Genomic DNA, 141,927 nt, shown 5'->3' on the forward strand with positions numbered 1-141,927 from the left:
AAAAGCCCAACAACTTTACAGAACTGTATTGTGGATGTTGCAAGGAATGCAATATTAGAATGATAACCGAAAAACAAGCTGTCCTTAGCATAGATGCACAACTCTATAAAGCTAAATCACTTTAGGCCTAAAACAACTTATATGTTATCTTCCCAAACGAACATGTGTTGTTTTTGTTATGGACGTGCTCTTTTATGATGTCTGTTAGTCCATGTAAAAGGTCTTAGGCATAGAAATATGCATATTTTAATACTCTGCATCACAAAATACGCATGTTTTAGGGTAATGTTCAAACCCCCTCCTTGTTAAATCATGCAAACCCTTAATTTAAGGAAATTACACTTAATAAGGGTCAGAAAAATCCATTTCTGTTTTAAATTTCAGAAGCAAAATACATACTGCATCAAGCGTGTGTATTCTGCAGTTTTCCCTGAAACTCCTGACCAGTTTGTCTTTCTGGTGCAAGCGCCCTGCTTGCTGTTCTGCAATTCTGACCATGATAATCCAGTGTCAGCTCCTCTGCTCATCCCAGAGGACATCTGTTTTAAATGCCAAATCTACATTTTTGGGCCTCTCTGCCCACCCACATGGAAGAAGGAAAGGCTGTTACTTTTAATGCAGAGAACATCTAACAGTGGGCGCTTATCATTACCAGTTTGCTCTAAAATATTTCCAAGATTTTTCACTGAGATATTGAACCAAAGGCATAGGGGAAGAAGTCTCATTTAAAAAATTCTGTTTCAGCTCAGTATCCTGGTATAGGTCAACTTTTACTTCATAATATAATTCTTTTTACGTTGACCCCATCACATTTGTGTGTGCAAGCTTTGTTCTCATCCTTGTGCGATTTGCTGTTTAGAATTTTGTTGCCATTGTTGCCACACTGGCAGGCATGTCAGGGCAACTGTGTATGCTTAAAATTTCATATAAGGAACACTTTCCAAAGTGTCAAATTTTACCTCTCTCCCTGACCCCAAATTTTAAGGAAAAAGTATTTCTAGGGGACTGTAGTTAGTCCATTACCAACACTGAGTGGGTATGGTTTAGTTAAATTAGGAGATCCTCTAGGAAACCCCTGTCATCCTAAGCAGAAATCGCAAGTGCAGAACCTGCCATGGGATCAGGATTTCTGATGATTTAATACCCGATTTCTCCTAATTTCTTTCTGATAATACTTGGACAAGATGACAGGCTGCCATCCCCCTCAAGCTGGCCTGTACAGATGCAGGCTGGGGGCGAGGAGCAGCCAGGGATGTTCAAGCAGTTTGGTAACCACCCAGAAAGAATTAACTTGTGGCAGGGTGTTGGGAAGGGCAGGACTAACTTCTTGGCACTGGCTGTAGTGGTGTCATAAGGACACCTCCTAATGGGCTTTCATTCATGGATATTTTACCCCAATGTTTTACCTCAGGAGGCAGGAACTTGAGAGGGTGTGTAAAAAAGGACTGATGCCCAGAATGTGGTTCTTTTTAAACCAATGATTAAATCAATGCAGTGAAGAAAGACCCTGTCAGCTCTACAAATAACTAAGCAGCACTAACAATCTTTACAAAGTTATGGGACGCTGAAGAATACACCCCACCCCAACTTGACTGTGCTATGTGTAAAATTATTTCTTTTTATGGGAGTTATAAATTCCAGCTTTTGATTCAATTTGCAGGGCTAGTTTAAGGATGCACAAGAGTGTCAATACGCTGCTTTGCACTTAAGAAACATGTACAGCTCCTTACCTGCAAACACATGCAGAGCTGTGATGCAAAATTACAGTGACCATGGGAATGGGTAGCCATAAAACTGTAACAATGTCCAGACCATGGGGAAAATATGAGCTGGAAAAATACAAATAACAATTGCAGCAATACTGTGTCCAAAATGTAGACAAGCACATGGGTGATTAATGTTGGCGAATCCAGGAAAACACCCATTCAAATAAAGCATGCTCCAAACCAAGCCGTGAAACTGAAGTGAATAAATTCTGACAACTGAACGGTGCGTTGTCTTTGAACAGGTTTTTTCTTTTCTCCTTGTGCTGGTGCAGCTGTTCATGGGAAAAGTAACATCATGCGGTTACTTATTTCAGCATCATGAAATTTAGGCAGAGATGCTGTGAGACTTCCTGGCAGAAGATAGAGATAGTGGCTGAGGGAAGAAACTGTTCAACACCTCCAAACAAGCAGCTTGAGAAGGTGGGGACTTGTTGCACAGACGTTTGAGGAACAGCTCCTCATTGTTCCTGTGCTGACCCTGGGTAAAGAGAATTCACACAAACCCAATATTATTCAGGGATTGCTATCTTGTTGGTCATTGTCTCCTGTTTAAAGGTTATCAGTCTCGCATGAGAGGGGGAAACAGTGCAACAGATAAGATGGGTGACAAAGAAAAAACACACCCTAGCTGACCACCACCCTCCCTAGGCGACAAGGAGTCTGCCCAAACCACTCGTGACTCCTTCTGAACAATCACCGCACTTGCAAAACCAATCACTGCTTGCAAATCCATCCTGATTTCTTTAAATCCTTGGCAGACACAAAAAGAACGAGCCCCAGGGACTAAAATACAGCTTTGCAACCATGTACAAGATGTAAACTCATTCAGCTATTTGGAAATACTTGGGCAGCGTGTAATTAAAACCTGTAAAGGGGAGAAGTTTCTTGTGCTGCTGGCTTCAACAGCATCATGGGATGCTTAGATGTCAGGTAGGGTTGTTGTGAGATGGGAGGCCAAGGAGTTGCTTTCTCCCTCTTCCATTCACAGTGACAGTGAACTTTAACCCTATTATAATCCAGAAGGGGAAGAGTGGAGAGGGAAGGGGCGGTGGGTAAATCCCTTTCCCTGTGACAGAAACATCCTCTGGAAACATGCACGAGATTGGGAACTTGCACATCTCCGCTTGTGCTGGAGCTGGGGAGCTCTGGCAGCCAGCTGGACCTGAAGCACAGGGAGACATGGGCACCCTCACTGCTCAGGGAGGGCGATTTCTGACTCTCTCCATGCATCTCAGCTGCAGTAAAATCTGTGGTGGAAGAGATGAGTTTTCATCATTATAGGCTAGATGTTAATTTACATTTGGAGTTGCCACCTACCTTAGGAAACTAGGGGAAAGTAAGAGGTCTTGTTTCCTAACCTTGTTACTTGCCACAAATGACAAGTTTCTCAACTCCAAACTGCAAAGCAAGCACTGCAGAAATTACTAAGTGAGACTTGTTGCCTTCTGTGGTTTTCCATGTCGAGCAGGTGGCTTTGGCGAGGTCAGGTCGCATCTCAGTTTGCAGTGAGTACTCATCCTCAGCCAAAGCAGCCCTCAGGTTCACTGCAAGAAGGCAAAACTGCGGAGCAGATTGGCTCTGCAGGGTGGGTGGGTGGCCACCACCAGCTAGGACAGGACAGGGAGCTTGTGAGGTGCAGGCTGGGTGCCTGAGGAGGGAAGTTTTCCCCCATTAAAAGCATCCTTCTCTCCTGCTCCCTTACTTTCCCTTCCCTGCAGCAGCCAGTGCACAACTGGGGCAGAGAGGTACCCTGGCTGCCCCAGCTCCGCACATCCCCAGCACATCCCCTTCATGTGCTCTCAAACTGCCCAGTTCAAGGCCCTAAATCAGTGCAGCCCTGTTAGTCCTTGGGAGCCTCTGGAAAAGTCTGTGTTGGGGGTCGCAGCCTGCTACCAGCCGAGCCACTCAAATGCCCTTGTTCCTCATGCCCGGTTTTGAGGTGCAGGGCTTTTTTTTGGACGTGCTTAGCTCTTGTTTCTCTGGCCAAGGCTCACCCAGAGCCCAGAGCAGAGTCAGCATCCGACAGCCCTAGTCGATGAGGACCCTAATTTTGTCTTGAAAAGCAAATTTGGCTGTTTCCTCCAACTTTTTTCTAGTCCTTCACTTGAATCATAGAATCATAGAGTCACTGGAAAGGACCCACTGGATCATTGAGTCCAACCATTCCCATCGCATCCACTTACTGTTTTTTTGCAATCGGCCAGCACCAGGCAGAGCATTAGAGAAGATATGTGAAAACAATCCAGTGGGCATGTTTGATATTTCCAGGTATACCTGGGGCCAAGGTGGCTAAAGAGAGGCTTGTGTGGCCCAGGTAACACCAGCTAATGCAGGAGGGAAGAATACGTGTGCTTGTCAGTAAAAGTCTTCAAAAGTTTATTGGTGAAATTGATTTTATTCAACACCTTGAAGGAGCACAATTAACACTTGTTAACTTAGCCTGATGAAACTGTGTCCCTGTACATATGTATGTGCTTGTGTGTGTGTGTGTGTATTTGTTACGTATCAGAGCATTCAGAAGATGCAGCTCTCCCCTCCAGCAGTGGTAAGGGGAGAGCAAGAGCGAGGACACAGTCACTGATATGTGATTGGGGGTGACATGAAGCAGGACACAGCAGGGACTGACAACAAGGTCAGCCCTGGGTAACTGCTTCGTGGAGGTGGCTGCGAAGGACTGACTCTTGTCTGCCAACTTACTTAATGGTTTTGCTCCCCAGGGTGGAAGCACAAGAGGCATTTGCCTCCTTGTAAGGACGCAGCCGTGTGCTAACCCACCGAGTCCTCCAGCCTTCAGAAAAAACATGGAGAGGGGGATGTCAGCTAATCTTGTAGTTTTGATCCCACTACTTTGAATTTGATGGAATTACAGGAAATGAAACCTGGATCCTAGGGAGAGGTTTACCTGGTGAGTTGAGTAAAGGCTATGCTATCTACACAGTGTAGGAACATAAACACATACAAAAGCACTATCATCTTACAAATAAATAAGTAACCACATTTGTTCCAGCTACATGCTAGCTGCGATCTAAGCTCTCAAAGCCCACTGCCACAGAACAAACCTTACAACAATAAAAGCTCACCCGCTACAGATGCTTTGCCCTGGTTTATAAATCACATAGAATGCGCATCTCTCTAGCGCTCTGCAGTGCAGCCGTCTGCATCGCCGAGCCCTCTGGGATGAGGGACCAGTTTTCAGCGAGGACACCCCAAGGTGCAGAAAGCCTTCAGCTGCCAGAGAGACTCCCTTGTCCTCCTGCCTTCGGCTGGCAGAGGGGTGAGGTTCAGTCCTTGCTCTTGCTCTCACTGCACTGCAGCTGCCCCCCCTCAGGAGGGCAGGTGCAGATCTGGGTGCCCCAGGCGGTGACGGTGCCGGCGGGCACTGCCATCTCCTCTTCATCGTAGCAGACGCACTGGGGACAGCCATCGGCCACTGCGCTGCCCACAGCCTGGCAGGTGGGGGGCACGGCAGGGCACACCGGGGCGCAGGTGACGTCCCCGTCGGGGCGGCAGGTGCACAGCTTGCGGGCGAAGTCGATGTAGAAGGAGCGGCCAGCAGGGATGCGGCCACTAGCGAAGCCTTGCATCTCGCAGTCACTCTCCAAGTAGGGTGGGCAGGCACAAGGTGGAGGACAGGGCGGGCAGCAGCCCCCAGCAGTGATAGCGGGTGTCCCCTCCGCGTCCCTCTCAGGGCACGGGGTGCAGGCGCTGGGGTCGCACGTGGGTTTTGGGGCCACACCAGAGAGCAGGAGGCAGATAAGCAACAAGCAAAGGGCACCAGCAAGAGCCATGTTTCTGGGAAGAAAAAGGGGGAGACGAGCACAGGCATCACATCGGGCACGGACACAACAAACCCCCATGATCTGAACCACCCCCAAGGTTTAAAGCCAGTGGGACACAGCTCCCTCTCCCTGATATGCCTATTAGTCATAGTTCTGGTCATTTACAGCTTGCTGGGGCAAGGGTGGCTTGCTCTAAAACATAGTCTTGTGCCCAAAAGATCATCCTGGTGACGGTGTCTTCCACCCACCAGGTGTTCAGGCAGCTGCAACATGGGCCCTGGGTCAGCGAAGTCCACATTGCAGCACACACTGAGCTTTGGAACAGTTGCTCTGCCCAGGAAATAACACTTGTTTACCACTATAATGATGCTAATAATTTATGTTGCGGTGACTGTTCCTGGGAGGCATTTGGACATGGACACATGAAAAGTTCAAAGAAGCACTGGATACTTGGATAGCTTATCCTACGGCCACCCTTGCAATTTGGGCCCTGCTTCTCCACAGACTAGGGCTGCGTGTCAGCTCTTAGCCCCTCACAGTGTGCCACTCGTCACCTAGCAGCTGCCTGCCTGTTCCAGCCACCTCAGTCCCTCTCGGGAAGCCAAGAGCGGTCACCTTGTTTCAGTTTGTGAAGCCTTAACTTTGTGATTACAGGTATCAGGCACTCCTGTGTGACTCTGCTCTTTGCCTTTGTCAGTTTTTGACCAGTCTGTTCTCAACTAGAGATTCATTCCAGGTATGAAATCCCCTCCCTGTGCCAGCTCCTCCTCCTCCACTGATGCATCCTAGGATGCACAGCACCACCAGGAAGCTCATGCTGTCTCCCTTCTCTATTTTAAGGTCAAGGATTCTTTATCTGGACTGTCAGCTTTTCAAGACACTACAGTTCTTTAAACGCAGCCTTTTGGATCCCTTCCCCCTGCCTAAGTGACTTTACATCCTGCTGTATTAATTATGCTTGCCTCTCCTGCACTGGGATTTTCCAGTCAGGGTCTGTTCTCTAGCTGCCCTGGTGCTGGCTTTGATTACAATTGCATCACTGCCACCACACTGTGGATTTGATAGCCCCAACGTCCTACTTTTGCAGACACACAACTACTTGCAATTACTTCTTAAACAAAAAGCAATTCCAAACTGCCTAAGTGTATGGAAAAAATCTTGAAAGCACAAACACCGTTTGTCTTTGTTTTGAAAAAGAGAGAGACCACACCAAGTAATTCATAGAATCATGGAATAGTTTGGATTGGAAGGGACCTTAAAGCCCATCCAGTTCCAAACCCCCTTGCCACGGGCAGGGACACCTCCCACCAGCCCAGGCTGCCCAAAGCCCCAACCAACCTGGCCTTGAACACCCCCAGGGATGGGGCAGCCACAGCTTCCCTGGGCAACCTGTGCCAGGGCCTCACTGCTCTCGTGGTGAAGAAATACTTCCTTATGTCTAGTCTAAATTGATCCCTCTCTAGTTTATAGCCATTCCCCCCGTTCCCGTCCTATCCCCACAAGCCTTTGTGAACAGCCCCTCATCAGCTTTCTTGTAGCCCCTTTCAGCTACTGGAAGGTCGCTATAAGGTCTCCTCAGCTCTGAAGCCTTCCTTATAAAGTAAATTCTGGCTTGTTGAAGTTACTGGTAACTCTGCTTCATCTTTGCTGAAAATTACTGTTCTGCCTCTTCCTTTCATTCACACATTATAATCTACTGCTTACTTTATCATCCTACCCAGGGGACATATAGCACAGTCCCATTCCCCGTGGAAAGGCTTCCATTCAGCAAGGATAGTTTTCCTTGTGATAATGTTTGACCTCCCCCTTTTTTTTGGAAAACCAGGCTGTGGGACAGATAAGATGTCCCCTCCTGCCCCACATCAGGACCCCGTGAGCCCCAACCATAGTCTCTGGTTACCTACAGGGTGGCCGTCCAGGTGGGACGGGTGCTGGGGTGCGGTGCAAGACCTTGAGTGGCGTCTCCGGTCCCGCAGCCCACCTGAGCCTTCTATTTATGTGCTGCTGCTGGTGGCTCCATGATGAAACACTGGTGGGGGGAGGCGGGGAAGCCGCCGTCACACATAAGGTGGCTGGGCAGGGCCAGCAAGATGCTTATCTTGCTAGTGGTGTTGGTTTAGTCTGTCTGACCACAGACTAAACCAGCATCTCCCAGCCTTCTGCACATCTGCCGTCTCACCCCACGTCCCTCTTGGCAGATTTGAACTTCAGGGTTTCTGAAGCATCAACGTGCCCCTGCACTTTGCAGGCTGCCAGGGGTGCAGACACCGGTGTCCAGGGGGAAAGAAAAGTTATTTATAAGCTCTAGAGAGGCAGCGCGGGTGGTGGGCAGCCAGCTCCAGGGCTGTGATGCTCCTTCTCAGAAACCAGAGTTGGGCATGGACCTCCTTGGTGTGCACATTCCTGAGGCAAGGCAGCCCTTCCACCACACCACATGCATGGCAAACACTAATTAAAGCAATTTTATGCCCTATGTGGCTGGATTGAGCTCCAGAGAGCCAAGGCCACATGTCTCAGTGGAAGACGTTTGTATGCATGCCCCCCCGAGTAGGAGGTGTTGGGGGGAAGAGCATGGACTGGTGCTGCAGGATCAGGGTCCATCTCCTGCACTGGAGCTCGGTGTTGTGCTCAGGGCAGGGTGGCAGGATGCTACCCAGCTCTCACTCTCCTCCTGCTACCCTCTCACAGCTCCATAAGCCTGAAAATCCTCTGGTAGACAAGTGGGAGCCCAAGAGCACTGAGCTGTGATGAGTGCCATTGGGCAGCTGCCTCTCACCGGATAAGAAAAAAACTGATAGGACCTTGGTGACCAGAACAGGGAAACAAATTCAAAAGACCAACTGTCTCAGAGGGGTTGTCACTGCTGGGGGGCAGTCCTGGGGATGCAGGGAGTAGAGACTCAGCAGTGGGTGCAACATTCAGCTCCTGGTCCTGCTGCTGCCACCGGCATTGTGTGTAGGTGTGTCTTTACAGAACCTGCAGAGATTTCTGCTAGCAAGGCAAATGGAATTCCTCCCCTGCTTTCTGAGGCCTTTTCCTTCCTGGAGACAGAGTAGGCAGGATGGCAGCAGCTGGTTCTCACCACCCGGTATATCCAAGCCAGCACCTCAAGGTGCCAGCGAGGCAGTGCTCTGCGCTGGTGTGTGCTCTGGGGCACGTTTGCATCCACACGGACACAGTCTGTGGCAAACTACAGCAAAGGCAACACTGACATCCCTGGCCAGGGCACCTCCACCATCAGATGAGCCTGCTGAGGCAGCCCCTGGGTGCAGGGACTGGGCGCCCTGGGAGCACCTTGAGGGAGTTCCATTTGAGGGGCATGGTTTGATGATTGATAGGAATGGTTGGACTCGATGATCCGGTGAGTCTTTTCCAACCTGGTGATTCTATAATTCCATGATTCTATGATTTAGCTTAGGTAGAGCAATCCTGAAATATGCGGAGCTTGCACCCAACTTTATTAGTTCCCACATTCATAGTTAATATACAGAAGCCATTGTAAATACTCACGGTTGCTATTCAGCAGTTACTTCACCCCTGCTGAAGTGCAGCCGCCTGACCTGTCGCCTGCCTGCCAGCTGGGAGCACTGGGGTTTGGGCTGAGCCGCAGGGGCCATGGGAACTGAAAGGACCTTCAGGGCAGCAGAAGTCTGCGTGGTAATTACGTGCTTTTAGACTGTCATCCATTTGTTTTTTTCAGAGCTGCCATCACTGGACGTGTTCAAGGCCAGGTTGGATGAGGGTATGAGCAAGCTGATCTAGCCAAAGGTATCCCTGCTTCTGGCAAGGGGGTTGGAACTGGATGATCTTTAAGGTCTCTTCCAACCCAAACCATTCTATGATTCTATGACTCTATGATTCTATGATTCTATGATTCTATGATTCTGCACAGCCAGGTGAGTGCACAGCCTGATGCACTGAATGCAGAGAGCGCTGGGCAGCCGCCTGCTTTGCACACAAATTTTCAGCCCTAATATATCAAATATATGCCCCGGCAGGTCACTTTCTCAAAGGTGTCCATGTCTCTGGAGCAACCCAAGTAGTCATCTCACACTCTAAAACTCGCAAGCTGCCTTGGTGACAAGAGCCATCCATGGGGTTACTCATATAGGAGGTGGGGGATCTCAGGGTTGGAGAAGAGAGTCCCAAGCCCTGATGAAGGGGGGCTCCCTGCAAAGAGAGTTGCGCCCCTGCTTGTCATGTGGAGGCGAATCTCCTCTCCAACTCTTGCAGCCAGGTCAGCTGCACAAGAGGACATATTACAATCAGGGGCATCAGGAAGGGTCTTGCATGTCCAAGTGGTCCAGATTCAGACTCATTTCTGGGCTTCATGGAGTTATGGGGCACTTCTTCACATGAGTTTGGAATACTCACAGGGACTAATATCCTTCAGTTTGCAACAAAGCTGCAAAAATAAATGCAATACAATGAGGTTGAGCTAATCAGTTTTTACTTTTTCTGAACAAATATGTTTATTACTCAAGCAAAACTCGAGGAAGATCTGACATAGCTTGTGTCACTCAGGAAACAAAAGGCAGCAGAGATACTCTTCCTATATATAAATACTTCAGCATTCTATTATTTAATAAAAGTCTTGTACAAACTAGATTAGATTGAAAGTATGGAACAGCCACTTAGCAGCAAGCCAAAACCAGAATTGGTTGTTGTCCCCTTGGAGCACTTCTCAAGACACGTGGAAAGAATGCAAAGCTCTTAGAGTCTTTGAGAACAACTCCCCCAAACCAGGTTTCAACAGTGCTTAGTCTGATCTCACAGCTCTCCTTTCACATTTGATTTGGTTCACTGCCCCCTCTCCCAGGATACTGCATGAGACAGCCAGTGCCACCAGCTTCCTCAAAGGCCAGTTGCCACTACAGGAGTGAATGTTCCTCACCTGCCCATCACCTCACCCCTATGTCCATCACGACCCTCTGCTGTCCCTTCCCGTCCCTCCTGTCCATGCTGCCCAGCTCCCCACTTTTTGCATACCAGGATGTCACGTCCTACCTGCTCCCCTCCTCATGGCTCCTCCAGGGCTCTGCCTCTCCTACTCACCCCTAGGGAATGGAGGAAAAAGCTGCTTCCTTGGCTTCCAAGTGGAACAAGGGGTGAGAAGGAAGGTCCCTGAGGGGTGCCTGCTACCCTCCCTGCGAGGGTTGCAGAGGGGCAGGAGGATGCAGCCATGACTTGGCTTCACCCCAGCTCTCAAGAGGGTCAGAGCCTCCCATGGTGAGATTAGACAACCTGTGATAGCTACAACACCAACAGTGCATAGGTAGCTACTGCTAGCAAACACACTGAACCCCATTAACTGTTAGAATCTGGGAATTAGTAACCATCTGCTTCCCATCTCACCCCCCGCATTACCTCTCCAGTCCTGGGTAGCTCCATGTAACCAAATACAGCTATTAAAAATGCAATTGTTTAGTTATCTTCTCCTTAGTGATATTCCGGGTGGCATTTAGTGGACAAACAGTTACTACATTACAATTTTCACCTAGTCATTTTCAGAAACTATCAGGTGGATTAGAAAGAACCTGCAGCCAGGTGTTTCAGGCTCTGGGGGAGACGCTGGCCGTGCCAGAGGAGTGGAGGTGGGTGCAGCCGAGCTGCTGGGCTACTTCTTCTCATTTCTGCTAACAAAGGTGAGGAGGTCCATCGCTGTGACCACGCCAAACACTGTCTGCTTCATGAAGGAACTGCCATTTCCATTGACTGTAAGCACAGAAAACATCAGTTTAGTGAGGAGATTAAAAAAAAACCCTCCAAAAAACAAAAATAAAAAAGGAAGAAAAAAAACCCCATAGCAGTGCAGAGGCTGCTACTCATTTATTGTGAGAAAACCTTAACAGGGGCAGCAGCTGTCTTGCTCTGCCTCAACAAGAATGACTGATGCAGCCTTGGTTGTGTTACTGGGATTGCATTAGGGAGGTTTTAGCTGCAGAAAACGCGCTCCTTACCAGAGCAGGAAACTTAATTTCCCAGTTGTTTTTACCCAACCTCAGTTCCAGTCCTGCTTCTATCACCACAAAACTTTTCAGGCCAAGCTAATGGGATCCTTTACAAGCACCAGTGAGACACTTTCTGCTCTGTTCTCATAAGGTCCTACACCACCATTAATAAAACAGCATCGCAACAATTGCTTTAACCATCTGAGAAATGTTTTCTTAAATAAAAACAAAACTAGCCACCAGAGTCCAAACACAAGATAAAATGCAAGCTCCAAAGGTGTGGGAAGCAAGTAATAAATAAGGTGGTAACTGTAACAGCATTAAAACAGCAGCTCTGGAAAAGAAAACCAATGCTGCTTGAAAACCAGAGCAAGAGGCACTGCGCACAGCTGGCTGATGTTTTTGGTAGATGCTGTTTAATTTGTGGATACCATTTAATTTATATTAAAATGTGATGCAAAATAGATTTTTGTTATTTTATGACAACATAGCTGAAGAAGGCAATTCTGCCTAGTATTATTTTTAGTGAGAGAATTGGAAATGTGCATCAAAGGCAGTTTTGAATGACGATACTTTTGTTTGCAATGTTTTGTGGGAACGCAGCTGAACTCACAAGCCAGTTTTGGAACTGACGGGGCTTTGGGCAGCAGGACATGGATATAGAAGCAAAGGGGCTGGGATGTTTGCGCACGGTGGGTTTCATAGGCCCCAGGTTCACAAGGCAGCCCTTTGCTGGCAGTTGATACAACACAATATTGCATGCTGCTCACTGTAGGAATGTTCTGCATGTTCAACATGTAATCCCATAAAATCAGTATAATTATACCCTTCAGCTCTATTTTAGAAGACCTAAGTATGGGTCTTCAGACTGCTTTTTCACATTGCTAACATTTTAAACAAAGCAACTCCCTGGAGATAAGGCCAAATTTGTACTTCTAGAAGTTTTACAATATAATTATATTGGGAAGGCGTGTTAGATCAGATTTGCAGAACAGCACCTGCTACCATACCTGTTTTGGTTAGAGGAGCAACAAAGTATGATCCCCGCTGCTGCTGCTATGTCAACAGCCCTTGTGCTGATGTGGTTCTACTGCACGTGACTGAGCCGGTTTGCTTAACCAAGGAGGAGGTGGCTGTACAATGGTTTGAGAATAAACCAAAGCTGCAGGTACAGCTGCTTTATTGGACTAATCTGGTTGTGCTCCTGAATTGACAGAACATCCCTATATCCAGCCATGGTCCAGGTAAGGCTCAGACATGGGTTCCCCTGACTCCTAACTCATAGGCCCCTGCCACAGGGCTTACTCATGGTCCAACACAGAATCACAGAATCACTAGGTTGGAAAAGACCCACAGGAGTTCAACCATTCCTATCAATCACTAAACCATGCCCCTCAGCACCTCATCCATCCATCCTTTAAACACCTCCAGGGAAGGTGACTCAACCACCTCCCTGGGCAGCCGGTTCCAATGCCCCGTGACCCTTCCGTAAAAAACTTTTTCCTCATGTCAAGTCTGAACCTCCCCTGGTGGAGCTTGAGGCCATTCCCTCTTTTCTTGTCCCCTGTCACTTGGGAGAAGAGGCTAGCACGCTCCTCTCCACAACCTCCTTTCAGGTAGTTGTAGAGAGCAATGAGGTCTCCCCTCAGCCTCCTCTTCTCCAGGCTAAACAACCCCAGCTCTCACATACTTCTCAACTTACCCTGGACCTTCAGGGTAGGTGTGTCATAGCATCCAGGGTACAAGGCCTCTTAGCATATCAATTTACCCAGACACCTTAAGTCACACAGACAAAAGGACACCTCTTGGCTGCATCTCCCAGGGTGGCAAGTGGGAGCAGGGGTGTTCAGAGAAAATGGCACAGCCTCTGGGCACGCACAGCAGGCAGCCTGTAAGCAGTGGGATGCAGACTGTGTAATTTGTTCCCATTCACTTACATGCCTGAATTCTACCTAAGATTTATCTAAGGTGCCCAAATGCTCCTTTGACCTTGCCCTTGGGATACTAAGTTTACTGAGATCCCTAACATGCTCCTTGTTTATTCTGTTGCCCACAACCAGCAAGACAGTGATTTTAATTCAAGGTCAAAAGGCTAAATTCGTACTAGAGGGCTGAGCCTACAGGTATGCAGCAAAGGCACTGCACCCCAGCCCACAGTCCCCCTCGACTGTCATTGGAGAGGATCAAATGAACCCCATAAGGAATATCATCTCCCAACCCCAGAAGTAGGTTTCCATGGGAAACCGTAAGATAAGGAGATGGGATAGAGCTGATTGGTGCTTCAGCATCATGCCTGCATGGGGGTTACAATGCAGCTGTCATGGCCAAGATCTGGGACTTGTTCCTGCAGGACACACATCCAGTCTGTGTGTGGTGGTCCCAGGCTCCTGTGCTTAAGGCTTCCCTGGCCCCCACCCCACCCCATCCCTGTGCTGTCAGGAAAGGAAATGTGTGAATAGCTGGTAATTCCAAGGCTTTGCAGAGCCACAAGGCAGAAATCCTTCCTACAAAGGCTCAGTGACTGCACGTGTGGAGCAGCTGTGCTGATACCTACCAAGCTCAACTTGAGAATTTTCCTCTCCCTCTCAAACATTTGTGCAAAGCCCATACAGTGCTTCTGCAGATACCTACACTGCATTTGCTCATGTACAACGATAGCAAAATGATCATTCTCCAGGATGCAGGAAAGCTTCCCAAGGTTGTCCTCCAGGCCAATCTAAACAGGGCAGAAAGATATATTATACATTTCACTTCATATTTAAAAGACAGTGGTGTGAAGCCTGATTCCTGCTTCTGACTGTAGCTGTCAATGGGCAGGGTGGCACTCAGCTGCACCAGGATCAGGTACATCTCACTCACTCACACTCTTCTGGGGAGACTGGAGGAGATGAAGGCAACCTGCAAACCTGGCTTTGCTGTAGCTGAAATACAACACTGCCTCCCCAAAACTCAGGGAGTCTTCCTGGGCCAGCACGAGGTGATGGCACCAATTTCCCTAAAACATTGTCTATTTACCTTACTCCATCTCTGGTCTATTGATGGCCATCCAGCCCAGGCATTCCTCCCCTGCACAGCCACAGGACCTGCCCCGTGTCCCATTAGAGCCCATGCCAGAGTCGCCCCTGCCCTGCTGAGCCCCGGCAGTAGCTGGGCTCTGATTTCAGATAATGATGATCCCCCAGGTGGACAAAATCCTCTGAAAATGTAACATTGGGGGTGGTTATACACATGCTTTGCTCCTGGTGTGTAAACTCCCATGTTTGAACACCACAGGCTCAGGAGCATTTTTGCAGATGCCTGTACTTACTTTCATCTCCATGTTGTCTCTATCACTACCACTCTCTCTGCTTTTCTCTATCTTCACCTCTCTGTCTTTTCACTGTCTTCTTCTACCTGCTCCTCTCACATCTCAGGGTGGTGGTGCACCTCCACTACTCTCCCTGTCCCCATATGGTGGGTGACATCAGCCACAGCCTTAGCGGTACCTTTGAGAACTGGTCGTAGATGACATTCGTAACAGGATCCGAGAATTGTGCTTTTCCAGCCAGCACTGAGGTGAGGGTGTTGCTGAGGGTCACCATTCCCAAAATGAGTCTGTAAGGGAACAGAAAGTTTTCCAAAAGGTCAGATCTGAGGTAGGACATGCATTTTTTGTAAAGGCTAAACAGCTCCCCTTGAAGTCAGTGACTAAACTGTTGCTGCCATCAGGAGGCATCAGCTTTCTCCTCATCTGAGCAGGACAAGAAGATCCTTGTCCTCACCAAGGTATTGGTTTAACAGTAGTCAAAGTCTGCAGTTGGAATCCAGGACTTGGCAGCTGGGAGAAGGAAAACTTCCAGTTCCTTATTTGTGTGGGATTTCCCACCAAGCCCTCACCTCTCCTCTGGTCACCACTTGGCTGTGCACTGATTCTGCCTCTGCTAAGTCTGGTGGGTGCTGGATTTGGCTTTGACTTTAACTAGCTCACTTACAGGAAGTTTTCTTGACGAATCATCACAAGGAGGCAGATGTTATTTTTAAAATAACGCGTCACAGAATCCAACACAAGAGCCCTGTCTCTGGATCAGTAAATGGCATTTTCTGTTCAGCTTCATCATAGCTGCTTCCCCTGTGTGAATGACCATCTCTGTAACAAGTAAAAATAGTTACCCTGATTCAGCAACAACAGGAGCTTGGTCGTATCCCTTCTCCTGGAGGATCTCAATTGCCTTTTGACAGCTGACTTCTGGGAGGAGAATGAGAGGGACTGAGAGATTCAGTTTCTGCACCTTGATGTTCCACCACCTGTTGAAAGACAAATGGCAACGCCAAGCTGTTTGTCTGTGTGCGGCTATGGGCCTTGCTCAGCGAGGTAAGGCCAGTAGAGATGAGACCCCCCACACAGAGATATTCTGCCTGCCTGCAAAGCTCGCCCCTTTCCTAGCTCCAAAACAGCAGTGCTACAAGTCTACCATGGCCAGGTCTTGTTGAAGCCAAGCTTGCCCTATGCCCAGTGTTCATACAGCTCCCGATACAGGGCTAAGGGCAGCAGCTGAGAAAGTGCCGGAGCTGTCCTGAATCCATGGAAGCTACTGAGGCATTCACTTCAAGTTCATGAGTGGAGGGCTACCAATATTTCTTCTTTGATTTGTATCCTTAGACCTCAAAATGCAGCATTTGCAGCTCTTCCAGGAAAGAGCCTGGTAGATATATTCCTGTGATTTAAGAGGGACAAGCTACACTTTTTTGCTGGGGACAACAGTCAGATCCCAACTTATCTCAGGCCTTTGCCCTTGCAGAAAAGGCAGGGCAATGCTAGAGGCTGGAAGGGCCAAGAGCAATTCTAACCAGGCACAAGAGGCCTTGGAAATGGATTAATTTTTTTAGGCAATATTTTGTAATAATCTTCGGCCACAGTAACCTAAAGGAGCTGATGACACCAATAATACCTGCTGTCTTTAGAGTGAGAGTAGGAGCATTCTAAACAACTGGCATTTGCTCAGCCACATGTCAACAGGCATCATGAATTTTTCTGTGATTCACTGCCTTGAGGGGACTCCTTCCCTGTAGGATCATAGAATCAATGGTTTGGGTTGGAAGGGACCTTTAAAGGTCATCTAGTCCAACCCCCATGGTATGCAAGAGACAGCCAAGTTGATAATCTTTTGTGGCCTGCAGCTCTGGAAAGTAAACAGTTACTCTTCCCTGCCTGAAAAGACCTCCAGATCTGTTTGAAAGGGTGATTGCTACAAGAGGCGCTCATCTCCCCGTTGGCCAAATCTTTCTTTGAATGTCAGCTGTGGAGTAGAGAGAGTCCACCTCAGTCATTCCGCTCAGCAGGGTTTAGGTGGTCTGGTCAATGACTGCCACATGGGATTGAATTGGCAACTGTGGGACAGAGACAACTCCTTTATAGACTTCAGTTTGAGAACTGGGATACCTAACCACTCAAAAGAGAGGAGCTGACATTACAGCCTCCCTAGAGGGATATGGACTTAACTGCGTTTTTTCTAAATACTAAAAGATAATACTTTCCTTTGAAGACAGATAATAATTTCCAGACTCAGAAAGCTGATTCCCTTATCACCATTTATATCGGCAAATGTTGTCTTACCAAGGCTTGTTCTCCTGGACATCATTTAGGAAACCGTTTTTTATCATCCATTTATCATTCAAAAATTTGGACCTAGAAATCACCAACAAAGAGCAAGTCTGTGAGCCTTCCAGAAGAAGCCGTGCTTTGTTTCATGCACTAGACACAGCACTGCCCCGGGGCTCCCATGATTTTTGCAGCTGGCTGCTCTTAGCCCCTTTTAAGGTCAACGTGAGCTGCGGGTGCTCAGTAACTCTTAGAAGCACGCCAGCTATTTGCCTTCCTAACTTTAGTCATGCAAGTTCAAAAACTGTAGCATGACTGATTCCTCCTCCATGCAGTAAGTCAGCGATGGGAGGAAATAAAACCAAATGTCCCAACACCCAGCCCCTGGTGCTTGCCATGGTAGTATGCTATTTCTCCCTGTTTATTTATTTTTCTTTCCCATGAACCGCTCGAGGGAGACTCCCAGCTCTGGGCTCACTCCAGGTGCTGTGCTGTCAGAGGGTTGGTTCTCCAGGAACCCACACCACCTTGGCTCAGCAGTCCTAAGCTCTTGTCACTGACGAGCCAAGCCCATGTGTAAAAAGTGAGGGAGAAGGCTGTGGGAACTCATGTCCTGGTGCTGGAAAGCAGGTGAGGAAGTGAGAAACTCACATGTAGTTCCTGACGGAGTCAGGCAAGATGACAACACAGCGCTGACCTTCCTCCAGGTCCTTGGCAGCCTGCACAGCAACAGACATGGCACTGCCTGAGCTGCCGCCTGGATGTGTACCAAGAAGACAGAGACGAGTGTCAGGGCTGGGCAGGGTGCAGGGAGACAGTCCTGGTGTATGGGGCACCGCGCTGCCCTGCTGACGGCGCAGAGGTACCCAGACAGAGCAGCAGCAGAGCTAGCACCTCGTATACCAGGGCACCTCGAGATGCTGAGAATGGGAGGACAATCATCCCCCACAGCCCTGTTGGCTTTAAGGTCAAGAAGAGGTAGGGACTGAAAGGACGTGTTCGTATGGTGGCTCTTGGCAATGAGCTTTTGAGGCAGCACAGGAGTCACCTTATGAACATCATAAATCACTTCTTGTGGTGACTCTGCAGGTAGACCAAGGGCTGAAAGGTTCAATATGGGGAAACTGATACCCCTGCTCCCCACGCTGCACCGTTCCTTCAGGTAAAGAGAAGACCGTGCCAAACCTAGAGCTTCTGTTTGACATATTTGGCAATCAAAGATTGGCTTTGAATGCATTGTAAAGACAGAAAAAAACATAAACATTGCATTCATGCTTGGAATACCAGGCCAACGTGACATGAAGACTTAAACGCTCCCTGTGTCTGTGTGCACATGTGTGATTTGCTGCACGTAGGGAAAGCAGGTCCCTGCTTTACGGAGGCAATTCTTCCACTGGTAGTTCAAGTACTGGGAAGTCAAACACATTCCACTATCTGTGTGCCAATTACACGCTGCATTCAAGGCAGCACGTATTTTACAGCAGGTTAACTAGCACTGGGTCATTTGTTTTTCAAACAGATGAGGAAAGGCCCTGAAAAATGCAGTTCAGAGAACACGAAGCTACTCACAAATTAGAGTTGAGTTCAGCAAGTGGTTTCTGTTGAAACACTGTGACTTTGTGCCCACTAGGTTACATCAACATTTAAGTGTTTCATTACAAATGGCCCCATCTTTTGCAAAACTCCCTAGAAGTGAGCGCTCCACTTTTATCAGCTGTAACTACTATTGTCTGGTCCTGGATGCAAACTTATAGCTATATGCTCGGTGGCAGGAAAGGCTGAAAAAACACTGATACTGTGTAGAGGCTCTTAGGGTACAGGCAGGGTTTGTCTGAGGGCACTTGTTCATTTTGGAAAGCCAGTGAGATCACTTACAGCTTGTTGGCACTGGGAAAAATACTCAGTAAGAACATCTTACATTTTCTTTACTTTCAAACTTTCCTGGTCCAAACCTGGCACATCTAGCGTGGCAACTGTTCAATGACAGAGTACAGCCTCGCAGAGTTCTTAGTGGAGCGACAGTTTTAGCCCACCTGTCCTTCCCCGAGTCCTACTAATCCTCTCTTCGGTCCGTGTAACACTACACCACACAGAGTTAGGCCTGAAGATCCAGTTCTGTGTGCCAAAGTGCTCGAGTAAGAGGAGAGTTATTGCTTCTATAATTATTGCGGCTGATGAGTCAGATCCCAGACCACAGACTCACTGCCACACCTCTGAAGTCTACAGCAACCTACACAACAGCTCAGCGTTCAGCCATGGAGCCCTGTTAACCTAACACACACCCAATGCAGAGAGTACATTTCCCAAAGTGTTTTGGTCCCAAAAGGATGAAGTTCACAAATTTTGTTAAGAGAAACAAGTGTTGTCATTGGTGCTTACCACACAATAATCCTTCCTCTCTGATCAGCCTGCGAGACATGAGGAATGAGTCTCTGTCATTGCATTTATACCACTGATCAACCACCTGAAGAAAAGGCAAGAAGGTTAGTTCCTGGGAGTGGTATTTTAGGCTGTCCTGACTGTCTGAGGCAAGTAATGGTGTTGATGCCTACAACACCTGGTAGCCAAAAGCTGCTTTCCACGCTTGTTAAAAGTAAATGCATTTGTCAAAGCATCATTGGTCCAGAATGTTTGTCCTTGCTTGCAGGCACCCACTCCAGCCTTTCCAGCCAGCATCCTTTTGTTGGAGAGTTAGGGATGTCCAAGAGGTCCAGAGTAAGGATGTGGGAGATGAAGTGGTGCTCATGATGTTCCAGGCTAGGCTACACTAATCGTCTTGATTTACAGGCAAAATCAGATCCAATAATAAGAAGTTATGTGTTATTACAGGTCACAGCTCTAAAGCCATGGGCAGACAGCAGAGATGTCATTAACACAACACCTGAAAACAGAAACAATCTGGGTTCTGAGGCTATGGGAGACCTTTTTAAGAAAAAGATTGGGCAAACACAGGCAACTTGAGTTAGGGCTTTAAAGCTCTGTGCTTGGCGGCAACTGATACGCTGAGAAGAAACCTGAGAGAAAGCTGTAGAACACCCATAATCTGTTGTTTTACATGGCTTGGATCTTGTCTTCCAGCCCATAAATGGTGCAAGGTTTCTGCTGTGTGCATGTGGTGCCTACAACAATGAAGAGTCAGGAAATGCTAGAGTGATAAAAAGCCGCCTCAGCACTGACCTCTTCTCCGTGATTGCAGTACAAGCGGCACACTCTGAATACTAGCAAGGCTGAGCTGAGGAGGCTGGCACTGTGGCAAATTCCTCATTTCCTCCTGTATTTGTCTTCTCCTTGTACGTCAGTCACAATCAGATTTACTCAGAGAGATGCTTTAGCGCTGGGGCCCAAACCTCCCCACAACAGCTTCTTATGCACTGGGAAGGTACATGGGTAGCCTTAGGGCTGGGCCACTTCTAGAGGTCACAGCAGGCTGGCTGCCTTTGAACCTGAGAATAGGCTGGATGCAAAGCCAGATATCAGACAGAGGCCTCTTATCACATGGCTTCTTACCGATCTGTCAAGGACAGTAGGAATAAAGTCATGCCCAATGCCCTCCACTTCGACGGCTGGAGTGTTCGTCCTGTTCATCTCGCTGGGCAGAGCAACAATGGAGCCTTCGGGATCTACACCAATGATCTTTGGGAGAAGGAAGTTTTGTTAAACCACAACGAGAGTTCAGAAATACTCAAATACACAACTTGAAGTAAAAATTACCCACATCCTTATCAGCAACATTTTCCTTTCCATGATATTCATTAATATTCCTACCCACTGGCAGCATGGAGAGCTTCCAGGATGAGAAGGTACTGCTTCCCACTGTCTTTTTAAATAGAACCTAGGTAGTTTTCGGTTGCTACAGAAGTGACTAGCGGCTTAAAATGTTATCACTGTCAAGGTGTTTGTCATCACGCTTTTGGCAAAGCTCAGCCCTTAGGATAGTGTGAGTGCTCCTTAATCTGCTCCAATGCAAAGCCAGAGAGTTAGCTCAAACCTAAGGAAACTTGTGACTGCAGACACCCTTTCTGGATCTAATTGTGTTAACTGACACTGAAAGTCCCTGGCTGCTTTGCAGCTTTATGTCTGGGCTGAGGTGGCCTCCCTCAGCACTCAGCGTAAGAAGGGATGGTGACACTGTTCCAGGTATTCTCATGCCCATGTCCCCCCTCAAGCTGAGCCTAAGGCCACCACCTGTTCGAACAACAGCCAGGTTCATGGTGAAAAATCAAATACGTGGAGAGAACTGCTGGCTCAGGTGAGCAGTGGAGTTAGGTTTGATCACAAGCATAAGCAGAAAACCCAGCAAGCAGCCCTGCTTCCCAGCTTACCTTGCACTCCGGGCACTTCTCCTTCAGCTTCCTGGCGACACCGGTGACAGTGCCTCCTGTGCCAGAACCAATCACCACCATGTGGACCTTGCCTGCAGGTCAGAGAGGAGAGGGGCTTGCAGGAACTCAGTGTCACCCTGCTTTACTCAGGGCTCTGCATCCCCTGGCTGCTACAATCTCGTCTCTGGACAGAACAGGCAGAGGTCATGCTAGCAGCCAAAGCATGGTCCTGCCGAGAAGCTCAGATGAGCTTGCGGGATCTGAGCACTGTGGATCCTGCCTCAGCACAGGGGGCTGGAGGTGACCTCCAGATCTCCCACTGGTCTCCATTATTTCTGTGTCTTTGGCATTTATTGGCTAAAGGCAGAAGGAGCATCTCAGCACGTCCAGCCTTTTCAAACCGTGCCACATCAAAGCAAAGCTCACACATGAGTAGCAGCACATATCCCTAACAGGCACAATTTTTCAGCTAGTGTTAGTTTCTGCCTGGCTACCTGTGTGGGTCATAGGTAGCCCCACTGGCATCAGAGAAATTATACTGATTTATGACTGGTAGGAGCAGAATCAGGCCTTCAGAGCCTTATGATGCAACTGCACTGGGAGAAGGGGACTTGTAATTCACTGCTGGCAGCCAGTAGGAGCAAATCTAAACGTTGTAGTGGAGGGAAGGCTGGGACTGTCTTGTTCCTGTTGCTACCCAACTGTTTTACTGTTATGATAACAGCTCTCCAGTTAAAACCCCTGAGCCCTGTTTACATTTTGTGGTGCTCCGAGTACGGGCAATAAATCTCACTTCTTCTGCACAAACGTGGACTGGGATAGTCCTTTATCCTCCCCAGCTATCACATCAAACGTCGTTAGCCTGTGAAATTTCAGTCTATTTTGGTTTGTAAATGAGTGTGCCAGATCAGATGCAGCCTGCCATGCCCTGATGGATTTATATTCCCCAGTGAGGCCTCTTGGGCCAGCTGGCAGGTCACAGAGATGTTGTCTCTACCAAGAGATAGGGTCTTCCTCCCTGGGTTCAGCCTGTATTTGTTAAGCTTCTGGTCTCCTCCCTCAGGCTTTTGAAATGGGAGGCAAGAGCAGGGAAGCCCTGCAGGGCCAGGAGGGTGGATCTGGAGTAGATTATGAGAAGTTGCTACACCCTGTGCGTCAGTATTATTAAGGATGCCTTCACTTACAGAGGCTCTTCTGGTTGTTTCTAGACATGGAGGTCAAAAAACTATGCAAAATAAGCCTCTTGGAGAGGTCTATAGTCCCCTGCACATCCTCAGCAGACAGAAACAACAGCACGGACAGTACCTTCACACTGTTCCAGGATCTCCTCAGCTGTGGTGTCGTAATGAGCCAGGGGGTTGCTTGGGTTCCTGTACTGTTTATTTCAACAGAGAACAGCATGAGTTACTGGGTCAGATACACAGGTCAAATACCAACCCAGCAATAGCTCCCGATGAGCTTTACTGAAAGCATTCAACTGCCCCCTCTTCTCCCTGGCAAGGGTGGACTGCAGCCCAGCCAGGCCAGGTCACAGGTTTTTCCCCAGGCTGTCACTTCAGGACAGATTTCCAAAGACAGGTGGGATTTGTCCATGCTGGAATATTAAATGTTCCCACAAACACTCACTCTGGCACTTGGTGCACATTTGGTATGGGGACACTGTGGCTGGCCCATAAGTTGCATTGCCAGGTTTTGTGGGATCTGGTGGTTTTGTTAAAGCCCTAGCTACTGGAGGGAAGAAAGCTTCTCTGCATTTTAGCGATTGCTTAGACAGAAGCATTTTAGCCTTTTCTGTTGCCTGGAAAATGTTGAGAACATAGCCCCACAATACCCCTAAAAAGCTCAGAAAACAAACAGACAAAAAAATCCCTAAAAATCCCTCCTTAAAAACCATATTAGAAAACTTCTTTTCAAGTATCACATATATATATATAATTTTCAGAGCTACTTTGTTGTTTAAGAGCGTTTGTGGCTGGCAGTGCAGTGAGTTAGGTGGCTGGGACCTATGGGCCAGAGAGGTTGTCCCACCTATACAGAGGGGTTTACCACAGGGGGGACACAGGTACAGCACTGAAATGTGTGCAGCCCCACGTCTACATCCATAGATGCTTGTGAAAAGTGGTTGGATATTGTCTTAAAAAGAAGGAGCTTTCCTGACTTTTCTGCACGATAGGAACTCCTTACTCACTATAGGGATTCCTTCCTGCAGCGGGGTCAGACTGGAGAGAGACCTGCCCTCCTGTCCAAGACACTGTGCTGCAGGAACTGCTCGGTGTTTGCGCTTTACAGCATGAGGCTTATTTTTGAGGGAGAACAGAGGCTTCCAGCTAGGCATAAAATGCTTATTTCTTTCAGGTCAAAGTTCAATCCGAAGCAATTTGAGGAGTCTTTGAATTGTGTAAGAAAACCCAGCCTCACCCACATCCAGGCTTTGGCAGAAGTTTTATAGCTTTGGAAATGTCTCTTATTTAGTTTCTGCTGCCCCATGTTTTTCAGAGGAACGATTAAGTTTCAAATGCCGTAAAACACTGATGAAATCTGCCTGTGTTGCTGGTTTGAAGGAAGACTCCAGATAGTAGCACGCTTGGAGTGCACACTATAAAACTGTGTTTGGAAAGAGAGTCACCAGAGAAACAGGGTTTACCTGGTCCAGGATGTGAGAGTTTGGGATTTCACTTTTCAGCTTCCAGGCGACACGAATGTTAGATTCTGGGGCATCAAATTGAGTGCATGGGGTCCTCACAATTTCAGCACCCAGCGCCTTCAGAATATCGACCTTTAGGAGGGAAGAGAGTAGATGTAATGCAACTGATCTCACGTAGTGATGGTAATCTAAACCTGCAGGCTCATGGCAGTGTCAGATACCAGAGGAGCTTTGCATGCAGGAGACCTTTAGCATTTGGAGATACAATGTCCAGTTCTTAGTTATACTATCTCTGACATCCTCCTGGCACCCAGGGCCTCCTGCCTAAAGCTGGCACATGGATTCCAGCCTAGCCTCGTGCCCTGTCCTATTCAGAGGGCAGCCTGGGGACATGGCAGAGGTAAGTAACACTCTGCTGCTCCTTGGTGCCTGGGGAAAGGGGCAGAGAGAACTGGGGTAGGGAGCAGCATCTCCTGTGTGCTGTGATCAGAGCCCCTGCATGCAAGAAGGAAGTCTTAAAGCTGATTTTTCCCCAAGTCCCTTCTCTACCCTCACCAAGCACAGGGAACGAACATCTACAAATCAGCTCTAGGGTATGAATCCGCTAGAAGATGCACCTGTTGGGGGAAGAGAGGGTCAAAAAAGAAGGAGTGGAGAGGTGTCAAGACATCTGGAGATGAAGCCCATGGAGGCAGGAGGTGGCATCGGATACAGACGGAGCTTAAGTGAGATTTAGGTTGAAATTTAGGTTTGAAGAAGGGCTCAGTTTTGAACCGAGTCAGGGTTCGGGTCTGACTTCACTGGCATGAACTCAGCTAAGCAGTTTGTGAGACTTTTGGCTCTCCAAGGTGGAGAATTTTGCCATCTCTAGGATGGCAGTTTCACCTGATCATCAGCTCTCATGCAAGTGACTTGACTTTCACCATCTCCAGAAATCAGCTTGGACAATCGGAAGTGTCTTCACGTTAAAGAAAGCCATAGAGACATGGGGAGACCAAGTGACACCTCAGATTTCAGAAGGGAAGTTATCAGGACAGGCAGCTGAGGCCTGGCGCCTGCCTGCTTCTCCTGCACTCCATCCAACCCTCACCCTTGCAGACAGCAGATATTGCTCCATTTCTCTTCAGCTGTACACCGTGTCTGGCTAACAGGTGGCCCCTGCTGCACTGCAGACACTAGATAACGAGCCAGGCCATCACAGTGTGGTTTTTTTTTTCATCAAAAGGAAATCTTCTGAATAACTACGAAGCTATGTCAGCGTGTGGGGCGAGGCTCGTTACCCTCTAAAGGAGAGGGCACTCTGTCTCTAGAAGGGGAATTGCAAAGAGAGAGAGGGAAGATGTTCCCTGGCTGCAGGGTAATATCGTACAAAGCTCTGACCTTTTCTGCGCTCATTTTCTCCGGCAAGACAATGATGCAGCGGTAACCTTTCACTGCAGCTACCAGTGCCAGCCCGATTCCTAGGTGGTGGGGAGGAAAGGCAATTGGTTGACAATAGCATTTGGCAAAACTGATTGATGTGAATTGCTTCTTACTCTCCTCTCTCCTGCTGACGAACATAACGTAGAAATGTTCACCAACGAGCTACAGTTGAGGGCATCCTCCACGAGCCTTTCGGGATGTGGAGGGAGCACTGGAGAGGCTGCACTAACAGGCAGGCTGAGCAGCAGTAACTTTCTTGCTCGCAGAAATCTATTAGCATGCCACTGAGCAAATGGCAAGGCTGGGGAGCGCTTTCCTCCCCGCACTGAGGCTCAAGTCTCTTTCTTTGTGTTCCAAAACACAGCAGAGAGGTGATTTTGCTTCAGGAGTGCCTTCCCCACCCCTCCTCAAACACTCTCAGTTTGGGGGACACACACACGTGAAGCGGCACATGTCAACCCTGTGGTGAGCAGGCAAAAGGGACCTTGGCTCCAGTTTCACTGTGGGTGACGGATGGAGCCAGCTGCTCACCAGCTAGAGGAGGAAGGTCAGGTGGGAGCAACATGTCCCTGCAAGAGGATGCTGAGGGTGGCTGTAGGGGGCATGGCACTCCCCTGGCTGTCCCAGGTGGGTAGGCAGCCACTGCAGCCACCCAGGGAACTGTGCCAGGGGCCCACAGATCGCCCTGTGCCTGTGTCCAGCAAGTGTTCAGGGAAAGGGGCTCTGGCTCTGTGGTACCAGCAGCAAATGGTCCAATAAGGAGCAAGATTGATACAGTCAAGCCCCATTTTGCATGGCTACTGAGGAGGAGGTGGGGAGCCCAGCAAGGGGTCAGCCTCAATGCCATCCAGAGCGCCTCAACAGCCTGCACGGTGCCTCCTCTTAGGAAAACACAGTGCGCACACACATGCCCCTGACATGGTGGGGACACCGGTGCAGGGAGCAGCAAAAGGCCATGGAAACCTGCATCAATGGTCCTGTCCGGGCTGGAAAATGGGGGATGCTCCTCTGTTGTGCCCCCTAGTCTTGTACTCCACCATAATCTAGTGCGTGAACAGGATGACAGTGACAAGGAAAGAAAGACCAGATGGTTTATCTTCTAGCCCATAGGGGAGACCCTCTCTGGGAACCTCTGGACATTCAAGAGCTTCCCAGCCTGAAAACATCTGGCAGTGCTCTGGCTTCTCCAGTTCCTGATGCCATCTATCTTGCTGCAAGGTAACCTGGCTGGCAAGCCTGTGCAAGCTTGGAAACTTTGCAGACCCTTGGGAATTTCAGCCACAAGGCACCTCAGCACCCCAAGGCTACTCACAGCTGCCAGGAGTGTAGAGCTGAGGGGAGGACAGAGCCAGAGCTGCAGGATCCAAACTGACCTTGAAACGGCCACTGCAAGAGCTTCTCAAATCCCTGCCTCCCCTGCAGCCACCCTACCTGGTACCCCGGCAGAAGGAGGGTCCCAGCCCTTCCCACCTGTGTTTCCTGAAGTGGGTTCAATCAGCGTGTCTCCTGGTTTTATAATCCCAGCTCTCTCTGCATCTTCCACCATCCTCAGGCTGATGCGGTCCTTCACGCTGCCCCCTGCGTTGAAGTACTCGCATTTTGCCACTGGAAATGAAAGGTCAGGCTCTGTCAAGGACAAGCTACAGCCGGAAACACCAGCTCCCTGATCCTATAGCACTTGCTGCAGTCATTGGAGGACACTCATTCTACCCCTACGAGATGGTTCTTTGGCCAGAGGAGCACATCCACCATCTGCTTACGGGGTCCCACAGCTTGTCGTGGGACTACCCACAAGCGTACCTGCCTGTAAATCCATCTTTCTCCAACATTTAATATACCGACAGCATCCTCAAGGCAGCGGGCAGACCTGGTAAGACCAGAATGGATTTAAAATCAACCAGGATGGGTTTAAAATCAACCAGACAGGCAGTGATTCCTGGGTGCAAGGTCCCACACCATTACTATACACCTTGCTGCCCTGCCTCGAGGACTAGCAGGCACTATTAGGGTTAACAGCAAGGTCTCACGGACTTTTCTGGGGCATGGCAGTTAGTATCTAAAAAGGTGCCCCTCTGCAGAGATGATCTGTAGTCCTGAATGGGGTGCCATAAAGAAAAAACAAACAATAGAAAGGGCACTTTCAAGTGTCAGCCAAAATAATGCTTTCTTAGCTGAGTCTAAAAATCCAAGTAATGGAGACTTTCCAAGGCTCACTCAAACTCTGTTCCTAATCAGCCCCTCCATACCACTAATGCTCAGGAAGCTCTCTTTGCTCCAAGGTTTTGATCAGCATCTACCCCTGAGCTGATGATACTGAGCTCTGTTTTACAGGTAACAGGGAGAAATTGGTACTTTTAAGGTGTCATTCATTTCATTCTAGCAGAGACAGCTCCTTCAACCTGACAAATCAACTTCAGCTCCTCAGAGATCCCTGGAGGCACAGAAATTACAAGGTAATCATGCCCAATCATAACTGTTTCCTTGACAGAACACTGCTACGAGTATTCTGACTGTGCTGGTAAGAAGCTCAGTGTTGACCTGCAGCTCAGAGAGGACCTTGCAGCTGCTGAGCCTGGCCTGTTCTCCTTCCCTTCCTGCGCCAGGGGAGGGAGACATCATCCCAGCAAACAAGTTCTCTCTGGCTTCCCCTCTGCTGTTTGCACCAAATCCACTCCCCTTAGGTATTTTCTCCAGCAAGACATCTCCCAAGGGACAGACTCTTTCTGAGGGTGACCAGATATTGCAGACCTGTCCTTCTGCCTCTGCCAGCACTGGTCCATGATCCCCTACCATCTCCTGAGGCCTCCTCTTACTTGACACTCAACTGATCTTACTGCCTGAATTTTCCCGTCCTGCCCAATTTAGCTGAAATTAATTCAAGATACTTGAAAGTTACAGGAAAGGAGACTGAAAAGTCCATATTTACTCAGCACTGGTGAGGCCGCTCCTCGAATCCTGTGTTCAGTTCTGGGCCCCTCACCACAAGAAGGATGTTGAGGCTCTGGAGCGAGTCCAGAGAAGAGCAACAAAGCTGGTGAAGGGGCTGGAGAGCAGATCTTATGAGGAACGGCTGAGAGCTGGGGTTGTTTAGCCTGGAGAAGAGGAGGCTGAGGGGAGACCTCATTGCTCTCTACAACTACCTGAAAGGAGGTTGTGGAGAGGAGGAAGCTGCCTCTTCTTCCAAGTGACAGGGGACAGGACAAGAGGGAATGGCCTCAAGCTCCACCAGAGGAGGTTTAGGCTGAACATTAGGAGAAAAATTCTTCACAGAAAGGGTCATTGGGCACTGGCAGAGGCTGCCCAGGAAGGTGGTTGAGTCACCTTCCCTGGAGGTATTTAAAGGACGGGTGGATGAGGTGCTGAGGGGCATGGTTTAGTGTTTGATAGGAATGGTTGGACTCAATGATCCTGTGGGTCTTTTCCAACCTGATGATTCTATGATATACACAGAGAGAGCATAATCATATTATTCTCATTCCTGCAGGGGAATAGACTAAAAACAACCTTTATAGCACTACACTAATATCCCCTCGGAGGAAGACTTGTGTCCTGCTAGAAAACCCAGCCCCCTAACCAGCATTTTGGCATGGCTTTTACAACCAGGGCCTGGCACACATGACACTCATAAACCCATCTGTCGGTAGCCACCTCTGCTCTTCCCTTAGCTGCCTTTTGGGGAGGTCCCCAAGGGAAGCTGTTGCTGCCCCTGGGACAGTGGCTATCAGACAGCAGCGCCTGGCCTGGCTTCAGCTGGCGTGGTGGAGACAATGCCATGGCAGAGCAGAGACCCCTCCTGTGTGGGAGCTCTGTCTGGCAGACATGGGCTATGCTGGCATGTGTCCCTCACAACCCAAAGATGATCCCTCTGCTCAGTCCGTGGAAAGAGTCATTCACCCCATCCCAGCCACCACGTTTCAGGAACTCCTGTGCACACCATGTGCTGCCCTGGGTGCTGCAGCGTCCCTGCCCATTGTTGTGATGTCAACCACCCATCCCCAGACAGCCTAGCTGTGCTCTGAACCTATACTGCAGTTATGCGAGAGGAGAGATGACTCTGCCACCACTACCCCCCTGGTCATTGCAGCTTGGAACCATCCTGTTTGGTTATCTGATAAGCTGGAGTACCCAACACCTACCACATCTGGCCCTCCCCATCTGTGCTTGCTCTTCTGAAGCCCCCCTACAACACCGCCCCTCACCCTCACCTCATGGCACGGAAAAACCTGGTGGAAAGGGAACACTCACAGAGCTCACACTTGAGCCCATAGGACTTCCCAATCTTGTTGACTCGGACCAGTGGGGTGCAGCCGATTTTCTTCAGGATGTTGGGCAAGATCTTTGTTTCTTCCTGCCTGAAATAATATAAAAATAAAAATGTCAAATCAAAGGAACTTTTATGCAACATGAACCAAATAATATCTGAGTGAGGTTTCAGCAACTTTAGCAAGGCCACTGAGAGACACCTCAATTCCAAGAGAAAAGGTTCCTGTTGACAATTAATGGCAACAGGACTTAGTTTTCCGTCACTCTTAAAATAAGTTATTAGTTCTTTTCCATAAAACATAAGGTACTTAATTTTCAGAGCTGTTCCGAAATGTCGTCTTTCGGAATGCCTTAGGAATGCGCCTGTAAGTAAGAGAAATGAGAAGAGCTGACAAGCCTTGGATTTTACATATTTCATGAGGAAGCCAGGAGGCTGTGCACAATGCAAGGGTCTCCTCCCACCATTACCTCTGCTTTTGGCATTTTCAGCCATCCCTGGGCCAGCTGTTCCTTGCCTGGCCAAGACTCCCAGCTGTTAGAAAGGCCTAAGCCATAGAGGACTCTGGAGGGTTTGTTCTGCAAATAATTAAACTGAGCGCTTGGATCAGTGCAACCCAGCCTTCTGGTTTTGCTAGTGTCTGTCAGACTCCAGCAGAAGACAAGAACCGTGCTGCAGCAATTGCAATCAGAATGAAAAGGGCTTGTTTGCCCAACACAACTGAATGCATCTTGCCTCACAGCCAGGGAACTCATGTCCTTGAACTTTTTTAAAGATGGAAGGAAAAGATTGATGAAGGTTGTTTATTGGGGCCACAAACATTGCCCCTGGTTGATAGCCAGCATGCCGTGCTCTGAGTGGGGTGACAAAGCCTCACTCCCTCGCAGCTTAGCTCTCCTTTGCACAGCTCTCGCCTACTATCATCCTTTGAACTTTAAACCCAAGTTATCCTTGTGTGCTATCACAGCCAGGCAGATGGTTGTCTGCTGACAGAAAGTCCATATGGAGCAAGGATGACGTGCTGATTTACTTAAAGACGTACACACCGCCTTCCAGGTTTTGCAAGAGCGATAGAAACACTTCTTGATTTGCAAGAATGCAGGGGTAGTGGCTTAGTGCCGGTCTTTACTACCAAAAGAAACCAGCATCCTTGCATCTCAAGCCTTGAAACGATGGCGGACTACACACATACTGTTACCTCTCCATCCATGGAAAGTGTTAACCGTGCACATCGAAACATCTGCTGGGTGCTGGTAAATATGAGGCAATAGCTCAACAAATGAGTTTCCCCTACAGCTGCAAGCTTTTTCCATCTGCTGTGAAAGCCACTGAATTGCTCAGGGATTTCAGCAGGGCTAAACCATGGCATGAGGAGACTCCAGCTCCTTCAGGCACTGTTCACCTAGAGTCTGGCTTTCAAGCGAGTGACCTGCATATTACGTTACAATTCTAGATTGCAGGAAAACAGCTGGAGATAAGAAAACAAGGCTATTTATTTACCCTCAGCCAGTAACTCTGGTAAAGGAGATACTATGGCGCCCTTTGAACTCCAGGAAGGTGTGATGTGGCACTGCAGGGGGCTGTGTGGCTCCATCTTCTGCAGTGGTGGAGCCTGGCAAGGGGACAAGGAAGGGGAAGGCAACCTGCCCTGCCTTGCATGCCAGGGCGAACCTTGCTGGGAGGGTGAGGCTGGGAACCAGAAACTGGACTGCTCTTTTGCATTTCCACCAGCTACCATCCCCTAAAAAGAATAGCCTGTCTCACACTCTGGGGCAAATATTCTGCAGTTCCTATCAAGCTCCTCCCTTAATCACTACCATATTTTACTCCGAAAATAATACAAGTACAGTCATTTTCCTTCTACAGCTGCATGAGTTCTGTGCATGGGCCTGAAGGCAGCAGGTCTAGTGATACAAGGATCTGTGGCAAATGCCTTTAGTGTTGCTAAAGGATGTGGTGGCTACACTCCTGTTCTGGTTCTGCAGCTGCTGGTATCAGTTCAGTATCACAGTGGTCAAGGGGAGTTTTTCTTCAAGATTTCTGCTTTTGCTCATGGCATATTATTCCATAAAGTATCCAGTGGAAAAACAGTCCTGGCAAACTAAGCGATTCTTGCTGAGGTTATAGTGAGTCAGAGTTGGCTCAAGGGATATCAGAACTAGTCTCCCTCTGTATCTTTGGAAAAAAAATAAATAATTAATATTCTTAATTAAAATCCCCCTCCTCCCATTCTCTGCTTCTACCACCAAAACTCAGTCAGGCTTCACATGGGGATCTCAGGAAGTTCAGAAATTTTTGCTATATTGACTGCCATCTGTGGTTTAACCCTGAGCAGGAAAAACAAACAATTCCCCTCCGTGCACTTCTGCAAAGTAAATGAAATGGTGTGGCGTGTCCCGGTGTATTTTCTCCACTGCTATACTGTGGGTTATGGTCCAGTTCCTGCCCCAGCAATGCTGCTCAGTCCCCCTCAGCCAGACCCCGACCCCAGGAAGTTGCCTGATGCCCCTGGCTGGGGGATGGAAAGGGCCCTGAAACCAGCCCTACTTTATTGCCCAGTGGTGCTAGTTTGCTAAAAAACAGACGTGCTATCTTGCTCAGCATGAAAAATTGAAGACATAAACCCAGTTTGACTGAAAAGAGCTGACCCTGTCCTCAGGGATTGCACTGTGTGGATGCCTGAAAGCACGTTTACTGGATCAGCTCGGAGGCTGTGGAGCCCACTCGTCCTTCATGGGCTAGGCTGGTTTGGGCTTCGCGCACACTGGCGGCAGTGCCCTGGCTGTGTCCTGCCTGGCATGCCTTACCCAGCTCACTCCCAGCTGGCAGATGTCCACACAGAGCAGTGCCACACCTCCCACAGGTTCCAGTTCCTCACACGCTGGAGGAGAATTCATGTTTTACATCTTTGGCAGAGCACGGATGTGTCCGCAGTTCCCCTGATATTTATAGGACAGCCTTATCTTTAATAGCTTGTCTGGGTCTCGTTTGCCGGGCCATTAAAGCACCTCTCGTCTAGTCTAGTCTGGGCACTCAGGTAGACTTACCTCACCCTAGGAGGAAATCCGCTGCTGAGAGGACAAGAGCCACTCACAGCAATCACTTCGCCTCGCACTGCACTCCTGGGTCATTTAAACAGAGTGAGCAACCTCCGCGTGGGCCATTTTCTACTTATTGAAGAGCCCAGGCTCTGGTAACCTGTTTTTGTGAAGGCCTCTCAGCCATTGTTGAAGACATTGCAAGTACTTGGAATTCTCACACACGGCCTCGGACTGTGTGGATGGACAAGGGCGGTCAAACTGCAGCCTGTTACTGACTGTGCTGTACAACGGGGTGGGTGCAACAGCTTTGAGGTGTGTGCATGCTTTACACTACAGCCAGGAGAGACTTTACTGCATCTCCTCAAGTGTCTAGCACCTGGGAGTCCCTTCACTTCTGCTATGCAATTCCAAACTTCTTGTCTGTTCTGCAGAAGTGTATAAGTTCCTAGCTGAAATATACCTCAAATACGTTCATTTTAACTCTTCTAAAATGAGATGCCCCAAACTAGCAGGTGCTTTCAAATGCCTTATCTAAGATTAAAGGGAGTAAGAATGTTCCTCCTGGGGAGGAGATATAGGTGGGGTTTGTCTTCTGGAAAATAAACCATCATTCCAGAGAAGAGCAACAAAGCTGGTGAGGGGGCTGGAGAACAGGCCTTATGAGGAACGGCTGAGAGAGCTGGGGTTGTTTAGCCTGGAGAAGAGGAGGCTGAGGGGAGACCTCATTGCTCTCTGCAACTACCTGAAAGGAGATTGTGAAGAGGAGGGTGCTGGCCTCTTCTCCCAAGTGACAGGGGACAGAACAAGAGGGAATGGCCTCAAGCTCCACCAGGGGAGGTTTAGGCTGAACATTAGGAAAAAATTTTTCATGGAAAGGGTCATTGGGCACTGGCAGAGGCTGCCCAGGGAGGTGGTTGAGTCACCTTCCCTGGAGGTGTTTAAGGGATGGATGGATGAGGTGCTGAGGGGCATGGTTTAGTGTTTGATAGGAATGGTTGGACTCGATGATCCGGTGGGTCTTTTCCAACCTGGTGATTCTATGATTCTATGATTAATGTAACATATTGTCAAACTACTGACTATCAATCATGATCATCCTAGTGTAACAGTTGTACTGCAGGAAAAGGTACTGAGCTGTCTGCACTCTGAAATAATCAGCGCGAAGGAGTTACTTACAAGGGCATACAGGAGTGTGGAGACTTGGTGGCAGGCGTTGCAGCTGTCCATGTGCACTTACTGGGCAAGTTGGGAAGAATCCACGTGCTGTCAGCTTTGCTTTCCTGACTTCCCGCACAACTGCTGTTCATGAGCAGGCACCCCTTCGTCAGCTCCTGTGTTGTGGAAATAGAGACCTGCAGTCACCTGGGAGGAAATGTGGGCAGACAGGCAGCTGGACAAAGGCGAGAAATGATACTTGGGTCGCCGACCTGCATGGGGCATCCTCCACCCATGGTGTTTCAAAAACCTCATTCTACAGATGCACCAAATAGCTCTTTTTGGAGTGGTATACTAAACCACATACACAGTAAACCATCACTCGGCCACCATCTCCAGTAAGTCTTCCCTTGCTCTAATGTACATCGAAGCATCCTCTCCAATAGAAAAATTCAGTGTTTTTAATTATTTGGTCAAGAGCAGTGTTTTTCACCCTAGCGGTGAAGAAACCACAGGTAAGTCTATCCAGAAATAATTTGAGAATACGCTACGGTGGTAACAGACCTCAAAGGGCCAGAGGACACCTCTAATCCATCATCCAAGTGTACTAAAAGTGAAAAAAAGAGAATCAATAGAAATAAAAGATATGGGAAGGGCAGTAAAAGTGCTCAGGGGTACAGAGCAAATTCCACAGTAAAACAGGTCAAATAAAGGAGGATTTGTTAGACTGGAAATGAGACAAGTGGCTAGTGGTGAGAGCTGATGGGAAGTCCTTGGGGATCTGGAGAAGATGACCGAGAAAAGCTTTTTTGTTTCTCAGCATGAAATAATAAGGCAAAATGAAATTATCAGCAACAACTATAGGAGTAGAGCAAGTAAAAGTGAAACCAGAAAGCAGTTAAACAAGTTTGCAAAGGTCGAGTTCATTAGCCGCTTTTGAACATTCAGGCCTTAATGGCACCTGCATTCTGTGATTTGCTGTGTTGTTTTCTCTATATCGTTGGTGCATATACAGAGAAAATGAGGAGTCTCATTTTATAGCTTGTTCTCGGTATCTGCTACTGACCTACATCAGAAACAAGGGTTATACGGAGCTTTGGTGTCATCCTTTCTGCAATTTATCAGTCATCCTTTTGTGCTAAGGAAACTAGCCACATTAAAAAAGACACAGGATTTTGGTAATCGGAAGTTTCTTTTCTGGCTTGTTCGCAGAATGAATTTGCCCTGTTGAATAATGGGACCTTTCAGCTCTGTAGTGGAGACCTGTGTCTTTGATTGATGATAAAAGTTGGCAATAACCTGCTTGTAGTAGCATAGCCTGTTCTGTCTTCCTACACTACAGTGGTTGTAGGTTTTCCAGTTAGAGCAAGTGTAATGCTCTCAGTAACTTTACTGTAGCAGGAATTCTCAAGGGCATGGCGCTGGACCTTTCTTCTACATTTTACTTCAGAATGAGAACAAAGACATAATACTGAAATTTGATAGAACAAATCCCCACGTAGAAGGGAGGGGATACGGGAAATCCACACTAGTTACTGCCCTGGGGAGGGAAGTCAGGCATCTGACAGGAGGATGCTGGAGCCAACATGTGCAGCACAGATAGCAGAGGCCAACAGGTCTGCAGAATGTCCTCTTCATCACAGACTGTAAAGCCACCACTCTGCCTCTCCTTGGCATCTGGGCTGCCTACAGTGCCTGCAAAGCCCAGCTGACTCGCAACCGTCAGGCAAACAGCCAGCGTGCTGTTACGGCTGGGTCATGATTGTCTAATTAATTTGTGGCTCAACACATGAACCCGAGGGCAGCCTTAATTACCATTTCTGCCATCCTCCTTCTGCTCGCTTGCTTGTTTCACCCACTTGGCAGGAGGGTCTTTGAAGCAGCTCAGCAGAACTACCTGAAGTCTGCGCCGTGCTTTCTCTGTGGTTTTTCCCACCAGCCGGGAAGATGGGCTGCAGTTTGTTCCCTGTGTGTTGGGGTGTCCCTGGAACATTGGAAAATACTACACCATTATTCAAGTAACAGTGAAGGACTGAAACAACCCACAATGTGTACCTGAGCTTTCTTCTCTGCCGGAGGTACTGGAGTATCTCAAAGGTGGAGGTCAAATACCTTGCGTTACCGCCTGGTCCTTGACTGAAGACTGAAGCAGGACGGCAGACGGGGGATGTGGGTCCACCTCCACATCAGGCAATGAGCTACATTTTCTCCTCCAGAGGCACCAACCCTGGCCCCACAAAGCAGCAAAAGACCATGAGGGTGTGGGGCTGCCGTGCCAAAACATCTTGGACCCCACAAAGCAGCAAAAGACCATGAGGGTGTGGGGCTGCTGTGCCAAAACATCTTGGACCCCACAACTGGTCTGACAAAAAGTCTCCTGGCAAACATTGCCTCCCAGCAGTCTTCTGTCAAGCCTGTTGCTGCTTGGGAGGGATTAAAGGGAGAAAAACCCGTTCATTTCCTTGCAAGACAGGATTTGTGTCAGCCTTGAGTGTATCTCCCCAAGCAAATCCATGTTTACCCAGCGAATTAACTGGGAAGGAGCAAAAGTCACTTGTGGGTAAAGAAGAGATAAGCTGGAGTGTATCAGAGGTAGTTATCTTGCTTTCACAACTGAGGTCACTGGTTACCAACCAAAATGCTGGCAAACTACATTTTATTAGTATTTTTTTTCCTTTTTATTTTCTGATGATGCTCATCACCATTTTGCAGTGGGATGAAAAGAGAGGAGCTGAAATGCTAGGGCTGCTTTTGTGGGTCTTTTTGCTCTCTGCCAACGCGTGGCTCCCTGTCACGGACAGTGCCAGCCTTGAGGGAGGCCAACACCAGCTGCGGAGCCCCGCACAAGTCTCCTCTCCCCTCCAGACCCAGCTGTATGGACGTGCTGCCTGTGCCCCATCTCTCCCCACGAGGCAGCAGCAGGAGCGACATCAAGGTATGAGGATTGCCAGAGAGGTTCCAGTGCTGCTGCCCCCCTCCAGGTGGGAATTTGCACTTTCGCTTTAGGGCAGCAGCCCCCAAGCCACTTCACTAAATCAAGTGTCAGAGGCTGGATGTGGCTGGTGCACAGAGGGAAGAACATTACTGGCTTTCCACCTTCTGAAATAAAGTTGCCTTCTGCTCTTTGTGTTCAGTTCCCTTATCATCCAATATAAGAATCTGGACAGAGTGGGGTTTCATTTGTTCACCCAACCAAAGTGAATACAGACACATTTTCTAGAGGCCCAAAGAACACAGAAAGAAGACCTGCACCTTGGCTGGGTTAACATCTACGTTCATCTCTGATGGAGGATTTCTCACATATCTCCTCAAAAGTTGGTTAATTCCTGGCATGGTGCTGCAGGACTGCACAGATGACTGTATCCAGACATCTGAAACCATCTCTGCACCACTGTGCCCTAGGTCTGGATTCATATTGAAGTCCAAAACCACTCTGACTCTGAAGGTAACCTTAAAAACTGGCTGAACTGTAAGAATGCCAATAACATTTATGTGAAACAGCTGATGACCTGAAATGGTACCAAAGGATGGGAAGGATCTGACCTTCCCATCTTTTGGAGATCTTGACACAACATGAACACGGCACTTTCCTGCCGATGTTCTCAGCAGTTCCATCCCACGACCACACAGGCTGGGTGGGAAGTGCAGGATGAAAGGAGCATGGGGCCACTGTGGACAGTCTGACTGCAGACAAGGACGGCTGAGAGGAGCAATGTCTGCTGCAAACATCTCCCCATGCTGACTCCACTGCAGTTTCAAGTCACCTTACAACACAAAGCAAAGATGTATCCTCTTTCAATTACCAAAACTCTTACCTACATCCTAATAATCCTTCTAACTCCTGCCTGAAGCTTCAACTATCATCCAATCAGGCGTCAAATACATCTGAACTATTGTAGGTGTCTTGTAATGGCCCCGTTATTCTCTCCTAACTAGAGAAGCTTGAGACGGCACAAGACTGGACAAAGGGTAAATGGAAATATCCACTGGAGCTGGGAGGCACGCCAAGAGGCAGAGCGTACTAACATGCGATTCTGCAGCTGCTGTCACTTACTGAAAACATAAGACAAAGAGCATAGGCTAGTGTTTATAGAGTACTTTGCAGATAGGAGATTGCAATTATTAAATTATCAGACTGCACTGATAACTTCAAAAGGAAGAAAATCAAGACGCTTATTAAGTAGACTGAGGGAAAATAAAATGAACTCAATGGGGCAGAGAGAGTTAGCTATGAACTTGCACCATTGGAAGCAAAATTCCATTTTCTTGACTTGTTTTAAAGAAATGGTATTTATGTCACTGAGCCAGACATGCAACATCGGTTTAACAGGTTCACAGAGCAACCAAGGCTGGAAGAGACCTCAGGAGGTCCCCAGGACAGCCTCCTGCTCAAAGCTGGATCAACACTAATTTCAGACCAGGTTGCTTAGGGCTTTTTCCTCTTGGGTCTTGAAATCCTCCAAGAACAGAGACTGCACAAGCTTTCCAGGCAACCCACTCCATCACCCAACTGACCTCATAGCATAAAGCCAGAATCTCCTCAGTTTTCAGATTTATTCAGATCTTGATGCAAGCACAGATGTTCCCCAGATCAAAGCCAACCTTTGAACAGCCTGAGAACCAGAGGCTACCAGGTTCTTCCTCTTTTCTAAACTCTCCATGACAACAGAGTTGCCTGGTTAGTAGGCACGGCTCCCATGCCGCCTGCCGTTGGAAAAGCAGTGTGTTCAGTAATAGATAAGCCATACTTACCACCTTCAGGATATCAGCCGAGTGCTTTCACTGTGCTCCTGCACTGAGCTTATATGTGCCTGGTGGCTGGGGACACCAATGAGCAGCAGTAAGCACTCTGTGGAGGGACGCTGATTGGATCCTGCCCTACACCTAATTATGCCCAGTACCTGATCGCTCTCTGACAATAATGGTTGGGGTACAGAAAAACTGATAAGCAATTTATTGTTCTTCTTAATTCATACTGATCTTCAGAAGTGCTCTCAACCCATCCTCCAGCAATTTTGTGGTGGTTATAGAATTTTGTTTCTGATCTGATTTTGTGTCTTATCCTTAACCTGCTGCTTAAACTCTGCTCTTCTTTGTCAGCATGTGCCTTGCTGAATCAGGCATAAACAGTGACAGAAATGACGTGTTACGTTAGGTGCTGTCTGATATGGACTCCAGGAACCTAGGGTTAGTCTCTGTACCACCTCCAGCCCTAAACATCCCTTTTCTCATGCTAGCTCCTCATGCAACTGCTTTACTATTAAATTGTCTGAGACCAGCAAACAGCTTCTGCTCTGCGGTGATTCTCAAACTCTGGATGAGCAATTAGGAAATTACCTAGGTGCAGATTTATTGGAAGAAGAAGAGCTCATGGGAATTCTGGTCCCTCCTTCCCTCACTCCTTCCCACAGCCGGAGCAGTGCACAGAGCTGCCTGACCTCGGCTGGGTCCATGCCCTCCCAAAACACAGTCACAAAGGAAACTTCACCGCCATTCAGGTGACCGGGCCAGAATAAGGCTTATTGGAATGCTTATTTTGGAATTAAACCTTTCAAAGACATGACTGTTGTAGGTATTAGCACAAGAATGACATTACCTTTGGTCTTTTTGCAATAAACGAACTCTCTGGAAAACATTGCCAGAGGTAATCCGCTGCAGAAATGTCTTGCAGGCTATCTGATGTGACACAGAGCATGCAGGTCTCTCATAAAGAGGCTGCAAATAACCCTAACCCCAGCGAGGACTGTGTTTTCTGGACATTGGGGTTATAGAATAACCCAGCCACCCCTTCCTGACCACCTCCTGACGCAGCACCTGCTCAAAACGAAGACACAGTAAAAAAGAAGTTTCTTCCCTTCAGTGACCAAATGGAGATCTTTTCAGCCTAAAATGAAACAGAGATATGAATGGGCACTTGGAGGGACAGAAGATTATTTTGAAATAGAATACTTGGCTTAACAAGTTTCTTTTTTAATGAAACATTTTCTTCAGAAAAAACATAAATGACAATTTCAGGGACTTGGAAAAAATTTCCCCATGCTCTTTTTTGGGGCAAAGTAGAAGTTATTAGATAGATTTGATCAAAGTGCTCAAGGAATTTGCCCACAACCACCACCTGCAGAGCTGCTCTGCAGCCTGACTCTGGCAGGCATCATTAGCCACACAGGCACACACACAGGAGCACACATGCTTCTCCCCACAGCAGGTGAGGGCAGCAGATATTTTAACATGGTTTTCATAGAATCATAGAATCACCAGGTTGGAAAAGACCCACTGGATCACCGAGTCCAACCGTTGCTATCAAGGAATCCAACCATTTTGCCTGCTTCGTCTGTGCCTGGGTTAAGAGCAGAGGAGGAACTGGTCCATGGGGGGCTGACTGGGATCTGTGCTGGCAGCCTTGTTGTGCTTCCACTCCACACAGATACACCAGGCACCTCACAGCCCGGGCACATAATAAAAATGTGTCCCGTGGCTACCTAATCTTACCTTGCTGTCCTGCAGTGCTTGTATCGAAGCGTTACTAAGCTGGAAAAAACACACGAGAGCACATTGCACAGCTGTTTATCCCGCAGCAGGCTTGCACTGCCCTGTACTTTATTGCGGCTTTTGCCTTGCAGGATCCTGCTGACGAAACAGCAGCATCCTCAGGCCAGGAATAAACAGCTGGAGAGAACCGGCCAGCTGGCCATAAAAAGAGAGGGAGGCACAGGGAGTGATGGATGCAGCCAAGAGCACTGGGATGGCTCGTGGCTTTCACAAGAAGGTGTGATGGGAGAGTTTATTCCCACGCACAGCGCCTCTGCTTTTAAAGTGTCATCAAAAAGACTCTTCGCTTAGATGTTTTCACAGTACTCACCTCGGTGAGGTCAGAAGGAACACAACACTCTTTTTACCTCTAGTAGCTCAGGAGGAGAGATTTTTCATGACCACAGAGCCAGCCACACCACCCCACTCCCTGATGAATTTTTCTCCTAGAAGAGAATAAACCAGTTTTAAACTGTTCCTAATTCTGTCGTACCAAGCTGGAAGAAGTCCATATTTTTTCCTCCCATGTAATTTAATAGTCAAAATGGCTTTGTCAAAGCAGTTGAAGCTCCAAAATAGGGCTCAATAGGATGTCAGGAAAAGAAGGGTTTGCAATTTTCTAGGAAGGCTGAGCAGATAATTTAGGGCAGAACAGGTTTTCCTTGGCCCTTGGTTTATTTTTGGTCATCAGAGAAAACCACTTTGCTTTGAAGACATAGGGTTAAAGCTGCTGCTGGTGAAGCTGAATGGGACTGCGAGTTGGAATACAGGTGATAAAACCCACTATCTGAATTACATGGGTAAACTGGGAAAAAAAGGAGGATGTTACTTGCTAACCTATTTTTCACCTCTTCAACACACTTGGTGTAAAAGCCTTATTTTAGTGCAAAACTACTCCAGCTGAAACACGACATATGCCATGTCCCCAAACTAGAAATTTTATTAAGTACTCCTTCCCATAATTTGAGTCTTACCAAAAACAGATAAGAAATATAATTGCTCTTGGCTAGACACCATTGATGCTTCTGAGCAGCACTGCATTTCATGACTAGCCTCACCTTGGCAAGGACCTGTACGAGGGAGTGAGGCACTCAGTGTAAGGTGCACTGGCCTGAGCCTGTCCCAGTCCAAGGCAGAAATGGGTTAGAAAAACTACACTTCTGTTACTGTGTTGAAGCCATTCACACCCACCCACCACAGCAGAGGTCAGCACTTGCTTGTACAACCCATAGACGTTTTCAATGAATCTGATGCGCCTCCTTTGACGGCACTTCTACTGCTGGTGGCTGTAGAGAGAGCTATCCCCATCCCTGGAGGTGTTCGAGGCCAGGCTGGATGGGGCCTTGAGCAGCCTGATCCACTGGGAGGTGTTCCTGCCCATGGCAGGGGGGTTGGAACTAGATGATCTTTAAGGTCCCTCCCAACCCAAACCATTCTATGATTCTTTGCTCCAGAGACAGGCAGGAAGAGCAGACTTGCTAGGTTTTCTTAGGAAGACACTGTAAGGAAACTGAGGTATGAGCAGCTCCAAACACACTGGGTTTCCCATCCTTCAACAGGATAGATCCATCGTGCTTGCCCCATGGGGCTGATCAGTGCATTCCCATATCCTGATGAGTCCAAAAGGCAGCTGCCTCACTGTGAATCAGCACAGTGCTTTCACTCCTGTTTCCCCTGTGGATGTGAGGTGTCTGTTACATACCACACTGTGCAGGAAATACAGGGGCAGTCAACACATGCGGGTCGCTTGCCCTGTTTGTCTGAGCAGGAAAATCCAGCCAGTTACCACTAGAAGAGGTAGTGACTTTTCAAAGGCAGAAAGCTGGCAGGTGTGAAAGAGGAGGGTGCACTTGTTTAAAGAAGCTGTGGTGTATTATGGCCTCAAGCTCCGCCAGGGGAGGTTTAGGCTGGACATTAGGAAAAAATTCTTCACAGAAAGGGTCATTGGGCACTGGAACAGGCTGCCCAGGGAGGTGGTTGAGTCACCTTACCTGGAGGTGTTTAAGGCACGGGTGGACGAGGTGCTGAGGGGCATGGTTTAGTGATTGATAGGAATGGTTGGACTCGATGATCAGGTGGGTCTCTTCCAACCTGGTTATTCTATGATTCTATGATTTTTAGCTACTGAAAGACTAGTGCAACCTGCGGTGTAAACAGCGCTTGGCTTTGCCCCTAAATAGGGGTAGATTTTTTTCCTTAAGACTAAGGCGGAGGTGCGCAGGTGAGTGGGCTGCTCTTCTAACTGCCACATCATAGGTCAGGTCCTGCAGGTTCTCACCTCGCTCACCGTTCTCCAGCACTACAGCTGGAGGCATTTGACACCAAACAAAGCAGTAGCTGAATGTAGCCATGACATACGGCTCTCCCCCTGTTCCCCCGTCCCTGAGGAAGGCACAGGGACAGTCCTGCTTTGCAGGATCCACTGTTTGACGCAGCAGCCGAACCCAACTGAGCAACCTTTGCCTGCAGACCTCCCTGTCGCCCAATCCATATCATAGAATCATAGAATAACCAGGTTGGAAGAGACCCACTGGATCGAGTCCAACCATATCATACGTTGTCCCCTCCATTACGGACGCCGAAGGAAGAAACAAACCAGAAAATTGATTTCACTAACAAGGTAAGGGGCGGGGGACGCATGAGGAGCTGCATTTCAGGGGATGTGGTATACAATGCAGTCCACTGTGCTGAGCTAGGGCAGCTCTGAGGCCAATCTGGGGCCCCAGCAGGCTAGATGGCAAAGCTCGAACACATCTGTCTTTACCTTGCAGTGGCAAAAGGTAGTGGCAGTTCCATCAGCCACACAACTGTGGCTTGGGTTGGGTTGTGGGTTTTTTCCAAAAGGGAATTTATTGCTTTTGTAAGGTAGCTTTCTGGACTGAAGTCCTCCGTTTATCTCCAGAGCCAGTACAGCAGATTGTACTCAGTAATTTTCCCTGTGCCGGTGACCGATGAGGAGGGGCACATCCACAGCTAGGGTTAGTTCAGTCCTAGCAGTGCGGTTAGGCAGCGCCTCCGCAGTTGGGAAAGGTCTTGCCTCCTTCTGCAAAAGTAAAAAAAAAAAGGCATGCGCCGTCACCTGCTTGAAACGCTGGAACCTGGGGGCTCCTCCTAACAGGGCATCCTTGGGACATGAGTGTTTCTCTTCGAAACTGCACCGGCTAATCCCACCCCTGCTCTACCTCACTAGGGTGTTTTAAGTGGTTCAGCTCCTTCTTTGGGACCGCAGCGCACAGAGCAGAAGCCACAGCTGGGGTAAGCATGCCTCTAGCCTGCTGGCACGTGGAACTTGATCCCACACGCTGCCTGCTGTTCCCTGTGCCTGGTTAGCCTTTGGCCTTTCTGCTGGAACGGTCTTTCATTGTACAGGTGAGCTTGGGAGCAACACTGGCCTTCTGCCTATCAGACTGTGATATCAGGATCCTTTTTGCCTCAGAGGAGACTGCCAAAAGGTAAAGGTAAGGTAATGATCTGCAATTGCTGCTGGCAAATGCAGCGTTTTAACCGATCACATGAAAAGTACACCTAAGGTAAAGGAAGTTTCGTGCATCATTTAGTGATTACGCCAGTCACTCCGTGCTGCTGGAGACGATCAGGAGTGAGAAGATGAAGCTGAGGGTAGAGGACTGGGTTAGGAGGTAGATGAACCTGTAAGAAAATCTGGAGTGCAGGCAAGTGAGCCAGCAAGGAATTGTAGAATCATAGAATCACCAGGTTGGAAAAGACCCACCGGATCATCGAGTCCAACCATTCCTATCAATCACTAACCCATGTCCCTCAGCGCCTCATCCACCCATCCCTTAAACACCTCCAGGGGAGGTGACTCAACCACCTCCCTGGGCAGCCTCTCCCAATACCCAATGACCCTTTCCATGAAAATTATTTTCCTAATGTTCAGCCTAAACCTCCCCTGGCGGAGCTTAAGGCCATTCCCTCTTGTCCCGTCCCCTGTCACCTGGGAGAAGAGGCAGCTCCCTCCTCTCCACAACCTCCTTTCAGGTAGTTGTAGAGAGCAATGAGGTCTCCTCTCAGCCTCCTCTTCTCCAGGCTAAACAACCCCAGCTCTCTCAGCTGTTCCTCATAAGGCCTGTTCTCCAGCCCACTCATCAGCTTCATTGCTCTTCTCTGGAGTCACTCCAGAGCCTCCCACAGGACTACCCCAAGCTCCTGAGGCAGGCAGAGGAAGCCCCCTCTGCACTTCTTCACCCACCAGCCTTCCCCCACGTGTTTGCGAGATGGAATAAGGTCCCGGTGATACTGGCTGACAGTGTCTTGAGCTATTTGGACAGCAAGGACTGTCCCATCTAAGGAAATAGGGACCAAAAAACCCAAGAATGTAGGAGTTTACTTGCTTGCCCAGCAGATATAAATCAACTTCACCCTGGTTTAACTTGAGCAATTAATCACAATGCCGAGAAGCAGCACAGATGCATAGCCACACAACTAACCACTTTGGTTTCTACCAGCTGATCCTTACCCAAAGAACAACACCCATACACCTCACTTGAATTCATCCACTTCTTATCATTATAGCTTCACCATAATTCCCATAAGATGTCGCCTTCTCACAGCAACACAAGGTGGCCCATACCCCATGAATTTATTTGGAAATACCTATCCAACCGACCACACAGGTAACTGCCACTGTAGGAACTTCACCAGTGGCATCTGAGCCCTACCCAGCTCTATATCCTTCTTTTCCTACCACAAATAGAAACACCGGGAGTGTATTAAAGCCAGCCACAAGAAGCAGAAGGTGAGGCTGGCTCACCCACAGTCCTGCCATACCCGTGCCTCTCTGCAAACAGCTGCAGAGCACTGCAGACCACACACTGAAAGCAAGAGGCCTTCTGCCGCTGATAATGTCTCAGTTTACAGTCTAATACACTTTCAGCTGTCCTTAAAAACACGCAGAGACATTCTGCAATCAAACAGCTTTTATTGAACTCTTTATATTGTACATTTGTGAACATTTGTGCAATAAATATGGCGCATAGTATTGATTTTTCCCGGATTGTTACAGCATGAGAAGTCTTCCCTTTGTCGCGGCAGTGTGCTGACACTACCCAGTAAGAAAGGCTGCTGGAAGGCAGTGGCAATGCTAGGCAACTCCTGGCAGTGCGCGTGTTGTGTGAAATTCATAACAGCAAGTTCAGAAACCGTTAGTGATGAGCTTGATGGGCAGATGAGACTGGTCTGGCTGCTTAGAGGAAGCTCAGCTGGACAGAGTTCTGGAGTCAGCCACAGCTTGTGCAAGAAGCTGGAAATAACACTGCATGCAACAACTTCAAAATGATCCTTAAGACATTGCCTGATAACTGCTTGCAAAATATTATACAGTTTTTACTTGATAATTGCCTTCAGGTACAAAAATAAAAGTATTTTTGCAGAGCCAACATTAAACCAAAAGGACTGATATTCTCCTACAATAACAAACAAAAGCAGAGTAGTTGATATAAATATCCATGTGCAAAATAGTTTTCAGGCTTAGTCAGCACTTGCATAAACAGTGCAGGTGAATAGAAAATGCAGGCACCCATTTCAGGAAAAACATAGTTCTGTTCAAGTTCTGGACTTGAATTTCAGGCTAAAAGACCAAACAAACTGCAGTTACATTCTTGGTCCTCACGGTATTTGAAACAGAGAGATGAGTTGAGCATTAATACAGCCCTACCTCTACTAACCAGGATAGGGCTAGTAAACACTTTCACACACACAGAAAAGCTCACAAGCTTTTTTTCATTACAGGAACTTCAACCCTGCAGGATTCCCTGTCCTCTTCTCTTTGCTGCCTTCATCCCTACTGCAGGAAAGAGCACAGTAAAGTTTCAGTCATTCAGCAACTCCATCCATTTCCCCCATTCCTCTGGTCAATCGGGGCCGCTACTATGAATAAGAGCGGCTGGTGGCCACCTTTTCTTCCTTGGGCCAGCACAGATCAGGAGACAGCTCCTACTCTTAAATCACACAGGCAGAGTGGCACAGGAAGATTTCTCTGGATCCTTTAGCTTCCACTTGGATTGCTTTTGATTCACAGCTCCTCCTCCCTACCAGCTCTAACCACTCCTTTCTTAGTTGGCAATACTACCTGTTTTCACAGTGCTACAGAGATAAATGTATGAATAGTAAACTTAAAAACCCAAATTAAAATCTTGACACTTTTCTCTGTGCCACGGGTAAAGTTACCTGTTAATCTGCTGCTGCCCCAACTCTAACTTCTCTTGTACTGCTGCTGTGAAAAGCAGCTTTGCAAGCCTGCCTCTACCCTCCTCATCTTTCTTGCTCAAATTAGTTAGGCTGGGGCATGAAGGTTTTACAGACATGAAAAGGGGAAAAAACCAACTACTTAAGCACCCCCTCCCTGCTGCTGCCAGAGAAGGTCAAAGGGAAAATGGGGAAAAAAATAATCAGAGCAAAGTAAATTTTCAAGAACAATGGTAATATCAAAATTAAGCAGCAGCAATGGCTATGATTGTAGCAAACACTTCCATTTGTAGCATCCACTGAAGTATGCAGGTTTTTACAAGTGTGAGAATCAAAGGATACAGTGAAAATACAAGTAATCAAAGAAATAAGTCACTCAGCCTTCCCTATAAATTAAGAATAGATGTGAAAATATATCAGACTTCAGAATTTGAAATATTGGGAAAGGAGCTTAGAAGCTTGGCTGAAATACTAATGTCTCAAGGAGTACGACTGACCATTTAGAGACTCTCCACACTTAAGAAACATCAAGGATGTAAAAAGCGCTAAGATAAAGACTGTACCTTTAACTGTGCAAAGTTACTTATGACCCCTTGGGAAGCAGCTCAAAAATACAGTTTGAAAGATGAGTTATTAGGCTTTACCAAGCAGCAGAGGTGAGACAGAGCCGTTCAGCCTATGAAAGCTAATACAGATTTGAAAGCAGTGCCTTGAACACACAGGCACACACATTTGATACTCACACTAGTTCAGCTTTCCACTAGTCAGTAGCTACAGTGAGAGGCAACAGCAAGAAATGAATCACTGAGCAGCATAAGGGTGAAAACAATTTAAAAAAAATCAACCGTCCTTTAGAACCAATCATTATTGAAGTTGTACATATTTAGACTCTATAGTAGCTTATTCCAAATCCTTGGAAAAAAAGCAGTTTTAAATCTTAAAGAAGGGTATGAATTTAATGGTTAAAGCATAGTTTAAGGGAAGCATGGGCCAAGTTACTTCAGTTACAGACCTAATCTGAAGGGACAGCCAATGTCTAAGGAAATAAACTAAGCAAGGGCAGAATAAATATAGCATTCCCCAGCACAGCATTTAAGTTATCAGAAATCAGCCTGAGTTTTGCAACAAAGTCCTTAACATTCACAAACTTAAGGGGAGAGAGAAGCAGCTAGAAAACAAATCTGGCTGTCATGCTGCTGGCAGGTAGACACTATCACTAGTGTCAGTTCTTTGGCTTTGAGCTCTTGTCTCCCTCCTCCAGGCCAGCATCACCCACCGCACAACTGAAAATACTCTGTTTGATGTTCTTTGCTCAGCCCTGACATGGGGCAGGTTGGCTTCTACCACATCTTTCCTTCCAAAACATACATCAAATTCCCCTGCCACAGGGAGGCCAGTAAGGTGCTATATACAGGAGGTAGTAATCATGGTTTTTACATAACCCCTTTGTTTTCTTAGCTGACTCAACTCTTGCTGATTGAAAACTTTATTCTTGGCAGAAGGTCAGTCAGAAGACTATTAGAGCAGACTTTATGAAGAACAGCTACTTTTCTCCTCTAACAACTGGGTGGTTCCACTTATTACAACTAAGAGCCAACAGTAGCCTAAGCACAGCAGTACAGGGATGGGGCTTCTAGTGCCCAACTGCGCCACAGTCACACAAGTCAAACATTACAGAAGAATCCAGAGTTACAGAAGCAGTGAAACAGCAAAGCTGCACATACCGACTGCCCATTGTACTTGACAGTACCAGTCCAGACCATGTTTGCCAGTTACTTCCAAAGCCTGGCTACAGTAAATTCAATTAATAGTGGGTTTTTTTCCCTTCTGGAATAAGGCGATACAGTGTAGCAGCACTCGAACAGGGCTTGAAAGAGGTTACAGCTCTTGACAGATAACCTTTAGCTCTTCTAAAACAGGCGTAAAAAGAAGTACGTAAAGACAAAAAAGAATGTAAGGAGGTGAAGGGAAGGTACCAGACAAAACAGCATGATTTTTCAAAAACCTCCAGGCAAGAGGCTTGATTTTACTTTTTTTTTTTTCTTAGTCTTTTCACTTTTGTTTAGTTACCAGGGTACAATCAGAAAAAAGAAAGGTCTGTCTTCACAGTGAAAGCTGGTGTACCATAGTCACTAGTTTGTCACTTCACTGTCAGACTTCCACTCAAGTAAGTTTTTCCTCAGAGCAGTTGGCTGAAACAAGCCTCAATTCCAGCCCTCAGGATTTCCTCTTGTTTTACACTGTCACCAAAAGGGAAACCCTCTTTTCTTCTCTCCATGCTCCAGTCCCATTTTTGTCTCCACAGAGGTATTACCTAACCACTCTTGCACAAAAAAAAAATCCAAAACTTCCCAGAGCTCTTGGGCCTCTGCTTCAGTAACTCCTTATTTCAACAAGTTTTATGAATCTGAAACAATGTTTTTTAAAGCTAGACTTCAGATATAACAAGGAATACACCAGTTAATTTAGGCAATATTTTTACATATATATATATGTAGGTAAAAAAATAAAATTGTCTTGATAAGAAAAATTGTGTAACCTGATTAAGAAACAAGTCCCTAGAAGCTGTGCAATAGAGCAAAATGCACTGGCTGTATAACCGACACCGGGATAGCTAACTGCTTATTTTGAGAATTTGGAAAAAAAAAACCCCAAACACCCTAAGAACAGACCATTCTACATAAGAAATAAACCTGATTCTTTGTTGGAGATTGCAAAATGTTTTTGAAGAGGCTCCGCATCACTACACGACTTCAGTTGGACTTTCTTTCCCGTTCTCGTGCAGTCACAAAGTTAAGGAGGTCGATGGCCGTAACGATGCCAAACACCATTTGCCGCTTGCTGGAGGAACCGTCAGAATTATCTACACGGAAACAAAGAGGACACTCTGTCTTTAGGGGGCACAAAAATCACACCATCCCACTTGGTTTTAGTGGCACAGTTTGCAAAGGCAAGTGCCAAACCAACCCAGCTCCACATGTCAGGGCCTGTTAGTGGAGCTGGTTATCACGGGTGACCCTTGTACATTGAGGAGGAACCCAAATAGCATCTTGACTAACAGCCACACAGGAAGAAGCAAGAATTTTCATTTCAGAAAGGCTTCTCAACAAAAGGGATACAAGAACTGAAACATTATGGAAGGAAGGATAAAAGTACTCCAGATTTTTTCTTGACATGAAAATTCAGACCAAATTCTAGTTATACAATGTTTCCCTTGTACATTATTTTCTGTGACTCTACCTGAAACCACTGCAAGCTGATATTATCCTGTTTGAACCAGGGGCCACTAGAGGAGGAGATGTGACACTACCATTGTCTTACACCCCTGCCAAATACAGCATTAGTATAAAAATCACAATACAACATTTTCCCATCTATATCCAAAAAAACTTAAGTCACCATCTAATCATTGCTGCATTGAGAGCATGAGTTCAGGTGATTTTTCATTGTAAGCGTAAGCCTTAGACCTGGGAACCAAGTGGCCAAATTACCTTTATCCCTCTATCTATGGTCTGATTCTAAAAGTCTGGCCCTATTGAGATGTTTAGACTATTTATATATTCAGTTTGTTCAGCCAGCTGGGTTGTCCTGGACTTCTGACTTATTCGATCTCTGTTTCATTGCAGGCTTCCACTGAGACTCTAGGTTTATAGATTGTCAGCACAGATTCAAGAGCACATCCTTATGGTGAATCAGCCTGAATTTTATGATTATTCTTCATTTACAGTTGTAATTGAGAGAGACATCAAATAAATTTATCTGTTGAGTCTTTATATTGGTTTTAGTTTAGTTTCTCAGTGTTTGTAATTTTGTGAGTAACCTGCTACAAGGAATATATACAAGTTCATAAAGAAGGCAGTGTAAAGAGTTTTGAGAAGATTAAGAGCAGAGTTTGGAGGGAAAGCATCAAGTGAAGAGAAGGAAGCTAGTTTAAACAAAACAAACAGTAGAAAGAAATATTAAGCTGTCTTGAGGCAGTGATGCCAGTGCCAACATCTAGATCTTACTAATCTTTATGAAGTTGCAATAAAGGTTTTGCTTTAGAAAGGCAAAAAAGTGCAGTAACCCAGAATGCTCACTGCGATGGAACTGCAGAAGTTGTATAACAGGAGTAGGAAGAAGCTCATCATCACTTGCACTGCTGGAGCTTATTTATTGGCTCACTGCTACTAACAAAGCTATTGCACCATGGCCTAGGCTCAGGCTCTCAGTTCTGAGAAGTATCTCGCTCCAAAAGCGGGTACATTACAGTATGCAAGGTTACTAATGGATTTAACATTTACTTCACAAGAATTACTGCTAGTGTCCAAGTGTTATTAGCACACAGTTACAGGCACAGAAAGAGGATATAGCTTCTTCAGAACTTGTTAACACACTCACGCTTGTATTTGCTTCTTGTTACCACTCAAAGATTGCATCTTACAAGGCACATCATACTCACATTGAATTTGTTCATGAACCACTAGAGCAAAGTGGTCTATTTCCAGGATATGAGAGAGTTTCCCCAAGTTGTCTTTCAGGTTAATCTGAGGAGAGAATTACAAAACTTAAAATGTGTAATAGTTGATAATCCCCATATACTCTGTGCAGTATTAAAAACAGCACATCAGCATTTATATACTGCTCCCATCTGAAGTATTGTAAAATGCTAACAATCAAGGCCAGCTTAAAAGATCAGTTTTGTTTCCAATTTCCAATAAAACAGAACAAAAAATTGAAGCACTACATGAAGTTATTAATTCTGTCATTCATTTCGATTCTGTAAACATAATGTATATGTGGAACATACTGAATAACTGAAAAATGTTAAAGATGGAAGAAGGTCAAGTGTTCCACATGTCTAACAGAAGAAGTTATCATAAAACTTATTATACCTTGTGATTTTACTCTAGCAAGACTAGGAAGAGTGAATCAGGCTGCAAATCATTCTAGAAGTGAAGACAGTCTACAAATGCAGCAGGGGAAGAGCAAAGCCCCAACAAGCCAAAAACAAAACCAAGGGTGAAGATTGGTCAGCTAACGCTGTATTCCGGTGCAAATCAAGGAACTGAGAATTAACAATTCATTTTTAGTGATGTTCAACTTTGCTAAGACTAAATAAGAAAGCACTCTTTTGACTCTGCAGAAATACAGATACTTCTGAAGCACTTAACTATTCATCCACTAGAACCATTGGTAAGAATGCATGAAACTGTTCTTCCTACACGTGTTAGAAAAATTGAGCAGCAGTAACAGGTCTGTTACGCAGGAGACTCTTGTCAGGTAATGGCAGCGGCCATCATCTGACATACTTTCATTAAAGGAATTCACAGCAAAGTAAAGTCTCGCACTGCAGATTTAAAAAGCCTTTATCCTGCAGTGAGCTCAGCTTGTGATGGAGGAACAAATGCCACAGCAGGAACAGCTGGGCTGCCCTGGAACACCGAGCTCTGGTCTCCATGCTGCAAGTTAGAAGAGATCAAAAGGATTCCCAGCAGCCCGTGCTTAAAGGACCAGCAGGCTATAGTGGCTACTGAAGCATCAATCCTCAAGCTTGTGGGTCAAGCAAAGGGCAGGGAGAAATCTGGCCCTACTGCCACAATCAGCATTAAGTCAGCACCACCAACAAGCACTTGCAAATATATGTCCAAAAACTCACTTTTGAACTTAAGCTTCAGTGAGTTTTGTGGGGTAGAGCCTCTGTCATCTGGTTGTGTATAATAAATAGATCCATTTTCAGGGACCAGGTAGGCTAAAGATAACCAGAACAAGCAGGCCATATGCAGCACAAGGAGAACCATGAAGACATAAATGTGTTCTGGAACGCTTAATGGAAATTTAACAGAACTACAGAGTTTTCACCTGTCTCACTACTGCTCATTCAAGTTTCCTGAAAATTTTGCCCATGAGTTTTCCTGCATTTAGGCATTTTTTTTTGAACCTACTAACTCTTTAAGGCAATCAGCCTATGCACATGCTACTGTACTTCATGACTGGGACTGCTTGTTTGGCTCTAAAGGCAAGTAACACGGCACTGCTCTTGGCCTTACAACTCAATTCTCTCCTTCCCCAGAAGTAGGCTCTGGTCCACTGGGGATGCTGGGGACGCCAGGCCTTGCATTGTTTAGCAAAGTGTTCAATGGTGTAGGACACTAACTAAAAATGACACCAGGGAAGAGCCTAACAAACAGTAGGTATAGTAACAAGCAAGTGCCAGAGACCAGACCATGTCCCAGCCCTATTTTCTGGGAAAGGCAGACAAGAGTTCTGCTAAGTGCACGTCTGCACTGTGCCTAATAGATTATAGTAGTTGAGGCAAAGATCTTTGGGGAAAAAAAGGGGTAAAGGGATCCCAAACCACTGGAACCAGCATTTGACTCCACAAGAATGGTCCTCCTCTCCACTAACACACGGTGCTTGTTTGGATTGGCAAATTGTCCTGCGGCTACCGTTTCAAAGCCCTAGAGTGCTATCCTACTCGCAACTTGAAAAAAAGCTATAACCAGTAATCTTCCATTCTACGAGATCACTACAAAATAACCGTGATGATCATATCAAAGAAAGTTTCCTGTGTTGCCAAAAAAAAAAGCTTTGCTTTGGTAGTCACAGGCTAAGCTGGCCATTTACTGATGCATGCCATGGTACAGACCTTAACTGTAGAATATTCTAAGTAATTTCAGTGACACAGATGATCCATTTTCCCAATTTTGCCAGTAAACAAACTGAATAAGCTTGACTAAAGTGGTAAGAAAGCAAAATCTACAATACTTCTGAGGTTATGTGCATTTAACCATGTTTCTCCATCAATTAAAATGTAAAATATCCAATGAATGATGCTTTTGGTTAGCATGCTAGCAATACCACCGCTTGTCTTGCTCCTCTTCTACCCTCCACCAAGAAGAAAGTCAGAACTAAAAAGAAAAGAAATGGTCAAGCTGTTCTTCCCTGAAGAAGCACAAGAAACTCCAAGATGTCTATGGAAAAAAGCCACAACCTCAGAAGCACAGAGAATCCACTACTACAGCTAACACCAGTGTAGCTACAGAAATGATTGCACACCACCAGAGCCAGAAACTCTTACAGTGTTCAAGTGAGGGAAAACATGAACTAAGTAGTTTTGTTACGCACCACACCTCCACCTGATGCTTGATTATCTGTCTGGGAAGGAAAAAATATATTTACATTCGTCTATAAAGAATTAGCACCCTTTCTCAACCTCAGGGACTTGGTAGTTTATAGGTTGCATGGAAGCATTACACATACTTCTGGAATACGGCATTTCATCTACTACGAGACACTGCTGAAATTAACAGCCTGATGAAAGTTAAGCCGAGCATTCTATGTTGAAAACAAAATCCTTTTTCTGCAAGTAAAGCAAAGCAATAGCAACAACACATTTTAGAAGAGCACCCATACAGCTGGGAAGTTGTAGTATCTTGGCACATCACATTGGATGGACAGGTGAAACTGGCCAACATTAAAATTCACCTATCTCGATTATACCAGCTTTCAGCAATTGTCTCCCTGTTTCAGGGAAGCATCTGATACAAAAAGCAAACAGTTGCTTGTTTTCAGCTGAGACAGAAATTTTGAAGAGCTGTTTCAACATCTCTCCCCTGGAGAGCCACAAGTTTGTGCTTGGGTTTTGGAGAAGGATAAAAAGAACAAGCATGCTAGAAAAAAGCTTGTTGAAGTAATGGAACAGCACAATAGAGAGATACAAAACAAACCCGGGTGCTATTGAGTGACCCAAGACAGGATTTAAGGGAAGCCATATGAGGAGCAGCTAATGTCACTTCAGCCTGGAGAAGAGGAGACTGAGGGGAGACCTCATAGTCTCCAGCTTCCTTACAAGGGGAGGAGAAGGAGCAGACACTGATCTCTTCTCTCTGGTGATCAACGATAGGACCTGAGGGAATGGCAGGAAGATGTGCCTGGGGAGGGATTTCAGGAAAAGGTTCTTCACCCAGAGGGTGTTGGAGCACTGGAACAGCTCCCCAGGGAAGCAGTCATCACCAAGCCTGGCAATATTCCAGAAGCATTTGGACAACACCCTCAGATACAGAGTGAATGGTTGGGATTGTCCTGTGCAGGGACAGGAGCTGGACTCAATGATCTTTGTGTGTCCCTTCCAACACACAACATTCTATGATTCTCCGATCCCTATTCAATAGCAGCTGCTCTGTATGGTTCCAGGTAAATCTTACCCAGCCTGATGCCATGTAGTGTTAGGATACCTACAGCAGTACTTTAAACCAGAGAAATAGGAATTGTAGAATATACCTGCTTACCTGTTTAAATTGCTTGTAGATTACTTTGCTGACTTCATCAGAAGGCTGAACTTTTCCAGCAAGCAGTGAAGAAAGCATGTTACCCAGGGTAACCATGCCCAAAATCACCCTGGGGAAGAAAAGAGAGAAGATAGGACTAAACAACACAAAAAACTCAGGTGTTCCCTTAGATAAAGGTAGCCATTCAGCCAGCTGTTCATCTGCTTCATGGTATAAAGCATCATTATTAAAGGTATACCTGGATTCTCTGTCTCTGCAGGAATCCAAGTCCTCAGAAATTCTGGAGACAAACAGAATCAGCAGGTGCTGTGGGTGCCTGGCCCTTCTGAGCACCAGGCTCTTTGGATCTCTAGTTCTTGCAACTAGAGAACTTCTCTGAATCTGAGAGAGCTTTTGAAAAGCACACCTCATTGGTTTATGCCCTTGTCTCTCCTTCTGGAAGATGTGACAGGGCCAGAGAGATGCTTGCCTCATTCCTCTTCTCCCTGCAAGGATGTTGCAGGGACCTGCAACAATTAATCCCTTGAGTCAACACTAACTGGAGAGTAATTGAACAACTCTGCATTATCCAGCCTGTCCTACAGGAGACCTACAAGGAAATACCACATACCAGCTTGCTGCTGACACCCTAGTTTCTAGAGGCCACTACAACATTGCACTATAATGCAGTATTCTGAAAAAAGTGGGTGAAAACTGTGACAGAGACGGGTAGGTTTGGAGGTTTTTTTGTTTTAAATATGAGGTTTTGCTTTAAGTTAAATAACTATTGTTTAAAAAAAATATCCTGCAGAGACACATAATAATCATTATAAGCTTGTTATGCAAAATGCAGGGCAGTCATGACAATAGATTAAGTCCAGCACCGGTGTGCTTAAGGTAACATTTCTGAACTGTTACTATAATGGAAGAACAATAAGTGAGAAGATATTATACTTCTAGTAAGCATTTAAAAGACACCCCTTGAGACCTGGTGAAGGCAGTGATACATTTGGATGAATAGTGATATATGTGGACATACCCAGATTCATCAACAACTGGTACCTGGTCGAATCCCTTCTCCCGGAGAATTTCAACAGTCTTTGCACAGGTAACAGAGGGAAGCACAGTCAGGGGGGCAGAGAGACTTAGTTCCTGAACACTGATGTTCCACCACCTAGGGATGAAATAAAAACAAAGTCCATGCAAGTTTTACAGAAAGTATGAAAACAGTTCCTAATGTACAATGGCCTTCAACACTATGAGAATAACAAAAGGCTGCAGGATGAGTCAGGACTCATCCAGAATCAGGAAAGCTTCAAGGCTTTCAAGTTCTCTCCCCAACAGCAGAAAGCTTAAGAAGGCTTTAAGAATGAAACCCTATTCCTCGTTTCATCTACTTTCCAGGATTAGAGACAGTTAGTGGAGAGCACTCATCTTCCCAGTTTCATTGTTTATATCTTAGAGAACTTTGCGTTCCAACTCAAAGAGCCAGCCATTAAAGGTAACAATTTAAGGAAGAGTCCCCTCCACTTATGCAGATGTGCAGTGCTTTGCACTAAAGAACTGATTTCAGAGGAGTTCTCTGTATACTATTTTTCAATTTCAGATACAAGACTTTTCATTAAAAAAAATAAAAAAAATCATAGAATCATAGAATCACCAGGCTGGAAAAGATCTCTTGGATCATCGAGTCCAACCATTCCTATCTGCCACTAAACCATGTCCCCGACCACTTCATCTACCTGTCTTTTAAACACCTCCAGGGATGGTGACTCAACCACTACTCCTCATTACCAAGCCTTCTTCTGCTGCTATTCAACTCAAAGGAAGTCAACTCGTTTAATCAAATTTGATTTATAATTGCAGCTATTAATCAACACAATAGCACAAAAGATTAGCTAAATCAAAGGAAGCAATGTAAATTGATCTTCAAATTAGCAACTGCCATAAAGTCAATTGAATAGACTCACAAAAATCTATACAGATCTGACATGCTTACCAAGGTTTTTTGACAAGGTATTCTTCTTTCATGAACCCTTTCTGAATCATCCATTTGTCACTCAAGAACTTGGACCTGGAAAGCATCGCGGAGAGGTAAGCTCATTAGCAGGCTGAACATCTGACTGCAAGCCTAATAGCACATAGGAGCAACTGTTTACAGCTAACTACCACTAACAACTGAAGTTTAACTGAAAATACACTGCCATTTGCCATCCAAGCTTACCAGCCACAGATACTGAGAAGAAACACTCATTGAGAAGGAAAACAAACATTGTAGGAAACAGTTTCAATTACATCAGTACCTTGCAACACAATAGAGACAGTCTGGAATGAAGAAATGCCAACTTGTACTCAGATAAGTTCTGTTTGCAGTTTCTAGTTGTCTTGTATTGTGTTGGATGCAACACAAGTCAGGAAACATGGCTAAAATCATCACGTTTTGGGATATGTTTCAATGCAGTACAAGACAAACCTCTCGGCACAGCTCAAAACCCTCACAATTCTACCTGTAAGCTCACCCCAACACTGGCTGCTGCTACAGTAGGTGCTGTGCTCTGCTGTGGACCCTTCCAGGAATGGGATAATACCCAAATAAATAAATCGGTGAAAGCAAGGCTTTTGCTGTGAAAGATGCTGACTGGCAATGGTCACACACCACAGGAGGAGCTCAGCTTTCAGAGGGCTAAGGTCCTTTCTATTCCATGTCAGACGCTTTCAAGATACCTCTGAAGTTGCGCCCCAAATGCATTCCTTTCTTTGGTAAGCAAGTGCTATAAGAAACACATATTCAACCTGCCACTGCTGTAAGGAGGCTGGAGGGACTGCCTTGCCCATCTCCCCGAAAGAAAACAAGCAGGTCCTTACATGTAGTTCCTGACAGAGTCAGGGAGGATAACAACACAGCGCTGACCTTCCTTCAGCTCTTTGGCTGCTTTCACAGCTACAGACATGGCACTGCCAGAGCTGCCACCTGCCAAAACACAGGTAAGAGGCAAAACTGTCAAACTAAGTGAAATGAGAAAGAAAGAAAGAAAGAAAGAGAAGAGATAGTAGAGAAGGCTAGGGTGAAGAAAATAGCTTCTGAAGTGGAAGGAGGTCTTCCTGACCTACACAAGGCTTCAGCCTCCCACACGCTATTCAGAGAAACCCAGAGGATTTGTATGTGCTCTTACCACACAGCAGTCCTTCTTCTCGGATCAGCATGCGTGCTAAAGCAAATGACTCCTCATCATTGCTCTTGTACCACTGGTCCACTGTCTGGGAAGGGGCAGGAAGACAGAAGCAGGGGTCTATTTAAATGAGGAGGCTAGGAGAGCAACACGCCTAGTGTGAATTCAACCCGTGCTTAGAGTTAACAGCTGCCCTGCTGAGCCATGTGCCTGGATTTGCATCCCCCAAATGCTAATTGCATGAGGTTTTTTTTTTTGCTAAAGCAAGACCATCACATTAGCACAACAGGCTTCTTATTGAAACCTCACTGTGACAACAGGCTGTTGTGGGACAGCCACAGAGAGCACACAGTTCCCTCACATCCTGAAGGGCTTCCCAGGGAGATACAGGCTCTGCTGAGGACATAGCCTGGGCTGGGTTTTTCACGGTTTTGGGGTTTTTTTTATCTGTTGCTTGGTGGTTTGTTTATTTTTTATAATTAAATAAAAAAGCAAGTACCATATTTTAGTAAAATGTTATCTGCTCACATCATTCCACCTAGCTTTGTAAAATGTGGCCAGTACAAAGCTTTCCAAAGACTGCTTCTGCTGATGGAAAGAACAAGAATAGTCCTGTCTGCTAGCCCTTCCCTTTCAGCTCAAATAAGTATTTCCACAAGTTTTTTTCCTCCACCTTTCACCTCATTTCTGCATCCCAACAGAGAGCAAAGGGCAGTAAACCAAGACGCATGACTTACAGATCTATCCAACACTGTGGGGACAAAATCATATCCGATTCCTTCCACTTCATACATTGTCTTGTCAGTCTTGTTCAGTTCTTCTGGTGTAGCAAGGATGGAGCCTTCAGGATCAACACCTATAATCTGGAGAAGCAGTTTCCACTTTGACTACCATGACACACTACTTTCGAGAACACAGCTATTTACTCATGAGCACTAGCCTCATTACAGCTGTTGGTGTCAGACTGGCTGCACAGACAGCCAAGCTAACTAACAGCCCAGTCTCCCAGTCATTTCTTCCTGGCAACGTTCATCTCGCCTGTGAGCAAAATGTTTTACTACTTCTAGCCCCTTGGCAACGCACCCTGTCTCCTCAGGCTGTGGACACTAAGTAAAGTGGTACCACTTGTTCTACATGGGTTTTGTTTGCTTTAGATGACAGGGTTTCCCCAAAGCAAGACTGTCGTCCTTTACAAGTCAGGCATCAATACAGCCAATATCCGCTTACACTTGGCACAAAATGTAAGTTACCGTTTACCACTCCCCTCCTATACAGGAAAATACTCAGTATTGAAACACAATACTAACTTCTGTGAGGAAGTTAGCACAGCACACAGGTGGAGTGGATACACAAGTTGGTGTGTGCAGAGAAAACTTCACATGGTTAAACCTCAGTAGCTCCACACAAGTTAGTGAAGGCATTCACAGAGGAAACAGAAGGCTGCAGTAGGCAGAGAAGGAAGTTTCTCAGATGTCCCATGAAGGGAACATAGAGCCAGCTTTCATCTCCTGAGCCAAACTAGAACTCTGGTTATCAGCAAGACCAGAGCACAATGATTTCATACCACCTGAACATTTTTTTGCTGCTCAGAACTACCTTCTAACTGAGAGCATCCAAGCACTTTCCATAGAGACCCAGGGCAGACTTGCAAGGAATGGGATGTGATTTCTCCTTAGTGGAGTAGTTTGAGGTTCACTCTGCTAAGTAGAAATGCTTTAGACTTGCCACTTACTTTGCAGCCTGGACACTTCTCCTTTAGCTTTCTGGAGATGCCAGTGATAGTACCTCCTGTGCCAGCCGTAGCCACCAGCATGTCTATTTTTCCTGTTCAAAGGTGAGAGAGAGAAGGCAGTTGTGAACTCTCCCCCAGAATGATGAATTAAAAACACACATAAGTACAAAATTTCTTTTAATAAAAAGTCAGCAAGATAAGGCTCTTTGTTTCTCAAGGGCTGTGTTACAAGACCTACCTTGACACCACCTTGCTCAATCCCCATTTACTTCAACAATGGTTTAGAAATGTCCATCCAGTGGCCTAGCAAAGCATCAGTTTGTGGTACTTTGGGCAGAGCTGGGAGTGGCCCATACCACTTACACCTGTAGTTCTCCCGTTACTGTATTTGCTGATGTAGATAATACATTCTTTAACTTAGAATGAGCTCCCTGTTAGATTAGTTAATTTACTGAATGAGTAACACAGGATAGACACCCATTGAGAGAACTGTCAACACAAGTACTCTCTTATTTTCATGTGAAAAAATACAATTTTGGTCATGAGCACTCAGTGAGGGCAGATGCAATAGTTCATTCTTCTGCCACTCCCTACAGTTTCCATGGTGCATCCATCTGATAGCTTTGTTAATAAAAAAATACACACTCCAACTCACAAAAACAAAATAATTAACATTGTAAGTTTAACAACCTGCCAAGCAAAGGTATAAGCTCAGTAATAACTGAACAGTGACTGGACTATGAGAAAAAGTTAATACAAAAGAGAAGCCTAAAGCTAGAACTCACCTAGACTCTGTAGGATGGCAGTTGGCTAAAGTATACTCATTTTAACTCAAACTTAAAGTTTGCAACAAAGACAAGCCAAATCCTCTGAACAGCTAGAGTTACTTGGGGAGACTGGGAGGAAGAACACCTTTCACATGGTCCTCATTTTAGCAAAAAGAAATTCAATAGCTAATTTTCTTAAAGCACCCCATCAGAAATCATACTGTTTTATAATGCTGAGGGGCATGATTTAGTATTTGATAGGAATGGTTGGACTCGATGATCCAGTCGGTCTTTTCCAACCTGGTGATTCCGTGATGAGGCAGATCAGTAGCCTCCTATAAGACTCCAAGGGCCTGCATGGTCACCTAGAGCATCATACTGAACGCCTCCAACAGCTCTCAAACCAGTTCCTCCACTGGGCAAGTTAGCCCTGCTAAAGCTCTCCACTACCACAGCTCAGTCACTTGTGGTACTCAAACGTGCAAGCCCTGCAGAGTAAACAGGTCATACTGCGGCCAACAGCAAAACAGAGCAGTTTGTACTCCTGAGGACTCTTAAGTGAAGAAGCTTCCAGTGTAATCGAGTATTTGGTGTGAGCATGTAAGAGATACCTAAGTGTCAGGTCTTGCACCTGGGTCACAACAACCCCATGCAATGCTATAGGCTTGGGGAAGAGTGGCTGAAAACTGCCTGTTGAAAAACATTTACATGCTGGTAAACAGCCAGCTGAACATCAGCCAGCAGTGGCCCAGGTGGCCACGAAGGCCAACAGCAACCTGGTTTGTGTCAGAAACAGTGTGGCCAGCAGGAATATGGAAGTGATTGTCCCCCTGTACTCTGTGATGGTGAGGTCACACCTCAAATACTGTGTTTGGTTTTGGACCCCTCACTGAAAGACAGACATTGAGCTATTGGAGCATGTTCAAAGAAGAACAACAAAGCTGGTGAAGAGCCTAGAGACCAACTCTTATGAGAAGCAACTGAGGGAACTAGGGTTAAGTTTGGAGAAAAGGAGGCTGAGGGGAGACCTTATCTCTCCCTACAACTACTTGGAAGGAGGTTGTAGAATCATAGAATCAGTAGGTTGGAAAAGACCCACAAGATTATTGAGTCCAACCATTCTTATTAATCAGTAAACCATGCTCCTGAGCACCTCATCTACCCGTCCTTTAAACATCTCCAGGGAAGGTGACTCAACCACCTCCCTGGGCAGCCTCTGCCAGTGCCCAATGACCCTTACTGTGAAAAATTTTTTCCTGATGTCAAGCCTGAACCTCCCCTGGAAGAGCTTGAGGCCATTCCCTCTTGTTCTGTCCCCTGTCACTTGGGAGAAGAGGCCAGCTCCCTCCTCTCTACAACCTCCTTTCAGGTAGTTGTAGAGAGCAGTGAGGTCTCCCCTCAGCCTCCTCTTCTCCAGGCTAAACAATCCCAGCTCTCTCAGACGTTCCTCGTAAGACTTGTTCTCCAGCCCCTTCACCAGCTTCATCGTCTCTAGAGAGGTGAGTGTTGGTAGCTTCTCCCAAGTAAGAAGTGATAGGATGAGAGGAAATGGTCCCAAGTTGCAGCAGGGGAGATTTAGACTAAGTATTGGGAAAAAGCACTCCACTGAAAGGGTTGTCAAGCACTGGCACAGGCTGCCCAGGGAAGCAGTTGAGTCACCATCCCTGGGGGGCACTAAAAAGATACATAAAGAAAGTGCTTAGTGACATGATTTAGTGTGACTTGGCAGTACTAGGTTTGGTCAGACTCTGTGATGTTAAAGGTCTTTTCCAACCTAAACAATACTGTGATTATAAGAGTCTGTATTTGTAAGAAAGTAACTCTGTTCTTTCATGCCACTCTAGCTATGCCTTTTTTAAAAAGAGAACGACAACTTAAGCATCATTGCTTTCTCCACCTGGTCACAAGCAGACAAATCTAAAAAACAAAGCACCCTCTTTAATGGGAAAAAAATCATTGCTATGACTACTGAAATAAATTAATTCTCTAATGATACACAACATATGGGATTTGCTGTATCAAAATGCCTTGCATTTCTCAGACACCTTAGTTCCCATTCTTCAAGTACATAACAATAAGAGCATACTAAGGAGTCACTGAGGAGGTGGTTAGTAGGAAAGCATACATACCATCACACTGCTGCAGGATCTCTTCAGCTGTGGTGTCATAGTGTGTTAGGGGGTTGCTGGCATTGCGGTACTATATTGAAAGACAGAATAGCCATTCAGTAGACTATAAAGACAACAAAATTCACATTGTGAGCCATTTAGAGAACATAAGAAACGTTCTCCCAAGCCCCACAACACCTACATATACTCTTTCCAGGCTGCTTCCTTGCATCTGTACCTAGGCAGAATGCCTAAGGGGAGGCAGAACCTTCCTAAGTGACCTAAGAGCAGCTCTAAGGTGACAGCACCCCCCAGTGTCAAAATCCGTCCTGTTTGTGGAACAGTTTCTTTTAAGAACATGACCTTTGTACCTATTCATCTGTCCAGGGCTGAAAATTCAGTGGAAAGCCACCCACGTTTTGCAGTTTCTGCAAATACAGGCTCGTTGCTGCCCTCCAGTGACTATAAAAGCTTGCTACCCTACAGTGTGGTGACAGCTTAGCTACAGCTCCCAGGCCTGGGACATCTTTTCCTCCAGAGACACAACAGCCTAGGCTGTTGAACAGTCAACCAAGGACACTAAGGATGACAGATGCAATACTTCCTCCCACACTATGTCTGCACCTCTGACACTTTGGTACTTACCTGGTCTAATATATGCGCATTGGGGATTTCATTTTTCAGTCTCCATGCTACTCCCACATGAGATTCAGGAGAATCAAATCTGGCAGTAGTTGGGGTCCTCACAATCTCAGCACCCAGAGCTCTCAGAACATCCACCTGTAACAAATAAAGGTGATCAAAAAGCCCAAAACCGTTCTCCCAGTGCAAAGACTTGCAGGGAAAAGAATTTATTTGGTCTGTAACAGCTTCCTTAAAAGTTCTCCTTCACCCCAGCTGCACAGCATCCCTAAGCCATGAGTTCATATTCTTAATGTCTCAATTAGGACTTACTTGGAAAGCTAGATGTCAAATTCCTGCCTCTACTCCAGGCCTTCAACACTGTAGGGACTATTACAACATATTGACAAGTCTCATTCAGGCAAAACAGCATCTTCTCTCATGCCAGTCACGTATGCTCCGCACTCCTAGTGCTACAGTCCAGTATTTTATGTGTAAGTGCAAATTATGTATATTTTCCTATTCCTTTGGATGCAGGCAGCAAATAAGATTCTCCAGGGCCTATGTACCACTAAATATTATGAGGGCAAGGAAGTTTGACACTGTATTAAAGCAAAGCCTGGCTTCAGAGGGGAGGCCCTTGGTGCTGCGTGGCACATGGCAATGGCCATATCGTACCTCTCCTTCCAGAGTAGGTAAGAGCAAGCAATGTGTATAGTCCTTGAGGGGATTTTGTTATTTGTGCCACTGCTTTTCAGCTGGAATACCAGAATTTCTGACAGTGATTGCTGCCTCAGCTATGAGGCGCAGGGCATCTCTTTTCTTTCGGCTGCAGGTGCAGCACCACCCTAGTGGAACACAGGGCAAGGCTTGCTCTGCAAGTTGGACATTTCATGCTTTCCACTGTGAAGGTAAAGGGACATTACCCAGTTGGCTTTTCCTTCCCCTTCGTTGCTGTGGTGACAAGCTAGATGCCTGTCAGCACTTATCACTGTAACCTGAGGAGTTCAGCAGGCTCCCTCATGGTCTTGCTCACCTTAGTGCAGAATACTCAAAGCTTCAGTATTGCCTTACTTGTCCTCCGTTGCTCAGTGAGCAACAGTGAACCCAGGGGAAAGTAGTTACTCCAATGTGCTAGATAAATCTCAAGTTCCTTTGATGTTTGTATTTAAAGCAATTATAACAGTTTTTGAAGTGACAATGCTGTGGGGACAGGTCTTAAACACATTTTTGCCCAGGCTACCCAGCCTGGATTTCTCTTGGCACTGGCAACTGGGTCCTAGCACAGTTCTGCCTGGCCAATAACATGGAAGTCAGGAGCTTCATTGTTAAAGGCACAGCACCAATCTACATCAGGAACTCTGCAAGTGCAAACATGATTATTTTTTAATCCTTGAAAATAAAAGGAGAACTGACCTTCTCCATACTCATTTTCTCTGGCATCACAATGATACAGCGGTAACCCTTCACTGCTGCAGCCAAGGCCAGCCCAATTCCTGGAAGCAAGCAAAGACATGTAATGCATACAGTGAGGAGCAACAAAGGACAAAGCCCACAATGCTAGCGTTAGCATGCCCTGGCTTTAATCAGATTTTCACTGCAGCCTTGAGTACGGTAAGCTGATGAAGGGGCTGGAGAACAGGCCTTATGAGGAATGGCTGAGAGAGCTGGGGTTGTTTAGCCTGGAGAAGAGGAGGCTGAGGGGAGACCTCATTGCTCTCTACAACTACCTGAAAGGAGGTCGTGGAGAGGAGCCTGCTAGCCTCTTCTCCCAAGTGACAGGGGACAGGACAAGAGGGAATGGCCTCAAGCTCCGCCAGGGGAGGTTTAGGCTGGACATTAGGAAAAAGTTTTTCACAGAAAGGGTCATTGGGCACTGGCAGAGGCTGCCCAGGGAGGTGGTTGATTCACCTTCCCTGGAGGTGTTTAAGGCACGGGTGGACGAGGTGCTGAGGGACATGGTTTAGTGATTTAGAGGAATGGTTGTACTCGATGATCCAATGGGTCTTTTTCAACCTAGTGATTCTATGATTCTATGATCTCTAGAGGGCAAAGGGAACATCTCTGGCTACTGGGGAGAACTGGATTTCCAGATGCTACTAGTTCTTTGGGAATTACAGCCAACAGAAAGTTGAGGCAAGGGTGGGGAAACTTGACATGTGCAAACTGCTAGCTTTACCACATGCACATCACCTTTCTCCTGCCTCACCCACTTCATTTTTACAGAGGTAATTTGGGAAAGGTATAAGCTTTGAGCCACAGACTATAGCAGTCATTTTGTCAGAGAAGCATTTGAGCCTCTGACTCTCTTCTGCATTAGATCGTCGGTTTGCAATGTGCTGAAACTAAGTCATTTCTAAAAATACATGATTAAATGCTGTTTGCTATTGAGGTTCCAATGCACTATGTCAACTTGCTACTGCAGTGAAGTACCTTGACTGTCAGAGACAGACATCTCATTTCTACAAAAACCTGCATCTTCAGCCTGATCTGTCTTCCAGCTTGTCATCATCTGCCTATAGAAGAGAAGCTCTTCCCCATAGAAGAGAAGCTTGCACCTGTTATCAAATCACCTCCCTGTTGGATAAGCTAAACAGATCAAATTAGTTGATGTGTGTTTAAGGTCAGGCTGTGCGGCACCTCCCCTGCTGTTTTTGGTACCAGGCACTGTACCAACACATGCCCACGACAATGCCTCACAGGCAGTTTACCCTACACAGACTCGTTTGTTCAAAGCTGGCTCTGTTTCAACACTGTGCTGCAGTGCGTAGGGGTGGAAAAAAAAGTCTTTAACTGTTCACGTAAAAGAAGCATAACTCACACCTCAGGTAATTCAAATCGTGTTTAAGTATTTGGCCAGAGGCAGAAACTATTTCCTAGCATATTATAAATATGGATGCCCAAGTAAAAAGGTAGTAAGACAGCTCATGTCTCACTAAGGCCAAAGATTGAAGAGAAGCAACCCAGCGCTCTCCTTTATGGTCTGTGATGAAGAATGCATTTCGAGATCTGAACTCTACTATTTTGTACGTTCTGCTAATGACCTGGAAATGCAGCAGAAAAGAGCGTTTTGGCCGAGGGAGCAATAAGTTACAGAGAGGATAAAAATAACACACATTAACTCTCTCATTTAACATAGTAGCTCTGAGCAGCATCCTAGAGCAGAAGCCAATTCACTCAAGCTACTGACTGCCCAATCTTTGCTTCTACATGAAAAGAGACAGCTTTTTGAAGTAACTGTCCTGTACCTCCTTTGGTTCTGCCTTCTTTCTATCTTTTGGATTCTGTGGCAAGGAGAATCATTTATCAATAACTGACCCAGAAAGCAGGATGTCATAGTATGACCTCAGATAGCGTATAAATGCAATACATAGGGATATTGTCCACGACCTGCCAGGCACTACAGGCAAGAATTATAGCCACAGTCACAAGACCTTCAGTTCTTCAGTTGCATTGCACTTCCCACAGAGCAGCTGCTAAGCAAAGAGCAACAGATATGACTTCCCAGTTTTCTGCTAAGGGGAGGGGACTGTTCACAGATCAGCTCATCATCCCAGTTCCTCCATTAACAAAGGCTGGACTTGATCAAAAGAACAAAAGAAAGATCTGCCTGGTCTGTGTCCATCAGAAGGCAATCGTGAGTGCCCACGAAAATGTTTAAGAACAGGACAAGACACCTTCCAGAACACATCGGGCAGAAGAGTATCTTGTATCTCAGCTCAGGAACCTCCTTAGAGGAGGCAGTATATTTTATATTTAACTAGCTCAACAGGGAGCATTCCAGGTACATTTACTCCTCACCAGTAGAATGGCTTAACAAAAGTACACCAGCTTTGACACAGGAGCCCAGAGTTAACTCCAGTTTGCTTGGATCATCAGATGCTCTGCCCTAGCCCAAGAAGCAGAACTGTTCCTTCCTCCAGCCCTCCAAGGAACAGATAATGACTCAAGTACAATCTGTTGAAAACTGAAGTATGAAAGGGCTATGTCAGCAGACACCACTGGGGACATGCAGCTCATCCCCCATCTCAACCGCACCAAAATAGAAACGGTTGTTTCACAAACCAGGTCCACCTCACCCGACAGAGGGACCATAGGACTTCCCGAACAGAATGAGAAGATCCAGATTCATACCAACTTTTTGGTGCTTATTTCCCCAATAATTTCAGTTAGACTAATAGCTGAATAGGACCTAAAGACCCTACAGAATCTGGCCTAACACATTTTCCTTTTAAAGCAAATGGCCTCTGCAAATTTTACAGACCTCCTTCCCAGCTGTTCTGGTCAGCACAGGACATATACAATCTTTCCTTGTGCAAGACGGAAAAGGTACTGGTCCCTACACCATGCAGGTAGAAAAGCATTCCCTTTCTTCCTTGCATATGCAGCCTCCATGCTCCAATCTCATGTCTATTTCTTCCTGGAAAACCACCACAGCATCTGTCCATCCCCTACCTGTGTTTCCAGAGGTCGGCTCTATGATTGTGTCCCCAGGCTTCAAGATCCCAGCTTTTTCAGCATCCTCTACCATCCTCAAGCTGATGCGGTCCTTCACACTGCCCCCAGCATTGAAGAACTCACATTTTGCCACTGAAAACAAAGAAACCAGAGTCCTTAAACAGCAGTCAACATACCTGCAGGAGCAGTTCTGTTAACACTTCTACCCAATTGACCTCCCTACGTTACAACACCAGAGACAGTGATTCAGCTCACAGCATCTCTGCTGTTATGGGTCACAACAAAGCAAGAAGCCATGAATACACACCCTGTCAGTTTCTCTTTCACCTTTCCTCTTTACTACAGCTCAGACATTAGGATCAAACCGCCAGGGCTCTTCCACTGTGACTGCACAGAAAAGAACTCTATAAACATGCCTTGCCTCTTCCCTACTACATTATCCCGTCATGAATTTCTGATCAAACTAGAAGTTTATTGCTTTGTTCAGCCTACACTTTCACTTCACTAGTCCCAGCACTAATCCCTTCAACGGCATGAAACACCACTTTTCAGGACTCTGATCAGAGCCTCTGGATATCTCTGGTATGGTTGAGCTAAAAAATAAAAAAAAACCAAAAACCCGAGAACAGTCACATCCACTTTATCATTTTCAACAATCTTTCATAGTAATTGTGAATCTGCATTTTACACACATTGATGAATACTCTAAATACAAGAAGCAGTGAAAAACTTCCTACAACTTTTTCAAAATGAAAACATTTTCTACAAAAAAAAACCTTTTACTTTTTCTACAAAAATGGAGGAGCTGCAGGAAATATCCTCATGAAGTACAAATTAAAAGATGGTTTAGATGACCAAATCCTAAAAACCTGTTAAAGGAAGAGAAGAATTTCTCTGATCATTTTCCTCTGCAGGGAACTATGCAACACTACTGTCTAGAACTACCCAAGTTTCTAAAACAGTGTTTCTTATTTTGATTTTCTGCCTGTAGCAGTACTCACAGAGTTCACACTTCAGCCCATACTGCTTCCCAATCTTGTTGATCCGCACCAAGGGTGTATTGCCAACTTTATCCAGGATGCTTGGCAGGATTTTCAGAGGCTCTGGCCTGGTATGCATACAAAAAAAGGTCAGTGTATTCACAGGAGGAGCCACAGGTCAGTCACACAAAAGCAACACAGCATTTCCAATGCTTTTTATTTCAACCAGCTTTCTCCCTCCCCTTTACTAGGCTAGTTAATTTAGACATTTTTGTATCCAGTGGATATTCTTTTAAACTAATTCACAAAACATCCAGTCCTGGATCCAAAACAAGGATTAGTCAGACACCAAGCCAAGAGCTGAGGCAACAATGAAGCACTTTGCACTTCCTCCTGGCATGAAGTAGCTTAGCACTACTCAGAGTCAGCTATTTTACAAGCAAAAGATATTCAAAGCTCAATCTTTCATCATCTAGTCAAGGTACTACTTGATAGGTTACTTAAAATAAGTTAGTTCCAGTCCATGTAGTTTCACATCTTTGGTGCAGGGCCCCTTGTACGCTTTAAATCTGGGTTGTTAGCTTTGTTTACACGTGGAAATTAAGAAGCAATAGCATATCTACGTGCTAAATGGCATCAATTTAAATCTGTCATCTTATGCGAAATCCACATGGTTCTGAGGGGACCTGGATTAGTGCTGTACTGAAAATTGGAAAATAAAAGTAATACTTACAGAGTGGTATGACGATGAGGGGAGGCAGAGATGGGTTTCCCAAGCTTCCATGTGCATTTGCTTGGTGTATCAGGACGGATCCATTCCCTTTCCTTCTCACTAGGCTTGCAGTTCTCATTGTCCATCCCACCAGGGAGAAAGTATTTGCCAGGTGCATGAGGGCATGAGTTCATATTTGGCTTCTCCTGGGAAGGAAGTGTAGGCATTTCATTCTTTGTGCAGAGAGGAAAAAAAAAAAAAAAGGAATATACAGGAGGAAAAAAAAAAAGAAATGAGAGTAATTCGTTTATCCTGCTATAACAAAGTCAGAGCACCTTTTGAATTAAAGTTAAGGTCCTGCACCATGGGAAACTACCCATTCACATCACTTCCTCCCTACAATAGCTAAAAATTACATTCCTAATAAGCCCTTATTCTTGCCTCTGCTCCTTCACCAACACATCTATTTCCACTTAAGTGTTTCAGCGTGCAGATTTTTCCAAAGGAAGCCTGGAGAGGAACTACCCAGGCAGCAACTACCTATAAGCTAAAAGGAGCAATGGCAACAAGCAGCTTTTAACACCCAAGAACAGGTTCTGCCACTGACTAACAAGAGATCCTGTCATGGTACTTAAGACCAGGTACTAGGAGAGAAATTTTGTATAATACATGATATCTAGATGAATCCCATCCTGAAGTGTCCCATTATTGCTTTTCCCCCCTATATGGAAAAAGGCCACAATAGGTACTTTAATGGTGAATTGGTGTTTCCATAGTACTGTGAAGATGGGAAAGCATTTCAGCATAACTTTTGATTTGCCCAAACCTTATCACTAAAACAAGAATCTTGCACTGCAGAAGCTCAGTACAGCGCCCTACATGAAGATAACTTAAAACACATTGACACATGTGCTTACTGTAACTAGACTCCATAAATACAAAGAAAATAGTACTAACCTCATGGGAGATAACTCTCCAACAAAAAATAGCTCTCTGAAATAAAACCTCTCCATTCCAAGCAGTGAGGAAGAGAGTAAGACCTCTTGGTGACTAATTAGAAAATGGTGCCAAAAGAACCTGCATTGCTGCTTGTGGTCATGAAGGAGAACTCTCCCAGAAAGGCCATTTGTTTCAATAGCACTTACTGCCACAGCACCCCAGAAAACAAACAAACAAAAAAACTAGAAATGCCTCAGAAAACAGATCGGGCTTCCCCAGATGCCAGTGACAGAAAGACAGGCAAAAGTTATTTCCCAAAGACCAATGCTTACCTTGGACAAAGAAACAGGCTCTTTCGATACCAACTTCTCCATTTTCTTTGGTGAAGGTGATGGCACAGTAGACTGGACTTCCTTCAGAAGACGAAGTACTGTGGGTCACAAGACTGGAATCTTCTTAAAAGCTGCAGAGCATGCAAGTTAGGAAAAAAGCTATCAGGAAACAGTCTCTCCTAGGTACAAGACATGCCCTGGGTTCATAAGCAGAAAGAAAAAGCTGCAGAACAAAGCAAAGATGACTTGTCTAAATAAGATAAAATAAATTATGCAGCAGAGATATTCTGCAAGACTAATTGAGGGTCTCCTGATCCTATTCTTCCCCCAAAATTACTTATTTTTCCCTCTGCCCTGGCCTCCACAGCTCAGACCCAGTAAAGTAAGCTGGAAACATCTCCATTGAACTTCCTATAATTCCCTAAGCCTGACGGCCACACAAGAGCAATAGAAAATACTGCAGATGACACTATATATACACTTCTAGAAACTCCGAGGGTGAAAGGGCTTCTTCATAGGGCCATCATCAAAAGAGCCTGTTCTATAACAGAACGCTTGCAGAAGTCTCTCTGCCCTTGAGAGGACATAAATCTCACTAGTTCTCCCCAGACTGAACTGATGTCAAATGAACTACAGCAATGCTGGATATAATACATACAAATACTTCAACCACAAGCCTTCCAGCAGGCTTTTTGTTTCAGAAACTAGCAAACAAACAGGAGTAGCAAGTTCATTTCTTCTGCTCCAGCCAGTTGTTCAGAGCCTGCCTGCTCCTACAGGTGGCTTCCTTTTCTTCCACTGAAGGCAAAAATCTGGCCGACGTATTGGAAAACATAAGGTTCTTTCCTAATATTTGTTTTTCTCATCACCATTTGGCAGCAGGATTCATGGCTCTTTCCATTACTGAATTGTCGTAGGCCTGGAATCCTTTCCAGGCTTTCTCCTGACAAATGCACACAAAACAGATAGAGCTTGGATCAGGCAGTGCTGATGATCTAGTGACACACTGGAAAATAATCTGACTCACAAGATCAGTGAACTTTAGCATTTGATCCTGCAAGTCAACATGCACCACTAACCACTACTGTCTTATGCACAAAAATGCCTTTCTTGCATGCTGTTTTGAAGAAAATGCCTATAGCATTTAAACTGCACTCTAAGGCAAAAAGCCTCTGAAAGTGCCAGCTTTCCAGATTAAGGCTTGAAGTAATTCTCTTTCTGGATATAAAGGCTTCCATGACACCAAAGTGATGCCATTATCTTTTATTAAGGTTAATACATGCCCCAGAGCCAAGATAGGAGGCATCCTGCCCTAGACCACTGACCAGGACTGGACTGAAAGACACTAGTCCAAGAAAGTAAATAGCCCATACATATACATAACCTAACAACATCCAGAAATTAGCTTACTTCTAGTTCCACAGCGAAACTCAGCCTTCATCTATATTTCTAGAAGGTGCCTCGTTCACAGTTCAGAATATCGGCACTTTTTTAATAAAGAAAAAATACATATTAACTTGCAAGTCCTTGAGTCACATCCACATGCTCCTTCAGACAGTTGGCATGCAGTACTGGAAACAGACTAACACTGACAATATTGACAAAGTCCATCTAACGAGGGTACCTTGCTGCCAGAGGCTCAAACCATCAAAACAGCAAGTTATTATAGACAAGAAACAGCAGATTTTGTTCATCTTCTAGGTTTTAATAAACTCGGAGTGCAAAACTTCTAAGTTTTCAATCTACCCTCAGTGTCCTTCACGAGGGTCCAAAAATTGAGGAGAAAGGGAGAGAAAGTTGTTGCAGAAATTCAAGAAGTATTTGTTCTTTGTATTGATGGCAGGAAAGAAAGGAATGTCGTTATCTAAGAGCTCCGTCTTGGAGCATCCCCTCAGAACTGGGTAAGACAACAGCATCTCATTTCCTCTACTGTAAGACAAAAAAATCCACAATCCACTAACACCAACACCCATCACCCCTTGAATCAGAAAGAGCAGAAACTAAGGAAAAGCTATATTTACTGCCTTCAACAAAAGCGAGGAGAGAGAGAAAAAGCTAACCACAAGCAATGGCAACAAAACCCCTGTTAGATACTAAGCCTAAGCAACATCATTCATTTGAAGGAACACAAGCTCCTGCTCAATAAATCCCTTCCAATCATTTTATTTGGCATTATTATAAGTAACCCTGCATCCACCCAGCCCAAAGTAGATGGGTATGCATACACACAGCTATAAAGTCAAATTCTAATCATGCTGGTAGAGAATCAGTCTTGGCTATATTCATCCAATACCTCAGGGTTTCAAAGAAGTACAAAGCCCTAGGACAGACTTGGGTGTTCTACAAGAGGAATTCTTATAGCACTCAGTGAAGATGTAAAAGCATCTGTGGTGGATTACAGTTATACCTAAGAAACAGGTCAAGAACCCAAGAGTGTATTGTCATGTTCAGAAACAACAGAAAGACCTCAGAAACTCGAGCTCCTTCACTGCTACTGATGAGCTTCCTGACACACTACCCAAAACATCCAACTGGTCCTCTCACCCCTACATGATGTCACTTCAGCACAATAGGAGCAGAGGTGGTCAGTCTAGGACACTCAAATTCCCGCCAAGATCCTGTCTACAGGATCAAATCAGGCCATAGGACGCTGGCACATCTTTCTACCGGGGAGGTCTTCAGGAAAACGAAGGGGGTGAGCAGAAATCACCCAAACAGAGGATGACAGCAACTCCTTCACTAGCCTGACCCCCTTCTCACCTGTTCTTCTGGGAATACAGACTGAGGAGATCAGACAGGAGAACAGCAACTCTGCTTCTCTAACCACAACTGAACATTCTTCAGAAAAGTCCAAGGCAATAAGCTGCAGGAAGTTACCCATCTTCAGAAAAGACATTCCATCAGCCTGCATTTAAGTTTACTGTAAAAGGAAACACTCCCACAACTGGCTGGGGGCGTGGGCAGAGTCTAACTTGAAAAGCCTAATTTCTGCCATTGTATCTGCAAAGTACAAGGCACTAAAAATCAAAAAGACCATTTACAAATTAACTTAAACCTAAGTCACAAAGGGGACTGGGACATAGAGGTATGAAATCCAGAAAGCCACATGGACAAAGCTCACACCTCTGGATCAATTTCCACAGAGAACCCAAGACTTAGACTATTTCTCAACTCCTACAGAACAAGACTGAAGGCCAGCAAGTGAAATTCATCCTCAGACAGCTGAACTCACTTCACAGATATGTTAGGAGCTGCAGTTTCTAAAGCTGTTTATAGTATATGATGTCAGCACTAATGCAGATATTTAAAGAGTATCATGTATGTGAGAACCTAATTAACTTGAGTCTTGTCTGAAGCACAAATTAATCTGTCCAAAAGGCAGGTGTGAGAGGTAGATCAGAGAGAGATGCCTCAAGATATGACTTACTTCAGCAAGAGATACAGGATTCCATTACACTGCGGCCAGAGAATGGGAAACTTGAGACGTTAAGTAGGTACTTTACTTTATGAACAAGTAAACCACTACAAACCTGTTGTTCTGCTCATGGAGTATCACAGGTTCTTAAGAGAGCTTTAGAATCTTTACAGGTTAACAGATGTAGCAGTACCCACCCAGCCTTTGGAAGCTGTTCAAAAACACCACAGCTATAAATGATACAGGAGATAGTCAGCCACCTGGTTTTTTAGTTCCTCTACTTGTTGGGTCGGGGTTTATTTCCACTACTCTGCCACTTCTTCAGGAGCAGGCAGCCATTTCTTCCATGTCAGGAGACAAAATGACCTGAAGCAACTGCGATATGAAATAACAATACTGTGACTCTAGGAAGAACTACTTTGAGAATCAAATCTTATCTGTTTTCCTGTACAGGGAGCACATGAGCACAGGTGTGTCCCCTCAATGATCGCTCTTCCTTTCAGGGCTGGACTGGCATACTCACAAGCCTCTGGACAGGAAAGGAGTAGTTCTCCAATGCCTCTGTAACATTGCAGAGACATTAAACTTCAACAGCAAAGCAACTTCCATTGCTATGGCAATTGTTATGCTAGAGATCAGCCAGTGAAAACATGGAAGTGTTCAGTCTGCCTTCCCCCACAGAAAGGAAGCTGTGCATGCAACTGTAATGCAGACGTCTTCTAAAAGCCATATCCTGAGTTCACTCCAACCTTGTCAGGACTCACCTGATCGGTTCTCACCGGATCGGTTTTCTGAATGAAGACTGATGTGTTAAGGAGCACAACAACATTAGAGAAAAAACTAGAGAATGCCTTATTTGCATTTTTACACTGCTGCAGACAAAAATTTTTGTTCTTTCTTTCCCTGCTTCTAGTTCTCTCTCCTAAGTCAGCACACAAAGATGGAATAACACTCCAGCCTGAGCTCTGCTCTTGATCTGCTATGCTCACCAGGTACAGGGAGGGAAGCATTACAGGCAGAGCAACAGAGGTTCAGAGATTAAGCAAGGTGCCCAACATGACAAAACAGGGAGCTGGAGCTTTGCTCTCCGTTTCTGATCAAATCTATAAAACAAGCAGAGGCATAATCCCCCTTCCCCAGCACTACGTAGCCCTGCCCCAAGGCACCACACCTTCTGTTAATAGAGGGACCTCTGATAAAGGCTGGCACCACTGGTTACCGCTGCGCGGGCTGGAAGCCAGCTTTTTGGTCGACGCATGTTTTGTGGGAAAGACCAGCTGCACCCACACTGGCTACATCTGTAGAGCTTTCGGGCCGGCAACCACAGCGCAATCACGACAAGGGCACCCGCTGCTGCCTGCCTAGATCCTATGGATCTCACTTGCAGACAGCAGGCACCTGCCAATAGCCAGCAGCCAGCGCATCCCAGCCACCCTGGCAGCCTGTGTGAGGTACCTGAGCCAGTATTCATGCTCCAGGACACAGGCCTCCCACTACCCTGCCTACCAACCACAATTTTCAGCAGAACTGCTGCTGCAGCTTCAGGAAAGCAGGCTGGTTAGCTGACACGCAGAGGGTTGTGACAGGATACTAGAGAGCCCAATATATATCCAAAAGAATGACCTGGCCAAACTCCTCAAGACCCCCAGATTTTCCCTGCCTCCATACTCTGAGATTTCCCTCTTTTCTGCAGCTCAGCTTCTGCAGAATGTGGAGCTCCCACGCCTCAACTCAGCAGAGAGACTTGTTTAAACCATAAACACTCCCAGCAACTTCGCTGGAACAGGGCTCAGTGCTCCAAAGCCTCCCTAGCCAAAGGCTTTGGAATTAAAAAACCCGCACTGAAGACTAGATATTCAAGCAGGAATAGGAGCTAAATAGGAGCTTGTCTTTTAAGTAATGCTTGGTTCAGTAGTGCGGTAGCAGAATTATTAACGTTGCTACTGAAGGTCTCAGCCAAGTTCAGCCCCTAAGAGAGTAAGGGCAATGCCTGCAATAAAGGGCAGCTGAAGAAGCTTCTTAGTCTATTGCATCACCCAAAAATCATCCACGAGAGACCCTGTACCCACAAGAACAATGGATGAGAGGCCAAGAGCAGCTCTAGAGCCAGTGCCCACCCCAGAGAGGAGGAGAAAAAGCACTATGTCACCTTGCAAGCCCTTATAAGAAGCACGGAGGGGGGTTAAGGATGCAGAGGGATGGGGGGGGATAAGGATGCAGAGGGATGGCGGGTTAAGGATGCAAGTGGGATGGGGGGGTTAAGGATGCGGGGGGATGGGGGGGTTAATGATGCAAGAGAGATAGGGGGTTAAGGATGCGGGGGGGTGAGGGGGGGCTAAAGATGCAGGGGGATGGCGGGGGTTGAGGATGCAGCCGCCGCCACCACCTCACCCGGGCGCTCTCCAGGACGCCACCACGGCACACGAGGCGAGCAGAAGGAGGAAGAGGAGGAGGAGGCGCTGGAGGCAGCCACAGAGAAGGGGCACGGGGAGGGGGTTCCCGGCCACCCCGCCCGCCGGGGGGAGGGGGCAGCGGCGCGCGCGGCGATTGGCCGCGGGGGGGGCGGGGCGGGAGCGGCCTGTCATGGGAGCGGTCGTGGAATTGTTGGGTTGGGAAAGGGCGTCGGGATCATCGAGCCCCAGCGTACCTGTCCCTTGCTAAGCCTGAGCGCCTCATCTTCCCGTGCTTCAGATACCTCCAGGGATGGTGACGCCACCGCCTCCTGGGCAGCCTCTGCCAGTGACTGATAACCGCTTCGGTGAAGACATTTCTCCTGATGCCTAATCTGAACCCCCCCTGGGGGAGCTTGAGGCCATTCCCTCTTGTCCTGTCCCCTGTCACTTGGCAGAAGAGGCCAGCACCCTCCTCTCTACAACCTCCTTTCAGGTAGTTGTAGAGAGCAATGAGGTCTCCCCTCAGCCTCCTCTTCTCCAGGCTAAACAACCCCAGCTCTCTCAGCCGTTCCTCATAAGGCCTGCTCTCCAGCCCCTTCACAAGCTTCGTTGCTTGTCTCTGGACTCGCTCCAGAGCCTCAACATCCTTCTTGTGGTGAGGGGCCCAGACCTGAACACAGGATTCGAGGAGCAGTCTCACCAGTGCTGAGTACAGAGGGAGAATAACCTCCCTGGACCTGCTGGTCACGCCGTTTCTGATACAAGCCAAGATGCCATTGGCCTTCTTGGCCACCTGGGCACACTGCTGGCTCATGTTCAGTCGGCTGTCAACCAACACCCCCAGATCCTTCTCCTCTAGGCAGCTTTCCAGCCACTCTTCTCCTAGTCTGTAGCTGCACAGAGTTGTTGTGCCCCAAGTGCAGGACCCAGCATTTGGCCTTGTTAAACCTCATGCTGTTGGTCTCAGCCCAGCGGTCCAGCCTGTTCAGATCCCTCTGAAGAGCCTCCCTGCCCTCCAGCAGATCTGCACTTCATAGAATCATAGAATGGTTTGGGTTAGAAAGGACCTTAAGGATCATCCAGTTCCAACCCCCCTGCCATGGCCAGGGACACCTCCTACCAGCCCAGGCTGCCCAAGGCTCCATCCAACCTGGCCTTGAACACCTCCAGAGATGGGGCAGCCACAACTTCCCTGGGCAACCTGTGCCAGAGCCTGACTTTCTCCCAGCTCACTGTCACCCATGAGCTTCCTAAGGGTACACTCAATCCCTTCACCCAGACAATTGGTAAAGATATTGAACAGAACTGGACTCAGCACTGAGCCCTGGGGAACACCGCCTGCAGGCACTGGCTGTAGGGAGACACAGGTGCAGGGGCTGCTTGTAACTCCCAGCACGGCCAGTGTTACTGACTGCTTGGCTGGTTCGGAAAATATAATACCCAACTGCATCAGAGGGAGCTGCTGCAAGGGGCCTTTCACAGCTGTGCCTGCAGCTGGATGCTCCCCCTGCCACCTGAACCCCCTGAAAGGTCTCCAGCCTCAGGGAACTGGGTGTCCATCTCAGCTTGCCCAGATATGGCATCAGGGGAGAGAGAGAGGGCCCAGGTGTCTCTGGGTCTCATGTCAAAGCCTGGAAATACCCAGCCTGGGGCAGGGAGAAGCTGGTGAACCACCCAGCTTGGTAGGTTGGGAACGGTGCTGCAGGAAGTTGAGTGTGAATGTCTCCTTGAAATCTCAGGACAATAAGGACATGGAGAGGCTGGAGCATGTCCAGAGGTGGCCAGCAAAAATGATCTGAGGGCTGGAGCACCTCCCATGCAAGGAGAGGCTGAGAGACGTGGTGCTGTTCAGCCTGGAGAAGAGAAGGTTCCAAGGAGACCTTATAGTGACTTCCAGTACTTAGAGGGAGCTACAGGAAAGCTGGGGAGGGACTTTTTAGCAATGCGTGTTGCGACAGGAGAAGGAGTAATGGCTTGCTCTGGGAGGGCAGATTTAGACTGGATATAAGGAAGAAAATATTCCCAAGGAGGGTGGTGAAACACTGGTACAGGTTGCCCAGGGTGGCAGTAGAGTCCCCATCCCTGGGGACATTCGAGGTCAGGCTGGATGGGGCTCTAAGCAACCTGATCTGGTTAAGGATGTCCCTGCTTCTGCAGGGGGGTTGGACTAGATGACCTGTAAAAGTCCCTTCTAACTCAAACCATTCCATGATTCTAAATAAATCCACAGCAGTCGTTTCACTAGCAGTAGTTATGCCACACATCAGAAAATGGATTTATCCCAAAAGCTGCCAATCCCTAAGTGAGACTGGGATCAAACACTTGAATGCTTCATGTGTTTGAAGCTGCCATGTTGCCTCCAATTTGGCACCTGGCTGCTGGTGTGCTTGCTAGTACAGAGGCTGCGTGCTGTCCAGGAAGAAGGAGCAGCCACCTTGATCCTTGTGGGAGGCTGTGTCCTGGCTGCATTGGCTTCATCCCTCTCTCTTCATCAGTCCTTGTGGTCCCAATGCAATGGAGAGTTGTTATGCTCTGATGTAACCATTACAGTTCTGGTGGTGTCTGAGAGTGTGATAAGGAGATATTGACCAGGGAAGCTGCTCAGAGTCACAATGGCTGCATCCACGAACAGAGCTTTACAATATTCATATAACCTGGGGTGCTGGTGAACTTAAGACACTGGGTGCAAATTGTCTCCAAGTAATTCTTGACAACCACAAGGTGCTCCAGATTATGCAGAAAGGTAAAAAAACAAAACAGAAATCCTTGCATGAAAGCATGAGGTACCAAAAAGGCTGACCAGACTGAAACATCTTAAGAACACAACTTGTTGCTATGGGAAGTCCAAGTAACATTTTCTGCAGTATCTATAAAAACCACCTATAACAAGAAAAGCAATTCAAGGTAGCTTTATTTTAGAACACGATTCATCCTGAAGTGTTCCACGTGTTTTAGGTAATTGAGGGAGTGGATTCAACTATATGTCTCCATCTGTACATATAGATGCTACATGGGATGGCTATTTGGAGAGTATTGCATGCAGTAAGGAACTGGATGTTGTAATCAAGTGGTAAAAGTGACAGAAGAGACTTTACAACAGGATGTGACTGGTATGATGCTGAATGACCAGTCATCAGGTTACAAAGTTGAGGATGTCTGGTACGAAAATGGCCTATGGGGTGACATTTATGAAAAAAGACAGGAACAACACTGAGCAATTAAAAATAAATCAAGAGAAAAGCTGGGTATTTTATATCAGCCACCAAGGCAGCAACACTAAGGCAGCTTTTTTCATTGCATGTGCTAAAAATCCACACTCACATTACACAGAAAAATCCATGTTGATGACAAATTATATCGTTTTTTCTCTGCCTCTTTCTGGATCAAATTAGGTGTAAACCCACTCTGCATTCCATGTTGTTATTCTCGTTTTCCTGAAGAAATATTTACTAAAAAATACTGTTGTTAAACAGGACAATTATTTACATTAAATTACAGTTTGCCTAGCTAATTATGTCTGAAATATGCATGTAAAGTGTGGCTTGCACAGGTAACGATTAGCCCCACTGGAAAAGCATTTGGAATTAGATTCTGGCTTGCATTTGGTACAGCTAAATTACAGAACAGCACAAGTTGGTGGTTATGGATGCCTGGCCCTCAAAATGGGTGTTGGACAACTCAGGGATTTACAGAGACAGCAGGGCACGTATGAGGGACTGAGTGAAGAGGCACCGAATCTGCCATTCTGTCTGAATAAGTGCCAGCTTCATAGCAACCACTGCAACTTCAAGCAGACAGGTGTCAAGATACAAAACCGGCAGCACAGATGGATTTGCCAGATCCTGTAAAATGTAGGACAGTACCTCCAAGGAGACTTGTGAGACCAAGTGACAGCGCTAGGCGTGTTGGAAACTATCTGAAAATAATATGTGAGGCTTATGAGAGGGATTTGTAATAGCATCACTCAAAATTCCATCTCCTTCAGTGTGGCATCAGCCAGAGGAAGGTAAACTGGCAACATACACAAGAAAATGGGAGTTTTTATTTAAAAAATTAAACCTGACTTAAAAGATAACCACAGCAACATGAACCCACACTGTGCCGTTGGTATTAGTGGCATTAAAATCAGTCATGGTGGCTGGGAATGAATACACGAAGTTTTCTTCTAATTAGAAACATAGACTCATAGAATCTCCTGAGTTGGGAAGGACCCACAAGGATCATTGAGTCCAACTCCTGGCCCAGCACAGAACAACCCCAACATTCACACTGTGTGTCTGAGGGTGTTGTCCAAATGCTTCTTGAATGTTGCCAGGCTTGGCACTGACTGCTTCCCTGGGGAGCTGTTCCTGTGCTCCAACACCTTCTGGGTGAAGAACCTCTTCCTAATGTCCAACCTAAACCTCCCCTGGCACATCTTCCTGCCATTCCCTCGTGTCCTAATTAGACCCATCTTCTTGAGGAAAAGAAGGCTTTACAGAGGGATATGGACAGGCTGGATTGATGGGCCGAGGCCAATTGTATGGAGTCCAGCAAGGCTGAATGGTGATTCCTGCACCTGGACCTCAACAACCCTGTGCTGTAGATGTGGGGATGACTGGCTGGAAAGCTGCCTGGTGACAAAGGATCTGGGGGTGTTGGTCAATAGCTAAAATTGTGCCCAGGTGGCCAAGGCAACCAACAGTATCCTGGCTCGTATCAGAAATAGAGTGGCCAGCAGGACTGGGGAAGTGATTGTCCTCCTGCGCTTGGCACTGGTGAATACTGCACCTTGAATACTGCATTCAGTTTTGGGTCTCTCTCTACAAGAAAGACATTGAGCTGCTGGAGTGCAGCCAGAGAAGGGCAACAAAGCTAGTGAAGGGGCTGGAGCACAAGTCTTATAAGGAGCAGCAAAGAGATCTGGGGTTGTTTAATTTGGATAAAAGGAGTCTGGGGGAACGTCTTATTGCTCTCTACAACTGCCTGAAAGGAGCTTGTAGTGAGGTGAGGGGTTCACCTCTCCTCCCAAGTAAGAAGTGATAGGATGAGAGGGAATGGCCTCAAGTTGCACCAAGGGAGGTTTAGATTGGATATTAGGAAAAAGTCCTTCACTGACAGCATCGTCAAGCATTGGAACAGGCTGCCCAGGAAAGTGGTTGAGTCACCATCCCTAGAGGTATTTAAAAAATGTGTAGATGCAGTGCTTAGGAGCATGGTTTAGTGGTGAACTTAGTGATAGGTTTAACAGTTGGACTCAATCTTACAGGTAATTTGCAACCTAAATGATTCTATGATTCTGTAAAAAAAGATTTTTTAGGAACAGTGAGCAGAGAATGTTGTTTCTTGTATCAGTGATGAGTAGACATGCTGAAGACTGAAAGGTTAGGGAGAGAGAGCCCTTGGACAAGTGCAATCAATCAAAGGGAGGAGGGGGAAAAAGGTGAATGCTGCTGTGGTAGGATTACTCAAGGAAGAAGGTCAGCTGGAGCAGTCTTTTTGTGAGTGACTAATAACACCACCCAAAGAACCAATGGTGCTTGGGTGGTACCCAGAGCCCTTTTGCCAAGGGCACAAGGCTATCACACAAGCTCAAGGAAATGTTTTTATACGACAGGAAAAAAAGCAGCCCAAGAAAAGCCACTCCATATTTTAACTGCATGGGAGAGGCTGCAATTTTGAGGACAGAATTATAGTTCAAAATTATCTGTGACAGACTGGAGAAAGGAGATGAGGAAGTAAAATAGGAAGTTGGCCAATAAGGTCAAATGCAAAATTTTACAGCCAGGCAGAAGCAATCAACTGATTAAGTAGCCACTATCTATATAGCAACTGTGCAGAACGGAAGGTATGACTTAGGGGCATGGTTTAGTGGTGGACTTGGCAGTGTTAGGTTTATCGTTGGACTTAATAATCCTAAAGGTCTTTTTTAACCTAAATAATTCTGTGATTCTGTGACTATAGTGCCGTGCAAACTCAATGTGAGTCAACAAAGCCTTGCTGTTGTGAAAAAAACAAACATCATACAGGGTTATGCAAACAGGAATATAGTCTGCAGGACACATGGCTCTTTCAGCACTGGTTCGCTTTGTTGAGATACCGTGTCCTATATGGAATGCTGAATTTCAAAAATGGTGAGTCCCATGTGGAACATGGTGTGAGGATCACAGCAAGAAGGTGTAGAGAGAAACACGTCCCAGGAGTAAAGACTGAAAGAAGTGGAGCTGTTCAGAGAAGAGAAAACTGAAAGAAAGCCAGAACAGCCTTCATTTAGCTAAAAGGCAGTGAGGAAAGTGATAAACTATTTTCCATAAGAAAGTGGAAAAGGTCAGATTTAAAGGAACGAGGTTTACCTTGAATATCAGAACTACTGCATTGCTCAGGCTGGAAGGGACTTTGGGACATCTTCAAGTCCAGCCTTCTGCTGAAAGCAGGGTCTGTCTAGAGATCCACCCAGGTTGCTTAGGCCTTATCCAGTCAGGTCTTGAAGGTCTTGAAGGACACCGCACAGCCAATCCAGTGCCTGACTATCCTCATAGGGAAAATGTTATCCCTATACCCAGCTGGATCCTTCTTTCTTTCAGTTTTATGACTTCGGTAAAGATCTTGACTTCTTTTGTTGACTTCGCTGTAGACACCCTCCAGCCATCCCTATCCTGGGCTAAGCAAGCCCTTCTCCCCTGCTTGGAACTCACTTCAGCTTAACGATGTCTTTTCCATAATAGGACCCAAACAATAGTATTGGATGTGATCTCATGGATACTGAGTAGAGAGGGATAATCACTTCCCTCACAGTTGGTTGGCTGTCTGTCCCTGTTCATCTCACCAAAGATGCAGTTGTCCCTCTCTGCTCTCAGGACACACAGGCGTCTCATGTCCAGCTCGCTGCCCACTGTGACCCTCAGGGCCTTACCTGCAGAGCTGCTCCTCTGCTAAGTAGTCCCCCGCCTATGCCCTGACAGGGGTTGGTGCACACAAGGGGTAGGACTTTGTCCTTGCTGGATTCCAGGAGCTTCCTGCTGGTCCATCCCTCCAGCCTGTTCATGTCCTTGTGGATGACTGCCTGGCCCTCTTGTGTGTCAGGTGCACCACACCAGTTTGGTGTCATCCACAAACCTGAGGAGGATGTGTTCATTTTCTCCTTCAAGTCACTGATAAAAATATTTAAACAGGACAGATATCAGCACAGACCCACATGGAAGTTGTAACTAGTCTCCAGGGAGGGTGTGAACCATTAATGAGTGCCCTCTAAGCCAAATCACTCAGCCAGTTTTTCCCTCTTCTGGCAAGCCACTTACGCAGAATGCAATAACCCAGCCTGGATACCAGGGTAGAATGAGCAACTGTGTCAGAATCCTTGCTCAGATTGCCTACTAGCACTACATCTGCTGCTCTCTCTTCCCCTGCAGATATATTCCCTTTGCTGAAGATTACCTTTCTGTAGTGTTACAGCTGCCACCACGTGTGTTTGAATCACAGAGTGGTTCTGAAGACCAAAGGCTTGCCTCCTTGGAGGCTGAGCAAGAAAGGCAATGAAATGTCTCTTTAATGTGGTTAACGCATTCATATGAAAGGGTTATTAATGAGTCAAATCCCTCCAGAATGAAATGACTAGCCTAGACATTAATGAGACTATTACTTGGTCAGATATTGGCCTGTCTTAGAGTGTGGAATTTCCCTTGCCCATCCCTAGTCTAGCAATACAACTATTAACGTTGCATGTGGTCTCAAGGTCAGTAAGACTGGCTGCTCACTTTCCACTTGTGCTTTGTCCAGAAATCAGTTCTTCATGTCCTGCCTCAGAGTTCATTTCTCATCTCCTCCTCCTGCAGCTCCAAGACTTTATTCTCCACCAACACAAGAGAAGGCAGAGAGGAAGCATGTTCTGCGTTCACTAGAGAGGAAGGAATAGGAAATGATGGAAGATGCGGGACTGGTTTGATCCGTGAAGCGCTCTGTCATCTTTCTCTCAGACAGAAGCAGTATTGGCTTTCAAGGGAAATGGTTTGGTATAAAAGGGAGGAGGAGCTGCTTCCCCTGGCTCTTCCCACAGCTCCCAGACCCAGGAAGCAGGCTGCTGCGCGGCAGCAGTGGGAGCAGCTTTCTCCTTCCCTCTCCCCTCCCTCCACCTGGCTGGAATCCCAGACAGCTCAGGAGGAAAGTGAGAATGACCTGAAACACATCCAATATTCAGCTGCCTAGGTAGCAAGACTTGAAACCGAGCCAGGTGCTGGCAAAAGCACAGCAGGCCTAAGCCTGGTAGACTAAAGGCTTTTCTGTGAAAAATGAAGAGGCAGGGAGAGTGGCTTGATTACGATCTGCTGCCTTTCTGCCTGCTTCATCTTGTGGCTCACTGCAACCAGAGCAGAAAGGACTTTTTTACCCCTCCAGACCTAACTAAACATGGAGTTTTGGAAATTGAGAGCTGGAAGCGGTCTACAGTACACCGATGTCACAATGCTCAGGAAAACAACGCCCTGCAAACCTTTGTCAAAAATGCATAGGTTTGTTCCAAAGAAATACCTGAATCATATCAATTTTCCCTTCCTAATTGGAACAGCTTGCAGTCCTCTGAGTACTTTCAAGGAACTTGGATCAAAGGGACAAACATACTCACAGAAGCTAGGCAAAGGGCTCCAGCTCACCTGAGAAGTTGCTCACTCACTTCCCATCACTACATCAGAAATTACCACCTTTCTGCTCTGCTGATGTATAAATGCATAGAACTTGCCTTTGGTCCTGTCAAAACAATCTAGTTAGAAAGCAAACTCAAAATCTGAAATCATTAAGGAGTACTGAACCTGATGACCATCAGAGCATTGCTAAGAAGTAAACATTTGCATCTTAACAGTTAGAGATAAGCACACTCTCCCATGTTGAGGATGTTGAAAAGAAGGCTCTGGCTGCCAGAGATAGTCTGCTGGCAGCAGATCTTGTTTCTTAGCTTCCACCATCCAACTTGATTCCACAAATCCCATTTATAGTTGAAATCAATTTTTAGATCAATTTAGTCTATACCATCTTTTGGCAGTAACCTCCAGCAGGAAAACAGGGGCATTTAAAGCGGTTCTGCCACTGCTGCCGACTGTGGTATATGACAGCCACATCCTTTCACTGGTGGTTCTTCTTGCTGAAGGTTGGTCTTCTAAGAAAAAAAACGTGACATGGATTAACAGGAGATGTTTATGACTGATGAGCACATTGCTGACAAGGAAGGATTGTCCACATAGTTCAGGAGACATCACTCCATTTCCCGTACGTGTCGATTTAACAAAATGAGTATTGCAGAAAAATCATTTGGAGACACTTGTAAGAAAGCAACAGTGGCTGATCAGATGAATTCAGAGATACTTGTGCGTAGTTTTAGAATGCATCCTGTATCACTTCAACCTGAGGATATCAATTTATTCTACAGACATTTGGCTGCAATTGTGGATTTTTTTTTTCAGAATTGAAATCCATGCATTCCCAGTTAAAATTGTGCTCAGCTTCATCTATGCAATAACTGGCAAATACAAAAAGCTACAACTATTCTCTTCTAGAACAGCCTTACCAGTGAGGCATTAGTTCCTTACCAGCTGCAATGAGCACATGCCAACTCGGCTCCGTATTTTAGCTCTGGCTTCTCCTAAACAGGACAGGTGTTTGGGGCAGTGATCGGTGCAACTGCAGCAAGTTACAAGCTTCTAGAAAACGGAGTGATGAACACCCTACCCCCAAGTGCTATGAAAGCAGTTTAATTTCTAATGTATTCAAGAAGGTAAATGCATTTTAAGGTGCTATTGTACAACAGTGGCAATTCAGTCAACACCCGTATTTCTGCAGCTAGGAATAAACATCTTTAAAAAGCCCTTTTTCAGTTACTGATTTCTTCAACTGAAGATGCTCCTTCTCTCAAATGTGAGCCGTCTTGTTCGCTACAAACCACCACAACAGAAACTCACAGGATCTCTCAACCAGAGACCTTCCCAATTAAAAAAAACAAAACCAAAAAACAAACAACAAACCAAACCCCCAACTCCTAACCCCAAGTTGCCCTATTTTACCAAGTAAGTATGGAGAAGCTGGGATTTTTTTAGTTGAAGACATGCTCCACCAGCTCTAAAAAAACAAAACAAAACAAAACCCAAAAAAACCCTCCAGAAAACAAAAGAATCACTCAAAAAATAGCTCAAGACAAGAGTGAGGAATTTGAAACTTGTAGTCTATGTCCTCACTATTCATTTAAGAAGCATCCCATCTAAAGGAAAGGGATAATTTTTGTCAGATTCTTATAAAAAAAAGGCTTTATTTTGAACAAGTTTTCTCCATTTGGTTTTACAGTCTTAACATACATCAAATCCATGGACAAGCAGCATTTTCACAGAGTAAGAGCCAAATACAAAGAAGAGGAAGCCACTTGGGATTAACAGTTTCAACCTAATTGACTCAGACTTCAGGAAATCTGTATGCTGTCACTTATCTGAGGTAAAGGAATTCCATAAATTAAGATCCACTGTTTTAACCAAAGAGTCAACAATGAAATATTTGTGAGAAGTAGGTACCTTTGGGGATAAAGAGGAAAACAAAACAAATTACCTCATGACATTATGAGCAAAAATAGGAAGGGGAGGTAGGATTTCCACTTGGTTTGTATTGGTAAACCAATACAGGTTGGACCGCCGTGTGTGTTTAATCAAATATGTGCAGTTTAAATTTCAAGTTTGTTGACTTTTACTGGTAGTAATAGTCTCAATAGGTGAACCTAACTGAAGATATGCCTTGAGCTTAGTTTATATGCTGAATGCTGTAATTAGGTAATCATTACACAATCAGGTAATGATCAGTGCACCAGTTTTTTTCCATTAAGTATCCAGTAAAATCCATTACTTTCAGTGCCCACCATGACATATTCCAGTTACACAGTTATCTTTTGGGTAGCTGTGCAATCAGACCATGAAAAGATGCATTTGGTGGAACCCAAGATGCGATTGGTGGAATTCAACTTTCTCAAAAAAGATTATATGGGGGAGAAATCAACTTCCTACTATCTGCTCATGCAAAAATACAGCTGCAGTTTAACAGGGTTTATCTAAACAGATGAAAGCTGTTAAAGGGACACATTTATACTAGTTTAAAATTAACTTGTTTATAGAACTTCAGCCATTCATCCATGTGAATATGATCTTAAACCTTCTTAAATAGTATTCACCTAACACTAGATACTAGTTAATAAAACAAGCAGAAAGGCTACCCACACCATTTTGAGCTTGAGATTTAAATAGCTCGTTATTCATCCTACATCTCACTGAAGAGGAAACAGAACTGGATTAATACCCTGTAAACTGCAATAAATAAAATTATCAACATTAAATTTCTAATACCTAGCAGAAACACCACAAGCTTCAGTTCAGCCAGCTAATGCCAGGCACTGCATTTTTTCCAGTGAAATTAAAGCATAATTTATGTACTTGCAATGAAATGCAAGAAGCGAAGCCATCTTCACATTGAGAGATACATTGCTTGAAAATGTTACCAGCAAAGTAAGTTCCACAGTCTGGTTGTGGCCAACCATCCAGTGTGAACAAAATAAATTCAAATTGAACTGGTGCCAAGAATTTAGTTGCGAGAGGCAAAGCAGATTCATTTAGGTAATCTCATTTTTCAATACTATTTTTTCCAACTCCCCAGTTTGAGTGAGCAAAATGGTTTTACACTTATTTAGGAGGCAGAAAGAAGCTGGGTTGTTAATCTGGCTTTGCGATGTTTCCATATCCTTGCTACTTCTTTCCCTTTTTTATAATCAAGGAATAGATTTATCATTTAGCAAGTTATCCGACTCAGAACTAAAAAAGCACTAATAAATTCTCCCCCCACTGGCAAGCTATATTGTATTATGTAGATTCATGTACGTAAAGTTTCATCTTGCAGAGATGTAACCGCTGACCAAGATTTCTTACTACACTACACTTGGAAAAAAGCAGACACAAATGAAGTTAAACTGCAAGTCAGCCATCACACAAACTGTCACCCCAGACGTTCCAGCAACACCCCATCAGGGTTTTAACTCCTTAAGAGATACACACTCTATGATACATAGCTGGTATGCAATTCAATTACAAAAAAAAAAGAAGATGTCTATAAAGAAACTGCCATGTAAATACTAGCTTTCATCACATTTCAGACTGTCAGGAAGTAAGTAAAGGTTGAAAAAAGATTTGTTTTCCACTAGCATCCAATTAGTTTCCTAGGACCCTGAACACTAATGAAATGCTTTTCATTAAAAGACAGCTAAGAGAACACAGAGTGAAAAAAACATCAATCTGTTACAAAATCTGGTCCTTGTATCTAGGACCTTACATTTCCTCCAATGGATCCTATGTGTCACGTTGCATGGAGCATGGGTTTGTTGTTTTTAAAAAAAACTCACCTGCCTACTATGAATCATTGCAATAAAAATATTACTTTTTTCCCCCACACTGCACTAGGCAACTTTCTTTCCATCCAAAGACAAGGAATTTAGTCAAGAATCATAAAAAAAATTGAACTATGTGTTCTGGCACAGCTAGGAGTAGCAACTCAACTACTCCAGAGTGCTTAGAAAATAGGCTTTAGATTTTACACCAAGAAATTGGATTTATTGTAAATGCCATAGTCACATTGATAGACAGAGCACAGACTTCTGGTAACAAACAAACATACATTTTCGTAACTAAGCGTTTCTACTTGGTAAATAAATGCATTTCGCACAGCCTTCCTTTTAAATGTGCCTAAACTAACCTAAATAAGCAGACAGCACAGCAGAAAAGGGAAACTTATGTGAGTAACTGTTTCTTAAGCAGTATATTATTTTTATTATGTATATAATATTTTATATTATATACACACATCATTTTCATCAACAGTTCAAATTATACCCGAATTTAAAAAAAAAAACCCAAACCAAAACAAAACTGGCGCTCCTCCAATACATTTACCACCTTTCCCTCAGGCATAGTTAATCCAGGTATTTGTCAAGATAGAGGAATGACAGTTAAAAAGACTCCCCCCCCACAAGAAACAAGTTACACAAAGAATACTGTATCACTACAAATTTTTTTATTCAGAAGCCCATCTTTAAAAAAAATCTCATTATGAACTTGTTTGGTCAAACTACAACACTTTCTAGCAGACATACAGTAAAAATGGCATGGCTCAGAATCGACCAGATCTTTCACGATCTCTTGACCGCCTCCTGTCACGTTCGCGTCCTCCTCCACCACCACCTCCACGACCACGATCTCTGGATCTAGACCGACGTTCACGGGACCTCGACCTGGATCTATGCCTTCAAAGAAAATTTGAACATTTTATTGTTTCAGTAATTTACATGCAGTATCACACAGTGGAACATTTAAGGATGCAAGTAATGAGTGAGAAGAAAGACAACATGGTGCTGGAAGGACCGGTAAGTTCGCTGCAAAACCAAGTATTTACAAACTGAACAAACTGAAAAGTCAACACATGCCATTAAAGACTTAACTGTTCACAGCCACTCATCCATTACAACGGATGTGCAAAACTTAAGGAAAGGCACATAGAGGAACAAATGCATGGTTATACAGCTGTTAATTATAGAAGAGAAGAGGGACATGTGCTATGGCAGTTATGAACAGCCCTTAACAACACTGATCAAAAGGCTACAGTTGCTTGTAAATCCACTCCTACTAAATAAATTGCATTAATTCACAATTGCAACTCAGTTCTCTTGTCTGGTGTGTTTCCCCCCCTTTTTCCCCCCCTCTCTGCCCCCTCTTCCAGAAGCCATCAGCATTTGCAAATAATCTTGCCTGCCTCTGAGGTAAAGGACTTAAATTTAGGAAGACAGCTGAGACTACCCAGAGCGTATTGCTAACACAGCTACTATGCCTTTATAGCCAGTGAGGCTACTTGTCAAGGAAAATAGTAGTATGAACATTTAAGCACTTTACAAAAGTCTACTGTATAAAATAGCCAAACAGTAGAGTTTAAAACAGTTGTAGAAACTGCAGCAGAACTAAAAAGCTCAGGAAAAAAAATGCAAGTGTTATGTTTGTAGAATCAATATTCCACAATGAGACGTTTTAGGGTGGGAGTGTGGTGACAAATTTTATTATGACAGAGACAGACAACTCTTGCATACTACTGAGCGGTCCAGAATTACTAAATTAGCCTGTTATTCAAAAGTTCTTGTTTACCCCCTTTTTTTCTACTCAAAAACCTCAGATGTATTTCATTCTGTGCAGAACTACTTTCAAGTCAGTCTAGTTTACAAAATCTACCTCTGAAACCCCATTGACACGAGAACTGATTTTTTTTATAATTAAGCCTCACTGCTAACCGGTAACAGCTTTAGCTGCATAAAGCATTAAAATTGGGTCAATAAAGACAAAACTGGATGGAGGATTCAGCTATTTTGTTTGCACACAGACTGAAATTGAGCTATAGGTAAAACAATCATATTCCAGAGCCAAACACAAGCCTGACCTTTCCTTGCAATACAGCATGATATTGCTTAATTAGCCTTACTGAGTCTGGTAGATCCAGATTCAGATTCAAAGAAGTGACCAAAAGCCTAACACAAGCACACACTTTGTCATTTTCATAAATCATTCAGACATCTGAAAGCTTATATTTAAGTTTAAATGAATATTAATTAGGATATTTTAGGGAAGTATTTAGGCACAAATACATGTGCCTATGCAACACAATCTACATTTTCCAAAGCCACACCCTTCTTCACAAATTCTAAGATGCTGCCAACTACAGACATTTATAAGAAAAACAACTTCATAATTCCAGGCTCCTTCTGTGATTGAAAGAAATGAACAAAATTTGCCCTATAGAAAAGGAAGCCCAACAACTGCATATGCCTGTCTTAAATAGCCAGGTCCTGTGCACATCAAGCACAGCTCAAAGTGAACAATCCACAAAACAGGTATCATAGTAACAGTGGTGGTATAAAAGCCTTCCTGTGAGGTACCTTAATAAATAATTAATTTCATTTAATATGAATATATAATATAGCTTATATATCACAATCTTCTTCTTTTTGCCATTAAGTAAAATTACTGTTCCTTTGTCCTCCTGAGAATTCCTGTTAAGAAGGGTTAAGTTGTGAGACTAGCGTAGTAAAAAGTGAGGTCAATACAGGGACTGCCCATTGCCAACACTAAAGACTGAATACAAGCTAGAAAAGTTTGCCATTCAACGTTAAAAAAAAATAAGGCTGAGGCCAGAATATAATCTATAGATATGCCTGGTACTGCATAATGGTGATAGCGGCTAATCTGATCCCGTCACACTACCCATTAGCTGAGTAACCTGCTCCTGAGAAAGGCCACAAGCAATTACATTTAGAAGAGACTAAAATAGGCATAAAGCAATACTTCTACCAAATAATGTCTGCCTGTTACAGTTTGCAGGTTTAAACCACAGGTAGATCCTATGTACTTAACTCAGTGAATGTTCGTGGCTTTGAGCCTTGACTTCTCTTAAAGCCACATCCATCAGCCACCACAGAGCAAGAAGCACCATAATACTGTTTCTGTTTATTCTGTTCATTTGTTTTTTCTGTTTTTTAAACAAAAACCTATTTCTTTGCTCTAAGCTGGTGGATTGCTAGCTTTACTTGATGGCCTTTCATTGGTGCATGTCAGAACGTCAATAGAAAGAGAGGACTTAAGCTTAAAGATTTGTCTTCAGAATTTTTGGCAATGGATCCTTACTTTCTGTTTAATTCATATATTTAAAAGAAAACTTACTTTTTACGACGACGCCCATACAACTCGCGTCTTAGCTCTCGAGAAATGGGCTTCAAATGCATAAAGTTGCAGAAACCTCCTCGTGTACACTCTCTGAAATAGAATTCAAGAGACAGTCAAAATTCCCAGCAGTACCCTGCCTCTGTTTGCCCTAAGCCCTAGTGGACTCCTAGCCATCTAAAAGTTAATAACCTTTAACATTCAAACCACTAAATTGCAAGCATTGTTTACTGGCACTGACTCACTCCTAGTTCAAACCCTAAAAAGATGGCAAAAGTCAAGATGTTGACTGCAGGTCCTCCACATGACCATTACCTGAAGTGGTTTTCTTCCTCCACTAAGCTATACATAAAAACCACACCCAAGCAACCACCTTGCCTGTGCAAGCATTTCAAAGATCCTGTCACAGGCAAACAGGAAGTCACTTTTTACCCCATTTCATATTGACGGCAACAGGCCTCTCTGAAGTCAGTCACAGGTGAGAGCTCAGCATGAATGGGCTGCCCATTAAACCAGCGATTGTTCAGGTCAATCACAGCCTTTTCTGCATCTTCTTCACGGCGAAACTAAAAGCAAAATTAACATTTTCTCATGTTACAGAGAAGCAACGGAAGAAGATCAAAGATTTCTATCAAATCTGAGCCTTAGGACTAGTAATCACAGTAGAAGCTACTACTGAGTTCCTGGGACAAAATCCTCCATGAAATCAAGGGGCAAAGATGCTAGCTTTTAATTAATCATGACTCAGAGCTAATCACAACACTGATATTTTCTCTGAATTATGTTCTATTTGGTCTATCAAGATCTGTAGCTTGTATTAAAATATATGACAGAAAACACTGTGTTTTCTTAGTACAACTTTAAACAAAGGGAATGCTTAAGAGTACTTTCCAGAACACTAATGTTCCAGATGTAAGGGATTTTTTCCTAATGTTTCAGAGAAATCTGCATGGGAACCAAAGCTGTCATTAATTTAAATTAGAATTTACAAAAGTCTGATCCTGTTTTACAATGAATGTAAAATTTAAAACTTGAAATTCCTTCCCACAGTTGTTTTAAAAACAACTTTTATTTGACTATGATCTACACAGCTGAGAATTTTAGGCCTGAAAGTACTTTCCAGGTAAGTACAGTAAGAAAGTACAATAAAAATATTCTTACACACCCCCAACACTGTGTATATACAATAAAATTTATGCAAGTGACAACTTTGTTCTAATTACTGAAGAGATATCAGTGATTTTTAAGAGCTAAACTTAAGGGCTCCAGTTTGCACCTTAAACCACTCAGCTACTGCCACATGTAACGGGTACAAGATGTTTTGTTTAACTGGGAAGTTAGAAAATAAATGCACCTGTTGAAAATAAACACACCTGTTGCGAATAAACCTCTGCTCATAATGAAGTGCTTAAAAGGCAGTGTGGTGGGAAGACAGACCCCAAATTAATCTTGGCAAACTAAACAGTCCAGCAGTGGTGACTGTGTTTGTAACAATGTAAAGAAAAAAAAAAAGCATTAATCTTTATGAAAACGACACAGATTTTGACTATCAAGAAAGCTTCTCATAATTTCTTAAAATTTATTTCAAATTCCATTCACATTTTCACTCTTTCTACTTTATACTGTGAAGTTGGAGAGGAGTTTATAACCCGAAGAACAACCCTCACAAAATCCACAGGCATACAGTAGCTTTTAAAATCATAAATAAATACCACCCCTATTGATTACATAAAACCATTTCTACCCTACCTTTACGTATACATTTCCAACTAGATGATCTCCAAGGTTATCACAAACGTTCATCTCCTCAACTTCACCATATTTTTCTTCCATTTCTGTGAAGACCTCCTAAACACAAAGGAGCCAATTAAAAGTTTGCAGCACATTAGCTGTAAGTACATAAGTATTTCATTTAGCTTTCATTAAGTATAAAATAACATCTTCCTTAAGAAAAGTAAACAAAGTTGGGTTTTTTTTATGTTTCTGATTTTAGAATTAGTACTTGCTTGGCTTGTACTGTGTCCACCTGTAAGTATAGAGCTAACAGGATACAACAAAGAGCTATGGAAAACATTAATTACACAGTATTTACAGAACACATAAGATGCACTGAAAACACTATATGTAAGTCTTGATGCTACAATTTTACTTAATTTGCTTTTACACAAATAATTAAGTTCATTTCAAATTTACAAGAAAGGAGGAGATTATGGAATCAGAATGCTACACAGTTTAAGTTGCTGATATTTAAACAAAACCTATTAAAAACAGTAAAGTTAAAGCCTAACTAATCAAGGGTTATACCAGGAAATAATCAGCATTCTAAACTTTATATGAACATCTGAAGGAACAAGTGCTTTTCTCTGAATCCATGTAATCGTGCTATACATTGAATCTATGTAAGTCATTTGGGTCAACAAATCCACAAACACTTCAACGCATTTTTACATCCTTAACATACCTCAAAGAATTCATCATAATGTTCCTGCATCTCAACATCGCTCACAGCACCTGTAAAAGGAAGAGTCATATTGATTAGAGACTACAAATAAGGAAGAGGAGATTTTGATCATACTACAAAAAAATCTAGAGAGGCCGTCTGGAGCATAAAAGACACCATATAGCATGGAGCTAACTAGTAGGAATATTAAAAATAAGTATGTGTGATGAACTTTTGACTCCCCAAAGTAATACGTCAAAACATTACACTGACATGATCAAATCAAAACAAGTTTTAATAAGAACCAAACTTGTATGCTACAAATTTAAAGGGGGAAAAGGAATTAGTTTGAAATGTCACTTAAATTTAATGTACAGTCCTATCCTCAATCTACCAAGAATTTTACCTAAACAGAAGGCAAGTGCTTTGTCACATCTGCAGATTTTAAAGTGTAACAATTTAGCATTTCTCATCTTAAAGGCAGAATTTCATTTTAGCATGTCCACCTCTCCAGTACATACACAAGAATCTCAGAGCTCACAATGCAAAAGAGCCCAGAATATTTTTAAAAATTTCTCAAAATAGTTATTGAAATAACACACTTTTCTCAGTGCTCTCAAAAGGTACCATAATGCTCTGCAACAGAGAGCAAGTTTCTAATTTATCTCTGAATATCACTTTATTTTTCTGTAGTGCTGTAGAACCCCTTGTAGTGCAAGACAAACCAGCCCATATATTCAGGTTAGATTATTTTCATGCTCCAAGCTGAACTTCACAAATGAGCGCTGCTTGCTTGCTGCTATAAAAGCCGATGTAAGTTTGGCTAATTTTTCAAAGCTTTAAGAATATGAAAATTAATTTCATTTATTTCTTCCAATCCACAGCATTTTAAACTACATTAAGCTGCATACATTAAAGGCTAATGTATTAGCTCTTCAGCAGTTAATTGATTTATTAAGATGAAGCAGAGCAGTTTTAAAGCTAACCCTACATTTTACGCTATAACAATATTCTAGCCTTTAAATTTCAAACACCACTGTTCTAGTTCACAGAATGTGAAAGACAAGAAACTGAGCCAACAAAGCTGACCTTATTCACTTCGGGCTGCTATGAAAAAAAAGAGATGCACTGGGCTCAGTCATTTTTGGCTGATATTACCATAGGGACAAGCTTTACATTGCTCTTCAAAGGCTCTAATATCAACCAGCCACACTCTCTCTGGAACTGGAATTACTTTCCTCCTGCCCAGCTCACCTCCTGAAGGCAGCTAAGGGGCATTTGTTATGTATTTCAGGCTAACCATACTTCTGCTTTGGAAGCGTATTAAGAACTTTTAACTTTCTTATTCCCCACTGCTCCCCCACAGTTATACAGCAAATTAAGGAAATATCAAACATTAAACCAGTATTTCTAGACAGTTTAATACTTAACTCTATTCCCAGGGTTCTGCCAGCAGCACTGATAACAGCTCACTAACACCTAAGCATTTTTTTTTTTTTTTTAAAGGCGACTGGGGCTCTGTGAGTCACACAGGGAATAATTACTTTTTACCAGGTGGACAAGTGCTAAAAACTTACATGGAGATCCCACTGTCAAATTAGGAGACCTTAAGCAACAGTTAGTCAATGACTACTTGAATGTACTTCTCAAGTAGGAAGCATACATACGAACAGCCTTTACATTCATATTCCAGGGCTACTGGTATCTGAACCTTGAGAAGCCCATTTACTAATTAAAATACTCAAGAAAACTACTGCTGTTCAAAACTACGGTTAATCCTCTACGACGGCAATAGAAAGGAAGACAGTTAAGCAACAACATCAAAAGCATTAAATAGCTACCCGAGTTATCCATTTAAAATACATGCAGTACTTAAGTAGGGACAAATAGATTAAAAAAAAACCAGAAAAAAAAAAAAACAGGGAGCCAGGAGTTTCAGCAAACCTACTGACAACAGAGCTCCAGCTCTACCACAGAAGGTACAGTTAGGCTCTGTAAAGTATCTACCTGCTTGTCAAGACAAACTAAAGTTGGATACCAGCATTTAGAACACTAGAGAATCTGTTCAAGACTCTTGCAGCTGTACAATCTAAACAGCCCCACAGACCAAATGGCTGCAACTATGTGCAAATTAGTTACCAGCGCATTAAGAATTCAGGGACAGAGTGCAGATACCCAATGGTACATGTTTTTTTGTTTACTGAAACAGCATTAACTACTAAGCATCTGCAACAAGAAAGCCTACAAACCAATGGAACTGTTTAAGCATCTAGAGAAACTTAAAGCACTCATTATTCATCTAGCTTGATTGTGTAACAAAAAACTCAAATTGGGCCATTATTACATTTAGAAGCAGAAGAGACAGTGTTGACCTTCAAGTTAGTGACAGTTTTCACAAAGGACAGCTAATCAAATGCTGGTAACTAATCTGGACTAGTCTATAATACAACAGTCAAAAAAAGGAATAGCCAAACAAAGCTTTATTACCACACAGTAAATATTCACTTCAACAAGAAATATTAGTTAGAAAATAACACCGATACTTTTTGGTCCTAAAAGGTTTATTTTTTTTTAATATGAATCTCTTATTCTAATACTGATGATTCAATCACAGTGATATAGGAGTAATTGCAGATCAACGATCCTGGTCATTTAACTTCTGCCAGTCTCAGTAGCTGTGCTTTCTTATGCCCATTCCTACCTCATGAGGAGTCATTAAATTGAGTTCATGACCATACCCAAATGCCTTCTCCTCCTCAAAAGTACTTTTAAAGATAGATTTTCCTAAGTAAGTATGCAACTTTGTTTTGGAATTTGAATTTTCAAAGCATGGAAGGAATTTTAAGCATGCACCTATCCAAAAAGGACAGCTGCCAGAAGGGAGGTGTTTCTCAGTCAAAACGTATTCTTCCAAAGTAGACTCTAAATGGAAGCTGCATTAACCTAGGACAAATTTCTGCATGCAGTCTGAAAAGTTTCAAATTCCAGCTCTCTTAACTTTTACAAAGCAGGAAATTTGTTCTGGATGAAGTCAATGTGTCTTTGTCCTGCTCAAAAGACAGTGCAACCTAATGGATAGCACGTAACATACAGAAAAGCATTCCTAGGATGCAGGCAACTGGCAGGAAGTAAGGTGGAGGGAAGAAAGCAGTGCAACCAAGACTGCTTTACGGGGAAGTACAATTTTTGATTTAATAGATGGCATTCAGATTCTCCTCAGAGTTTTGGGAGTAGGGAAAACAGCAAGCAGGACAAAAAAAGTTTTTTTTTCCTGTTTTGGTTAATTTTTTTTTGTGTGTGTTTGTTTCAGACACATTTAATGAAACGTGGTCAGTTTGATCTGTTAAACTACAATGGTAGACCAGCTTAAGTCGACACTGAGCTCTGACAATCAAGCCCAGGGAACCAGTGAAGGAACTTGTATGAACTTACAGCGCAAACCGTCAGCAGACTGGGAAGAGTTTTGAGGGTTACGGTAAATGTTCAAGAGGGCAATGGTCTGAAATACAAAACGCAACAACTTTATATTATGGAAAATAATTTTAACAAGAAACTGGTTTCCTTTAGGGTCGCTTTAGCCGAGTCTGTGCTGAAAGAGAGGTGGGTTATTCTCTCCCAAGAAGGAGAATTTTCACTTAGCTGGTGACCTTTCTGAATCAACCTACCACTGTAAAGTAATAGAGATCTCATGATACTCCATTATTGTATTTTTTTAATTTTATTCAGCAATACTAATACTGAGGGGTTTGCATATTACATGCATACATATTCAGGCAGGTATGTAATAGATGGCATCTTGACATAGTATTCGAATTACAAGCATAGCAATTTTTTTGGAATTTGGTTTTACTGAACAGTTGCTAGTAGCAAAACCCCAGGAATGTAAGCAATACAATAATTACAGCATAACATGAAATCTCCATTTTCCTAAAAAAAGTTAAGATGAAGGAAAACCCACAGTTTTGGGAAACTTACCGTACATCATGTATAAACCTAAGTTTCTGGTTTGTTTTGTTAAATCAAGGATTTGAGAAATGTCTGCAGGTGAACCCTTTAAAAAGAATGCAGTGTTACTAAGAAATCAAGTTTTACTTTGCAATGCAAAAGATCTGCATTACGTCCAATCTATGCAGCCAATTCTGCATTCTGAATTGCACACATTTAACAAGCTCTTGATCTATGCGCAAGAAGAGTTCCGTCACTTGTCCTGTTTGCAACAGCTTTATGTCAGCAGCTCAGAAGCCAACATTATTGTCTCATAATTAGGAGTGGGCTCTTTAACACCATTCTTTAAAAAAATTTCTCCAACTGTGGGACTTACAGTGTGAGCCGTCAGCCGTCTGTGCACTGTTTTGGGGGTTACGATAGATGTTTTGAATCAAGATGGTCTGCGGGGAAAAAAAATAAAAAGGGGAATTCTACTGGCTGCTGTGCATATAATAGACAATTGCAAAGAGACAACTTGTTTGCAAACAGCTAAAGTAATATTTTATTCTCAAGACTTCCTTTCGTATTTGCAGAATATCTTCCAAAATTGCATCCAGACCATCATATTATGAAAACAGTTTTAATTAACCACCAAGAAAGAGCTGCATTTGTCTCAAGAGCTACCCTCAAAATGGGAATTGTGAGGCACAGTAACCTAAGGAGATTATGGAGATGCCTAGCTTTCAAGACCAGATTCATTATTGTAAGCCTATGGGGGGGGGAAAAGTGTTATGTGCACAGCATATAATACGTAATGCCACAGTCTTTAAAATGTTACACCTGACAGTAAGGTTTTTAGGCAAGAGCTACGTCAATTTCTTGGTGGAATTTCTGTTTAAATAATATAATAGCATCATCAGTTCACATGTTTCCGATCCTTCAAATAAGGACAATATCCTTCTAGCCCTTCTGCTTTTTACTTGAAGAATTAGCCCAGGCAGACTTGAAACCTTACATTTGTACCGTTCTTCTTAAAATCAAGTTTTCTGAAAAAACAAACCATGTTTAAGTTAGTAAACTAATATTACAAAAAAAATTAAAAAATCCAAATGTCCATATCACTGTAAGCAGCTCAAAAATTGAAAATTGATTACTTAAAATACAACCTCAAAGTTAGTTAGTACAAACCACAATCCCCAAATAATTTTAGTTTACACATTATTATTAGTCACATTACAAATTCAGAGTTTAAAGTCACAGGACCGACAATGTCATACCTACACACGCTGCCCTCTCAACAGTTAAAAAAAAATCTGTAACACTGCATTTAAAAAAATCACACACTTGTTTTATAACAGCTATGGTTATACCAACCAAAGCTTTGTGCTTCCATGGCCTACCTTTAAAACAACTATGTTTTAGTCTACAATTGGAGAAAGCCAGAAACATGCATGTAGTTACAGTGTTTCTGCTGATTGGTGGTAATTTGATCACCCGGGACTGCACGACCTTTCTTAACACAGCTCTTCTATAGAGTAGCTGCACCAGCACCAGCAACACAAGATAAAAATATTGTCCCAGTATTTTCCCATTAGTAAGGTATCTGTTCTTCTATTTTCTATCACAGCTGATTATCAATTTGCATACAAATAAAGATTTCTGTAGCAAACCCTACATGTCTGCCAGGTACGTTTGAGATGCTTCAATACAGAATGTCTGTCAAGTGCAAAGCTTTAGTGGTCCCAGATATCACTGGATAAATCTGACGTGACCTGATGACCCACTTCAGCTGGCACTTCCAACTGCAGTTTCTAAAGCAAAGCTGAAGATTGCACTGACAGACAAAACCGTTTTTGCACATGAAGGTTTTTTTTTGCTTAAAAAAAAAAAAAAAAGCAGGTGGGCTTTTTTTTTTGCTATTTTGCTGTGGAAGTTGTCTAATTTTGAAGTATCTTCTAGCAGCCAATAACCTAAATTCAAGTCCCTAAATAACCAGCCACATTCCAGCATGCTCTCCATGCAGGCCAGCAACATGGAGTAGGTTTGAAAATGGACAATATACTTTTTGAGATACAATATTTACGTTGAATAATTATTAAATTTCCATAAGTGGAAAACCGGTTTTGTAGATCAAAAAACAGCAGTGGTCTTTACTGATCAGTAACCTAGGCAGTGCCCTCTAGAACTCTGCCTGCCACTCACAAAGTTTAATTTCAAGAGCACCACTCCTCTGCACTTGTCACATGGGCAGTGCTTGTCGCCCTAATTCTCCTCAAACCAACACCTGCCCACCATTCTCAGGAATTCTGCTCCAAGCAAGTTAAAGAGAATTTGCAGAACTACTTCACTGCTGTGTAAAATTTACCCCTGTAGGTAAAATTGCTGATAATGCACCAACTTTCATAGGCACTACTTAGCATACACCATATTTAAAAAGAAATCTATTTACCTGCATAACTTTGACAATCAGCAGTGATAGAAGTAAACCTGTTCTCCTGGAATGTAATTTCTGAAAACTACAGAGCTCATAATCTCAAAAAAACTATCACCCACTGCACTTTTTATTTTTCAGCAGACATGCAGTCACACATCATGTCTCTAACAATATCCACGTAGCCAAAGATTATATAATTTGTCAAGTCAGCTGAATTATATACCCTCAGCAATCAGGCAAGTTGTTTTCAAAAAGGAATTACTCATATTCAAAGGAAATACGTAAGTTACTCTCAAAACTGAGCCTGGTGAGAGAGTAAACGTAACAACAAATGAGTAATTTTTATTTATTAACTAGTTTTTTTCTACTGTATGGATAAAAGAAGTGAGTTCACACCTTGGAGACAGGTGGAACATGCTGCCACCGTCTGTGGCTACAAAAAAAAATGGGGATGGTTTCAGTGCCTAAACATCACTGAGAAGGCACACTCACCTGAAAGTTAGCACTGGTTGGCCTCTACTACAGGCAAGCTTACAACAGCATCGCTTCCTGCAGCCATTAAGGGTGACAGGAGATAATTAGAAATGCTGGGAGAGGTAAATAGAATACCGCAAAAAAAGCAAAAAGCCATATAAACTGGGGCCAAAGTGAACTAGTTAATTTGGAGCTTGGTAATTATTCACATCTATCTAAGAATCTACGTTTTTAAAAAAGAATATACTTCCACAAAAATAAACCAAAAGAGAAAACAAAAAGGAAAACAAACCTGGCTAAATGTTGGTTTGTTGTGCAACCGAGAACATCTGTCTCCATGACGACAAGCTCCAATTTTGAAATAAAATGAACAGTTGACTCTGCAAGTAAAATAACCAAAGTAGTTAGATATTAAAATAGAAAACACTAATGAGAAATTCCTGTAAAATATACGCCCTAAATGCCTTTATCTTGATGTGGGAAAGTAACATAGTTAAAAAAAAAAATCAAAACAGTATATGAAACCATCACAGCAAACCTGTCCATATTTGTTCTTCTTTCCCCCAAATTTACAGCCATTTGCTTAACCAATTTTACCAGCAACTCAAACCCAAATCGTGTACGTGACACCACAGACAGAAGCGATTGGTACTGCTTTACCCTTCTGGTTCTCCATTCTTGCCTTTATATCAGTTCCAACAGGTGATGGGATGGGAAATAATGTGAAAAACAGTTTGAAAAGTCAACACTATGAGCTACATGGTTGTGTCTTAGTTCATGCAACCCCCTAGTCTAGGCAATGTAACCTGCTTTCAAATCCAATATAGTTGCACCTACCTAATGTATTATAACTACTTGTTTAAAGTTAAGCTCTAAGGGTAACTCACAAGTGTTGCCAACACAGGATTTGAAATAAACTCAGGTAAGAGAAAAATCACATTACAGAGAGAATACACACAGGCAAAATAAGTTCATTAAATTAAGCCATTTCCATTATCGTAGTTAATAATTTTAAAAGGAAGTATTTAGTATTTTTTTTAAACCACAAGCTTTTCTTGAATTAACTATCATCTCACGACACCTTCAAAAGTACGCTGGTTTAGGAATTCCAGTAAAACTCTTGCACGTTAAGTGTACCTGACATGGAATGATGGAAGAAAACCATAAGGAGTTCAGTTACCTTGACTGGAAAAACCGAATGTAAAATGCTGAAGGTCAAGAAAACTATTAGGGGCTACATACAGTTAAGTGAAATATAAGAATTCTCCTGAAGAATAATTATTATTCTCATAGTTGACACCATTTCTCTCTACAATCCTACATAACCAACATCAACTCATGAAGAGGAAAAACATTAATGTACTAAATCATATCTGATCTCCAGTAAAACATTCTACTGTAAAATGGTTTACTATTCATTATGTTTTTTAAAATATATACTTAGTATTACAATATACTTACTGTCTTTTCTGAACTCTATCCTGAAAAAAAAAACCCCTTAACTATAACATTTTCAATAGTGTCTTCAACTTAAGACACCTCTGGAGAGTTCTGCTTCCTTTCTGCATGGAAAATAAGACCAGTACAGGAATTTCATGCCTGCTATAATGGCACATACTAATACTGTTAAACTGCAATGCATGATATCAAAAAGGACACTACAGTGACAAGATCTCAGGAGAGGCTGCTGTTATTGGTTTTCTGACAAGACGAATGGATTGGAATTGGTGTGTAGCACTAGAAAGTAGAAGGAAAACAGAAGCCTCACGGCCAGGGGCTGATAATAATTTAGTCCTGTAGCACATCGATGCCCCGTTTCATTTTTACGAGTGGAAAAACACGTTGGTTTGGTCAGGCTGACGGTGACCAAATTTTCGTTAGGAGGGTTTTGTAAGTACGCTTCCAACAACCAGAGAAACTAGAGGCGTTCCCGACGCGTGGAAGGCTGCAGGCAGAAGCCTGAGGATCAGGATGCAGCAGTCGGGGAAATCCTCCGCACCCTGGGGAGGGGGGAGAAATAACCAGTCGCTGTCCTTGCAGCAGAGCGGCAGCTCTCGGGCTGCTGCGAGGCGCAGAGACGCGAACAAAAGGGGAAGCGAGGGGCGGCCCTTTCTGGCAGAAGGCGGCGGGAAGCTCGGCACCCGCCCGCCGCCAGAAAAGAGGGGGGGGGGGGGGGAGGAGGAGGAAGGGGAGGGTGGGGGGAGGCGGGAAGGGAAGAAGGGAAGAGCGGACGGGAGTGGAGGGGGGGAAGGGAGGGCGCCGAGGCGCCACGAGGTGAGGGCACACCCCGCATGGCGGCCGGCGGGGAGGGAAGGGGAGGAGAAGGAAGTCCCCGAGGAGAAGAGAGACCCGGCCCGGGGAGAATAGGAAGCGCAGGGTGGTGTGGGGAAGGGGGGGGGGGGGGCGGCGCGGGCACGCGCAGGCCCCCACGCGGCGGGAGGCGCGCACGCGCGCCCCCTTCTCTCTCCTTCGCCCCCCCCCCATCCCCCTCCCGGCGGCGGCGCGCGCGCACGCGCGCCGCCGCCGGGAGGGGGATGGGGGGGGGGGTGGAAGAGGAGGAGGACCGGAGGCGCGCGCCCGCCCCGCTTCCTCTTCTCCTTGGCTCCCACAACCCCCAATAACCACTTCCCCCCCCCCCCCCCCGCCCCGCGGTCGCGCGCCGCCACGTTCCAGCGCGGGGGGAAGGGGGGGGCAGGGCTCCTGGGGCGCGCGCCGCGGCCCCTGAGGCGGGAGCGGAGAGGGGGGGGGATGGGTAAGGAGGAAAGGGCTGACCGCCACGATCGGAACAGGCCGCCCGCCCCCACAGCCCCCCCCACGGCCTCCCCCGTTTTTCCCCCCACCCCCCTCGACCCCCACCCGCCCGCCGCGTGGCGCCGAAACCGCGGGGAGGGGCGATAGGGGCCACTCACTTGTCCTTCTCTGTTCCGAAGATGGAGGCCAGATACTCCGCCATCTCCCACCGCCCGCCCGCCCGCCGGACAGCCCGGCGCCCACCGCGCACGTCACAGCCGCCGCGCCGGAAGCGCCTCTACCGAGACCCCCGCCGGGCGCGCGGGGGGGGACTCGGGGTCTGTGCGCATGCGCTCGGCGCGGCCCGCCCCTTCATTGGGGGAGAGGCGCGCGCCTCGCCTCCTTTTCCCCCTCCCCTCCCCATGGGGCGGGTCCCAGCGGCCGCGCATGCGCAGAGGCGGGGAGGGGGCTGCCCTGGGGAGCTGTGGCTGCTCCAGCCTTGGAGGTTTTGCAGCCAGGTTGGATGGGGCTTTGAGCAGCCTGATCCCCTGGGAGGTGTCCCTGCCCATCGCAGGGGGTTGGAACTGCATGATCTTCAAGGCCCCTTCCAACCCAAACCGTTCTGTGATTCTGTGAAACAGGTGGTCGTAGAAGACGCCCCTACATTTGCTCAGCACAGAAGAGTTACCATCTCCAAAGAATGAGCAGTGTCCAGAAAACACCGTTTAAAAGAAGATGCACTGTCAGAGGGACAGTCTGTCTAGCTTTCAAAAAAATAAAACTACTTGTGTGAGAAACACTCACTGGCAAAATAGTGAAAAAGACAAAGCCTTCATAGAATCATAGAATCACCAGGTTGGAAGAGACCCACTGAATCATCGAGTCCAACCATTCCTATCAAACACTAAATCATGCCCCTTAGCACCTCATCCACCCGTGCCTTAAACACTTCCAGGGAAGGGGACTCAACCACCTCCCTGGGCAGCCTCTACCAGTGCCCAATGACCCTTTCTGTGAAGAATTTTTTCCTAATGTCCAGCCTGAACCTCCCCTGGTGGAGCTTGAGGCCATTCCCTCTTGTCCTGTCCCCTGTCGCTTGGGAGAAGAGGCCAGCACCCTCCTCTCTACAACCTCCTTTCAGGTAGTTATAGAGAGCAATGAGGTCTCCCCTCAGCCTCCTCTTCTCCAGGCTAAACAACCCCAGCTCTCTCAGCTGCTCCTCGTAAGACTTGTTCTCCAGCCCCTTCACCAGCTTTGTTGCTCTTCTCTGGACTTGCTCCAGAGCCTTCAAAGCAAAGACAATATTTTTATTTTATAATTCAGCACTGGATTGGATGCCCTTCTAAAAAAGGCATAACATCTTACAAAAGCAGTCGGTATATATACTAGTTTTAGACAAAGAACTATATAACTCTTCCAAGAATGCTTATTATTTTTTTGATTATCCAACTATGTCTGGAGACTTCCTTCAGGTTATCTCTTGACCTAAGACAACTACATCTTGCTAGGCAACTAAGCATGTCAATACATTCTTGCAGATCTAAGAGATTGTTTGTTCTTTCAGGTTATTTATCCATGTCTGGAGGTTGTATGCATATTGTTTCTTGATTCAAGACAGATTTATATGACAAGATAATTAAACATACAAACCAGCCACAGCAAAACTTATCAATTAATTCTCAGACTTGGATCAAAGTTTAGCTTAAATAAAAAATATTCCAGTTTTTGTGATGCTAACAGCTTTTTGGGCCCCCCCCACACATACAACCCACTCCCTAGTGACGGCACCCATCGTGGCTGTAGCTCTGCCTTCACCAGAGCAGAGCCCAGCAACCAAGGAGTCTGGGAAGGGGTGCTTTGGGAAGTCCTTGCCCACCAGGGACTGACCCTGGAGACTGCAATGGTATTACCCAAGGGGTTAAAGAGAATGCATTTTGCACCTTGTTTACCTCATTTATTTACTACAAACACCCTGATCCAAGAGACACAGACACTTGGTATTTTCTACAAGCATCTTACTATATGCCCAGAATGCAGACACTTAACATCTTCTGCAAACGTCCTGGCCTCTGCTCAGGGATGTAGACATTTAGGCTTAAGAAAATTATAAACTCAGTAGTTAATTGGCTGAAGGTTCAAAACTCAAGGTGTGATGGAACAAGGAAAGGAATAGGGAGAATTCGTGGTTGTTGAAGGATTATCTGGGGGACACTAATACTGGCTAAGGATGTGGGAAGGAAATAAGCAATTTTGTGTTAAAGTAGAATTATGTAAACCAATGAATATCTGTATTAAGATAGATAGCTGTAACAATTGTATTAGCTAGGAGGGATTTTGAGCATCCGTTTTGTATTACTAGGCCTTTGGGGTCTTCAGAAGGTGTGCTAGTTTTCTGGAAGACCTAGCACCCAGTGCAGAATAAAAGCAATATCTCCTCTCTAAACAAAATACTTTGTTTCAGGAGTTTCTTTTTCATTGATTTCAGGTAACAGTGGGAAGCTGGGGCCATTGCTGTTCCCACAGAGACTGGCATGTACCTCATCGGGACTGTTGTACCAGTCGTAAAGCACAATATGCTCTCCCAGTGGTTCAGCCGGGGCAGTCGCTGAGCTGTATGGTACTTCTGTCTCCAGATGTGTGCCCACAGTGCAGTGTTGCAAAATCTGAGAAAACCTTGTTACCAGAGAACAGCTGCCGCTTAGCTTTACCTTGCAGTATTTTTACTCAATATGGTTTGTGTGTTACAGGATGTACTTTCTTCACCTCAGTTGTTCAACGTTGGTCTGCTTCCTGCCTAGGCTTACCACTGCAGTTAAACTTACTAAACCATCAGAAGAGAAACCTTGCAAGTAAGAGTGATTTCCCAGCCATGTAGTAAACTGAATTGGCTCACTGAGCAGTTCAATGAGTGACGGAGATAGCACGAGGGAAAATCAGCACTGCTGCCACTGTGGCTTGGAGCGAGGGTAATAAAAGAGTGGGACAGCCCCTTTCAATAGCAGCATGCTGCTAGGTAAGCTGTCTTCTGGTGGGAACCTGCCACGAGTCTTGAGCTAGCCCAAGCAGTCACGGGAACTACAACTGCAGTGGCCTGCCATGAGCTCTGACAAATTTGAAGTCCCTGATGATTTTCATTCACCACTGAAAGCAGTGTGTAATGTGTGCTCACAGAGTATAAACTTTACATAATAAGCAGGACAAAATTGCATTGATTTTTGCTTTAATGTTTTTGTTAAGGCCTTTGGCTAAAATATGTCAAAGTATGTTTTTCCTGAGGAATTAAAATCTGTTTTCACTATCTGTAATGCACTGGGCTCTCACTTCTTATCTTGTAAAGATGCCATTAACTTTAGATCACCCTTTGCTTTATCTCATGTGGTGTACTGCTGAGAGCAAGAAACATTTTCCAGAGTGTGGTTTTAACATTTTTAACATAGACGCTCTGTAAGTCAGACACTGACCCTGGGATCCATATTTCACAGACAAGTACCTTGACCTGGAGATGCTATTAGAAAACAAAACAGAAAAGCTGCTCCCATGTTGGAAATAGGCCTTTGTACATGGCAAGCAGAAATCTTATGATGCCTCCAACAAAAGGCTCTTCAAAAGGGTGGTCCTAGCAGCTCAGGAGAAAGCCATCCCTGTGGTCCGGAAAAAAAGCCGGCAGGGGAGAAAGCCAGCTTGGTTGAATAGAGAGATCTTGAGGGATATCAAGAAGAAGAGAAATGTTTATGGGCTGTGGAAGAAGGGACAGGCCTCTTGGGTGGACTACAGGAGGGAAGTGAGATTGTGTAGGGAAAAAATCAGAAGGGCTAAGGCTCAGCTAGAAATTGGATTGGCCAAGTCTGTGAAAGATAACAAAAAATCTTTCTACAAATATATAAATAATAAAAGGAGGACTAGGGAGACCATACAGTCCCTATTGGACACAGAAGGAACAACAGTGACAGGGGATGAGGAAAAGGCTGAGGTACTTAACGCCTTCTTTGCCTCAGTCTTTAGTTGTAAGGAGGGTCGTTCCGTCTGTGTACAAACCCAGGAGCCAGAGGAGCATAATGAGGCTCCCGTGATCCAAGAGGAGGTGGTCAGAGCCTTGCTAGGCCAACTAGACAGACACAAGTCTATGGGGCCAGACGGGATTCACCCTAGGGTATTGAAGGAGCTGGCGGATGTGCTGGCCAAACCCCTTTCCATCATCTTCCAACAGTCCTGGAAGACTGGGGAAGTCCCACTGGACTGGAGGCTGGCTGATGTTGCGCCCATCTACAAGAAGGGTCGCAGGGAGGATCCAGGAAACTACAGGCCTGTCAGTCTGACCTCAGTGCCAGGGAAAGTCATGGAGCAGGTGATCTTGAGTGCTATCATGAAGCACATGCAAGAGAACCGGGTGATCAGGCCCAGTCAACATGGGTTCACAAAAGGCAGGTCTTGCCAGACTAATCTGATCGCCTTCTATGATAAAGTCACTCGGCTGCTGGATGAGGGGAAGGCTGTGGATGTGGTCTTCCTGGACTTCAGTAAAGCCTTTGACACAGTTTCTCACAGCATTCTGCTTGAGAAACTGTCAGCCTCTGGCCTGGACAGGTGCACACTCTCCTGGGTGGAAAACTGGTTGGATGGCCGGGCCCAGAGAGTGGTGGGAAATGGTGTGAAATCCAGCTGGAGGCCAGTGACAAGTGGGGTTCCCCAGGGCTCAGTGCTGGGTCCAGCCCTGTTCAATGTCTTTATCAATGACCTGGATGAAGGCATCGAGTGCACCCTTAGCAAGTTTGCGGACGACACTAAGCTGGGTGGAAGTGTCGATCTGCTGGAGGGTAGAGGAGCTCTGCAAAGGGATCTGGACAGGCTGGACCGCTGGGCTGAGTCCAATGGGATGAGGTTTAACAAGGCCAAATGCCGGGTCCTGCACTTGGGGCACAACAACCCTATGCAGTGCTACAGACTAGGAGAAGTCTGTCTAGAAAGCTGCCTGGAGGAGAGGGACCTGGGGGTGTTGGTTGACAGTAACTGAACATGAGCCAGCAGTGTGCCCAGGTGGCCAAGAAGGCCAATGGCATCTTGGCTTGTATCAGAAACAGCGTGACCAGCAGGTCCAGGGAGGTTATTCTCCCTCTGTACTCAGCACTGGTGAGACCGCTCCTCGAATCCTGTGTTCAGTTCTGGGCCCCTCACCACAAGAAGGATGTTGAGGCTCTGGAATGAGTCCAGAGAAGAGCAACGAACCTGGTGAAGGGGCTGGAGAACAGGCCTTATGAGGAGCGGCTGCGAGAGCTGGGGTTGTTTAGCCTGGAGAAGAGGAGGCTGAGGGGTGACCTCATTGCTCTCTACAACTACCTGAAAGGAGGTTGTAGAGAGGAGGGTGCTGGCCTCTTCTTCCAAGTGACAGGGGACAGGACAAGAGGGAATGGCCTCAAGCTCCACCAGGGGAGGTTTGGGCTGGACGTTAGGAAAAAATTCTTTACAGAAAGGGTCATTGGGCACTGGCAGAGGCTGCCCAGGGAGGTGGTTGAGTTACCTTCCCTGGAGGTGTTTAAGGCACAGGTGGACAAGGTGCTGAGGGATATGGTTTAGTGTTTGATAGGAATGGTTGGACTCGATGATCCGGTGGGTCTCTTCCAACCTGGTTATTCTGTGATTCTGTGATTCTGTGAAAAGTAGATGCCTAAAACAACTCATTAGGAATACAAGGTGAAACAGAAAATTACATGGTTCTTCTTTCTGGCTTATGGAATCGGTATGGCACTGGTAGTGATTGGCTGGGTAGAGAGTGTTTGACTTGTAATCTCTTTTCTCAGTTTTGTAAGACAGTGGTCCTAGAACCAGGACTACACTTCACAGGTCACAGAACTCTTGAATAATAAACCCACTCATATTGCTCTTCATTTTCTCAGCAGTCCTCCCTACCAGTGTTGCCTCTTACAATGAGGACAGCAGAGTCCATCCCCATCAGAACTTTATAATCCTCTGCCTCTCTCTGCATCCTTTCCCTCCTGTGCTTGCAGCTCCACAGTACTGGTGTGTCAGCAGGACGGATCTCTGTAGTTTGCACAGTAATAGCAGACAGTTTTTTCATGTTTCTTTCTTCTATAGGTGTCTCAGAATGAATTGGAAAATGAAACAAAAAGTCTTTCTGTGTGTGAGCTCATGAGGAGTCAATGATCTTGTAATTAATGCAGTGTCAGAGCCGTCCACAGTAGAGGTGTTAGCAGTATTGCAACTGGTTATCTGGGGAGCGGGATATCTTCCCCTTGTGTCAATGGAGCTGAACCACCCTTGGAAGAAAGAGATGCTGCAGTGTGTCTGCCTGATGGAAGGGCAGTGGTGTGGACAGAGACTGTGGACAGTGGAGGCAACATCTTATGGACACATCACACTGAGGATAAGAAGCTTCTTCTCAGCTTCCTTGAGTGACTTCACCTTGTGTACAGGGCCACACTTAGAAGAAATAAGGGGACTTGGAACAGGAACTAAGGAGTGTGAGAAGAGAGGGAGAGAGCGAAGAAGACCCTTTGAAGTAAATGTTGACAGCACAGCTAGAAAGGTGTAGAAGAACGACAGGAGCCAGCAAAGTAAGGGAAACATGAGGGAAGGGGTCTTCGGAGAAAAGCAAGAATCAAAGGCAGAAGTCCATGTAACTGTTCATTGTTGCATATTTTATTTTGCCCAAATCTAAATGAGGACATTTGTAGGACTGGGGAGAGGAAAGCACAGCTTGGATATATTCCCTGGCTTTACACATACTCTCCACTGCTACAGGGTTATTCAGGTTAGTGACTTACTGCAGGTTACTGCACCAACCCAGCTTGTTTAGATCTGTTGGGTTAAATGATGCCACAACCCCTCCTCTGGTTTGGTCTGCCTTCTTAAGCAGACCCCTGGATACCAACTAAATGAGGAGAAAATGGTGCCACCCAGATTTGGTTTGGAGACAGGTGATTATAAAAATAAGGTAGTAGGGAAGCAGCTGGTTTTAAGAGAGGCAGAGCAAAGGGGAAAGAGGAAGGAAAAGTGGTTGCAAAACAAAAGATGGCAATACTTGGATATAGAAAAAAAAGGTTAAAACAAACACAGAAGGACAACCTAGAGGCCAGTACATAAAGTACTTAACATATTCTCTGGAAAATAGCACCTTCTTGTTGCCGGTGTCCAGAAGTCTATGTTAATAAAAGAAGTACCTGGTGTTCCAGTCCAGTGTACAGGACTTGGTTTCTCAGTTTAAAGGCATTCCACTAACAATCTGTGTGTAGGGATAATTAGTAACCCACAGCCAGCAAACCCTTTTGAACAGTTTTACCAGTTCTCAGCTTGACGCCTCTTGGAACAAGGCACAACCATGAAGAGAAAGAATCAGTTTAAGAGGTAACGTCAAAAAATTAATTGGAGAAGGCAACTTGTGTACATTAGAACAGAGCTGTAGCTAGTAATCTCATCTAATCTGCTTCCATGCCTATACTTCAGTAATCACTATGGTTATATAAGCAGATCTTACCAAAGATCCTTAATTATAGCAGCCCCAGTGAATGCTACACAGCACAGCGGAGAATAGGATGAGATCTTCATAGCCACAGTCGTCGTAAGGATCTGGAGGAGGAATGTAACCTGGTGCAAAATGTGTCTTGTTTCATGTGTTGGAGCAACATGCACAAGCATGAAGGATTGTGCCGCTGAGTACATGGGGACAGACCCTCTCTGAGACTTCCAGGTCATGCACAGTTGAGCACTAATCACCATTGGTGTAAGGTCACTGTTTTGACGCTGTGGGTGAAGGCAAATTTAACTATTCTGATATGAGGGCAGTTGGTGGGGTAGCATGAATGGCAATGAAGAGGAGAAGAAACACTGAGTCATGGAGCAGTATCGGGGCAACAACAATGCAGAGCATGGATGAGAGATTTGGGTCTCTTATGGAAACTTTTCCTTGGAGAGTTTTTGAGATCCGGCCCCTGATTAGGTGCACTGCTGTTTTGTTAACTGTTGCTCTCAGAGTGTGCCAGGAAAATTAATAAAGCCGCAGGACATTATTTGATGTTGTGTTTAGTACTCTAGGATCAAGACCCTCATTATGCTGATTCATTAATATAAAGGGTCTTCTCTCACTGCCCAGAGAAGCTTAAAAGCTAGACAAAAGTGACACCCCTTTCCCTTTAGAGAGGAAACAGAAATCAGGTTATTTCCCCAACAGCAAGATGGTCAGGAGTCAGAATAAGGATTAAAAAACAGCCGCAGGGGTTCAGATGGAGGGTTCACCAAGCCTAAGCACACTAGGGAGTAGGTCTTACATCCAGCCCCTCTACCTCCAAACAGTGCTGTGAAGGCACCACTTCATACTCCTGCTGCACTCACTCTATTTTCTTGATCACACACAAAGTGGCAGAACCTCTTAGCTGGCAGTGAGGGTGAAGAAACCCAGCAAGGGGTACAGACCTGGTCCCACAGGCTCAGGGGCAGAAGCAAAAGTGTTCTGCATACAGCGGTGAGCACAGTGGTGTGTATGGCCTCCTCTCATTCATGTCAAGAGGGAGACCTCGGTTCACAAATACATTCAGTGCCTGAGACTACAGCTTCATTTCTCTCTTCTCCGGAACTACTTTTTGAGGCTCAATTTTTTGCACCCCGTTGTTTACACTCTCCTTATCCAGGGAGCAGATAATTTGATTTCTCCCTGTTTTCTTTCCCCATAACCCTCTAGCCCCCCATGATAGGCTGGGTGTCAAGTTTTATTTAGGGCATGTGCTAGCCAGACCCTGAAGAGAAATCAGTAGACATAGTACTGGTATTGACCTGACAGAAGACCTCTAAGACCAGGAAAGTGTTTTTCCCAAAGTGAGCCTCATCTCTTGCCTTCTGGCTGTGCTGACCTCCGTGCTTTCCCTGGATGTGGGCAGCTCAGCAGCATCACTGTGCTGTGGCTGCAGGGGCATCGCGTCCCTGTTTCTTCCCAGAAAAAGAAGGAGAACGCTCTTTCTTTCTTCCAGTTTCAGTGCCTGCCCCTTACTCCCAGCTCTTCTGTCTCAGGCCTCCTTTCCCAGCCTTGGGAATTGGTGCCCCATGGCTGTCCCTGATCCACCTTGCCTGTCACACGGCTGAAACGATTGACTGGCAAGTAATTGAAGTCCATCTGAGAAGCAAGTCCTGCTGCTCCTTTGAGGGAAGTTCCTCTGTGCTTTCTCGGGCAGTTTTGATACAGTATTTTGTGGAGAAGTTGATCTCTTTGGACAGTTCTGAGTACTCTTGAAAAACTTCTCCCGGTATTGCTTGCTTGCTTGCTGCCCCCGGGTACTTTGGAGCAGTCAGAGGACTGAGAAGGCAAGAAGGCAGCAAAAGCAGAGTTTGGTGGAAACTTTGACAAATTTGGAGGGAGCCCTGCCAGTCACCGTGCTGTGCTGTGTGGTGGGGAGCCCATCACAATGCCTGGTCTGGCCGTGGCCTGAGCACTGGGAGCCCTCCCAGTTGCCTGGCTGTTGGATGCAGTCTCTTGGGGTGAGGCACTGGCTGTGCAGCAGGAGCTCACAGATAAAGCTACAAGGGCTGATTCATACGTGTTCACAGGGTGCTTCTAGCTCAGTATGGGTGACTGTGCGTGCAGAGGTGCCAGCAGCAGCGGTGAAATATCAGCGGGTCCTTCCTCCTGCTAGCAGCTGCTGCAGCGTGGTGGTGGAGCACAGGCTGCATGATTTTCAGGAGGGATGGGTCAGTCTGTATCGAAAATGCTGGGAATCCCTTCCCTGTCTGGAGGAGCACACCCTGCCTTGTGGCAGAAGGTGGCAGATCACTAGTGCGGGTGTGTGTACCTCTGGAAAGAAAAGGCATGTCCCGAGGAGAGAGGAGGGGCAGGGTATGTATGTTTGAGCTGCCCTGTTTTGCAGAGCATGTTCCCAGTCTCCTACTTTTTTCAGTTTAGGGGACCTTCTGAACTTTTAGCGGTTCATCAGCTTAGTACTCCTTATTACATCTCACCTCCAAGGACTTGTCTAGTGTCCCTTGAGCCCATACAAACTCTTTGCGTATGCTGCACTCCAGAGAGGACCTTGCAGATTTGCCATTCCCTTTGCATCATTTTGTTTGTTTTCAGCTTGGGTCCAGCTGGCTTCCTTTGGTTATGGTTTCCTGTCATAGCAGAAGCCAAGCTAATGTTAGCTCAGCCACGGTGTAAAGGGACAGGTTTCTCTCCACCCCTCCCAGGGCTTATTTTGTTCCAGCTCTCAGACTTGCCTGGCTGCATGGTAAGCAGATTGAACGTGCTCAAATGGCCGGGTTAATAAGCTGAATCATTTTATCTTGCAATTTGCAAGGGGAAATGAGGCTGCACAGCACAGATGGAAGCAAGGTGGAAGGGAGGGTGGAAGGACAGGGTAGAAGGAGGAAGACAGTGTAAGGCTTCTCACTTTCTGTGGCAGCGAATTTGTTCAGCTCAAGCTTATCATGGGGCTGTACTCTGAGAGTGAGCTTTGTTATCAGCAAATATTAGAGCTACAAATAGCAAGTGTTTCTGCCAGTAAATTGGAGCAGGAATGACAAAGCAAGCTGTTGTAGGGGGGGCAGAACCTCCTGCACATTCCCTTTGCTGTCTGCAGTTGAACTCTCCTCACAGCTCCACATCCACAATAAAAAAAGAAAATAAAAAAAAGGAGTGTGCCTGTGTGTGATTTATCCTGAAATACCTTGGCAGAAGAAGCTGTTTAGGCAAAGAGGCCAATGGTAATGGCCTGCAGAAAGGCAAGGTACGATACATGTACAACAAGCTTTTTGCTGCTTCCCTTTGTCAGACAAATCTCCCACCAGATTTGGTGGGAATTCTCCTGGGCCAGACGCAAGAAGCGCAGGTGTCCAGGCTGTTCCCACTACCCTGTGCCACACCTGCTCCACGGGGGCTGTAGAGCTTCTCTGCGTTAACCGTGCCCTGTGGTCTGGTAAAGCAGCAAGCAGACTGATGTGCAGTGATGGACACCTCCTGACAGCAGAGGTGCTGTTCCCGATTTGCTTTCCATGCCCTCCCCCCATAAAAATAACCCCCTGACTCCCAAGGGGCTGGAGATGACCCTGTGAAAGCCACTGCTGTAAATACAGGATGGATGCAAACGCTTTCATTTGCTTTGTTGGGGCTCCCTCCGGTGGCCTTCAGCTGGAAAGACTCACCCGATCCAGCGCTACAAACCCATGGTAGAAATTGAGGCCACCAAAATGATCCGAGGGCTGGAGCACCTCTGCTATGAGGACAGGCTGAGAGAATTGGGGTTGTTCAGCCTGGAGAAGAAAAGGCTCTGGGGAGACCTTAGAGCGACCTTCCAGTACCTGAAGGGGCTGCAGGATCGCTGGGGAGGGATTCTTCACCAAGGAGTGCAGTGATAGGATGAGGGGGAATGGTTTTAAACTAAGAGAGGATAGATTTAGACTAGATGTATGGAAGAAATGTTTTACAGTGAGGGTGGTGAAACAGTGGAAGCCTTATGCCTGGAAATATTAAAGGTCAGGCTGGATGGGGCTTGGAGCAACCTGCTCTAATTGAAGATATCCCTGCTTCTGCAGGGGGATTGGACTAGATGGCCTGTAAAGGTCCCTTCCAACCCAAAACATTCTATGATTCTGTGATTCCATGAAGTTGAGCTGGATAAAATCCAGAGCAGCATTTCCCAAATGAACCTTCTGACAGCATGAGGTGCTCAGGATGGGTGTTGAAGAGAAGGCAGAGCTTGTCGAATGGCCCATTGTGGGGTGCCAAGTGACTCCTGTGCTCCAGAAGCAGGAGAATAGCTTCAGTGAGATGATAGTCCCAGCAGCCTGGGCAGGAGACACAGGCTGCACCACTGTTCGCACATTAAGCATGCAATTCACTCCTTTGGAATCTGCCTCTCCCTTTTCTGCAGTGTGGCCTCCCCAATGAGGATGAAAGGTGAGCACTGCTGCCCTGTCCTCCCCTGGGACCCTATCTGAGCAGCAGGCAGTCCCTGTCAATGCAAGGCACACGGGGGAACTTATGCTCCTGGCTCTCTGCTGGTGTGTGAAACAAGGCGCCGAGGATTGTGCTGCCTGTGTTTGCCTTAGTACACAGGTTCTATGTTATGCCAGGGGAGCCTGATGTATCATTTGTGAAGATCTTAGACGGGTGCAGAAGATGCCTGTGAGGGAACTTGAGTGTGGAGTCCACTTTAGGAGAGAGAGGGATAACTTGGGAGAGGCTGCCTGGCCTGTGGAGTCCACTTTAGGAGAGAGAGGGATAACTTGGGAGAGGCTGCCTGGCCCGCTACTGGCATGGGATCACTTAGGAAATTGTTACCAAACCAGCTCAGTTGTGAGGTGACATCTCTGGGGAAACTCCTGGTGCAGAGAGAGGAGCAAGGCAGCTGAAGGGAGGCCCTGAGAGGGGATGGAAATGTGACACATCAGGAGCTCATGGGAGGAAAACAGAAGCCCATTGCTTTGTGCAGTGCACTGGGCCAAAAGAGACTGTGGCATGTGAGATCTGCTTTCCCAGCTCCCTGCAGAGTCCTGTGGCATCAGTCAGCCCCTCTGGATGCAAGTGAGCTACAATGGAGCCTACTTGATACCCTTCTCGTCTCCCCAGGGGGCCAGAGCGGAGCAAAGGAGGCTGGGGTTTTGCTCAGCTTCCAGGGATTTGCTCTGCCTGACACAGCTGCGCTGTCTGGTTATCTGTTCTGTGGTGTGTTCATCATGCCATCATATAAAGAGTTCCCCAACGTGGGCAAAAGATGGGGGCCAGCCCCAGTCGAGCTGTCTCCATGCAGTCTGAATGCACAGGTACAGAACACGGACAGCAGAGAAGCCTGCATGTAGGGCTGTATTCGTGGCCTTTGTCAGAGAGCCTTAGTCACCACACGTAAAGAGGCAGAGGAGGAGGTTTGCTCTGTAAAAGCAAGTGCAGAAGAAACCTGCCAGCATGCAGGCTCTGAGGGGCAGCCTGAGGTGAAGCCCAAGCCCAAGCTATCATTTCTCCGCTGCCAGTGTTGCCCTTCAGAGGGTAGGTAAGCTGCCACGGGTCTGATAACCTGTGCTGAAACTGAGCTCTGCTCTCAGCATCACATAGGTGCCTTGGAAAATTTTACCCCAAACCAAGCTGCTTATTTTCAAAGCAGGAAGCTCTAATCCTGTGAAAATATTATTTTCCAATTATGACTTACAGAATGGCTGATGCAGATCTAATCGATCTGTTTAGTCAGTCCTGTGAAAGCACAAGCATCAAAGCCGGCTTTGATGCAGCTGAAGAGCTGTGTTGCTCCGTGTGAATTCTTCTCGTTGTTGTTTTAGCCCTTAATTTCAGGGCAGTAACTGCAACAACAGATCTCTTTGCTACCACCTGACTAAGGAATTGATGAGGCTTAAAAAAAAAAAAGTCAGTATTGTTAATGCTAAGTTATTTGCTATCTAAAAGCATTTCCCTGGACCTTAGCAAGAAATAAATGTTCAAAACATCCAGCAAAACTTTTTTTTTTTTCAGAGCAGGAGCCAAGATCAGTATTATTTACAGTGCTAGTTTTAGCACTGTAAAGTGGCTCTAGCTGAAATAACACAAGTTCAGTAAGAAACACTAGGAGTGTAAATCTGTTGCAGGAAACCTATGCAACACTGGATAGATATTGAACTGTCCTTTGGGTATAGCACAACCAGGGTCCTGGAAAGGACCTACCTACTTCATCTGGATAAGCAAAGGATAAAGGGATTTTCCTGGGAAACCAGTTTTAGAGTTAGTTTTCAGAGCTGAGCTGTTCTGAATGCTGGAGTAATATTAGACGACTGTTTTCCTCCAGGGTTAAAATCTACTTAAAAAAACAACAGCAAGGGCACTAGTTTCTGCTAACTTTGTTGGTAAAAGGTAGTGAAAGGGCTGGAAGGTGACAGAGTCATGAAGAGGAAACCTGAGCTCTGCTAGGTTAGAACAGCTGAAGCCACAGCGTAGCTCAATAGCTAGGCAACTGGCATAAGGGTACTCAGGCATTTAGCTGATCCTAAATTAAAGAGGCTCCTCTGTCCCTTCACTGATGCTGCTGAAAGGTTTTTTTACCGTTGCACCTCCTGTCACCTGGAACAGCTTTCCCAAGTCCCTAGCACTCATAAGGCTAAGATGTACGCTGCAGTTCTTTAGCCCCTGTTGCCTCTTGTTGTATTGAATGGCTGTGACACTGTGAAGACAGTGGAGGAGCCCACGCAGCTGCCAGCAGTAGGCTGACAGCTGCAAAGGGACCTGAGGGTCCCTGGTCTCAGCCATCATGCCTTCCTTTCCTGCAGCTCCCAGTCTGAAGACAGCCTCCAGTCTTAGACAGACTGCAAGGGTGGGCCAGGAGCACTCTGCAGAGGTCAGGGAGCTTTACAGCCATGATATGTCAGTCTCAGTTGTTGTCCAAAATGTGGATCCGTTACCCAGATTTGCGCAAATCCCAGGTGCTTGGAAGTTTCCCTCAAATCAAGCACAACTCAGGGGGTTCGTCACCTTCATTTATACACAAAGTGACACAAAGCCATATGTTATTTATCATGCATGCGATCACGTATTTACATGTCATTGTAATAAATGCCAAGTCATTCCTTGCACTTTCTGTGCATGCTCCAAGAGGGGCTTTTAGGGGTGCCTGGCGGTCATCACTCCAAAAATTACCTGCCAAATTCACCCACTGGTCAACTCCTTCCATTCTCTTCCCAGTTACTGGCAGTATCTCTAAACTGCTGGCCTGGAACTTCTTAATTTAATTAAGTGTCCAACTCCTCATTCAAAAGTCATCCTGATAAATTGCACTATTATCTAACCATACAGCTGGACAAATTTTAATCCCCTACCACAACAATTACCAAAGATAATCATTAACTAGGACCCATCTTGTGTAAGTCTACTATCTGTCTGATGATTCTAAGATATTTTTTAAGGTATTAAAAATATAATGTATTTTTTTACCAACACAATGAGCTAGTCTCACAGGTCTGAGTAATTTTCTGTCTCTCATGTATTCAAATTAAAATAAAAAAGTCTGAACTGTATTCCTTTACTCTCCTTAACAAAACAAGAGATAAAATTACTGTTCATACTTGAAGATACCATTAGATTGGAGGGAGCGTGCAGCAAAGAGCTCCTAGGCTCCACCCGACTCCTTATCCAGAGGTTGAAAGTGTCTGGCTGTAACCCAGCCTAACATGGGACATATAAAGTTATTTGAAAATGGCTGAATTATTAGCTCAAGAAGTGCACACTGTAGCAAGGCTACAGCTTTTGAAAATAGAGTGTGTAAGAAGTTCTTTTGAAGCAAGTGGCAGTTGTTGTGTGTAATCAGGGCATTCACCACCTTGCAATGGATGTTGAGGGAGGCATCTTCACCAGGTGAAGAGGGATTACTGGTCTACCAGTAAAACTGACCACTTTCATCTTTGCAATGGCTGAATGGCATCAGATACTTGTCCAAGCCCTTTTCTGTGCAATTTTCCACGCATGCTCTCTCTGCCCTTTGTCTCTCTCAACAAATCAGCAACTACAGTGAGCACCCTAAGGCGAGATACATGACACTTCAGTCAGAATGCCAATGCCTACAAAAGAGCCTGCTTGTTTTTTACCCCATATAAACTGCTTTCCTAAGCATTTGTCTTCACTGGAATGTCATGGGAATTTTGCTGTACTGAGTTTCTAGACCAGAAGTGGTTTTAAAGTCACAGCTGCACCAAATACCCTGTTAGCATGCTTGGCTCTTAGGCAGGTACATTGATACAGGCTCATTAACAGCTACTGTTGACTTACTCTTTCTGCTAAACAGCTGGATTAACAAGGTCAAATCACACAATTGTCATTCTTCACGCTGTTTTGATGTGGTAGATACTGTGGGTCTGGTCCTGAGCACTCCTACAGTCTGGCTAAAGGTTGGGGAAGAAAAAGAAATTGCTGCTCCATTCATCTTTCCAGGTGATTCTCCATCCTCAGCCTATTGCTAACTGCAGCCAGTTGAGAACAGAGTGCCACCTCCAGCATGTATCACTGGGTGGGGATGGAGGAAGCCTGCAAATGTGGCTCTCTGATTAGGGGGGCTGATGATGTGCCAGTCCTTCTTCCAGTACCAAGTCCCTAGTTCATTGCCCTATAGTGCACTCCTTGCCTGCAGAGAGTAGAGGTCCATACAGCCATGAAGAGCGGATAGGCTGCAGCGAGGTCCCCTCCCATCTCTGTCCTCTTCATGCAAAGTCATGATGCTGGATGTGCCACAGGTTGTGTGCCCTACTTCTGGCCTAGCAGAGGGCTTGGAACAAACGTCAGGATACGCCACATGCAGAAGAACAGGAGCCTCCCTGGCTGTGGATGCAGCAGCCATGCCTAGAGAGCTGGGGAGGGCTCAAGCTACACATTTCAGCTCTGAATTTTGTACAACGTAGGGCCGTTAAACTGAGGGTCACATAACATAACTTTGCCCTGGAGCTCAACTTCCCTTCGCAGTTGGAAGGGGTTCGCTTTGGCTGTTTCGGCCAGGGGCAAGTTAAAACTAGTGCTTAGCTCCAAAGACCACTGTTGTGTAGAAGATAGTAAAGTAGAGGGGTGTGAAGCTGGGCAGTAGCACCTGTGAAAACCTGTTCTTTCCTTTGCATCTTCTTTTGTTTGGCTGATAACATCACTTCCCTCCTCTTGCCTGTCTCTGCCGTAGGTCAGATATTATTAGAATATGGCACATTGCCTGGAGGCTTCTTGGGAAAATCCCAGATGTGGCCCAGAATGTACTGGAAGATGAACACTTTCAAAATCAGATCCTGGTTTAACGGTGAAAATGAAAGCTGAGTTCATTAGAAAATAAGCACCTACATCTGTCACTTATGTGAAGAATGTTGATAGAGTAACCTAATGGGATGGATGAGATTCCTGACTAACTAGGTTGTTTTGTAGGCAGCTTGGATGTTGGTGCTTTTCAGAGGTTCCAAAAATACTTTTACATGTGACTGAAAATGGACTGACAACCCCGCTTAATGCCTTCCAGAGTTGTGCAAATTTTCAGAACCCGGAGCATGTTGTTGCCCGAGTGCTTTGCAAAAGAAAAACAAACTCTACATTGTGGCAACCTATGGGAATAGATGCTAAATGGATGTAGAGTGTATTGTGATCTCAACCGAAGACTGCACATTGCTTCTGATATGCTGTGAACATACTGGAAAAATTGCATGCGCTACAGTTTATGGAGATAAAAAAAAAACTTGCCAACTGCAGTGAGCCATGGAGAGGCCATAGCAAACCCCTTGCAATAATATTCACTGAAGAAGGGCAATGTGTCTTCTGCTTCTCTTCTGCTTTGTATGAAGATATTTATTACATGGTGTTACAAGGGCTGCACTTACATGGCCTGAAATCCTAATGCTCTGGGAATCCCAAAGGGGGGAAGCAGTTTTCAAGAGGGCTGTCCTCATTTTCTCAAAGATATATGCCAATCTTTTTTATGCTTTTATTGATTACAGCAGGACTTCTCTTTGCTGATGGTTTACTTCTTCATCCAAGCTAGGTCCTTGCAGATCAAGGTAACCCAGCCCCTTGGATCAGGGCAGGGGGTAAAATGAAGTGGCACAGCTGCAGCACTGCATGGTGGCTGAAGGACTGTCCTGTTGACAGGTGCAGCTTCTTGAAGCTCTTATCTTCTGAAAAAAAGAAACCTCCAAATTCTAGAAGAGGGTAGTGCAAGAGAGAAGGATCAGAGCACACAGGGACTGATGTGATAGCTAGTGTTAGCAGCGTGGGTTGGAACAGCAAGGTGCTGTGTGCCAAGCTGAGTTCTGAGGCTCTTAGGAATGCTTTTCCCATCAGGAAACATCCCTTTGACCTCTGTGGGTGCTTTCTTTACACCAGTTCTTAGGGAAGCACAGTGAGCAATAAGCAGGTCCAGGACTATAGGCAACATGGTTGTGCTTTGTGTCCCTTTTCCCCCTCCAGGGTAATTAGTACCAATGTCTGAATGTCTCCTTGCAGGTAAGACCTTCCCAGCTGGGAAGTACAGCCAATCCAAGAGAATAGCAGAGGTGATGGAGCCCCCAAGACCACATTTTGTTACCACAGGGAAGATTTAGCATCTGCCCTTTGTCCCACCCTCTTATCCTCAGGTCATCACCGGCGTGGGAGCCAGCTTCCAACATAGATGGAGACACTGAAAAAGAATTGCCACAACAGAGCTGTAAAAGCAATCAAAATTTCATGCCCTTCAGAGGATGACAACCTGCTTTTTGCTGGAGTGTTGTGAAAAGCAAGCAACGATTTGGAAATAACAACATTTTTAGGTACTGTGGAACAGGATTGTAAAGCAACAGAGGCTCAGAGGAAGACTGAACAGCATCGACAGAAGGTTTTAATCACTCAGCAGCACAGAAATACACAGAGGTGTAAAACTGAGTGAATAAAACTGAGGAGTCAGATGAGAGAGCCATACGAGAGTCTGAAAGGAGAAAGGAAGGCTGGACACACTCAATTAGTGGCAAAACAGTGTGCAGCACTAGAAGAAGGTCACTTCTCGGGTAGCTCAGGGAGGCTGTAGAGCATTCTTCTTGTCTTGTAGTAAGTGGATAAAGAACACTGAGCGCTGGGAAACATTATGTAATGCAAATTTTTATTTGCTCTTATGCCCGAATGCTGTCAGATGCATGCATCTTCTACATCCACTGCCACACATAAAGTGCATTACTTAAGCCTTTATAACTGAAAGCATCCTCAGTGGGTCACTGAAAAGCTCCTCTGTGAGATCATTATGTCACCTTTGCAAGTGAAAAAAGTTCTGTGGGGACTTTTGTGTTTACATATCGTGAGTTTAGATTTGGGGCCCTGCATTTAAAACTGATTGCTCTAAGTTTCCCTTCTATTATTGCACCCACAGCTGCAACTCTCCTCCTCTGCATTGCTTTTCCCAGCTCTTACATACAAAATTCCTTTATTTCTTTTACACAATAGCTGCAGTGAGAATTTCTTTATTTGCTTGTGTTTCCTCTCTGTATTTGGTCCTCTGGCTTTGACCTTTGACAAAATGCATAAAGCATCTGGGGAGCAAAAAAAGGAAAGGGAAAAAAGGAGGGCTTGTTTTAGACTAGAGATACTGTGACGGTCTTTATCATTTAACCTTAATTGTACACAGCAGAACCATGGTCATTGGTACTGCATCAACTATTTGAAGTCTCATCCCATCTGCTGTGCCTGAGGCTAACACTTTCATATCGGTTAAAGTCTGGGAAATGGGAAGCTCTTGGCTTTAATTATCCCTTAGTTTGCAGTCTTCTCCCTGGGACCGTACTCCAGTCCCCAGCCCATGTGCTCTATTTACTTCACAAGATCATAAGAGACATCAAGAGGATTGCTCTTTCCCCTCCCACAGTGTTGCAAAGCAGCCATAAACCTGCAGTGCGTAACAGCAGAGAAGAACTGAGGAGAGTGAGTCTCGGCATTGTCAGTGCGCGCACAGAGTGACGCATGCAGGGCCAGTCTCAGCATTTTGTTCACCAGCCTATCATGCTAATCTCTTTGCCACTAACCTCCACCACCCTCATACTAATGCTCATCCTCACATGAGTGCACATAAATCCAGCAAGAGGATTTGGGAGCAGCTTAGACAAATGGTTCATTAGGGTCTTTCTCTGCCAAATGGTGTTTTTTTCTGCAGTTCCCATCACTGAGCTACTGTAAAAATAAGTTCTCCAAGTCACCAGACAGCTGCCACCATAACAGACTCGTCTGGCATCCAGGCATAAGGGACAGGGATCGTTATCCCATCAAGAGTTAGCTTTTTTCTTTCAGTTAGGCTGCTGGATGGACGGAGTGGATTCCTTTGAGGTAGTTGAAAGCTGTGATTATTTTGTGTTTCTCCTCAGCATGGGGAGATTTGTAGGTCCTATGGTGCTGCACAGGTACTTCTGAACCTGGTGAAGATTCAGAAAGGTTCACCCCCATGCTTGCCACTTAAAGGAAGTGCTCCCTGCAGCAGAATCTGGATGCTGTTTGCATTGTGCAGTCACAGTACGTTACCTGGTTTAACTTTAAGTAACCTAATCATACAGGTAGCTTGTGTACACACAGTACCTGGTAGAATCATGATAGTTTCAGCCTCTGTAACACCAACAGGTCTCTCAATGCCTTTTACCCTCTAACCTAAATCAATAATAAGACTTGCCTGCCCAAACTCCCTTTCATCACTGTCCCTTTTAGATATGATACTGCTTTCTTGCTCTTGTTGTCCACTTTCTTCTCTGTGAGCTGATGTTCATGGTCCCTTTAGCAGCAACAAACAGCTCAATTCCCAGTGCCAGTTTACACCTGAGCACTAAGTAACTACTGCAGCATCACCTGCAATCAGATAATCTTTGGAATTTTCCTGGGTGGTTTAACAATTCATGCAGTGACATTTATCTTCAGTGTATTCCCTCCCAGCCTTGCTCAGGCAGTGAAAGGCAGACTCAAACCAGGACTGTGTGGTTTGCTGCAGGATTACCAAGTGGCTTCAGGGTTTGCAGAGCTCCTTTATGGAGCTGCTTGTCCTGCACAGACTACTCTCCTTCCATGATAACCCCTTTTCTCTTCCAGTCTTCTTCCAGTGCTCCTGCAGATCTCCTCCTCCTGCCTCTCCTCCCTACTGTACCAGCCCTCTTTCCCTGGATCAGCAGATAAAGCTATTTTTCTTCCTGTCTAACCCCTCCTGCAATCTCTTTCCCCCCTATACAGATGCTGCCCTTAGTTTCAACTGCTTCCCAAGCCTTCCACGGTGTGTGTTTAATTAGTGAATATCCATGGTAAACCATTCCCTGTGATACCCTTGCTACTCCCTGTATGCCATACCTTCCCAGTGCAGAGATTGGATATCGATCCGTTGGAAAAAAAAATAAAGATACAGGATCACTCTGTAGGATGATCTGCTCAATGCAGGAATTCTCATGTTGATCATGACTCACATAACTCACATCTAAACTGTAAAGAGCAGTGAAAGAAAAAAAATTTGTAAAATTAAAGAACCATATAGCAAGTTTTGATATTAATTTTCTTTTTTTTCTTTTTTTTTTTTCCTAAAAAGAGGTCTCAATCTGAAGATACATCTTATTTGTTTATTTATTTATTTACTTGCTGACTTATTTACTTACTTGGTAGTTTCATACAAAAAAACCCAATAAACATAATTTCTCCTTTCCTCTAAAAAAATAGTCAAGGTTTCAATTCCTCAAACTGCTATGTCACTTAGCATAGTTATTTGCTTTAGATTAGCAAACAATCTTGCACTCTCAAATTCTCTGATCTGAAAAACATGGGTGTAATTTCCAGAGCAAAGGGAACATTTTATACTGTAGGAAGAGGGGCCATGGAAAGCTCACGGAGATGAGCTCTGGTTGCAAGGCAGAGGGACCCTCAGCAGCAAGCTCTGTGGAGTTGCAAGAGAGGTGGTTTTATTCACAGAAAAGGCTAGGGGAGTGAAAAGGGCTCAAATTGTACCTCTGCCTTTCTGAGTGAGAAGTCATTTTACTTATTGTTCCCAGTCACCGTGATGATGCTTACCTCCTCTGGAAAGTGCTCTGAGATCTACAGATGGGGAGAAGCATCACTGCTTAGCAGCTGTGAATTTCCAAACCTGCTCCTGTCCCAGTTCTTCTGCTCTCTGGGTGTGCTAGATGCTCTCTTCACATCTGCCACTCTCTGGGTATGCTGCTGCAGACTAGGAAGCAAAGAGCATCTCTCATTCCCTATGCAAATCCATTGATGAAAACATAAAATGCATTGTGCTGCTAAAACTTGCTGAGCTTGTTTGAATAAATGCCAAGGATTAACAGCACGTAAATTCACCATTGATTTGACAACAATGATGTTATGTGCCCTAAACACTGATGGGATTTGTTCAGTGTTTAGGATGTGGGCTCTGAGGTGGAAAAAAGGGATTGCTAGTAATTTTTTAAGCCTCTTTGGCTGCACCAAGGCAGACTGTTGGTATTATATAAATCTTTAGATAAAATAAATATCAGTCTTTGTATGAGGAGAGTAGATATTTAACTTTTCCAGTATAGACCTGAATAGTAAATTTGGCTGTGGATAGCTATAAGCCAGGAAATAAAATTACCCCATCCCTGTAAAACAGGGAGGAAGGAGATGCTGGAGTGGAAAAAGAATCTCAAGGGCCAGCAATAAACCAGATGATTTTGCCTTAAAAACGGTGGGACAGAGATTTCTTTTTAGGTAGAAAAGTAGAAATGTAACCTCCACACCTTGTCCTCTCTGTGATCACATGCTCTCTGTCCCCGTGTTGCAAGTTTGTGACCATGGTCCTTGTGGGACAAAAGCCATTGTAAGTGAGAGTGGAGACAACCTGGGACAAAACTGAGGTACAGGGGTTGACTATTCATCAAGCTAGAGATGCAGAGATGGGGGAAGAGAGAGCTATGACAACTTAGACCAGGACAGGCTTAGTCCCTTGCCCTTAAATCCAAGCTGCTGGAGTGCAGGGGTTTGCTCACCTGTTCCCAGCTGGGTAGCTGGTGGCAATTTGGGAGGCATGGGAATTTGTGGAGTTCTCTAGGGACATGCTGATCTGTCTTTAAAAGAAAAGAAAGGCATTTTTTTTTCACTTGCTGAAAGTTAGGCTTCTAGATCTTTATTTAAACTTCTTAATACATGGCCTTATCTTCAAAGGTGCTCAGCATGTAGCAACCCTCCAACCAACTGGTTTCTTTCTTGCTATGAACTATCCTCAAAAAGGAGTTTTCAAGTGTCCTCTTTGCTTTTAACAAGAAATACTTATTCATCTAATAGAAAAAGAATATAACATCTGCCTTCTGTCATGTTAGCCCTCCCATTGCGTTAGCCCTGCAGCCCTAGCCACGATTAAGCGTGGTGAGCAAATTGCACTGATAACATGGCCTCACCTCCTCCCATCTATTATAAACTTTAGCAAGATATCAACAGCATTCGAAACTTGGCAGAAATCACTACCTTCGTGCTCTCCACGCTATTCGATGGGGATTAAGAGAAAAGTGGGTTTAGCTGCAGTTGTAATCAGCTGATCCTTCATCTATCAGCATCCCAGGTCAGATATGGTAGAAAGGTTTGGAGCTCCTGACCATGGCACTGCCTTGGGTAGCACGTATGTGTTTGAGGAACAAGAAAACAATCTTCTAAAGAGAGGACTCTTCTCCTAAAATTAAGGCAATAAATACTCTGTGTTCCTTTCTAGGGAGAGCTTTTAGTAGGTGTTTAGCAGCTTACAAGCCAAAACTGATAACTGACTTCCTAGCAAGCCTGCCCTCTTAGCTTGACTGCTGGCATACTGACTTCTATGGACTTCTTTTCTTGCATCCTTTCCAGAGTTAGGTCTATGTAAGATTAAGAAAAGCATGGCCATTTTTCCCGACTCACAGCTCCCTCACACACGTTATGTAGTATTTTCCACCACAGGAAGATGGGTAGGAAGAAAACAAAATCATGCTATTACCTGCCCTAGTTTGTGTGGCTGTCATGAACTCCTTGTACGCATAGATTGGTCCTCCAGATGGAAAACTTACATTGATTAGCATGCTGCAACATTTGTATTGTTAAATGTGGGCAAAGATTATTCACTTCATTTTATTGTCACTGAACAGCTTACATCTACATGCAGAGTACAATCTAAATGAGTACAGGCATACCTTTTTGCATTGATTGGTCTATTCAAAAGAAAAAGCACTGGAACTCATTCCTGTCTTCTATAAGAACAATCTGAAGAGTTCCATCCCCTTCAGGTCAACAGAGATCACTTAGCTCAAGAGGACATTCAGATCAGACAAGCTGCCTTTCTTTGCTCTCCTGGGGTTGCAGCACGCTAGTTGGAAAGAATAATTTGGAGTACAAGAAAGTTGGGGAGGGACTTTTTATAAAGGCATGTAGTGATAGGGCTAATTGGCAATGGCTTTGAATTGGAGAGGAGAAGATTTAGACTAGATATAAGGAGGAATTTCTAAACAATGAGAGTGGTGAGGCCCTGGCACAGATTCCCAGGGAAGCTGTGGCTGCCCCATCCCTGGAGGTGTTCAAGGCCAGGTTGGATGGGGCTTTGAGCAGCCTGGGCTGGTGGGAGATGTCTCTGCCCATGGCAGGGGGGTTGGAACTGGATGATCTTTAAGGCCTCTTCCAACTCAAACCATTCTATGATTCTATGAATAATGCAATTTATATTAGCCCTTCAGAACTGGATACAAACTCTCCAAAGTAACACCTGACAAGTCACTCTTCCACTTAATATTTGTTTTTCTCTTCACATTAGGCTTGTACAGAGCTTCGCGCAGGGTCTGCAAACAGTGCTGGTCTCAGCACTTGACGGGTAAAAATCAGTCACACAGACAAAATAGTAGCAGCTAAACGAGATCTCACCTAGAGTACTGTGTTCAGTTCTGGAGGCCTCAGCACAATAGGGACACAAATCTGTTAGAGCAGGTCCAGGAGGGCCATGAAGATGATCAGAGGGCTGGAGCATGTGCCATATGAGGACAGGCTGAGAGAGTTGGTGTTGTTCAGCCTGGAGTATAGAAGGCTCTGAGGAGATCTTAGAGCCATCTTCCAATACTTGAAAGGGCTAAAGGAAAGATGGGGAGGGACTTTTTACAAGGGCATGTAGTGATAGGACAAGGGTGAATGGTTTTAAATTGGAAGGGTTAAGACTTAGGTTAGACATTAGGAAGAAATTCTTCATGATGAGAGTGGTGAGGCTCTGGGACAGGTTGCCCAGGGAAGCTGTGGCTGCCCTCTCCCTGAGAGCGTTCAAGGCCAGGTTGGACGGGGACTTGGGCAGCCTGGGCTGGTGGGAGGTGTCCCTGCCTGTGGGAGGTGTCCCTGCCCATGGCAGGGGGGTCAGAACTGGATGATCTTTAAGGTCCCTTCCAACCCAAACCATTCTATGAGTCTATAAATACAAGCAAGAGATGTGCTTGATCACTGATGCCTGCTTTACTCAGAAACATGACCTAGGTTTTCTGCAGCTTGTCTTGGGTAACATCCTTTACTAAACGTCTCATGTGCTGGCAATTACACGTAGTAGTTTAGGAAGGGATTCTTTCAAAGGTAAGCTAGACAGCAGCTCCTCCTGGAAGACCTTTTGAGCTGGACTTGTATTCCAAATTTGCAATGAGGCTTTGGGAAAACCTGCCTTTGATGCATTACTTTTGGGTGCACTAATGAGCACATGCACTAACTTTTCTTCCTTTTGTAGGAATGTCACAGATCTCACTGCTGTTGCTCAGTGAGATGCATGAATGTGCATCCCATGAGAAGTCTGGTCCCCTGAGCTGGTGCAAAGTGGTTGCTTTCTCTTCAAGTTCTTTATTTAATCCAGTGCCAGTGGAGTTCACAACTGCCATTTTTCTCTTGGCATTTCTGGGTGTAGTTTTGTTCTGTGAGGAGGCACAAATCACACTGGATTGGATTCATTTCACCAGTTCTGCTTGTCCAGAAGGAGGTTAGCATTAGAATTGCCTTCCCTAAGACAGCTGTCGAGGTTCCCTTCTTAGTCAGTCAAGATGTAGGGACTACTGAAAGGTGTCACATTTCACCTTTCCTAGCCACCAATATTATCATGTGAGCCGTCTGGAGGCATATGTCCAACTCCGCTGACTGGACAAGGAGTCTGGACCACTAATTTGTACTGAACACCTCCATTTTCAGACTTGGAAATTAGATGTGATGCATCTCAGAAGACTGCTTGATGCTCAGAGGCATGCACTGAGATGTCTGTATCAGAAAAACCTTTTGTAAATGGCTTTTACATTTCAGTGAAATATTTCACCCATAAACGGCAAAAATGTCCATCAAATAAAAAATGGGTCTGATTAATCCTAGGGAGAGCCATGAAAATGTGGATCCCGAAGAAACTAAAGACATAAAACCATAAAGTTGGCTGCCATTTTTCAATTATTTGAATGTATGGTAATAAACATAATTTCAGATGAAATTTAGATGGAGATATATTTGCCATTTTTTGCTCAACAGCCCATTCCCATTATCCCGCTTCAGGCTGCGAGTGGATGATGGATTTTCTTGGGCTTCCCTGTGAGATAAGTGGTGGCTTGTAGGCAAGCAGCTGCTCTTCTGCTGCCTAACTAATAACACTGATGTGCTGCAAGTCGGTCTTCCTGAGAAAACTACAGCTTGTCTAGGGTCTCTTCTTCCTCCTTACCCCAATAATCTGTGCCCATTCCTGCAGGGAGAACATGCCAGAGGTCAAAGCTTAAGGATCTGGCCGATTGTTAAGGACTTAAAGATGCCCAGAGAGCAGCCTGCCATTGTGTGCATTCCTCCCTATGCTTCTGATATTATCCTTGGCTCTGGAAACACAAAGGGGATATTCCCAACACAGTGCAGGAACTGCATCCACTCCTTACACAAAGCTGGGGCCCAAACAGTGTGTCTGCTGTTGCTCTTGAGACCCTGAATTTTTGTCACACACTGTGTTAGGGAACAGTTCCCACTTGCTCCTTTACCAGCCAAATACATTCTTTAACGGCCTTTACTATTTGCTTTGCGTGCTCCAGTGAGTGGCTTGGGATTTGAACCTGTTCCTGTACCTCTCTGTTGATTCTGCACATATTAGGTCATTGCTACTATTTGGTTAAATTCAAGTTAACTGGCCTCTGGTACTGGTTGGCTGAGATTTTCTTCTCTCCTGGGGTGATGACCTTCACAGACCCGCTGAAGAAAAGTTTTGGAAGCGCTTCATAGCTCTTGTTTGCTTTCCCTTAATTTTCTCAGGCAAAATGACAGATTTGGGACAATGAGACTGCATGGGAGTCAGGTCTTTCTGTTGTGTTTTTTCCTCAATGTCTTTACGAGGGGTTGATCTCCTTTTGGCACCTGTTTTTAGAAAAGCCTTCATGCCTGAGAGCTATGGCCAGACCACAGGGCCTTTTCTAGCTGGAACTAGGTGAGGTTGAACCTAAACTTTTGTAAGTCTTCCCAGCAGTCTACTGCATTTTTAGGTGGTTTTTTTTCTGCTCAACTTTTTGCTTTCCACAAAGGAAAGCCTCGGTAATGGGATCTTCTGGTTCTCACTTTTCCTGTCCAGTTGACATGCGCTGAGTGCCAGATTCTCAGCTGCCCTCAGTTTCTTTAGTCCCCAGCACCACGCGAGCTGGCATCCCAGCTCAAGGCATTTGGAGTTGCCTTCTGTTCTGTCCCACTCCCTCTTTGCTGACTGTGGAAGGTGCTGAGACGTACAAGACTTCTGTAGTTGCTTCTGCTGTCGAGAAGGTCCCTAGGATGCGGTCCTTACATCACTGGCTCCAGCGGGGATGGAGCTTTGGCTGTTGCTGCAGCGTTGGGCTGTGGAGCTGGGCAGCCTTGCAGACCTTTTGCGGCTCAGCTGCCTCAGCTCTCTGGCAGAGCTTGCTGTTCCCACAGGGGATTGTCCATGTGCCCCATCCACAGCCCATCCAGGATGTCAGGCAGCCCCTCAAGGGCAGCTCTAAGAGAAACAGAAATGCAAACCAGCTGTAACTGCATGTTAAGCAGCATCTGTGTTGTGCTACTCAGGAGATAAATGAATCACCCACAACCCTCCTAAATCAAAACAAGGGCACTTTCAAGAGCAGCTTTGGATCTGCCATTATGGTCCGTGACCCAGCTTAGTTTTCCATCTTTCTCTTGGCAAAGTATTCGTTTGTCAAAAGCTTCTGTCTTGTCAAATCTGCTTTCATGCTCTGCATCATGCACTAGTCCCGCTTCCCTGCCAGCCTCACCAGGATCCCCGTGCCAGGGGTGTCCGGCTCCTCTCAAGTGGCGAACACAGTTCATAACATCACAAAAAAAAGTTTCCCTTTCTTTAACCTGAATTAAACCCTTTTTTCTTGCTTGAAAGAAAGCTGTTTCATTTATTTGGAAGAGACTTTGTGTCTTTGTTCCAAGGAGGGATAGTAACAGAAGCAAATTAAAGAAGAGACAGGGGTGGGTTACGAAGACACACAGAGCCAACCTCCTCCACAAGCATCCTTGAGATTCCCACTGTGGTGTCCCGTTTAGCCTGTTTGACACCGTAAAGGACTCGCCAGTACCCATGGGCACCCCATATCTCACAGCCTGCTGCCTGGCATCATCCCTCCAGGACATCTGGCACCGATTCCAATCAGACTGTCATTTCCAGGTCAGTCTCCGCATTTCTGCTGACCATGTTGCCTCCATCATGAGATCATGTCTTTCCAGAGAAATCCCACTAATGCCTTCATTCTGCAAGACCGGTATATATAGGGGGAGCTTCCCTGGGGCTGCACTGCGCAGTCCAGCCAAGGCATCGCTGTATCCCCAGCGACTGCACTGCCCACACCACTCTCCCCTTGCAGCCACACATCGCAGCAGCAGCAAGCATGGACATTACCATCCAGCACCCCTGGTTCAAGCGTGCTCTGGGACCCCTCATTCCAAGCCGTTTGTTCGACCAGTTTTTCGGAGAGGGTCTCTTTGAGTATGATCTCCTGCCTTTGTTCTCTTCTACTATCAGCCCCTACTACCGGCAGTCCCTGTTCCGCAGCGTGCTGGAGTCGGGCATTTCAGAGGTAAGGGCCCTTTGGCTTCCTCTTATTCTCCTTCCTCTCCCTCCTTACACCTCTGCCTGCTCCTCCCGACCCGTGGGCTCATTGGCTGGGGCTGGTGGCTGTAGCCCCGTGCTGGGTTGTGAGGGGACAAGGAGGGCCCCTAGCCCACCGCCAAGCACAGTTTGCCCACCTTTTCGTGGGCACGGAGGGAAACCCTCACTGAGAAGGCTTCCCTTCAAGAAATGGAAACCCTTTTGGCTTCTGACAGTTGCTTCTGACACATAAAATGCTTCCTTTACTGTCCTAATGCCTGCTAGCTGCATGGTGATGGAAAAGCTAGGCTGCTTCTGGAGTAAGCGCCCACAAAGGCAGCTTGGCATGAGAGAGGAACCCAGTCAGTGGGAGCTTCCTCTGGCCCCCTCCTCAGGAGCCTGGTGTTCTTTGCAAGACTGCAGTGGAGGACTCAGGAGCAATTTTCCAAAGGCAATGTTTAGGAGGAACGTGTAACTGTAGGGGCTGTGGTCTGAAGCGCAGGAACTGGTGCTTTTTTTAGCCCTCTCTTACTGGTTTCATCCCAAAGATAAGACCACAAAGAAACCATATATCACTGAAAGGATGAAATGTATGCTATCAGAGAATATTACACTGGTTTCCATCCCTTCTCACTGCTGAGCACAAATGCCTGATGTGTTTGGCAGATCACTGGGTGAAGAGGGTCCTCAGAACAAGAACTGAGGTGAGAAATAATGCCTCTCCCCAGTGCAGTAGCAATGGCTCAGATGCTTTATCACAGCCTCTCAGTGTCCCTGGGTCCTGGCGGTGGGAAGAATACCTCCACCGAGGCCCATAGTCACAGAAGGAAAAACTGTGCTGCTGCCAAACCACCCCTCTCTGGCTTTTAGGCTGCTGGCACTGTCTCTGCACTTAGAGCTTGGGTCTCACTGTCTAACAATTTTTGTTTCAGGTGAGGTCTGACCGGGACAAGTTTACAATCATGCTGGACGTAAAACACTTTTCTCCTGAAGACCTGAGTGTGAAGATTATTGATGACTTTGTGGAAATCCATGGCAAGCACAGCGAAAGACAGGTAAGTGGAAGTGATGGGGACAGAGCAGAAACCGGGGAGTCAGGCTCCATTTTCTTTCTTTCCAGTGTTCCTAAGCTGAAGGGGGGGGGGAAGAGTATATCAGAAGGAGTTATTTATTGATTGTCATTTTTGGCATGGCCCATTCCCACAGAGCCCCAAACCTGATATCTGACAATAACAAGCTAATCCACTCCTCTTTTGTTTATTTTCAATCATCACCTCCCATAACCGTCAGATGATGATGTCCATTGTTCACTAAGAACACTGGACCAGACAAAGAACATCATCTGGCTCTGCCAAAGCATGGCTGAGTTTTCATAAGCCAAAACCATTAGTGAAAACAGAATTCTCGTATGCTGATCTGGGAGAGAAAAGCAAGAGCAAACAAAGCAAAAGAAAAACAACTGAGTGCCTCAGGCTTGGAAACTTTTAACACGTATGTCATGGAAATATCTGTGGGGGTCAAAAAGTGAATTATACCAGCAGGGGTTTAATTCTTCTCACAGACTTTTTTGGCCAGACAAAGCTCTACCCTGGAAACAGTATGTAGTTTTTTAACAGTTATTTTTTCCAGAGGAAAGAAACAGCCATTTTCATGGGTGAATTAAAAAAAAATAAAATATATATATACATTTTTCATGGCCAAAAAAATAAGAGACCAGGATCGTGTACTTTGGCTGATACAGCATTGCTGTCTAGTAAGAAAATACATAGATGCGCACATGCTTACTGCTCTTACCTCTGCAGAACCCTGAACTTTTTCTCCAAATATCCTTTGAAATTGGAGGCCATGGCAGGGCCCCCATCCAAATCAGATCCCAGCCTATTTCAGCCTATGGCCAAAATCTCATACTGCCGCTGCTCAGCTCTTGCAGCTTCAGGGGAATCATGGGGGGACACCTGTCCCTACAAACCTGTAAAACAGAATAAGAAGCAGTGATATGCCTGGCAATACCAGCAGTCCAGTGTCCAGATAAGCCAGGATGAATCATAGAACCATAGACTCGTAGAATCATAGAATCAACGTAGAATGTTGACCCCTTTCTGATAGAGCCATGGGATTGGGTGGAGGGAGCCGCAGCGTGGTGCCAGAGGGTTTCTGACAACCTTTTACGCCCTTTCCCCATTGCTTCTCAGGATGACCATGGCTACATCTCCCGTGAATTTCACCGCCGGTACCGCCTGCCTGCCAACGTGGACCAGGCTGCCATCACCTGCTCCCTGTCCAATGATGGCATGCTGACCTTCTCGGGCCCCAAGGTTCCCTCCAACATGGACACCAGCCACGTTGAGAGGCCCATCCCCGTGTCCCGGGAGGAGAAGCCCACCTCCGCGCCTTCCTCCTAAGCCCGCCTGCCTTGTATGCAGACTGCCACCGCCTGCAGGTCTCATTCCAGAGCCATTGCGTAGATATCAGTGAATATCTAGAGGGGTTTATTTTGTTGGTTTCCCCCCCTACCTCCTTTGTTTCTTTTTTTCCCCCTTTCCCTTGGATGGGACAAGGGGCTGTGTGAGTGGCTGGTGGACTTTGAAGCTTAAACCTGCGAGCTGTGCTGTGGGGATAGCATGGATGGCAAATGCTGCCACTGTTGTACTTGCTGAAAGGGTCTTAGTCCGGTGCTGTAGTCCATAACCACCATCAGGTAGGAGGGAGTGCACAAGTAACATTGGCTCCTGAGGAACCAAATCTTGAAGCAAGGCTTGGAGCCGGGGAAAATCCCTGCAGACTTGCTCTGCCTCATGCAAAGTTAAATAGGTTGCTCTTAAAAAAAGCAACAGAGCCAAGCCCCACACTGAGATCCAGCATGTGTGTGATGAATGCGCCAGGAGTTCCTTGCCAACACAGAAGAAGTATTAACGTCTTACCTTCAGGGGTTGCAATGTATATTTTTTTCATCAAAGTTTTTAAGTGTATTTGTTCACACCACTACCCTGTCGTTGCCCTTAGGGACAACTGACATGAGGACAAGCACGTCTTTCCATTGTCTTAGTAGGCCCTTGGGTGAGAGAAGGGGATTCACCGCTGTGTAGAGGCTTCGCATCCCCAGCCAGCTCTCCCCAGCCTGTGCGAACCGCACCATCTCCCTTACTCTTGCTGTAATTCTAGGGTAGCTCCACCTCTTCCACTGGTATCTGGCAGTCAACCTGAGAATGCGGTCAGTGGCAGTCAATAAAGAGATATAGGAAACACGCAATTGGCTTCGGAGGTTTCATTTGTTCCTTTCTAAGACTTTGAAGTTGAAAGGTTAGCATGGTGTCTAATGCTGCTTGGAGGATGTGCTTTCCACCACTGGAAGTAAATTTTGTGATGATGACTTGCCCTTTCTTTCATGTTCCTGTTATCCTTCATGCAAGCAAAAAAAAATGATCGAGAAAAGAAATAAATTCAACAGCCCAGCAATGGCACAATTTCTTAAGTTCATTGCATCAGTAAAGACAGCAATGCAGACCTCATTTGTGTGATACGATGTGAAGGATTTTGTCTGAAATGAATGATTAAACCTGTTTGATGGTAGAAGCAATAGAGCGTAGGTACTTGCTCTCTCTGCAATTGCCACACGTGAAATTGGTGGCTTCCAAGTCCGCATAGATGTGAGTATTCAAGACTGAAGGTTTCACCACTCATGCTTGACTCAAATATCTTTCTACATGAATGGAAATCAGGGGTGGTCAGGAAAAGCATTGCATCACTGATAACCCCACATCCCCATAGTTAACCTTGTAGGTAAAATCACTGGTCAGTGAGCGCTTTTCTTCTTGGTAGACATCTTTACGTCCAAGACCTGCAATCTGAGGTGAAGATTCTGAGGTCCACCTTGGCTCCTAAGTAGAGGTCATTGCTTCCTCAGGAGCAGACTCAAGTTTGTATCAACTGGCACATCTCTGAGGGGCTTCCGGATTGTGCGTAAAAAACAAGCACGTACTTCCCAGGAAAGGACACAGGTCCATACCCTTGGAGGAAGGCGAGGACAGCTATGGAAGAGTGTTTGCTCTGCCAAAAAGATGAGGCCACCAATGTCCTCCTCTTGACTGTGGATTAGCTCTGAAAAAAAGAGAGAAAACACATGAGTGTTTTTTTCTCTCATGGCATGGGTTTCAATACTATCTGAAAGGAGGTTGTAGAGAGGAGGGAGCTGGCCTCTTCTCCCAAGTGATGGGACAGGACAAGGGGAATGGCCTCAAGCTGCACCAGGGGAGGTTCGGGCTAGATATCTGGAAAAAAAATTTTCACGGAAAGGATCATTGGGCACTGGCAGAGGCTGCCCAGGGAGGTGGTTGAGTCACCATCCCTGGAAGTGTTTAAAAGATGGGTAGACAACGTGCTGAGGGGCATGGTTTAGTGGCAGATAGGAATGGTTGAACTCAATGATCCAAGAGGTCTTTTCCAACCAAGTGATTCTATGATTCTATAACATTAATATGAGCCATAAACACAGAAGGTCTGGGCCTCTTTAAAATTTAAAAGCACTTTCTTCTGCCACTTCTGGGCCAAATCCAAGGAGGACTGGGACTCAGGAGCAAGGACATTGCCCCTTATCCAGAGAAACTGAGTGCACCCGAGGGCTCAACCTTATCTCCTACCTGAAACCCCCAAGACTGGGTGCGCAGGGAGTGTTAATGGGACCAGCAGCACCACTTTATGCTAGCAGGGAGACCTTTCCTCTCTGTGTCCAGAGACTGCTGGGGATGGGGCAGCTGGGGGCAGTCAGGGAGAGGGGCAAGGCTGCAGGAACCGGAGGTACTGCAGAAACAGGGATGAGAGGGAAAGGAGGGAGGTTCCTGTTTGGTGATCAGGAAGCAAGGAATCCCCATGGCATCTAACACTAGTTTAAGCTAACTTTTTTTCCCGTGAGTAATTACTGGGCAATTTCAAAGCTTTCTACCAAAAATACCCCATGCAGCCTGTTGCATTTTTGTCTCCAGGGTAAAGGCATGACTGAGTATATTTAGGGAAAGGGCAATTTCATAGTAGGAGGGAGCTGTTACGACTGGCAGGGAAAGGGTGATTTAACTGAAGTTGCCTCTTGCTGCTTTGCCTGGTACAAGTAGACCCCTGTCCTCTGTTCCTTTCCCTTAGGAGGCATCTCCCTGCCTCAGTCTCAGCACCTCCCTGCTGTGTGCTGACATCTCTCTCCTTCCTGGCACAGACTGAGCAAAACCAGGAGGGGAAAAAACCCCAAACCCAGCCTCAAACATTTAGCCCGAATTCAAACTTCTCAGATATGTAGAAATAAGGAAACATATTTTGAGTGTGATCTGTGTGCAGTGGTTACCTGAAGGTGTCTGAGCAGTGTGTGTGTGTCTGTCCTGTGAAATGACTTTTGAGCCATTTTTGGACCCCTTTTTCTGTCTACATGGCAGAAAGTGAAAGTTTGGATGGCCAGAAATCAGAGCAGGTTTGGGTCAAGCTGGGAGCTATGCAGAGGAGGCAGCGTCTCTTGCAGTGGCTCTGGTGCTACAATGCAGTGGGTGCCAAAGGACCCGCACAGTCCTTCACTTTTGGGGTAAATCCTGGGAAGACTAGACCTCAGCTGTCCTACTGCTCTGAGAAAGGCTGATTTTAAAGTCTTTTGCAATCCATCAGCTAATTAAAAGCATGCTGCTAGAAGCCTCTGTGTGAGGACATAGGTGGCTGTACAGCAGGGGTGGATGTGCTTCTGAAGGCTTCCCTGCCCATTCCCAGCTCCAAGGGGCTTGTCCTCCTGCAGAAGAGCTTGAGCATGGGCAATAACACCGCCCTGCTTACTAGTGTTGATGTGTCACTCAAAATATTTCACATTTGTCACCCGGAAGCCTCCCTAGTAATGTCACTCTTCAATACTCTTCCTCCTCTTCTGTGCACTTGGCTCTGCAAAAGTGGTATTGGATTAATATTGCCTTTGCTGGGACTAATTTTCATTTAATGAAACTTTGGTCATTCAAAGCCTATGATCACAGGCCTTATGAGGAATGGCTGAGAGAGCTGGGGTTGTTTAGCCTGGAGAAGAGGAGGCTGAGGGGAGACCTCATTGCTCTCTACAACTACCTGAAAGGAGGTTGTGGAGAGGAGGGAGCTGGCCTCTTCTTCCAAGTGACAGGGGACAGGACAAGAGGGAATGGCCTCAAGCTCTGCCAGGGGAGATTTAGGCTGGACATTAGGAAAAAATTTTTCACAGAAAGGGTCATTGGGCACTGGCAGAGGCTGCCCAGGGAGGTGGTTGAGTCACCTTCCCTGGAGGTGTTTAAGGGACGGGTGGACGAGGCGCTGAGGGACATGGTTTAGTGTTTGATAGGAATAGTTGGACTCGATGATTCAGTGGGTCTCTTCCAACCTGATTATTCTATGATTCTATGATTCTATCACAGTTTCAAAAGGTATCTCTTCACTACAGCTTTCTACACAGAATCACTAGGTTGGAAAAAAACCAAAGGATCAAGTCCCACAAATTCACCTGTTTCTTAATAAGATGTCACTAACACTCTTCAAGAATTAACAAAATTTCTTGGAAGTGTTTTTGGTTAGAAACTCAGTTGATGATTTTATCATGATGAGAAAGGCAGTGGGGGACCCTATGGCACCTTCCAGCATCTGGGAAGTTTGGTGTAGGTGACCTGTGATCAGGGATTTCTTCTCAGTACGACTTTTCATCCTTATTGCACTGTGTTTGCTGACTGTTTCCACTGAGAATGCTAACCTTGCATGCCAAAACCAAGACAGAAATGCCTTTAGCCTTCCCTCTAGAGAAATTGTTAAAGTGTTAACACAAGGGTCCTGAGGTGTGATGCATCAAGCAGGGAATGGGCACAGCAGGAAGCGCTGCTCACTTGTGTCAGGATCTGTAAGAGCTCCTGTGCTAAAGGCCTTGTCATCTTCTTGCTCAGCCAAGGAGGTACATCTCTAGCTGTGCGCTTTATGCTCGCTGGAGGTGGCAGCCACCCTGCTAGATGTGTCAGAAATCTGTAGGTGGTGGCTGACAGCTATCCCAGTAGCCCTGAGCATCCTCCTCAGAGTGATTCTTCCTTCTCCCCCAGTCCCTGATGACACAGTGACAGTGTCTGTGATGCAGTGGAGAGCAGCAGGTCCTGGTGCTGCTGTACTTATGCCCTCCCCTCCTTGGCACTACAGTGTTTGGGCAGGGAACATCATCTCTGCTAGGATCCTGTTTCCTCCAAGAAAAAGCTGGGAGCCAGGGCTGGCAGGGTCTGGACCTGCTGGCCACCAGCTGGGAAGTTGTCCCTTAGTATCTTGAGCCAGGACTCTCTCACAGTCACTAGAGTGATAAGGAGGACTCTACACATCCTTTCTGGGAGAAGGCACGCAGGTTCACACACCCCCCTCTGCAAAAGTTCAGTCAATCAGCTGATGACACATTCCCACCACTCTCACCTCTGGTTTATCTAATTGCCTTGGACTTTAGCTCCTTGTTTTTTTGGCAGAAGGGCAACCCACGAGAGAGGGTGGGAGATTTCCTAGCAGAGATGTGTCTCCACACGGTGGCAGCTTTTCCCGCGCTCTGGCACACTGAAGGGCTCCCTTTGACCCTCATCCCTGGTTGCAGCATCTCCCCAAGGACACGAAACCCTGGGCACAAGGCTAGCAGACACACGGACCCAACGAGCATTGCATAACTCTGGCATTGCTTGGTTTCAGATTGATTTGCAACTTAACCAGCATTGCATAAAGATCGGAAGGGAGTAGTTTGAAAGTTATCAGCATTTTTCACTCTTTTTTTTTCCCCCCTTTAAGCAAATACTGTCACATGAAAGCATTGTAACCCCTCATCTCCTTCACGTCATCACCACAATTTGGGACCTACCATGCAGGTCTCTACAATCCAAGGTTAAAAAAGCAGTAATTGCCTTCACTGGCAACAAAGGAGTCTCCGAACTCATCCCAAAACCCCAATATTCTCTCCAAAACATGCAAGACTGACACACTGGGCACACCTCTGCAGTTTATTGCTGCTGTGTTAGGTACATAGGTTTAGGGGACACAGCCAGAGGAGACTGCAATGATGTGGGGTCTACACCCTCAACCCAGACTTTGTCCCTTTGGTGTAACCTCTTATCACGACTGGCTTGGAAAGCCACCAGCTCACGTGAGAAGAACAGGTAACTGCTGAGTCCCTGGTTTCCCAGTTCCTGATCCAGCTGTGGGACTTTGCCCAGTGAAAGTGCAGTCCTGTCAGTCCACAGCCCATTCAGAAGGGCAGGAGCTCAGTGCAGTTCTCTCCTAGCTTGGGTTGTGTGGCTGGTGCCTGGCTGGCAATTAACTGTCAGTTAAATGGAAAAAAATGTGAGACTGGGACATAGTGGGAGATGTTTGTGACATACCTTAGAGTGCAGCACAAGCAGGGTAAAAATGAAACCACAGTCAGAGAGGCTGAGGCAAGATGATGGAGTGATGTAAGTCAACCAAAGCTTGGAAGAACTGTCCCTGCTTCAAAAGCAACCCTCCAGCTGTCTTGCAGAGACCTACCACAAACCAGGAGGGCCCTGAACCCTTCAGCTGCTTGGGAAGGGTGGGCACAGTGCTCTGAGCCAGCCTGCCTCAGCAGAAGCGCTGACAGCTGGGCAGGGACTCTGCGAAACCCAGAGCTGCTGGGGAAATTCCTGCTGCACATCACCCCGTGGCTCTGTCTGATGTCCTGCCTGGCTTGCCTTGTCACCGCCCATGTGTGCCCAGATTGCTACGGGGATGGGGCATCAGTGGGTGCTGCTACCACCACTGTGCTGGGGGAGCTGTAAATCATAGAATCATAGAATTACCAGGTTGGAAAAGACCCAATGGATCAGCACAGCAAAATATTTATTATTTTTTATATTTTTAATATTTATTTTATTTATATTTTCATTATTTTATATTATTTATTATTCCACAAAATATTTTTTCCTGATGTCAAGCCTGAACCTCCCCTGGCAGAGCTTGAGGCCATTCCCTCTTGTCCTGTCCCCTGTCACCTGGGAGAAGAGGCCAGCTCCCTCCTCTCCACAACCTCCTTTCAGGTAGTTGTAGAGAGCAATGAGGTCTCCCCTCAGCCTCCTCTTCTCCCCTCAGCCGCTCCTCATAAGGCCTGTTCTCCAGCCCCTTCACCAGCCTTGTTGCTCTTCTCTGGCGAGAAGTTGC

General features: G+C 45.5%; 5 protein-coding genes across 12 annotated transcripts; 1 reads left to right on the top strand and 4 right to left on the bottom strand.

The window, feature by feature from the left end:
• Positions 1–4,141: 4,141 nt before the first annotated feature.
• Positions 4,142–7,567, bottom strand: LOC138728920 (fibulin-2-like). Its single transcript, XM_069872659.1, has 2 exons — positions 7,446–7,567; positions 4,142–5,558 (listed from the first exon to the last, which is right to left on the bottom strand). Exon 2 carries the CDS (start codon positions 5,552–5,554, stop codon positions 5,048–5,050), a length of 507 nt encoding a protein of 168 aa, XP_069728760.1. The 5' UTR covers positions 5,555–5,558; positions 7,446–7,567; the 3' UTR covers positions 4,142–5,047.
• A 2,411-nt stretch (positions 7,568–9,978) lies between these two features.
• On the bottom strand, positions 9,979–35,768 carry LOC138728764 (cystathionine beta-synthase-like). The gene is made up of 16 exons (XM_069872376.1): positions 35,735–35,768; positions 33,941–34,095; positions 29,708–29,814; positions 26,933–27,067; positions 25,421–25,500; positions 24,041–24,172; positions 22,702–22,771; positions 21,397–21,488; positions 20,582–20,707; positions 19,454–19,538; positions 17,726–17,831; positions 17,090–17,161; positions 15,646–15,780; positions 14,982–15,090; positions 14,128–14,212; positions 9,979–11,260 (listed from the first exon to the last, which is right to left on the bottom strand). The coding sequence occupies exons 1-16, from the start codon at positions 35,744–35,746 to the stop codon at positions 11,163–11,165; spliced, it is 1,599 nt and encodes a 532-aa protein (XP_069728477.1). The 5' UTR covers positions 35,747–35,768; the 3' UTR covers positions 9,979–11,162.
• An 11,789-nt stretch (positions 35,769–47,557) lies between these two features.
• Positions 47,558–76,604, bottom strand: LOC138728771 (cystathionine beta-synthase-like protein). Of its 3 annotated transcripts, none has more exons than XM_069872387.1 (18): positions 76,526–76,604; positions 70,720–70,850; positions 69,470–69,681; positions 68,758–68,864; positions 67,754–67,888; positions 64,715–64,794; positions 63,323–63,457; positions 62,699–62,768; positions 59,803–59,894; positions 58,808–58,933; positions 58,074–58,158; positions 57,766–57,871; positions 56,900–56,974; positions 55,940–56,074; positions 54,922–55,030; positions 53,759–53,788; positions 51,093–51,177; positions 47,558–49,514 (listed from the first exon to the last, which is right to left on the bottom strand). In XM_069872387.1, exons 2-18 carry the CDS (start codon positions 70,759–70,761, stop codon positions 49,405–49,407), a joined length of 1,734 nt encoding a protein of 577 aa, XP_069728488.1. In that variant the 5' UTR covers positions 70,762–70,850; positions 76,526–76,604; the 3' UTR covers positions 47,558–49,404. The 3 variants fall into 3 exon arrangements, with proteins under 3 accessions (XP_069728488.1, XP_069728496.1, XP_069728502.1); XM_069872395.1 differs by lacking the exon at positions 76,526–76,604 and adding an exon at positions 75,590–75,669; XM_069872401.1 differs by lacking the exon at positions 53,759–53,788.
• Positions 76,605–89,561: 12,957 nt separating this feature from the next.
• On the bottom strand, positions 89,562–104,597 carry U2AF1 (U2 small nuclear RNA auxiliary factor 1). 6 transcript variants are annotated; one of them, XM_069872607.1, is made up of 11 exons: positions 104,452–104,587; positions 103,004–103,542; positions 101,835–101,922; positions 101,561–101,617; positions 99,650–99,680; positions 99,029–99,095; positions 94,729–94,778; positions 94,017–94,115; positions 92,700–92,833; positions 92,268–92,360; positions 89,562–89,812 (listed from the first exon to the last, which is right to left on the bottom strand). In XM_069872607.1, the coding sequence occupies exons 3-11, from the start codon at positions 101,879–101,881 to the stop codon at positions 89,680–89,682; spliced, it is 711 nt and encodes a 236-aa protein (XP_069728708.1). In that variant the 5' UTR covers positions 101,882–101,922; positions 103,004–103,542; positions 104,452–104,587; the 3' UTR covers positions 89,562–89,679. The 6 variants fall into 6 exon arrangements, with proteins under 6 accessions (XP_069728708.1, XP_069728699.1, XP_069728717.1 ...); XM_069872598.1 differs by lacking the exon at positions 103,004–103,542 and having other exon boundaries at positions 104,452–104,597; XM_069872616.1 differs by lacking the exons at positions 99,029–99,095; positions 99,650–99,680; positions 101,561–101,617; positions 103,004–103,542 and adding an exon at positions 98,140–98,206 and having other exon boundaries at positions 104,452–104,597.
• A 27,888-nt stretch (positions 104,598–132,485) lies between these two features.
• CRYAA (crystallin alpha A) lies at positions 132,486–136,001 on the top strand. The gene is made up of 3 exons (XM_069849943.1): positions 132,486–132,754; positions 133,698–133,820; positions 134,958–136,001. The coding sequence occupies exons 1-3, from the start codon at positions 132,566–132,568 to the stop codon at positions 135,165–135,167; spliced, it is 522 nt and encodes a 173-aa protein (XP_069706044.1). The 5' UTR covers positions 132,486–132,565; the 3' UTR covers positions 135,168–136,001.
• The last annotated feature ends 5,926 nt before the right edge of the window (positions 136,002–141,927 follow it).

The sequence above is a fragment of the Phaenicophaeus curvirostris genome, chromosome 1 (assembly GCF_032191515.1).
Source record: "Phaenicophaeus curvirostris isolate KB17595 chromosome 1, BPBGC_Pcur_1.0, whole genome shotgun sequence".
Classification (NCBI taxonomy): domain Eukaryota; kingdom Metazoa; phylum Chordata; class Aves; order Cuculiformes; family Cuculidae; genus Phaenicophaeus; species Phaenicophaeus curvirostris.

Bases quoted from the DNA above. Each gene is read 5' to 3' on its own strand.
- LOC138728764 (XM_069872376.1), bottom strand. The intron at 15,091-15,645 runs GTAACTATTTTT...GTTCCCTTACAG, and splicing joins CCTGTTGTTGCTGAATCAGG to ACTCATTTTGGGAATGGTGA. The intron at 11,261-14,127 runs GTAGGTATCTGC...CTGTGCTTACAG, and splicing joins TGTACATGAGCAAATGCAGT to TCAATGGAAATGGCAGTTCC.
- LOC138728920 (XM_069872659.1), bottom strand. From the start codon at position 5,554: ATGGCTCTTGCTGGTGCCCTTTGCTTGTTGCTTATCTGCCTCCTGCTC.
- U2AF1 (XM_069872598.1), bottom strand. From the start codon at position 101,881: ATGGAGACAGATGTTCTCGGTTGCACAACAAACCAACATTTAGCCAG. The intron at 101,618-101,834 runs GTTTGTTTTCCT...TAATGGCTGCAG, and splicing joins ACAAACCAACATTTAGCCAG to GAAGCGATGCTGTTGTAAGC. The intron at 92,834-94,016 runs GTAGGGTAGAAA...TTTTGCTTTTAG, and splicing joins TTGGAAATGTATACGTAAAG to TTTCGCCGTGAAGAAGATGC.
- CRYAA (XM_069849943.1), top strand. From the start codon at position 132,566: ATGGACATTACCATCCAGCACCCCTGGTTCAAGCGTGCTCTGGGACCC. The intron at 132,755-133,697 runs GTAAGGGCCCTT...TTTTTGTTTCAG, and splicing joins TGGAGTCGGGCATTTCAGAG to GTGAGGTCTGACCGGGACAA. The intron at 133,821-134,957 runs GTAAGTGGAAGT...ATTGCTTCTCAG, and splicing joins GCAAGCACAGCGAAAGACAG to GATGACCATGGCTACATCTC.
- LOC138728771 (XM_069872387.1), bottom strand. From the start codon at position 70,761: ATGGAGAAGTTGGTATCGAAAGAGCCTGTTTCTTTGTCCAAG. The intron at 58,159-58,807 runs GTAAGTCATGCG...GCCCCTTCCCAG, and splicing joins CCACAGTGTTGGATAGATCT to ACAGTGGACCAGTGGTACAA. The intron at 57,872-58,073 runs GTAAGAGCACAT...GTGTTTTGGCAG, and splicing joins AGAAGAAGGACTGCTGTGTG to GTGGCAGCTCTGGCAGTGCC.